General features: G+C 41.1%; 4 protein-coding genes across 15 annotated transcripts in view; 2 read left to right on the plus strand and 2 right to left on the minus strand.

Moving 5' to 3' along the window:
- SENP2 (SUMO specific peptidase 2) overlaps nt 1-11,376 on the minus strand; it is a 41,156-nt gene extending 29,780 nt beyond the window's left edge. The window contains exons 1-5 of one of the 2 annotated variants that reach the window (XM_046658908.1): nt 11,092-11,376; nt 8,744-8,799; nt 5,417-5,550; nt 4,920-4,986; nt 2,763-2,853 (exon numbers count right to left, since the gene is read on the minus strand). In XM_046658908.1, coding sequence (XP_046514864.1) covers nt 2,763-2,853; nt 4,920-4,986; nt 5,417-5,550; nt 8,744-8,799; nt 11,092-11,192 — 449 coding nt within the window. In that variant the 5' untranslated portion in view covers nt 11,193-11,376. Of the gene's footprint in view, nt 1-2,762; nt 2,854-4,919; nt 4,987-5,416; nt 5,554-8,743; nt 8,800-11,091 lie in introns of those variants that run through there. The other variant, XM_046658909.1, reaches the window with a different exon arrangement.
- Nucleotides 11,377-19,652: 8,276 nt separating this feature from the next.
- On the plus strand, nt 19,653-70,308 carry LIPH (lipase H). The gene is made up of 10 exons (XM_046658111.1): nt 19,653-19,805; nt 36,342-36,709; nt 37,919-38,027; nt 42,512-42,613; nt 44,843-44,932; nt 47,913-48,080; nt 49,437-49,532; nt 51,303-51,414; nt 66,084-66,257; nt 67,773-70,308. The coding sequence occupies exons 1-10, from the start codon at nt 19,757-19,759 to the stop codon at nt 67,858-67,860; spliced, it is 1,356 nt and encodes a 451-aa protein (XP_046514067.1). The 5' UTR covers nt 19,653-19,756; the 3' UTR covers nt 67,861-70,308.
- Nucleotides 70,309-70,426: 118 nt separating this feature from the next.
- On the plus strand, nt 70,427-83,250 carry TMEM41A (transmembrane protein 41A). 3 transcript variants are annotated; one of them, XM_046658114.1, is made up of 5 exons: nt 75,048-75,310; nt 76,943-77,096; nt 79,075-79,236; nt 79,864-80,002; nt 81,972-83,250. In XM_046658114.1, exons 1-5 carry the CDS (start codon nt 75,192-75,194, stop codon nt 82,190-82,192), a joined length of 795 nt encoding a protein of 264 aa, XP_046514070.1. In that variant the 5' UTR covers nt 75,048-75,191; the 3' UTR covers nt 82,193-83,250. The 3 variants fall into 3 exon arrangements, with proteins under 3 accessions (XP_046514069.1, XP_046514071.1, XP_046514070.1); XM_046658113.1 differs by lacking the exon at nt 76,943-77,096 and having other exon boundaries at nt 70,427-75,310; XM_046658115.1 differs by lacking the exons at nt 76,943-77,096; nt 79,075-79,236 and having other exon boundaries at nt 70,427-75,310.
- Nucleotides 83,251-86,599: 3,349 nt separating this feature from the next.
- MAP3K13 (mitogen-activated protein kinase kinase kinase 13) overlaps nt 86,600-144,179 on the minus strand; it is a 152,333-nt gene continuing 94,753 nt past the window's right edge. For 4 of the 9 annotated variants that reach the window (XM_046659754.1, XM_046659752.1, XM_046659753.1 and 1 more), the window contains 14 exons: nt 132,893-133,022; nt 127,506-128,065; nt 120,182-120,365; nt 114,928-115,119; nt 111,369-111,527; nt 109,645-109,803; nt 109,272-109,380; nt 101,640-101,749; nt 100,747-100,863; nt 99,919-100,056; nt 95,515-96,301; nt 92,991-93,061; nt 90,301-90,598; nt 86,600-89,439 (listed from right to left, as the gene is read on the minus strand). In XM_046659754.1, coding sequence (XP_046515710.1) covers nt 89,338-89,439; nt 90,301-90,598; nt 92,991-93,061; nt 95,515-96,301; nt 99,919-100,056; nt 100,747-100,863; nt 101,640-101,749; nt 109,272-109,380; nt 109,645-109,803; nt 111,369-111,527; nt 114,928-115,119; nt 120,182-120,365; nt 127,506-127,980 — 2,901 coding nt within the window. In that variant the 5' untranslated portion in view covers nt 127,981-128,065; nt 132,893-133,022 and the 3' untranslated portion in view covers nt 86,600-89,337. Of the gene's footprint in view, nt 89,440-90,300; nt 90,707-92,990; nt 93,062-95,514; nt 96,302-99,918; nt 100,057-100,746; nt 100,864-101,639; nt 101,750-109,271; nt 109,381-109,644; nt 109,804-111,368; nt 111,528-114,927; nt 115,120-120,181; nt 120,366-127,505; nt 128,066-132,892; nt 133,023-144,179 lie in introns of those variants that run through there. The other 5 variants (XM_046659760.1, XM_046659756.1, XM_046659758.1 and 2 more) reach the window with 2 other exon arrangements.

A 144,179-nucleotide genomic window follows, 5' to 3' on the forward strand; every position in this document is an offset into this window, starting at 1 on the left:
ATAATGAAGAAATTTAAATAAGATTATATAATAGTATTACACCAATGTTAAATTTTCTCATTTTGGTAATCTGTGATTATGGAAGTGAATGTCCTCATTCTTACGAAATAAACACACTCAAATACTTACGATTAAAGGGGCATGAGTCTAAGACTTACTCTCAAATGGTTCAGAAAAAAATATGTATATGACAGAAAATGATAAAGCAAATGGGCAAAGTGACAGCATCTGGTGAATCTGGGTCACATATATTCACCTACAGAGTTTCAAAATACATGAAGCAAAAACTGACATAACCAGACAGAGAAATAGACAAATCCACAATTACAGTAGGAAACATCAACACTCCTCGCTCATCAGTAAAAAAGTAGACAGAAAATCGGTAAGACCTGTAAAACATTATCAGCAACCTTGACCTGACATTTATAGAACACTCCACCCAACAACAGCAGAATACATATTCTTTTCAAGTGCACATTGAACATCACCCAGATAGGCCATATTTTAGGCTATAAAACAAATGTTAACAAATTTAAAAGAATTGAAATCATACTAAATATATTCTCTGACCACAATGGAATTAAACTAGAAATAAATAACAAAACAATATCTGGAAAGTCCCAAATATTGGGAAGTTAAACAACGTAATTCTACACTTCAAAATAATCACATGTTAAAGAGGAAGTAAAACAAAAATTAGAAAATATTTTAAATTGAATGAAAATTAAAACCATTTCAAAATGTGTGAGATGCAGCTAAAGCCATGCTTATAGGGACATTTTATAGCATTAAATGCTTAGGGAATAAGTTCACCTCTAAATATTCAAGTACTATCTCCCAAGAACAAGGATATCACTTACACAACCACAATACAATCATCAAATTCAGGAACTTCAGCAGCGATACAATATGTAACATGGAGCCCATATTCAAATTTCTCCAGAGGTATGAAAAATATATTTCATAGCAAATTTTTTTCCCATCTAGGATTCAAAGCAGGAGCTCACATTGCATTTAGCTGTCGTCTATCTTTGGTCTCCTTTAATCTTGGTTTTTCAGTCTTTCTTCATCAGTATAATGAAGAGTACAGGTCTGTTGTTTTGTAGAATGAACCTTAATTTCAGCTTACCCAGTTGTCTCATAATTAGATTCAGATCATTGATTTCTGCAGGAATACTACATTAAGTGATGATGTCCTTCTCAGTGCAATGTATCTGGAGGTCATGTGAGTTTGCCCCATGTGGGTGACTTTAACTTTGATCCTTTGGTTAATATGGTGTCAGGCAAGTTTCTCCACTCTAAAGTTACTACTTTTCCCTTTGTAATTAATGATTAATTTGTGAGAGATATTTTTAGTTTATGTAAATATCCCATACCTCATTAAACTTTTACTCACTAGTTTCAGCTCAACTGACGATTCCTGTACATATCAGTTATTACCATGATAGTTACAAAATGGTAATTTTCTATCATTCCTTCTACACTTATTAGTTGACATTCTACTATAGAGAAGATCTTTCCCTTCCCATGCTATACATTTACTAGCATCTGTATTCCTCTTTCTTCATTTTGATGCTTACATTGTCCCCAGTTGGGCCAGTGAAAGCCCCCTCACGTTTCCTCCTGGGTCATGTTGACATGCCCCCAGTTTTTGAGCACTCCTTTAATTTCTGGCATAAGATGTTCCAGACTCATTTTATACTTTCTCTCTTAGCCCTACTATTAGCCGTTTATCCAACTCCAGAGAGCCCTAGTTTGTGCCTCACTCTTAAATATATGGGGATAGACAAAGATTATCAGGTATTTGAATAAAGACTATATGAAAGACCAAAATAATCCAAAGGGGGAGGAGAAATTCAGAAGAAGCAGATAGAGCAAGAAGAAGAAGAAATTTTAAAAAAATTAACTTTAGAGATAAGATATTGCATCCTTATAATAAGAATAAGATGCTTGGAAAAAACCATGGGGAGTAGGAAGAAGGATGCTTACGACTTAAAAACTACAAAACCAAAAGAAAAAAAAATCAGGGAAAGATTTTTTTTTTCAAAAAAGGCAAGGACTGGGGCTGGCCCCGTGGCCAAACGGTTAAGTTCGCACACTCCGCCGCAGGCGGCCCGGTGTTTCGTTGGTTCGAATCCTGGGCGCGGACGTGGCACTGCTCATCAAACCACGCTGAGGCAGCATCCCACATGCCACAACTAGAAGGGCCCACAACGAAGAATATACAACTATGTCCCGGGGGGCTTTGGAGAGAAAAAGGAAAAAAACAAAAAAAATCTTAAAAAAAAAAAAAAGGCAAGGACAACCACAAAATAAGATAATATATAGGAAAATTAGATCAATCCAGAAAGTCTACTATCCAAGCAGTAGAAATTCTAGGAAGTAACCACACAGAAAGGAGAAGAAAATTACTAATAAAATAATAAGAACGGTTCAGTGTATGAAAATTCATCAGGCTATACACATGATTTCTGCACTTTTCTGTATGGGTATTATACTTCAAAAGAAAGTGTAGAGGTGAGGGACATTTCTTTTTTAAAAGGTTTGCAAAATCAGACGCTATAAGCATATAATGTGGTAGAAAAAGTAACACACTTGAGTTCGAGTGTCTCACTAGTTGTATGATATTCGGCAAATTACTAACCTTAGAGTATTTACTTAACAAGATTACATAACAGAATCAAAGGGAGAATGCCTAGCAAGAGTGAGCACCTAATAAGTGCAAAGTCTCCACTTCCAGAAGGGCAGAATTTAACACTTACCCAAAGGAAGGCAGGACTCTGCGAGGCTGATCTCGGGTTACTGTCACTCTGATCTTTGGATAGTCACTTATTCCATTAGGAGATTTATTACCTATTTAAAAATGCATTTGTAATTGTAAAAACAACAACAAAAAACCTGTGAACAGTCTGCATTAGAAAAGAAAATCTGTGAGCAATCTACTTTCTAGCACTAAGTATCTTATTTTTTCAGATTCTATTACTATACAGCAGAGATCCAGCACAAACTTTATAAAAGTTAAGGGAAAAGCAATAGTGGGGCTGGCCCCATGGCCTAGTAGTTAAGTTCAGTGTGCTCTGCTTTGGTGGCCCAGGATCAGTTCACAGGCATACCTACACGACTCGTCGGCAGCCATGCTGTGGTGGTGAGCCACAAACAAAATAGAGGAAGACTGGCACAGATGTTAGCTCATGGCAAATCTTCCTCAAGCAAAAAGAGGAAGATTGGCAATGCATGTTAGCTCAGGGCAAATCTTCCCCAGGGGAAAAAAAAAAAAGGAAAAGCAATACTGCTTAGTTTGTCTCTGATCTCAGGTAAGTAGTAACAACTCATAGGCAAGCTTTTCTAGTTTTGCTTGCTGGGACCAACAAGAAGCATGAAGAACCCAATGATGACAAACACCATAATCTAATCAAATTGAGTAAATTGTTTCTTCTTCCTAAGAAAACAGAAGTATTTTTAAATGAAAACCTGCCATATATTACTACATTTCACCAGAAGCTTCCAACACTTGTGAGATGGTTACTATACTTCAAAAAAGGGTAACAAAATTTTCATCAGCCACATTTTCTGCTGGAGCTACTACAGGGGCTTGGAGTCCCTAAGGACTCCAAAATGCAAACAGATCTAAAACTAAAAGTTTTTTCATAAGTCAGTAGCAGCAAAACCTATACTGACCTGAATTCATTTGTTTGCAAAACCTGACTTGAACCAATGTTCAATCCCATGGGGTTTTAAACTAATATTTAATAAACACAACATACCCAAAATAGGAAAAATTTGGAATTCCCAAACAAATCTCCAAGGGTTTCAGATTAGAAACTGTGGACATCTTTATATATAAAACCTGCCCTAGGAATCCCTGTGCTTCTCTGACTAGGCTACACAGAAATATAGTGCCACTACCTCAGGCACGAGATAAATCTACCATCCCTTCCACACATTGATTTTAATGGTAAATAATTTTAAACATTTATATATTCAAACACTCCGAATAGATTATAAAATCTAATTTATATTAACTTTTCAAATGAAATGAAAGACTTCAAAGAAGTATCATCTTTGTCCCATGTCCTTTGGGATATGCTCAGACTCGGGGGTTCACACTTATTCTCCTTTGTTCTTCTCTGCCACCAGAGGTACTTTACTAAAAAAAGTTTGAGGAGCACTAATCTAAGGTTTTTATCATTTCCTGAGCTTCTTCCACTTTTGACTTCTGAACGCACAAGCTCTCTCAAAGCTCTTTTTCACCTTCCTCTCAAACTTTACCAGCCTGCCTGTGTGGCAGAGACCACAGCCACTTTCAGGACTTGGCTTCTTCTGATTTTTCCCCACCACAGCATTTTGTACAGGATATACAGTAGTTACAATTCAGTTTCAGGGTCTAAGGATGATGTGGAGGATCCTAATCCATAAACCTGGGAGAACTGGGAACCTAAGACTGTTCCCCAATCACATGATGTCCTTCAAAGGCAGGGTTTTATTATTTTGCTATTTATTTTGTCATTTTGCTATAAAAGGTTTTATTATTTTGTTTTGTTATTAAAAGTTTTATTATTTTGTTATTTGTTTCATTATTTTGTTATTAAAGGTTTTATTATTTTGTTATTCCTGATAACTTAGCACAGTGCCTGGCACAGAGAAAGCTCTCAAGAAATGTGGGGTATTGTGGTTTTTTTTTTTTAATGCATGAACTTTGATCAAAGTCACATTAAGGACACTGATAATACAAATAGAAAACACAACAGTGAATTCAAAGACAATTCTAAAGGAAAGCTATTTGCTTTTTAGAATGGTAGAGAGAATATGTCTGTGCTCTCATCCCTATCTAAATCAGAGTTTCCCTTTCATATTCTCAAAACTCAGAAAAAACTGGCAGAAGGAGGTAGGGGGAAGCAGAAATATTTTGACCACCTCACCCAGTTTCAGCATGTTGTTCCAGGATCCAGAACCTGTCAGTTCACAAGATGATGAGTTTGAAAATACCTTAAAATCAAAGAGAATCACATCTGTAGTATCTAAATTTTAAAATCTAAATAAGTTTCTAATATGAAAAAAAAAATCACTCTGTTGGTGATTATTTAGCTAACTCACAGAGGAGATATCAATAAAACCAAATGTTTAATTTGTAAAGACTCACAAAATGATGTAAAAAATAACAATTCCAGGTTCTTTATGCATACTTAAATTTAAAAAGCAGAAGTATTAATAATTAGGCTCTTCATAAATATTTTTTAAACGTGTAATTTCTTAACCTTTGATTTTTTGGCTTTTATATCAAGGCTAATAAAGACGAACATTGCTGGAAAGAAGTTATTCTACACATTAATTCCTAAAAAGAGAGTATTTCTAAAATTTAACCTTAATGATTAAGTACAAAGATCAGTAGCCCCACTGGAGCCCTATCCCCACTGACCTCTTCTGAAGGGGCCACATTCCGTGTTCCATTACAAGCAGCAGTTACCATGGGCTTTGTGTTCAGCTGGAATGGGAATCCAAATAAGCTGGCAGCATTGTAGAGACTGGTTTTCACTTGGTGAATAAAACAATCTAGACAGGGTAATATAGATTACATATACCTATAAATATAGAGTGATAAACTTCTGGCAAAAAAAAAAGATTATATTACAAAAAGGTCTCTTTCAGTGTTTACTAGAAATTCTGTTTTCAACCATTGAGATAAAATTATAAAAATAATTTTTCTCCTACCTGAATAACTGGAATTCCAGCATTGTGATTTTTTTTTTTAAATAAAATATCTGGGATACTACAAAAACATGAAACCATCACTTTAGCAAATCACAGAGTGATTCACAAAAAAAAGTCCTAAAATGACAACTTTTAAGAAATGTGTTCTCCAGAATATAAAATTCTTTACCAGAGAGAGAGGGGCAAAACTTAACCTGAAACGAATAGTCACTAGGTATTACAGAATCCTACAGGAAGCACTATCATTTACTCACTGGTTTGTCCTTCCTTCCTGGGCAGGTAACAATACAGGTGTCCTAAACAACTACTCACGAAGTGCCTATTATATCTTGGCTATGCCCAGGGTAGAAATTAGTGAAGGATAAGATATGCAGCTCTTAAATATCTACGATGAAACAAGGCTATCCCTCTGCTACTGAAGATGTGCTGGAAAATCTCAGTCTCACCCCTCCCTGCCACCAAAAATAAAGATTACAAAATAAGTAAGTAAATAAATAAGGGGAAGGGTAGATTTTAGTGCTTTCCTCACTTCCTCCTTTTATCACACTACCCCATTCTCACACTTCCTACACTGCTGATTTGCTTTCTACCATTTCCTTTCTATTTCCTAATTAAGGGTATTTTAGAGCACTAGGTTTGAGGGAAAGAGACCATCATCCTAGCCACATTTCACTTTAGAGAAAAATAGCCTGAAATTGAAATGGTGGCTGTTAAGCAACAAGCAGTCCAGAACATATAAGATATAAAATACTTTCCAGAATGACAGGGGAATAACTTAAACACCATGAAGGATGTGATAGCTGGGTAAAGCAGAATCCAATTTGAAATAATTTGTAACTAGAGAATACTTAAAAGTACCAAAGTTTCCAAATGACTTGTTTCTCATTTTAGGAATTAAAGAGAATTCCAGGTTATCCCTCTAATAATGTAGAGGGACATCACTTCCATTCTGCTGTGCTTGAAGTGGGAGGAAAAAGAACTTTAGGAATTGGTGCTGAATCCACAGACTGTCATCCAGACCCTAGAGGGCAAGAGGTACTCTTAATAAGCTAAAAAGTATTATAATATTTATTTTCCTAACAAATTTTGTCAAAATCTGAGGATGCCCCAAGATTGTCAAAAATCTCACTGACTTAAAAAAAGGAAGGAAGGCTTGCCTTATTTGTAAAATGGGGATAAGACCACCTTATTTTCCTGAGACTAGACTATGAAATCTCTTAAACTCCTTTTATCTGTAAGATCATGAGTCCGCAATTCTAAGGTGCTGCTTTTTTTCTTTTACCCTTCCTCTTTTTCTCTCAAAAGCAACCAATAGACTTGTACTGTCTGATGCAGTATAGCCGGTAGCCACATGCAGTTATGTAAGTTCAAATTTAACTGAAATTAAATTCAGCTCCTCCGTTGCACTAGCCGCATTTCAAGTGTTCAGCAGCGCTCGTGGGAGAGAGCTCTATCAACAGTGCTGCTATAGACCTTCACAAACTCTGCCAATAAGTGTTATCTCTGCTTCCCCCTTGGCTTAGGTTCCCTTCTATAGTTTCCATTCAGAAAATCATAACACATATTTCATGAAAATCATGGAAGAGATATAAAAGTCCATGAAATAGATGATTACCAGGAACCTTCTGTAATACTACCGTCAAAATTTTTTCTACCACACATACTTATTTATTTATATTTTTATTTAAAATTGACTCACTTTTTTTGCTAAACAAATGTATTTGTAAAGGTCATTTTATATGGCTACTGTTAACATAAAGCGATATCATTTGTCTTATAAAGAAATGAAAACACAACAATGTTAAGTTCTAGTTGAACCTGTTAAAAAAGGGGAGATTAGCACATATTAGACAAGTATTGAAGACATAACTAGCATTAAATTAAGATTTTTCTACTTAAAATAATCAGAAAATTAAAAATAACTGAAAAGGATACAACTTTTTTAGCATATAACATAATTCAAATGTTACTTAATGCTATGAACTTTGAATCTCCTAAAATCATTTCCTGAATTGGTATCTATCCTGTGCTTTGGGAAATACTGTCCTAATGAATTTTGTATAAATTCCTCGCATTCAATGTCCTCTACAATTTGACCTATCTCTCTCTTGCTAACTTTTTCCCTGAGTTCTAGTCACTATTTCCTGAATTGCACAACTTTCCCATACTGTTCCCTCTGCCTAGAATGCTTTTCCTTCCTATCCATCCTTCAAGACTCATCTCATGACATACTAGCCACTTCATCAAATATTTACTGAGACTCTTAACCAGCTGAAAATTGGACAGTATTTTGTTACTACTTTTCTTATTTCACTTATAATATCCTCACTGACATTAGTATTATTTATGTACCTGTCATATCCCCCCACTATATAATCACATACCCCTACAACTGTAAGGTTCTTAAAAACAGAGACCCTGTCTTACTCATTTTTGTACTTCCTGTAGAACCTAACACTTTGTTAGCAGTAAGACATGCTCAATAAGTACTCACTGGATTTGAGTGAAACCTTAACATAGACATGTCCACTCTTAACTACCACATCTGGACGTAGATCCAAATTCACATTCATTTTTGAGAAAGAGGAAATTATTATTATGGTATTCCATTGTGCTTTTTCCTTTTACTCTAATCTAGCTTTATTCTCTTCTACCAACTGACATCTAGCCCTTCAGATATAGGGAAGTAAACAATTTGGGGCAACACATTAGATTGGTTCACTCAGCTATCTGAACGAGATAACTCAGTTTGAAGCAGTTTTCACAATGTTTTCTCCTCAAATTTAAAAAGCACCTTTTCTTTATAGGAAGATTTAGAATTTTAAAATGCACATTCAACATATAGGCTTATTTATCTGGAAAGATACTTTAGTCCCCGGTTAACAGTAGTTACCTCTAGAAAAGATAACTGAGTAGCAAAGGGACAAGAAACAGACTTCCTTTTCACTGCATATACTTGTTACCTTTTGAATTTTGTTCCATGCGTATATTTTTCCTATTAAAAAAACTAATTTTTAAAATTAATATTCAATACCTAATCTTGGTCTTTTGGCTGGTATTTCATCAGTGTCCACTGTAGACAACAGAGTGCTGATAAAAGAGAAAAGAGAGAAATATATATATGCACATATATATTTTTATATACACACATATCCACTCTATAAATAAACTTACTATTCAGACAACACAGCCCCCTCCAGCCCCTTGGTCATCAAATGAGATCCCACTGGTGTTTTAAAAGAGAACGCTACTCTGTAGTAGGCCTTTAGCATTTGAGGACTTCACACTATGTTTTCAACTATTTGAGAGAGAACCAAAACTCCCTATCATATAACAATCTGTGATTTGGCTAAAGCACAAACTTGAAATTGGTCAGAAATCACTTAGCTAGTAAACGAACATAGGTAAGAGCCCAGGACTAGTTATTTCCTTTGTCTCTCCAGAAATGATTTTAAAACAACAAATAATTTCCTTTTCAAAGATGACACCCCCACCCCCCACCTCGCCCATAAGAAAGTCATTTTCTACTTCAGGTAGAAGTAGACAATATAAAAGGCCTTAAAAGATAGTTCTCAGGGGCCAGCCCTGTGGCACAGCGGTTAAGTGCGCACGTTCCGCTTCAGCAGCCCGGGGTTCGCAGGTTTGGATCCCGGGTGCGGACAGGGAACCGCTTGGCACGCCATGCTGTGGTAGCCGTCCCATGAATAAAGCAAAGGAAGATGGGCACGGATGTTAGCTCAGGGCCAGTCTTCCTCAGCAAAAAGAGGACGATTCGCAGTAGTTAGCTCAGGGCTAATCTTCCTCAAAAAAAAAAAAAAGAGAGAGAGAGAGTTTTCAGCCAGAAAAGGTGTTCAATTTAACTGTATTTTTATCATCAACACTATATTACAATGGTAATTAAGAATTTGGGAATTCAGCAGTTTTTGGACCTATACCTTAAGAATGCTAAAGTTTCATGGTATACTACAAATCATCTTCTAAAAATGATTATGATTGATCATATTTACAAAAAAGTGAACAGACTAACTCCCAGGGGAACCATTCATTTCATAACTTTAGTCATCCCAACAAGACCTCCTGGCTTCATTTTGACTGAAAAATGGCTCACACTGAGAAGAGTTGTTTTAGATTAAGGCTGTATGATAAAGAACAGGCTTTTTATCTCCAAACCATTGTTTCCCTGACTAGCAGGGATTCATAGCAAATAGAAAGGACAGGGGAGAGCGAATTAATATTCCCTTAATCAATAAATCTGTACCAAGTGCCTGTCACGCACCAGCCTCTGCACGAGACCCCCAGGGCAGAATAAACAAACTCTACCCTTCTATATATTAAGCATCCTTTTAGGCACTTTACAACATGTTCCAAAATGATCCTTGTATCAACCCTACAGAAAGGTAGAAAGGAAGAATAAGTTGAAACCTTGCCCTCTCTGGAACACATTATGGAATTTAGCCAACAGCCAATTTTATCAATGACCTGTGTTCTCAGACTCATGTATTAATTATCTTGTTCTCTCAAGCTCCAAGAAACCACCCTTCAATGATCTCGAGGCTTAATAAGAAATGAAATTAACACTTGATCACTAAAAGTTGGGGGGGGGGGGGCTGTATAGAATTGGTATGGTATTTTATTCCCTAGATTAAATCTTAGGCAAGGAGGTAGACACCGTGAAATGGGACAAACCAAGGGGTAAATGCTAAGTCAGAACAGCTTTCAGTTTCCCCAAAATGCTAACTGAATTTTAGAGTACGTACTAGTGATCTTTTTAAAGGAATGAGGTACCTAATTTTTTTTCTCATAAGCTAATCCTAAAGCACAGAACCACTCTCCCTCCCTCCCCTTAAGAAAACACACACACGCAGCTTAACAGCTGTTTCAGAACAAGACAGCTGCTGTCTCTTGGTGCTGAGAGAACAGTACCAGCAGTCAAAACGACTTTGGGCAAGCTATGAATCTGACTTCTCTTAACTGCACTTATTACCCACAGATGACACTTGGGAGTGTGCTTCGTGAACAGTGAGCCACAACAAAGACAGTATTCCTTCAATTTGTAATTTTCAACCCAAGAGCAGCAATATACGATAAAGCCCCAGTTGCTGACAGCAACCAGCCCGGACTCTGACAGGAACATCAAAGATCCTAGCCATCACCGGCCACTCCAACGACAACGAGCTCGTTCCATCATCAGGAGTCGCATCCGCACACAGCGGAGGGAGCGACTACGTCACCAGGACACCCGCGACCCGCAGCTCTCCGGCCTCGGCCCCCCAACTGTTTCGGCTGAGCAGGGCCGGCCCGGCTGGACCAGCGCCCCCCCTCGCCGAGCCCGGGTGGGGGAGGGGAACGGCTAGGCCGGCGCTGGGCCCCCTCTCCTCTCACCTGTTCGAGCGCCGCCTCTTCAGGAGGGCCCGGGCAGGGGGCACCGGCCGGTCACAGAGACGGAAAATGGTGCCGAGAATCCTAACCAGCCATTTGTACATACCAGGCCCAAGCAGCAGCGGCGGCCGACACACCCCGAGACGCAAACCCCAGAGCTGTCGCCGCCGCTGCCGCCTTCGCCGCCTCGGCCACCACCGCCAAGGCTTAGTCGCCGACTTGTGACGCGGCCAGAGGGCCCAGAGATACAACGTCCCCAGGGCTACAGGAGGCCCCCGCCCGCCACCGCTCCCGACGTCACCTCCTCCCGCCCGACCGGAAAGCATCTTCGTTCTCCATCTGCGCACGCGCAACCTAGGACCCCACCTCCCGAGCCTAGCAACCAAAATGCCTGAGGGACAGTGCCGGTCCAATCGCTGACGACATCGAAGGGGTTGTGGGCGGGGTTTTCTTATTGGCGCAGCCAGTCGTGAGACGGCTTGCGGGACAAGGCCCACAGGCCCCACGTGAGGCTTCTCCATCTGGGAGGGAGCGCTCCGGTGGTCTGAAATAGCGTGGATGCTCAGTAAATGTGTTGAGTGCGCAAAGTAAAGGTAGGTCAGGTTACTTAACAGATGTTTGCCGTGGTAGGCGCCCTTTATTTTGCATATACCTTGTGCCTGGTACTTTACACGTATTGTCACCTTCATTTCTGCCAGCAACCACAGGCGATGGGGAGTTTTTGCTCATTTTTAATAAATAAGGAAGTCGACGCATAGAGCGATTAAGTAATTTGCTTGAGGTCACAACGCTAGCTAGTGGCATAGCTAGAATTTGAACCAGAGTCTGAGTACCAGGGCCAGCCCCTTGCCCTTGAGGTCAGCCTATGGGGAAGACAGTTACAAATTATAATAGCAAGTAACTGTCTGCTGTGATAAACGTGTATGCAAAGTGCAGGGGAAGGGAAGGGCAGAACTCAAGAAGTCTTCAAAGAAACTTAAGGATGAAAAGGTACCTGTGGACTGCTAGTACTTACTATTCTCCTCCCCTGGGCTGGCAGGGAGCGCTGCTAATTGGTCTCCCTGTTATCTAGAGGTCACGCTTCTGCTTAAGAACAGAAAATGTCCCACTGAGTAATAGAAAATCCAGTGTCCCCCACCCCCACCCCCACCCCTTATACCTCTCCCCCACCCTCCACCCTCTGCCAGACAGTCCTGGGAACCCTCAAGGTTTCCATGCCCCACAGATGCACCCTGACTACGCTTGATCCTTACCTGTGATCCGGTTAAGACCAGATTTCCAGACTGGCTTGAACTTCAACACAGGCACTCCCTAGTACAGCCCTATCCTTTGCTCAATAAACAGTGTTCCAGAATTCTGCTGCAAGCCACCCCTAGAGCTCCAGAATCACCAGCTCCCCAGCTTTGGTTGCCACTACTCAGGCCTGGGGGGGGGGGGGGGGGGGGGGGCAGTTCCTAGAGAGTGGAAGCAAATCCCAAGTGTGGACACAGGCCCCTCGCTTGGTTCCCCAAGCCATGCCTAACACCAGGCTGTTACTGAAAGTTTGGGAATAAGAGAATTACAAAGTCGAGAAGAAGATTGAAGTGGCTATTACAAGTACAGCTTCTACAGCCCATAGCCCATTGTCTCCCAAAAGGATTCTCCTCCCCTTGAGGTCATCTCTCCACTCAACATCTTTTACAAGCCACCAACAGAAGAGAATTTCCCTTCCACCTCTCCCCTAACCCGTTTCAGGCTGTATTCCCAGTAACAAAAGAAGACTATCGTTGGCATTATATGCAGAGCAGCTCACCTATGTCCCAACTATCCATTCCACTATAAGAATTGGTCTTTGCTTTTGCCAAACCAAGACCACTCAAGTGCTAAAAAGGGATTCTCCAAAACAAAAGAGCAATCTTCATTCAAAACATATATCAGAAAACTGTAAGCTGCTTTAGAATGGCAGCTCGTCCCAGGTTCTGGCCACCAAGATTTAAGAAATATTGGCATCAGGGGCCGGCCCCGTGGCCGAGTGGTTAAGTTCGTGCATTCTGCTTTGGCGGCCCCGGATTCCCCTGGTTCGAATCATGGGCGTGAACATGGCACCGCTCATCAAGCCATGCTGAGGCGGCATCCCGCATGCCACAACTAGAAGGACCCACAACTAAAAATATGCAACTATGTACCAGGGGGGCTTTGGGAGAAAAAGGAAAAATAAAATCTTTAAAAATAAAAAAAAAAGAAAGAAAGAAATATTGGCATCAGATCTCAGAACACAACACATTTTTTTTTCTTTTCCTGCCTCGATAATAGCACCTGCACATACAGAATACTGAACTGTCGGTAATCCACCAGGAAAAGTGGGAGGGTTTCACAATTACAGACCTCAGTCCAACTCCCTGGGCATCAGCAAACAGTAACTCATGAATGTGGCAACTGCCAGCCTCCCGCACACATACACCCACTTTGTGTCCTCTTAGTGTTTCTAGTTGCCCTCTGAAACAGAGGAAAAAAGGGGACTCAGACTTCCAGTCGCTCCCACCTGGGACTCGTCTGCCAGTTAATGCTTTCACAGTCCTGTCGTCCACAGTAGGGGCATGGGCCACTGCCCGTCCACTGGGCAAGGAGTGGGATTATCCATATCCCCAACCCCAACACTGCCGCAGCCAGTCCTGGACCCGGGAACTCTTCAGCGGAGGGCCAGAGGAGAATCCCAAAACCATATGGAGTAACAAGAACATTGACATTTCTGCCCTTGCTTTGGATAACTTGCACCCTTGTACCGCTGGAAGGGCATAAAGTCATTGCTTAAGTTTTCGTAGGGAATTCTAAATGATTGCGCCAGTTTTCCTTGTCCTCCTGCTAAGATCTTCTCCTTCAAGCCTTTCCAGGTCCCCTCCCCCATCTTCCTCAAAACTTGCCTACCCTCCGCAAAACAGTGAAGACCCAGCCCTGAAGTCTATTCTTTAGTCTTGCAAATTTTCCCTTTGCCAGCATTCTTCGAATGTTAAGAGATTTCCTCTCAACTTTGTCTTTGCTGACCCCTGTCAGGATGGGGTCCTGAGCCATTTGATGGAATGGAGTAGGAGCCCATAGATGAGATGTTGTTGGTTTGGGCCTAACATGCATAAAATCCAACATAATTCACCATCTTGAAGATTAGTTCCCTTCTGGAGACCAACTCCTCTAGGACTCAAGGAAAACGTGTCCTCCTAATGATGTGACTTTGATTCAATCTGTCTGATAATAACCTTGGCCTTATTATGCCAAAAGCAAGCACAGTTCTCTCTTGCCTGGATTTTATTACAAAATTTGCTCACATTGATTGCATTTGGTTCTGCCTGCCTTGTGGAGAAACAGCACCAGGCCCTATCTAAGCTTGTTTCCTAACCTGTAAAACAGAGTTCATCAAACTTGCCTCTCAGATCTGTAGGCCAATTAAATGTGTTTACATATGTGAAGGACCTCCTTCAATGCCCAGCAAAGCTAAATTCTAAATGTTTCTCTTCCGTCTCTTTCCTTCGTGTTTCTAATAAGCCGTTTAACTTGCTGGTTCTGCATCCTACGTTTTCCGCAGATCTGCCCCTTCCCTTCCGCAAACCAATCGGAGCTACTGTGGTTCAGGGCCTGATCATTTCTCACACCATTGCAATAGCCACCTCCTCTTCTACCTGTCACTCCTTTATCTGTTTTCAGGGTGATCTGTCTCTTTTTGTTGTTTAGTTGCCTTTTATTGTTAAGAAGGTAAGTTTATATTGTTCTTCTTATTTATTAAAGAAAGTAAACTTTAAAATGGTTGGGTTGAGGGGCCGGCCCGGTGGCACAGTGGTTAAGTGTGCATGTTCTGCTTTGGTGGCCCGGGCTTCACCGGTTCCTATCCCGGATGCGGACATGGCACCGCTTGGCGTGCCATGCTGTGGCAGGCATCCCGCATATAAAGCAGAGAAAGATGGGCATGGATGTGAGCTCAGAGCCAGTCTTCCTCAGCGAAAAGAGGAGGATTGGCAGCAGTTAGCTCAGGGCTAATCTTCCTCAAAAAAGAAAAAAAAATGGTTGGGTTGATTTCCCCCAGATTCCAGAGGTTTGTTCGGAGTGATCTGACTTAAAATATGGGGCAACCCTAAAATTGACTTTGGATGGCCCTAGGGAAAACCTCGAAAGGAGAGATAGGTATCTCTGGGAGCAGCTGAAACTGAGATGCAGCCAGAAGAGAAGGATTCCACCAGGCAAGAAGTACCCTGCTGAGTTAGACAGCATGAATTCCTCAGATGGGTCACGATGGTTCCAAATGCGAGCCCAAGTCAGAAGTCATGAGGATAGACCCTCCAAATTACAGGGGTGGATTTTTCCATCGAGTTGCTTCTCACCCAGACAATTCTGTGTGCCTGCTCCAGGGAATAAGTGTCTAATGAAAGTGCAGCATTCTCATGACCAATGCTTGGGAAGCCAGCTGAGTAAAAATAAAAACAGAAATCTGATTATAATAATATTTTAAAACAACAGTTTAAGACCCAAATAAATCTAAAATACATAGTACCAATGGATGTCAAATATTGAATATTCCTCTGAAATTTTTGTTGATTCCTTTTTGTTTAATTACCTTTTAGTAAGTAAAACCATTTTGCCTCTGTCTTGGCAGTGTGCATACAGCCCAGTCTCTCCTCAAAGTGTTTGAGCAGCTCGGTGAAAACAAGCAGTCACTGAATGCACTGGATGAGCGCTGATTTTGTTTGATACATTGTTTGTAAGAAAGTCATGGTTTCTAAAACAAAGTAGCTTTATTGCATGAAACATATTTCTTAGGCCAGAAAAGCAGTATGCCGAAAAAAAGTAGTATTCAGTTCCTGTTTTGTAATTAACTACCAAAAAAAGTATTCATATAATGATGTTAGTAGGTTAACATGAATACATTATCTTGCATATATTAATATTTATTACATTTTTAATATAATATACTATTCTAGTATATATTATTTATGTTTATTTGTGTTATTATGTAACAGTAATTTATGAACATATAAATAAGTGAACAAGAATAAAGCTGGGTTCCCACTGCCTTGAAGGTAAAATCCAATATCCTGAGCATGACACAAAGTTCTTCACAGCCTGTCTTCAAGTTATCTTATCATTTCCCTATTCTTACACACCAAACTCTCAATCCACGCTTCTTTCATGCCTCCAAGTTGTTCCCTCTCCCTGGAATGCCTTTCCTCCACTTTCTTCACATTGTAGACTCCTACCTAGTCTTTTGAACTCAGCTCAAAAGGCACCTCCTGTGTGAAGCTTTTCCAATGGCTCCTCCCTCTGGGATTCCCATCATCTTACTGCTTCCTGCTTGGTTCTCCTCTGGAATGCGTATGCATATCTCTATATTAGTATTATCACTAATGTGTCCGTCTTCTTGAGGGAAGGAGACATCTCCTATTTTTTCCTTATTATTTTTTTAAATGGAAGCTCAAGAAATGTTCAATAAATGAAGGAATGAAGAAATGAAACAAATATATGAATTTGAGGAAAGTGACCCGGATCTCCTTGTAGAATAGGAACCGAGGGAACAGTCTTATCTTCCAGACTTGGCTCACAAGTGAGAGATTGCAGGGTCACTGATGGGGATAAGACAAAAGGATGTTACAGTGAGTCATATACCAGCTTGGAGCCCTAGACCAGGGCGGGACAGAACATAGGTCATTGGTTGAAGCCAAGGAGAGCCATAAAACCACCTCCGCTCAGTTCCATTAACTTCCATACCTGTTTTTCCCGTCCACGAGTTTGAAAGCTTGCCTGGCCCTTTCTACTCTGCTGTCTGTAGCAAGTGATTTCTAGGTTAAAAAAAAAAAAAAAGCCAGCACGTAATAGTAGATTAAAAATGAGGAAAATTGTGATATTCTTGAGTTATGATCATTTATCAGGGTCACAGTTTTGAGAAAATTGAGGTTTATTCACCTTGACTAACTGATGAGAAATGAAGAAATAGTTTTCCTGAGAACACTTTTGAATAAATGTTAACATTCACATGGTTATGAGTGGGCCCAACTTTTGGAATTTTTAGAAACTTTTATTTTGAAATAATTATAGGTTCACAGAAAGCTACAAAAATAGTACAGGCGTGTCCCATGTACCCTCACCCAGTTTCCCCCAATTGTAACATCTTACATAACTAGAATGTACTATCAAAAGCAGAAAATTGACGTTGGTACAATCCACAGAACTTATTTAGATTTTACCAGTTTTACCTATTTGTGTGTGTGTGTGTGTGTGTGTGTAGTTCTGTGCAATTTTATCATCTGTCTAGATTCCTGTAACCACCACCACAAGCAGAAGACAGAGCTAACCCACCTCTCAAAGATTCCTCATGCTAGCCCTTTGTAGTCACATCCATTCTCCAGTTCTCCCTTCCTCTCCCCTCCCCCATCCTTTGGAATGTTTTATATTTTTTCATACTTGATATTTCTCGCTAACCCAAAAAACAGGGAATGAGTTCTCCCATTGATTCTTTTTTTTTTTTAATTTAAAGATTGGCACCTGAGCTAACATCTGTTGCCAATCTTTCTTTTCTCTTTTCCCCAAAGTCCCCCAGTACATAGTTGTATACATTCTAGTCATAGGTACTTCTGGCTCTGCTATGCGGGATGCAGCCTCAGCATGGCCTGATGAGCGGTGCTAGGTCCGTGCCCAGGATCCAAAATGGAGCACTTGAACTTAACCATTCAGCCCCATGGCCAGCCCCTCTCCCGCTGATTTCTTGTGCTGTTTTGTGAACGCTGGAAGTAGAAACAAGCACACAGCTAGGAAGTTAGGGAACTTTCTGTGCCTACCAGCAGGAAAATCATTCAGAGTAACACAAAGAGGCTGCCCAACAGAAATTATTCTTATCCTATAATTGACTAGTTTCCAGGAAAATGTACATTGGCTCCGTCTAGATAAACACTTGACATGGTGCTAAAACTGATATGAGCTCAACAAATATTTATCAGGCAAGTACACTGATCCAACAGGGAGCAATGCGTTCCATAACAGGTTCCTAAGAGAATGTGAAACAATTCTCTATTAGTTCCAGAGAGCAGCTGTTTTCAAATTAGTAAAGCTTATTACAAAATGGAAACATCAAAAAGCTAGCAGGTCATATATTCGGTTTTCCTATTTCTGTATCCTTAACTTATTTCTCCAAGCAGGAGACGAAAGACAAAAATAAAGTGCTGACTAAAGTCATTTATCTGAAACATCACTGTTGTAAGGTGGCCTCCATTCCTAAAATCCCAGAGATTCTCCACTTGATCCCTCTTCTCAGCATAGTGCAGCCCACCTTCTGATGGGAGGGAAAGGTGTAGATTGTGTGACCAGTCAAGTAATAACAATAGTTACTGAGTGGTGAATGCGCTTACCTTGGTAGTAGGCATAGTGCTAAAAGAACTCTATTTGTAATATCTCGTTTAATTCACATAACAACCCTGGGAGATATGTGGTTTTATTACCTTCATTTTACAGTTGAGAAAACTAAGAATTAGAGAACTTAAATGTTTTGGTTAAGGCCACACAGCTAGTGAGTGGAAGATGTGGGATTTGAACCCAGGTCAGTGGACTACTGCTAGGGAATGTTGGCTTTCATTAGGTTTGAGGTGTGACAGAAATCTATATACTTTTAAAAGCCCCTCAGGTGATTCTGATGTACTGATTCCTTGGGAAGCATTGTTATAATCTATTTCCTGCAAGGAATCCCCTGCTATTCAAATGGAATGCAGACACAGAGAACTGATAAACTTAGATGAGAGATGCTGTTATTTCATAAACACATAGTTCAGGTAGACAGGGATAAAAGACTAGTGGCTTTTGCCTGATGCTTTGGGTGAAAACGTATTCTTAAATTGTCTGTGTCTTTATTAATTTATCTTTCAGCTGGTCAGGCCACCACAAGCCTGAGTAAGTGTTGCAAGCCCTTCCACCAGAAAGGGAATTAAATTACCTTGTAGCTGTGGGAGCACAAGTTTAGTTACTTCTAACAGTGTGGTGGATGGATTCAGGCATTGTTCTCTAAAGCTTTTGCATTTACTTTTCCTTAAAAAAAAAGCAGGGAAAGAAGAACTAATAGAGTAATAGAGAAATGTGAGCTCCGGATAGGAAGAAATAAAAATATGTATAATACCATAAAAAGTTTCCTTTAATCTGAAGCATGTTTTGGCAAATATAGGTATATGACTGGACTTGAAATGCTCTTAATAAAATCTAACGACTGCCCTATGAGGAATGAGTCTGCGAATTAACATAAAAAGTAGTTTTGTATACACAGGCCAACAGAACACTAACCGGATTTGTTTCATTCATAAGAACAAGAGGGGGAAATATCTCAAATCACACTAGATTTCAACACACCCAAGCCAAATGACTGATAAACCACCCACAGAGAATGAAACGATTTTGAGCTCGTCACTCTGCAAATACATATTATGACGTTAAGATATGCATAAAATTGTGTAAGACAGAAACATACCTGATCTTTTATTGAAAAGGGGAGGAGTCAAATATCTTGAGAGGGATGGGACCTGCCCACAGTTCCTCAGGAACTTCCTGTTGTCACCACACCTCTGGATTAGTTATCTGGGCTCTCCCGGAGCGAGGCTCTCAGCGGAGACTCTGAGGCGCTGAGAAGGAAGTCGTTCTCTGGTGAGTGTGACGCGCTCGCTCCAGTTTCCACATGCTGAAATTATACTTCTTCATCAGTTTGATGTGCTTGGTGAGACCAGGTAGGTTATTTACGGAATGCTTGTCTTAATTATTTAAAAAACATTTTAACATTACTATCATTTTGCATTTTACCATCCCAGTTCCTTCAGTGGACTTTTAAAGTTTCATGTGGTCATTTTTAAAGAAAGAAAACATGGGTTAAATGAACTTTCTAATTCTGAAAAAAAAAAATTTTCTCGGTAATAAAAGAAATTATTATTCCTTTGAATTAACTTATTCTTTCGATATACAAAAATTAAATATGCTGAAAAATCTCGAATAATGTTGTTTTCTTTCCTAGTTAAATTTTCTGTGCCTTTCCACCTTTATGAAATAAGATCATTTATTTTCTGGAAATTTTAAATTTAATTTTATTGTAATATCTAATATCTAGAGGGTAGGATTTCATAGCTTTCTTGCATTGAGGGCTTATTTAAATTACTCTAACAGGAGCCGGCCCAGTGGCTCAGTGGTTAAATACGCACGTTCCGCTTCGGCGGCCTGGGGTATGCTGGTTCAGATCCCGGGTGCGGACATGGCACTGCTTGGCAAGCCATGGTGGGGTAGGCGTCCCACGTATAAAGTAGAGGAAGATGGGCATGGATGTAAGCTCAGGGCCAGTCTTCCTCAGCAAAAAGAGGAGGATTGGCAGCAGCTGTTAGCTCAGGGCTAATCTTCCTCAAAAAATAAATAAATAAATAAATAAATAAATTATTCTTACAGAAAAACATGATTTTATATATGTAAAACCCTTAGAATGGTGCCTGGTATATTGATAAGTTAAAAATTATCAATCATAATGAAGAAATTAAAAAAACAGTAATGTACATAGCAAGGTACCAAAAACAAAATGAAATGCTTTTTTTTTTAAAGTCAATATTTCCCAGCCTTTTTAGGAATTCATTTCTTTTTCACGTAGCTTATGGTAGTAAAGATTGGTACAATTGTTTTGAAGGGAAACATGTTATATATTAGGAGCCATAAAAGTGTTCATGCCCTTTGAACCGTTGCTGGGCATTTTTTTTAAAGAAATAAAAGAAAAAAACCCTCATACACAAAGACAATTCTATGTGTTGCTTATAATAACTTGAAACTAGATACAACAGAAATGTTCCCACATACAGGCATGGATAAAGTACAGTATATCAACTCTTTAAAAAATGTAGCCTTTAAAGTAATTCCGGGGGCCGGCCCCATGGCCGAGTGGTTAAGTTCGAGCGGTCAGCTTCTGCAGCCCAGGGTTTGGTCAGTTGGGATCATGGGTGTGAACATGGCACTGCTCTTCAAGCCATGCTGAGGTGGCATCCAACATAGCACAACCGAGGGACCTACGACTAGAATATGCAATTGTGTACTGGGGGGCTTTGGGGAGAGGAAAAAATAAAAAATAAAAATAAAATAATTCTGAAGCTATGAGAAATGTGCAAACACATTTATAAAGTAATGCAAAGTAGAAAAAGCAGAACTCAAATTTGTAAATAAACTAAGATTACAATTATGCTAAAATCATGTATGTAAGCCTGTAAATAAAGTTTAGAAGGGAAATGGAAAAATTAAAATAATTGTATTAGGATTTCAGGCCAATAAATAAATTTTTCTTAATTTGTGCTTTTGAAGTTGATTTAGTAGTAAGTTAAAATTATAGTAGTGTTGACATTTTTTAACTGAAAACTCAACATGTTAAAGTGCTTTTTCATTGTCATTTTTAAATTTAAAAAATGAACATAAATTTAGAGATAGTTTAAGGGGAGTGGGGACTAACTCTACCACAAAAACCTGATGATGATTCGTGGGTACTTTCTTCCAGTCTCCCATTCTAGATCTCTATTTACAAAGTTGGAACTTAATTTTTTTGTGACCTGCCTTTTTACTTAATATTATCTCATCAGCAAAGGCTTGTTTTAAATGACTCTAGAAGATTCACTGCGGCATAATAGAATTTAAGCAGAGACATGTCACAATAAACTTCTGTAGCTAGAAGGAAAAGACATAATTATAGCTGTAAGCTAAATCTAGACTTCTCAATCTTTGCAAAACCATGAACTTGGGACTTTCGTGGGGGAGGGTGTTGAAGAATATGCATCTGATCGCAGAAATTATTAATTACAAATACATTGACTTTCTGTTTCTCTCTTCTTTGCCTCTCAGTCCAGAAATTAGCAAGTGTTAAGATACGATTCAGAAATGCCAAGGATACGAGTCATTCACTTTCACAGATCTTTACTTTGTTGTTTTAACCTTTGTGAAATCATGATAGGAATGTTTGCCAAAACCTTACCAGTGGACAAAGCAATGGCTAGCAAATGCTATTGTGCACCAGAATCACCGGGGGGATTTATTAAAAATGCAAAGACGCAATCCCCAGAGATCCACACTCAGTGAGTCTGGGGTGAGATCTGGAATCTGCATTTTTACCAAACTCTCAAGGTTTTTCAGCTGCAGCTGGTCCAAGGAACACATGTTGACAAATATTGTTCTAAATTAAGGCTGTTGTCCTTCATATTTTTTAAAGTTACCTCGCTATCAATATTTTGGCCTATGGCAACTTGTGTAAAACTAGGTAGATATTTTCCTAGAGAAAATGGTTGGGTGCCAAAAACATAATTATTTCCTCGGAAATAATTGGCAATCCTTTCCAGATGATTTATAACTCTGTGTGTGTGTTTGACTCATCCTTCTCTGACACGGAGGCAAAGGCGAGTGAGGGGGTGAGGTGTGATGTGCATATTTATTATGCACATGATTAAGAGATGAGAGTGAGGAAATCTGGCCTCTCCTCTGTTTTCTCAGTTGTATCCTAAAGAAATACAGCCAGCGGTTAAAAGCAGAGATGTCCTTCCAACCAAGAGGGCATTTTGCCCATATGCTTCTTGCCTGTCTCTGACCAGGGTTAAGAGAAACGTGAGATATTCCACCAGGTCTGGTCCTGGTCAGCTGGCTCAGGATGGATTTTTAACGTCAAATTCAGTGCTATTCTCTGAATAAAAAAATATAAACTGAGTTACTTTTTGGATTTAAAAAATTTGTAGAATTTCATGGCAGGGACATGTCACCTCCCCCTTCTATAGCTCTTAAAAATAGGAATCCAACTCATTTTCTAATTTCCCCAAGGCAGAGTTTCTGGTCTAAAGAGGAGTTTATTTCTGGGACTTTTGAAAATTCCTTCAGAACAGTGTTTTCAGGCATGCATAAGAGTGTGCTTCATGTGTGTGGTGATGGACGGTAACAAGTCTTTGGGTGGTGAACATGATGTAATTTACGCAAAAATCAAAATATATGATGATGTACACCTGAAATTTACATAATGTTATAAACCAATGTTACTGCAAAAAAAAAAGAGTGTACTCAAGTGTAGCTTGCTGGAAATATCATGCCTTCATCAATTATCATGTGCTGAGCTGTCTCCCAGACGCTGACTAGCATCCACTGCCTGGCATGCGGAACACTTGAGAACGTATGCCTTAATCTGGGTCTGAATCTCAGTGAATACTTTCAGGCAGCATTGAGTCAGTACACTTGACCCTGAAACTCTGTTCTAAAGAGGTTATTAACATACATCTGTGTCATGTTCCGAGGTGGGGGGAAATGATAGCTTGAACCCAAATGCCTTCAACTTGAACACTTGAACTGGGAACCCAAAACTTGAAATTTAAAAAGTGTGAGTCAGGGCCATGCCTGTTTTACTTCCTGACTGGATATCGGGCATTAAGGTTAAACTGGGTGGAATTTCACAGCTGTCGCCTGAGTTCGAAAGTTAGTGAACTAAGCTTCACCAACCATGGGTCTGGGAGAAACTGATATTTTCATTTTCAATCAGCTGACTCAGCCACATCAAGAGGTTAAACATGAACCTATCTTTGCTTATTAACTCTCATAGAATCTCAGAATTTTCTGTCCTTTTGTCTGCAGTCTCAGTTACTTCATTTGTGGGTTATTTATCCACAGTTTCATCTTCTCTTTTCACCAACACCTCATTGGAGGAGAATGAGGAGTCTCCTCTTTGTGAAGTTCTCCCCCGACCCCAGTCAGAACAGTAGGGAAAGGAATCAGTTCCTCCGAAAGCAGGTGGAAGCTAAAAAGCCAGAACGGAGTGCGATGCTGAGACAGCAGGAGCAGCTTTACTGAGTTTCAGGGCAGCATGTGTTTCCAAGGCAGAGTGAAAGGATCCCTTGTAAGTTTCATCAGCAAGGGAGTGGGGCTGTCGGTGATCACTTTTGTCCTAGGGAATCACACTGTTCTATCCAACTGGGATTCACATGAAGTAAGTCAATCTAGGGAAACAGATGTCTATCTGTTTTCTCAGTGGTATTGATTGTAAAGAAATATAGCCCATGGTTAAAAGAAGAGATGTTTTGGGGTCGACCCCCTGGCCAAGTGGTTAAGTTTGCGCTCTCTGCTTCGGTGACCCAGGGTTTCACCGGTTGGGTGTGGACCTATCACCACTCCTCAGGCCATGCTGTGGTGGCATCCCACATAGCAGAACTAGAAGGCCCTGCAACTAGAATATACAACTGTGTACTGGGGGGCTTTGAGGAGAAGAAGAAGAAGAAAAAAAAAAAGGTTGGCAACAGATGTTACCTCGGGTGCTAATCTGGAAAAAAAAGAGAGATATTCTTCTAGTCTAGAGGGTAGTTTGTCTATCCAACCCAATTTTGTCTGGCAAAGGTAAAACAAAATAACAGCTATGTTTAGTCCCTAAGCCTGAGAACAAGAATAGTTTATTTTGTAGAGGAACAGCTACAAACCCCCCTCCCCCAACAACAGACTGACCAAGGTGGGGGCTTTGTTTAACCTTCAGTGGCAGAAAATCGAGGTCCATCTATTTCCAAGGGGAAAGAAAACAAAATGGAAAACTGGGAGCCTGTTTTGATTTTGACAGAAAAAGTGAAACTTCTGCCCATCATCTCCAAAAGACTTTTTGTGTTTTCACTCTGGTCTTTCCATGAAAGTGTGAAATTATAGGAACCATTTTTTAAAACAGTTTTATTGAGATATATTTTATATACCATACAATTCACCCATTTAAAGTGTACAGTTCAACGGTTTTCAGTATAGTCACAGACATGTGCAACCATCACCAATTTTAGAACATTTTCATGACCTCATAAAGGCACCCAGTATCCTTTAGCTATCACACCCCAAATTCCCCATCTCCCCACAGCCCCCAGCCCTGAGCAACCACTAAATCTACTTTCTGTCTCTATAGATTTCCTTATTCTAGACATTTCTTATGTATGGCGTCATATAATATGTGGTCTTCTGTGCTGGCTTCTCTCACTTATAAACTTACAATGTTTTCAAGATTCATCCTTATTGTAGCATGTGGAAACGTTTGTTAACTAAAGGGTATTTAATTAGCCAAAAACCCAGCTTGACGTAAAGGTGACAAACCACCTATCTGATCCACATTCTAATTACAGGAGTAAAGCATGGCTATTTTCAGATCTTTTAATGAAAATTCAAAGAAATTTTAATTTGTCGCTACATTTATTTTTTCAGGTTTGGGTTGTCTTTGGTTAGTAAGACTGCCCTGGAAATTTGTTTTCCTGAATAAATGCCTCTTGTCCTTTCAAATCAGCTAGCTATCTTGCAGATCTTCGAATTTTGTGTCCAAAAGGAATGCTAAAGATTAGCTAAATTTCTAAGGAATGAGGAACCAACCTCTCATTTTAATATAAGATGAATGATGGCCCAAATAGATTATTTGTTTTACCTTGTTAATGACAGAGCCAGAACCAAACCCAGTTCTTTGGCCAGGGAGAAGCACGGCCACCTGTGTGCAGCTAATAAAGCTTCCCTTTCCAAAACCTTTAGTTGGGTTAAGGAAGCTAAAATGTTGGAGGGAAAGGAATTAACACCTACTGAGCACTTACTTTATGTCAAATCCTATGCTAATCAATTTACTTATATTATTTCATTTAGTCTTCATAACAACCCTATGAGGTCAATACTAATAACCCAACTTTTCATCAACATCATCAACAATTACTAATTTTTTAGCTTCTACTATGTACCAGGTAATGCTTTAGATACTTCATAGACATTCTCTCTAATTCTCACAACAATCCTGACAGCAGAGCTGAGGTTAGGGTGAGGGAGTGAGGTACTCACCTGATGCAAAATTTAAGTGGGGAAGGGGCACTAAAACTCGGTAATCAAGATAAATGATATTTATGATTTTTAAAGCTATAAAAAATATTTTCTTTTTCATGATACTTTAATGTAATATTTAAATGATATTTAAATGCAAATGATAATATATGTATCATTAATAGTGCCTATTATAATGCATTGTTATCCATTTCAATAATGCATAATAAATATATGCATAGATGATATTTTAATTTTTTTAATTTTGTATTTATTTTAAAGGTTGACACCTGAGCTAACATCTGTTGCCAATCTTTTTTTTAAATTTATTTATTTTTCTTCTTCTCCCTAATGCCCCCCAGTACATAATTGTATATTCAAGTCCTTCTGGTTGTACTATGTGGGACGCCACCTCAACACGGCTTGATGAACGATGCTAGGTCCATGCCCAGGATCCGAACTGGTGAAACTCTGGGCCACTGAAGTGGAGCATGTGAACTTAACCACTCAACCACAGGGCTGGCCCCTTAATGCAGTATTTTTTTTTTTTTAAAGATTTTATTTTTCCTTTTTCTCCCAAAGCCCCCGGTACATAGTTGTGTATTTTCAGTTGTGGTTCTTCTGGTTGTGGCATGTGGGAGGCCGCCTCAGCGTGGCTTGATGAGTGGTGCCATGTCCACGCCCAGGATTCGAACCCGCGAAACCCTGGGCAGCGAAAGCGGAGTGCATGAACTTAACCACTCAGCCACGGGCCGACCCCCTAATGCAGTATTTTTTTTTTTTTTTGAGGAAGATTAGCCCCGAGCTACCTACTACCAATCCTCTTTTTGCTGAGGAAGACTGGCCCTGAGCTAACATCTGTGCCCATCTTCCTCTACTTTATACGTGGGATGCCTACCACAGCATGGCTTGACAAGCGGTGCCATGTCCGCACCCAGGATCTGAAGTGGCGAACCCCGGGCCGCTGTGAAGCGGAACATGCGAACTTAACCACTGCACCATCAGCCGGCCCCCCTAACGCAGTATTTTTAAAAGATCAAAATCAATACAAATAAGTCCATGATGAACAAAATATCAAAAATTTTAATATAGACTATTGTCTGTTTTACAACTCTGTGTTATTGTATAATATGAAAAGCCATTTCCAATCAGCCAGCCCTTCCTGGGCCCATGATACCTCCACTTCATTGCTCAGCAGTTTTTGAAGGTTGACAATGGTGTGTGAACAGATTTAATTACGAAGGGCTATATATATAGTCATGTTTTTTGATTGTAGAGCTTTTATAAACTTTTCCACTTGGTTCAAAATATGGGAGATGGGGCCGGCCTGGTGGCACAGCAGTTAAGTGTGCATGTTCCGCTTCTGCAGCCCGGGGTTTGCCGGCCCAGATCCGGGTGCGGACATGGCACTGCTTGGCAAGCCATGCTGTGGTAGGTGTCCTGTATATAAAAAAAGTAGAGGAAGATGGGCATGGATGTTAGCTCAGGGCCAGTCTTCCTCAGCAAAAAGAGGAGGATTGGCAGCAGATGTAGGTCAGGGCTAATCTTCCTCAAAAAAAAAAAAGAAACAGGGAGAATATTTTGAGAGAGAGAGTGTTTTTTCTTTTGCCTCAGGCTCAGTATGGTTCTGCAAGGCGTTGTTATGGCCATCTTACACACGTGAAACTGAGGCCCAGTGAGCTTAGGTAATTAATTACCAGAGGTCTTGTAGCTAGTAGGCAATGGAGTTGGACCTCAAACTTAGGTCTGATTCCAAAACCCATAGTCTTTCTAAAATCAGGTTGCATTTTTAAGACACTAGACCAAGGTTGGCAAACTTTTTCTGTAAAGAGCCAGATATTTTCAGCTCTGTGGGCTATCGGTCACTGTTACAACCACTCACCTCTGTCTTATGACAGGAAGGTATCCATAAACACATAAATGGGCATGGCCAGATTTGGCCCATGGGCAATCACGCACTAGATTATAACAAAACATCTCAGGCACAAACCATAAACACATAAATGGGCATGGCCAGATTTGCCCCATGGGCAATCATGCACTAGATTATAACAAAACATCTCAGGCACAAATATATGTCTCTGAAGATGTTATAGCCAGATGTCCCTGACATCCTACTTGGATATATTTCTTTTAATTTTACAGAAAGAAAGCAAGAAATGATAATCAGGCCCACTCTACATAGTCTAAATTCCTCGCTGGATGAGAGACATCACCATCCAATTGTAATTTTCCAATCGTCAACAGGAAATGGCATTTCAGAGTAATTGAATTTCAAAGTAGTCTTAAAAGGAAAGGCAAAGTTTCTTCTGTTTCAAATAAACACTAATCGAAGAGATTAAACTTTAGAAACCAGTTTAACACGTTCTGTGGTTACTCAGTTTGGCTCTGTTAATACTACCTCTAAGCAAACTTGACTTTGTAAGAAAACGACAAAATAATCAAAAGAAGTTTGCTTTCTGAAGGTATGCATGTAATCATTTTAGAAATAGCAACATAGAATTATATTTATGAGGGTGAAGCGATTTAACAAATTTGCTATTCATAATTAAATATCCAGTGCTTACATGCTCTCCAAATTGCCTGAGGATTTAGGTTCCCACAACAAGACAAGTTCCTGTGCTAGATCCTGGGGGCACAACACTGGACCCAAAAAACCACATAGCACCCGCCCTCAAGGAGCTTAACCTAGTTTGTCACATGGTCCAAAATAAGATAATTTTTTCTTTCCAGAAGAAGATTCGCCCTGAGCTAACATCTGTGCACATCTTCCTCTTTTTGGTGTGTGGGTCTCCACCACAGCATGGCTGAGCCCAGGAGCTGAACCTGGGTCCCTGAGGTGGACTGCACTGAACCTAACCACTAGGCCATAGGGCTGGACCCAAAATAAAATAATTTTAATGTTTTCTTTTTAAAGTGTTATTAATTCTGAGGGGAAAAGGGTTAATAATAATTTTAAACTAAACCATCAGAAATGGAATGCATGACCCATTTTTGTTTGCATATTATTTTCCAGGCCTTGTCACCTGCAGATATATTTTTCCATAGTTTCAGTCATAATGCGTGTGCTATTTCATACTCCATTTATTTTACAAACATTACACCATACACTGTTTGTGGTCCTCATATGGTCATTCTGAACAGCTGGATAATGTGTCATCAGGTTGATACTCATTTATTCAGGAAATATTTGTTGATGCTATCTCTGAATCAGGCTCTGTTATTGCCACTTGGTCTACACCAATAGATAAACAGACAAATATATCAGTTGTTTTAGAGCTTCTACCCTACTAGGGGAAGTTATTTCAGAATAAAGAAAGAATGCTTCAGGTACGTGGTAGGAAAAAAGCAAGTAATATTGAAGAAGGAATGTTCTCTGGAGTGGAATTCAATACAAGAAAAAAGTAGAATAATATCTATAAATCCTGGGGGAAAGACCATTGTTCAAAACCAGGTCATCATTTAGGCCAAGGAATTCACTTACAGGCATGAATGAACTGAGAAACTGTATTATACACTAGCCCTTCTTGAAAAGACAGCAAGATAGGGGTGGCCCTGTGGCCTGATGATTAAGTTGGTGTGCTCTGCTTCAGTGGCTTGGATTTGCACGTTTGGATCCTGGGTGCAGACCTACACTGCTCATCAGCCATGCTGTGGCAATGACCCATATATAAAATAGAGAAAGATTGGCACAGATGTTAGCTCAGGGCTAATCTTCCTCAGCCAAAAAAAAAAAGAAAACTAGACAGTAAGAGCTTTTCATCAGCGGTGAGTGGAGAAACCTAAGGAAAGGACTCACAGTGAATGGTGATTGTGTACATTATGGAAATGAAGTTATATACCCTGGGAAACATGATTCCAGAAGGTAATTTTTATATAGAGCCCATTCTCACTACTCATGGTAGTTACGTTCTATAAAGTCACTGCAAACACTGAATTTGCGAATACTGAATGATGGTTCCTAGGAGAAATACAGGGTTAGGTTCCTGTCAGCCTCTGGTTACAAGATTTTTGTTGACTAATCAACACATAATCTTATTTTATGTGTGTTTCTGTTTAAAGACACCTTATTTAGTATATATTGTGGATTTATTAACATTGAACTCACGGCCAGCAGCACCGTCACTCATGTCTGAATGAAGCTTGTCTAACATATGTATTTTCTCTGTAAGGCACATCACAGCCTTCTTGAGTTTAGGAACACCAGACAGCCTTCAGGACTGTGCTTGGGGGCCATTTTAAACAGCAAAATCATCAAGAAGCAAAAAACATGGCTGTAAAATAGACCATGAAAAGGATGTTTGTTATGACAGCTGAGACAAGAAGGTGGAGTGTTGCTGTGTTTGACCTCAGCTAAGAGTGGACATGGTGGGCAGCTCAATCTTTTTGCTGCTCTGCTCATGTCCATGGATGACCACAAAAGAACCCTGAGTACTGATTTTTGGGGTTACAGTTACATTTTAATGAGTAGGTGAATTCACAAATAATGACAATTGACTGTATTTTGACAATGGGGACAAAAAGTGTATGTTTATCTGTGTGTATGTATGTTCTGAAGGAGGGTCAAGGAGGCTATACGAGAGGCGATATAAGGCATTAACTTTTTCATCTTTCTTGGTAGAGAATAAGGAGACAGAACAGATACAGTAAATAGAACAGAAACTCTCTGATGATACACCAATACATAGAGGCTTAACTACTTATTTTTAAACTAACAAAGGATGAACTAAAAATAATTTTTTTAATTTTTTATTTTTTGAGGAAGATTAGCCCTGAGCTAACATCTGCCACCAAAACTCCTGTTTTTGCTGAGGAAGACTGGCCCTGAGCTAACATCCGTGCCCATCTTCCTCTACTTTCTATGTGGGACGCCTGCCACAGCATGGCTTGACAAGCGGTGCCATGTCCACACCCGGAATCTGAACTGGCAAACCCCGGGCCGCCAAAGTGGAACATGCGAACATAACTGCTGTGCCACTGGGCCGGCCCCTAAAAATAGTTTTATAACTGATAAAAATCAAGAGGTAGACATTAGATGAGTATGGAGAAGTATTGAGTGTGCTAATGCCTCCTCATTTATAACAGAGGATCATTACATACTGTCTCGAGTTACTAAAGCAAAGTCTGGAGCATGATAAGGAAAGACAACCGTTCCGACAAAGGTCAGCAGCAGGACACGTGGCAGAAGTTATGCTCCACCACAGTCTGAAATACAGTTTCCAGATGCCCAAAAATCCTTGCTAGGGATTCACATTGGTGGATAATTAAGTCTGAATAAATATACCCAAGTCTGGAACAGTTCTGCTTGTAGTCTATTTCCTGCCTACAGTCCACACATTTACATCCCATGAAATAGAGACTTAAGCATTTCATATAAAGTTACAAAGGTAAACACCAGAAGAATTAAAGCAGGCTATAAACTTCCTAGTGTGAGAAAGAAAACATAAATGAAACAACAGAGAGACAGCACAATCCATATAGTATTAGAAAATACAGCATTACTGTATGAAATCCAAGTGTGTCAGTTTCGGTCCTCCAAGAAGCAGACACCAAGATGGGATTGGACACATAAGAGATCTATTGGAGGACAGGTGTGAAGGATAAAGCCGGCGGGAATAGGCAGAAAGAGCTTTCACGCCGTGATGCTGATCTGACGCCTAGGAAGCAGAGGGGAAACGAAGGATTGGGTAAAAAGAGCTTCAGCACGGTTCTGAGAAGATTTCAGCCAGGCTGATGGGGAGTCCCTGAGCCAAAGTTGCCCATTACTGGAATCCCACATGAGGCAGGAATGGCCACCTTGGCCTGACCCTAGTACACTACAGTGCTCGGTCACTGGCTGGGAGCAGCCTGGCGGAGCCGTGGTTTTCGAGTGAACACTGTGGGGCAGCTGGAGGCACAGTCAACTCAGCCGTGCTCCCTGCAGCACATTCCCTTGAAGGCAGATCTGAGTGAGGCACCAGATCTGTGATGCCAATAAATGTGAACTTGCTTGTTTTTTTTAAAAAGGGCTCCCAGATTGGGTCATAAAACAAAACCCAGCTAGATAATATATGTAAGACCCCCTAACCCGAACAGATTCAAAGGTTAAAAAAAGGATACAAAACATTCCAGGTAAATGCTAACAAAAAGAAAACCAAGTTATGGTAATAATATCATTTGATGGAATTCAGGGCAAATGGAGCACATTAAAATGAAAAGGATACAATACCTGGAATATTAAGTCTAGGTAATAAAAGTAAAAATCTATGAAACTAAAACTTAATAATTTGGGGAACTTGAATTTGCTCTTCAGTGTAACATTGTTATGCTTTGCAAAATGAGTCCCCCACTGTTGGCATTTCCAGATGTAAGAGAAGAAGATTTGTGAATCCCAGACCAGGCCAAACTCCCTATTTAAATTCCCATTTTAGGGCCAGCCCAGTGGCGCAGCGGTTAAGTGCACATGTTCTGCTTCGGTGGCCCAGGGTTCGCCGGTTCAGATCCCAGGTGCAGATGTGGCACCCCTTGGCAAGCCATGCTGTGGCAGGTGTCCTACATATAAAGTAGAGGAAGATGGGCACGGATGTTAGCTCAGGGCCAATCTTCCTCAGCAAAAAGAGGAGGATTGGCAGCAGTTAGCTCAGGGCTAATCTTCCTCAAAAAAAAAAATTCTCATTTTATACCACATCTCTTTTACATGGCATATATCACAGGTTGCAATTTTATACTTATTTGTGTGTTTTATTTCATTCATGACTGACTCTTTAAAATGCCACCTGACACAGAACCTAGGATGGAGTAGATGTTTGCTGAATGAATTGCACATTTCCTCCGAGATTGAGAGATAACATAGGTAAACCTGTTATAATATTTAGTATTGAGAGAGAGGAACAAGGAAATCTGGTTTTCACTCAGTCCTTACGATGGACTTTTCTAGAATATAATGCCACTGTAAAAATAACTAAGACATTAAAAATATATGAAGTCAGAGTGGTTTTATCAAACGAAAAATAAAAATCCATTTGTTCTGCCCTTCTTGCCTTTCAGTAACTGTCCCTTTTAAGGGCTTCTAGTAAAGACTCAGAAAGTCAAGGACATTGGTTGAGTCGCTCCATAGACTTTAAAGTTGGCAGTTGCTGCTGAAAAATAGCTCTGGCCCCAACTTTGCAACTCTTCTCCGAGCCTTCCAAGAACCCAGATACGTGACTTTTGACACACTGACCTAATATTGCTCATTTGGCTCAAAACGCACAGACACATTAATTAAAGAGTCTTCTCTGGAAAAGGATCTCTCTCTTCCCCAGTATGACCTCAATCATAACCTCCACAGCATTCCTCTCTTGGGCTGGCAGGTGGCAAGTGAAAGATGACATAGTTTCCTCAGGCCACCTGGTGAGTCAGTCACACAACCAGGAAGAAAACCCAGTTTTACTGATGGCTAAGACCAAGAGGCTCAGCCCTACCCATGATATCGTCTATTCAATAAAATGACTAATTAAACAGCCAATTACTTACTCCAGGACTTGCTGTACAAGCACTAGACAAGTTTCAGTCCCCATTCTCCAGGACCGTGCAATCTACAGCAAGAGAAAAATGAAGGAGGCCAACGGATAGAGAAAATATTTACATAGATGAGTAAGTTCTGGCATCTCATGCACAGAGTGGTGACCATAGTTAACAATACTGTATTGTATACTTGAAATTTGCTAAGGGAATAGACCTTAAATGTTCTTGCCGTGCACACACACACACAAACACACACACACAAAAGGTAATTATGTGAGGTGATGGGTGTGTTAACCACTAACCTTATCGTGGTAGTCATTTCATAATATATGCATATATCAAATCATCATGTTGTATACCTTAAGCTTACACAGTGTTATGTGTCAATTATATCTCAATAAAGCTGGGGGGAAAGGGGAAAAAAAAGAGAGACAGGATTTACATTGTGAGCATGCCTCATTGCATGTGCTACTTGACAGGGTGGAGTAAAAGGAGGAATGTGTACATTTGGGGCTCAGTTTTTAATTATTATTTTCTAGGGTGAGGGATTTCAAAGCTTCCTTAATTTTTAACCTTTGATTTGAGTTTCTGTTGCTCATTCTATTTTGGAACTTCACTCACTCTTGAGTACCAGAGCCTGTGCAAGAAGTTTCAAAGAAAAGCGTACATGAATGGATTCACGTCATCAAGAAAGGGTAGAGACCCCAGGATGAAGGCTACTCTGAGGCTCAGAATGAGGGAGGAGCAATTCCTGGGTGTGCAAGTGTAAATTCACTGAGAATAGGGGTCCTGGGCAAGTGGTTCCTAAATTCCTATTGGAGGACTAGAACTAAGAACAGATGGTTCCCAAGGCTCTCTTGTCCGCTGTTGGCCAGTTCCAAGCCAATAGTCTTCCCCATCTGTTCCCTCCTCTTAGAATGGGCGTCTGTAGGGCCTTGCCCCTTCTCCTGGGTAACTAAAGGACCATCTCCAACTTGCAGGCAGGGATTGTTTGTGCTCCGCTTCACCTCCTTCTTGGCTATTCTCTCAGCCAAGCAGGACGTGGGAGAGTGGGTCACAAGACAGTTTTAAATAATTCTTATAATTAAAGAAAATACTGTCTTCCCAATCATTATATTATTGTGTCTGGATACCAATGTGGATCAGGGGTTTACTTTTATTTTATTTGGTCATGGTTCTTGATCAAGGCGTTATATACTGTCGCAAAAGTAACAGTCTCACTATCCAAGGACCCCCAAGTCCTCCTTCCTTCCTACCCATTCTTTCATCTTGCAACTTGATCTTTAAGTTCATTTCCAACTCCCTGTGTGCCTCCAAGCAGAAGTCTTTATTATTCCTATCTGCTTTCATTTTCTCATTTCAGAACTCACAGCCTCTCTCTTGCTTTGTACGTCACTGATACGACCTTGTCCCCTTTCTTCTTCCTTTTATTTAAGCTTTTTATTTGGAAATAATTTTAAACTTGCAGAAAAGCTACAAGAATGAAGAAATACACAGGACACCAATAACCCTTACACAGATTCACCTATTGTTAAAATTTTGCTTTTAACAATGTAGGCTTTGTCATTTGCTATCTTGTCTTCCTTAATTTTTTTTTCTTGTTTTTAAAGATTGGCACCTGAGCTAACATCTGTTGCCAGTCTTCTCTTTTCTTTTTCTTCTCCCCAAAACCCCCCAGTCCATAGTTGTATATTCTAGTTGTAGGTCCTTCTGGTTGTGCTATGTGGGATGCTGCCTCAGCATGGCCTGATGAGCGGTGCCACGTCTGTGCCCAGGATCGGAACCAGCAAAACCCTGAGCTGCCGAAGCCGAGTATGAGAACTTAACCACTCGGCCACGGGGCCAATCCCCTTAATTTTTTTTTTCTCTAAGCCATTTGAGAACAAGTTGGCCATTTACTTATAAATACTTCAGTTGTATTTCCTAAGAATTAGGATTGTTTTCTAATATCACAATCATGATATGATTATCAACCTCAATTAATTTAAAATTGATACCATACTTTTATCTAATTTAGTGTCCACATCCTAACTTCCTCTCTCCTCCATTTACTTATTTCTTTGTTTGTTTGTCTATCTATTTATTTTTTATGGAATCATCGATTCCTAATTTTTTCCAAAGGCCTATAATGCATTACTGTCCTTAATTATTCTGTGCTGAAATTATCCCAGATTTAGCCAGTGGAAGCCCCTTCAAGCTGGCTCCTGTGTCCTTGTGACATGTTTTTAAACATTCTTTTACTCTCTGCCGTAACAAGATGTTCCAGAGTCATCTTATGCTGTTCCCCTCCCTACCCCCAATCTTTCTTCTAAGGCCATCCTTGGAGCCTGCTCAGCAGGATGAATGCTTGAGGAGCAAAGATGGAGAGGATCCAAGAAAGGCCGCCTTGGTCAACAGTTTTAGATGCTACTGAAAGGCTCAGGGCAAGGTACATCACATCCTCCACCACTGTCCCAGGAGGGTGCTCTGGACAAGGAAAGAGGCGCTCAGACCAGGCAGATTCAGTTAGAGTCGTCTACCACATGCTGGGCACTGTGAGGGATACACAGGGTTATAAGACACCATTCCGAGGAGTTTGTGGTCTAGCAGGAAGACGTGTCTGTCCATAAATGCCCATAATACACCCCTGGAAATGTTTCCGTTATGCTGTCAATAAGGTACATAAAGGGGTTTGGGGAGTTCTGGGATGAAGGATAGTACTTATGGCTGGAAGATCTGGAGAAGGCTTCATTGAGGTGACTTTTGTGTTAGACCTTGAAGGAGGTCAGGATTTGGAAAAATGATTTTCCTGGTGAAAAAGAAGTCACTACTTATGAACTCCGAATCAGGTATGACTTTGCAACTTCATTCAACCAGATCCAGCCTCCTGCTAATTGCTATAAGCCACACAGAAAGAACTTCAGTGATTATAGGCCAGCACTCTTGCTTGATACTCAGCCAAGGAAAGAACTGTCATGATGTCGTCTAATTTTTATTTTCAGACACAGAGGAAACATGTCCTTCATTCACCAGATTGAGCTTTCCCAGTGCAGTGATTGGTACGGGACTAAACGTGAAGTTGTTGCTTTATACAAGGAGAAATCCGACCTGTGCACAAATCATCGACCCCACGGCCATGGGGAACTTGAACGTGACGAAGAAAACCACCTTCCTTGTCCATGGATTCAGGCCAACAGGCTCCCCTCCAGTTTGGATTGAGGACTTAGTAGAGGGTTTGCTCTCTGTAGAAGACATGAACGTGGTTGTTGTCGATTGGAATCGAGGAGCTACAACTGTAATATACACCCATGCCTCTAATAGGACCAGAAAAGTAGCAAGAATCTTGAAGAAATTTATCGACCAGATGTTGGTAAGGGAGAATTCTCTTAGACGATTCTGGGCCAAATTGAGACTGGCCCATTACCTAGAGATTTAAAGCCAAGAGATATCTGCAGTGAACAGGGGGACTATTTTTCAAATTTGAATAAGCCCCAGGGAAAGTGGGGGAAGGGCTGGAGGGAACGCCCATAGGTATGGTTGTGCAGGTTGTGCACTGCTAGGGCACCCATCTAAGGAAGCACCACTGTCCCTGTAAACACTGTGGATTTACACATTTTATTATGATAATTTTCTAGCAATAACAGCAAAGCGTCCTTAAGAGGGGGCATCTTTTTCTAATTCCCATATAGATGCCTTATGAGTAGGAGAGGTTCTGTCTAGGAGTTTCCTGGTTTCAAGGCATACTGCTTCCTCAACTTCTATAAGCTCTTCTTTTTCTTAGAAATGCCAGAAGTTTAGTGACCAGATTATTCCAAACCAAAACTGATACACATGGTCTGGTGAGAGATTTTTGTGTGTGTATGATTTATGTTTTTAGAAGACTTACAAAGATTAAGTAAATCCTAAATTTTATTTAGTGATCTATCTCATGAATTGCCCCTGTTATGAAAAAAAAGTGACGATATGAGGACTATTTCAGAGAGAATCAGGCCTGATGGCCACCGTGGCCGGGGGTGGCATAAGCTTTACACAAGCTCCACCACCTAAGCCACAGCCCTGGGAAAGTGAATATTAAAATGATTCATGACAGGCTGTCCCAGAAGACTACGGTCAATGTTGTCCCCTCCCTCTTTCTTTCCTTCTTCTCCATAGTGACTTAATTAACTGGGCCAGCATGAAGATAAAGGAGCTCACCAAAATGTTTTGGCGCCCTTCTCCCCAAGTGGGAAGGTTTTAAAGCTGTCTTACTTTGGTTTCTAGCAGAAGCAGGAATGGAGGCACCACGCCCGACAGGTTAAGGCACAGGTTAGGAGTTGGATAGACTGGTTCGAATCCCGCTCTGCCCCTCCCCAAGTGCCTGACCTTGGGCAGATTAGTTCAACTCTAGGCCTCAGTTTCCTCATCTGTATTATCAAAATAATAGTATCTACTTTGTGGGGCGATGTGACATTTAAATGAGATAATGGGTATAAGGTGCTTAGAAGTGTTTCCCCAAAGTCAACAGTTAGAAAATGTCTCCAAGTGTTGTCACCATCTTGGCCCCTCACAATTTATAATGATGGTCCTCTTGGAATTTCAGGCAGCAGGAGCTTCTCTTGATGACGTTTATATGATTGGAGTAAGTCTAGGAGCCCACATATCCGGGTTTGTTGGAGAGATGTACAATGGGCAGCTGGGGAGAATTACAGGTAAGGCTTCCTGTGAATGAGCACGGGGCAGTCAGGCTGGGCAGAGTGTTAACTGAGGGAGCATGACACAGGCAACCCAAATCCTTGGGTTCGAAGCCAGCTCTTCGAATTACTTAACCTCTCCGAGAATGTGTCTTCTTGTGCAAAGGAGAGACCATAATAATATTGACCTCAGGGTATTATTTGATAAAATCTAGGCAAAGCACTTTGTAAATTGTATATGCCACAGCAAAGATAGGTGGTGATTTTATTTCCCTTATGCTAGAAAAACAGCTATGTCCCATGGGATTTGCTCTGTGCTCTCCAAGCAGATAGCTTTCTTCTTTTCATTTAATCCAGGATAGTTTCAGCTATACACCTAATATGTTTCCCTCCCAGGCACAGCTGGAGTCTCACGAAAGGAAAATGAGATGGGAATTTTGATGGCTGGGGCTTACTCTCTGAATAACAGCTTTCAGGGCAAAGCTGAATGAAAACCCTCAGATAGACAGCAGGTGAATCCCCAAACAAAGCTTCCCCTGCTGGTTCTCTTGCCTCGTCCTCTGGACACCTCCAGAGCTACGAAGGAAGGGCTGAGGGAGGCTTTCTCTTGCAGAGACTCAAGGCTTCTTTTATTCATACCTTTCCCAGAATCCATCCTCACACAGATGTAGCGATCTTAAATCTAGGGAATTAGGAAGGTAGAAGTGAACGGAGGGAGGAGACATTCAAACCAACTACTTTGGGAGGTAAGCTTTTAGGGCCACAAGTCTGAATGTGCTACTTAACTTGACAGGTAGCCCTGGGAAAGTCGTTCTTTCTCTCTCTCTCTCTCTCTCACATACACACACACACAGACACCCCACATTGCCTAGTGTCTCCTCTTACCCGGGTACTTGAGGTCACATTGTTTTCCCTGGCTGGTTTTTTCTTACTTTCACCCCAAAGGCCAAGGCTGTCCTCATCTTCTTATTTACCTGCTTTCCTAGGGAGGCAAAGCGCTTTTTCAGTTTTTTAAATTATTGTTGTTACTATGTTTTATAAAGCAATGTGTCCTTTTTTAAAATTTCATTTTCCCTTATGGGTACAAAGGACAGATGGCTTGAATTTGCTTGTGTCCCTTATCTGTTGGGAGCTCCTCTTTTGGCTGGTGGTACATTCCCCATTAGTGCGTTTAGACGCTGACTGGCTCTACCTCCCCCCAAAAAGTCCTAATTTGTGGTGTTTGCTGATTTCCATGGTGCAAATACTCGACCGTGACTGATTTCAAGCTACCAACCTGACATCACTGACGGCAAAGTTTGGGAAGAGATGAGCAGAATCTGCTCTCCAGTGCTGGTCCTAGGGGCCTCCGGGCCACCATGGCCTTATTCTATCTACCCACCCCCCACCCCGCCCCCTCTCCTGGGTTTTGCTCCTCTGCCTCCCAGCAAACCTGTTCCCATGACTACTTTGAATGTGAATGCGATGGAACCTGGTCTCTGAGCATGGAAATTCCCCAAGCCAGCCTTCCTTCCACTCTGGGCCCACGTGGCCCGCTCTGTGGCCTGCACCCAGCCAATGGTTCACGGCTCAAGTTTCTGTCTGCTGACTTCCTTATGCTCTCCTGATTCTTTATCCTATCTGAGCCCCAAGGTCAATCTCAGCTGCCCCTCAGAGCAGTTTCAGGAGTAAAGTGTCTCCCTTCCTCACTCACCTCCCACTGCCTTGCCTGAGTAGACTCACTGGATTGTGCAGCGGGAATCTGGCCCGGAACTCAAGGACCCGATTCACTCCCAACGCCCGAGAACCCGACGGTTCTGCTTGTTATTTACTAGGCTGTATTGGTTGCTTCATCTCTTTCACTTCCCTTTCTTTCCTCTGCCTTTCCTTTTGCTTTTCCTCTCCAGGCACATCTCCTGGTTTTACTTCTCATTAACTTCTCCAGCAGAAGATGGCAGAGGATGAACGGATTTTAAAATATTTCAAGTACCTGATCTCTTGATAATGCATTAAATTTGATTCTCAAATGCAAGGGCATGTAAAAATCACCTAGGAGTGCTGGTTACAATGCCGACTTGCTGAATCTGCATTCTGGGGTTGGCGTCCAGGAATTTGTACTTTTAACCAGAAGATGCAGGTGGTCTGAACACCACACTTTAGGAAACAACCATAGGGCTGTGCTGTCCAATATAGTAGCCACTAGCCACGTGCGGCCATTGAGCACCTGAAATGTGGCTAATACAAATTGAGATGTGCTGCAAATACAAATACACGCTGGATTTCGAAGACTAACTACAAAGAATATTTAAAAACTCTCAAAGTTGTTAATATTGATTACACATTGAAATGATAATATTTAGGATATAGTGGGTTAAATAAAATGTATTATCAAAATTAATTTTCCTTATTTCTTTTTACTTTTTAAAACCGGCTTCTAGAAAATTTTAAAGTATATATGTGGCTCACAGTATATTTCTATTGGACAGCACTGCCTTAAATACTTCATGGTGACCTTGGGGATGGGAGTGAGAGTCCCTGAAACTGCATGCAAAATGTTGGATGTCTGTCCTGGGAGAGGTCCAGAGCTTTCATCAAATTCTCAAGCCAGTTAATGCTGCAATAAAAACCAAGGATCAATATCTAGACACTTTTCTGGTGATCTTAGAGCAACGAGAAAGAGCTCGATTTTCCCATTTTGTTTCTATTCTATAATAATCTCAAAATGTTCTTGATTCAGATCCAGAAGTCCTTTTATAAGTCTTCTGAAGTAGCTATTAATTCTACCTCCATTTTGCAGACAAGGAAACAGAGGTTCAGAGAAGTAAAGTAACCCACTTAAGGTCACACAGCTGCTGGTGTTAGGTTTGGGGCTCCAGGTCACATCTATCTGACTCCAGTGGTCTCTGCCGACACAAAATACGCAGCTTTTTAGGGCAGGTTAACTGTGTTTTTTGTCTGACATTGTAAGCTGATCATTTGCTCTGGCTTATCACTGAAGAGATCATATGCCCAAGTTTACTGTGACAGTCCCCATTTGTGCCTGTTGTCCTGGTATAATTATTAATAGCACCCTCATCACTTTCAGAATTGCCCTGGTTTGGACTTTGTGTAGTAAGCCGATTTATCTGCCGTGGATCTGAGGTTGCCATAAACTGGGGCTCTCACGGTTTATTTTCTTCGACAGGAAGTGGTGCCTTCTTAGGAGAGGGGGCGGCTTCCGCAGCAGACCCTTTCCTAGGTTAGGAGTTTCTTATTCTGTGTGGAGAATATCCTGTGGCCTTGGGTGCCCACATGTTGATCTGTCTCGTCCCACATCAGTTTCAGCTGGGAGCAGACAAACGGGGAAGAAATGCTGGGGAGAAAAAAGAGAAAGAGATAAGGAAAGGAGGCAGACAAAGACAAGCCTCAAGGAGCAAAAGAGTATTGAGAGAGGGGAAATGGAGAGAGTGAGGCTAGAACAGGAAAACTGAGGCCAAGTTGCCATCTCTCAGATTTTATAACACCAGGGGATGGGAGATGACATTTAAAATGACGTTCTTAGATAACTTCGAGACATACCTTGAAACCTTCTTCACTACGGGTAGGTTTCTAGCAAGCAGGGCTTTTTGGAAACACTGGTATTTTTTTCTTCTTGGGTTTTTTTTTTTTTTTTAGTTTAAAGACTGTAGTTTGTGGTTACAGCATCACAGCAGCTGCTCTCTTGTTTTTCCAGCTGTTTCATAACCATGATAAGGAACGCCCAGCTAACATTGACCAAGAAAAGAAATCAGTCCAGGCATTGGTGGGGTAGGTTAATTCTGCAGGAATTGACACCCACTTTATTTCCCTCGTCCATATCTCGTCTGACACCTGCCCTGACCAGTGAGTTTCACACCTTTCCACTGAGCTTGCCAAACCCAGTGTGGTGAAACCAAGAGCACGACAGAAAGAAGTGGTTGCCTCGTGAGGCTGTAGCTCTGGTTATGGATCTTTCTGAACCTCAGTTCATTCATCTGTGAAATAGGAGTCATAATAATTACCTGCCTCCCTCACAGGCATGTGATGTGGATCATATGAACTGGTACATATGAATACAAATTGAAACTGTAAAGAAGTTGTATTAATAACAAGAAGGAAAGGTTGAGTGAGGTTTCTGGGTCATTTAAAATGGGATGAAGATTAAGTATAGCATCTGCTTTTTATATGCACCCTTGGGCGCTTTTTTCCTGAGGAAGCACTTTATCCCCACGCCCCTGGTCCCCGTGTGTCTGTGCACTCCCTGCTGTTGAGCCCCTCACAACATATACCTCCTGGTGGGTCTGGATGCCATTCTCAGGGGACACTGCGAGAGTAACCCTCTCCACTGTGGGAAAAGGCCACAGGGCTGTGGAAAGGAGCCTGACAAAGCAGGATGGGAATGTGAGCGGTTGCCCAAGCGAGGGTGTCCTGCAGCCTGTGAACCATCCTTGTGAGGAGGGATCAAAAGCCCGGCTGCAGGTGACTCATGGCGTGGGGCTGCCAAGCCAACTCTGTTTTCCTTCCAGGTCTCGACCCTGCGGGCCCTTTATTCAACGGGAGACCTCCCGAGGACAGATTAGATCCCAGTGATGCACAGTTCGTTGACGTCATCCATTCTGACATTGACGGTAACATTCCTTTCCTTGTGGGTCAGTGACTCCCTCAGACTCCCAAAGAGTCTCCCCCTGAGGGGATCGTCATCCAGGGGTGGATCAGGTTCCTCCAGATTCCCTCTTTTGCTATGAGGCAGGGTTCCAAATCCAGAGAAATGTTGAAGGGAAGTTGGTTTAATGCAGGCACCCAAGATCTCTTGCTGGAGTGAAAGTGCTTTTCCCGTCACCTCTTCTTATTTTTAAAGTGATCGCCTTGAGAAATCAAGGACGGGCTGATTTCCACACCAAGTGGACAGATGTTTCCATATGTGCAACTGGGTTTGGATGCATGATTTCCTGTTTTGGTTGAGTCTTTCTCATTATTTCCTTAAGCTGAAAGGTATAGTCAAGTGTTGTGTCCCTCTACACAGAGCGATTCTGAACCACCTATAGCTCTCCAGCTCTCTGTGGATCTTTCTGGCCATTTCTGTCTTCGTGGTGCTGATTTCATATTTGAGATTGGGTACATGCATGGGGGTTGGGGTGATGTTAAAGATGGGTCTTTACATCCAGATGTCGGGGGAAGAAGTGGAGGAGGAACTTGGGAAGGGTTGAAGGGACAGAGCAGACTGCTGATTTACTTACACCTTCTTTGCGATACGACCACCTGAAAAATGCTTGACCACCTACCAGGGGCACTCTGATGTGGTATTCAGCAATTATTTGCTGTAGAAGAAATGTCCCTGTGAAACAGCTGCATTCTTACTGCGTAGTTTGCAAAGTACTGACTTACTTAAGTGCATACCTCAAAGACATTTTAACACTTGATGGAATAGAGTAATTTATTTTTTATTCTTGGGGAGAAAGTGAATTTTGAGGGAGAGAGTATAAACTTTGCAGTCAGGCAGAGGTGGACTCCAATTCCAGGTTTTGTTCTCTCTAGTGGTGTCGTGTTTATTCCTTAAGTCCTCTGAGCCCAGTATTTCCGTCTGTAACTTACTTCATCTGAATTTACCAATGGCTACTTTTCAGACATTGTGAAAATTAGAAGAAAGTTGTGTGAAACCTAACATCATGCCCACAGACACATGTAGGTTTTCAAAATATATCGCAATGATGTACTATTGTAACCGAGCGAAAAGGGGCTCATTCTGCTCGCGGCAATCCAGTGTCAATCAATTGCAAACAAGCCCGGTGGTTGAGAAAGGAAAGTTTACACGATTACCTGGCAGAACTGGAAGATGGTGGACTAGTGTCCTGAAGAACCGTCTTAGAATCCTACAGAATCTGAGGCCGTTCTATAGAGGAAGTGGGCAGGGAAGGAGCGGGGTTTAGGGACGTCAACCATCCAGCGTGACGAACTTCAAGGCCCCACATTCTCTCTTTCTTTTGTCATTTGTGATGGATACTAATGCAGAATTTTCTTTCTGGAGGTTGTCATGTTCCTGGGGAACTCAGAGAACAAAATTATCGTCTTATCACACCTGGGAAGTATACGCAAGCAAGAGTCGTAGAACTAGGAGATCATGTATTTTGCAAAAGTGAGAGGCGCTTAATCATCTGGGCTGTGTGTAGGCTAGAATGTTTTCATAGAGACTAGTGAGTCAGGATCGCAGTTACAATATTGCTTACTTTCCCTAAGATGGCTTCCCTCGTGCTAACTTAAGATCTAGCTGTTACACTATATATGTATACATATATATAAATAATCTTCTTAATCAAGCATTTTACTGATTATTTGGGGGTTACAAGTTAAAGAGAATAAGCAATTATTAAATCTATTTATAATTTTCAGCTCCCCATTGTCTAGAAGAGTTTCCAATGCTTTTACAATCCTAGATCTTAAATTTTTAAAGATTTTTCCTACTAAGTAAAGTTTGTTTTTTCCCGTTTCTTATTCACTAAAAACTTACGCAAATGCAAGCAGAACCTTGGGAAACATCTGGCGGTTAGAGGTTTCCAGCCAAATATAAAGAAGAAACATCATTTTATCAGCTTTGCAGTGAATGAGTAACCAAACTCTTTTATGTCTTTAGAAATATTGGAAATAAATTCTATTACTATCTTCATGGTCTCCTAGTTGGAAATCATTGCTTTCTAACAAACTAGCTGGGTAACTTTGGGCAAAATATTTATATAGATATAACAACAACAAGAACAATGACAATAATAATAACACAATCCCTGCTTATATCCTGCAGGCAAATGAGCTATGAGATGTGAAAAGCTCAAAGCAGTATAAAAGCATAGTATATTCTCTTTTAGCACTGGGCTACAGGGAACCATTAGGAAACATAGACTTCTACCCAAATGGAGGATGGGATCAGCCTGGTTGTCCCAACACAATATTTGCAGGTAAGTTCAGGTACTTTAGATTTTCTAAAATAGTGCTTTAAAAATCTGATATTATTCTATACAGAATAGTTTTTAGTAGAAAACATTTCCCGAGAAAAGAGGTGGTATAAATATAAATTATAAATTAAAAATTATTACTCAAATGTACTACTTTTAAAAACCGTAACCATCTGATTAAAAGCTATCATGAATTATTTCTCTCTCTTGAATAAGTGCGTCTTTGACCTAGAAATTCCACATCCGGAAATCTCTCCTAGAGAAATAATGGAAAATGTAGACAGAAATTGGAGTGCAAAGATATTCAACACAGTGTATTTATGACTTAAATTTTTAGAAATAAGCTAAATATCCAACTCAGGAAAATTATTAAGTGACTATGATATACCCACAGAAAGAAATATAATTGTTAAAATTCTTATTTTCAGATTAGTGAAAGTGCTTACGATATGATAAGTGAAAAAGACACAAATTTATACAGTATGATCCCAATTTTCTTTAAGCGTGTATTTATTTGTAAGTGTGTAAGTAGAGAAAAAAATCTAAACATAAATGCTCCAAATAATTATTAATGGTGATCTCTGGATATTAGACTTCTAGGCAATTTTTGCATCATTATTTCCTATTATTTTGTATTTTCTAAATGAGCATATATTACTTTTATAATGAGAAAAAACTCACAAAATAAAGATGGGTAGTTGGAGGACAACATAAAAGTGGGAGGGGGAGGGGCAGAATTAAAAAAAAAAAACACCCCTAAGTGCTCTGAATTTTTATTTCACCATTGCTAGAGAAAGTTCAACAATCATGGAAATAATTCTAGGAAAAAAAATCTTGTTACAAAATGGCAGCTGCACGTGGCCCTATGGGAATGATGTAGTGTTTGAAAATGATGCAGATGAAATGGCATAAGTAAAGCCAACCATACTGTACCATATATGATGCATGTTCAAATCCCATAGCAGTCAGTGATTATGCACTTTGCTTACAAACGACATTCTCTGTATTTTTTATTTTTTTGGGTTTTATTTTTCCTTTTTCTCCCAAACCCCCCTGGACATAGTTGTTTTTTTTTTTTTCTTGAGGAAGATTAGCCCTGAGCTAACTACTGCCAATCCTCCTCTTTTTGCTGAGGAAGCCTGGCCCTGAGCTAACATCCGTGCCCATCTTCCTCTACTTTATATGTGGGATGCCTACCACAGCATGGCTTGCCAAGCAGTGCCATGTCCGCACCTGGAATCCGAACCAGCGAACCCCAGGCTGCCAAAGTGGAATGTGCGCACTGAACTGCTGTGCCACTGGGCAGGCCCCCATAGTTGTGTATTTTTAGTTGTGTGTCCTTCTAGTTGTGGCATGTGGGATGCCGCCTCAGCATGGCTTGAGGAGCAGTGCCATGTCCGTGCCTAGGATTCGAACTGGTGAAACCTGGGCCATCGAAGCAGAGTACACAAACTTAACCACTCTGCCACGGGGCCGGCCCCATTTATCTGTATTGTTATTGACTTTATTGTTTCTGTCAATGAAAGTTCCAGGAACAGTAAATAAATATTGACTTGTCAGATTTTACTCCAGTCCAGCTTGGCTCCACACCAGCCCCCTGTTTCTCCTCTCTTGCCCAGTTTATTTCTCTTTGTCCTTCAGTGATCTCTTCTATGGGCGTAAGTGGACTGTGGAGGAAGAGGAAACGTTGATCTGACTCCAGCAGCCAGTCTCTCTCCAAACCACTAGCTCACAGTCATAACTCCTCTTTTCTTGGGGTTCACTGTTTCCAATTCAGATCCTTACTTCCTTTGATGACTCTTCTTTGGGACCCCGTTCCCTTTTCTGAATGACTTTACCATCTGGCGCATCAACCTTCTGACCTCCTTTCTCATATGCTTTGCTGCAGTGCTCCGTCATCTCCAGCTCTTCTGACGCCCATCTCCATGCCTCATCAGGCTCCTCTCTCTCCATCACACCACACGGCGCCCACTAAGAGTTAACTTGAGGTTCCCCTCTCACCACTTCTTGCCCATCCATGGCTTCCAGTGCCACCTGCTATTGTTGAGCCCCTCTCACTTCACCCTTCATCCTGGAGCAGAAATGGAGCCCTTGCCATTTGGCTGCTCTCATGAACGTCTTCTGCACCCCCAGGCTCTCAGGTTTCTGCCATGTCAGGCTCCACCTTTGCTTGGGAATATTCTGGAGCAGTCATGGAGCCTCACTGATTGACCACAAGGTCCAGGCAAATTTGCTAACTTCTCCATGGCCCTCAAGAATGCTGGAGAAGCTTCATGTTGATCTCTTCCTGACTCCCTATGACCACTTCTCATGCTTCTGTTCCAAATATCTCCCCACCATAAACCCTCCTCTCTTAGAGGTAAGCTAGATGTGACTTCTGTACCTAGATCAAGGTCCCACCTTTTATCTACCCTCATCTCTGTTCACGAGTTCGATCTTTACATTCATGTTCCCTTCTGACCCCGGGTAGAGGCATCCCCCATCCTTTCTCAAAGCCATCTCCTCTGCTTGCCCTCCTTGGGAATCTCCCTCTACCAGTTACCCCCTGATGCCTTCTTTCTCTGATGTATTTACTGGTTTAAACACTCTTGCCTTCTGCTGAAAATCTCTGGGGAATCTCTGACTACCACTGAGATTTTCTCCTCCTTTTCACTGACTAAAAAGAACATAGGTCGAACCCAGATTCTACCATGTAATAGCTGTGTGACGTTGGTCAAGTCATTTAATCTCTCTGAGTCTCAATGTCCTGCTAGATAAAATGGGGACAACCATGCCTATCTTCTTTCCTCCTGCCACTTGCTGGCATGAAGCCTGATCTATGGGTTTTTATAGGGATTAAATGGAATCAAATATGCTGAAGCTGTTGGCACGGTGCCTGGCACACAAGAGACAGATGATAAATTGTGCGTGTGTACAACACATGCTACTCTGTTATTAAATGCTGCATCTGCTCTGCTCTTTACTCTTTCCCTTTATAACCCAGGAATACAGTATTTTAAGTGTGACCACCAGAGGTCTGTGTACTTGTTCCTTTCTTCCCTGAGAGAGAACTGTGCTATCACTGCATATCCCTGTGACTCCTACTGGGACTACAGGAAGGGCAAGTGTGTCCAGTGCGGCACACCACAAAAGGAGTCCTGTCCCCTTCTGGGTAAGTCCAACAAGCAGTTTCCCTTTTGGATTAATGAAGAGCTAATTTTTGGTAGAATCCCCACACCATTTTAATCTCTAAAACTGGGCCTGAAAGTTGTATGTTTTAAAAAAATTTATTTAGTCGGCTTTTTCTAGCCAATTTTTTTCCATGCAGTATTCTGGGGTCTCCTAAGGATAAACACTGTTAGAAAAGCAATCTGTATAGGATTTCACCCAGAAAGTAGTGCAGTCTCCCTGGACACTCTATTCTAGCATGAAAAAGAAGGTTCTAGAAGAGTTTCCAAGCCTACCCAGGCCACAGTCACCTTACGTGGCCTGCTCTGATGGGAACAGGAACACCCTCTCTGTGCACACAACCATTCTGCTCGGGGAGGGCCAGAATGAGCCCAGAGACTCTCCTGTCAAATGGGCCTTGCATGGTGGTCCCTTCCAACAAGTCATGTCTGTAAATGCCCTCACACCACACTCTGGCTCTTGTGTGCACGTCCCAGGGTGGGGTGGGGTAATAGATACTGTGGAGGCTGCTTGGATGTTTGCTAAGGTTAATAGAAATATTCTAGGTGGTGAGGACTTTGAAACCGGATGGTCAGGAGAATTTTCTAATTGTTCCCAAGGGAAAAACCCAAGTTCACATCAGGGTGTGCCATAGACAAGGGGTTCTCAATCTTGCTTTGCATTAGAATCATCCAGGGAGCTTTTAAAAAATCCCGATGCCTGGGTCCCACTCCAGATCAATTAAGTTGGAATGTGGTGGCCATCCTCTCGGGGTGGGAACAGAGGAGAGAGAGAGGCCCCACTGATGGCTCTCAACCTCGCTCCTGCAGGCACAGACATGAAGGAGGACATTCCCTTTCTTGTTGACATAGTCACCTGGCAAGTCCAGGTTCTGTGCAATTTGGGGGCCCAACTGTAGTCCTTTAAGAAAGCATATCATTTTGCAAGAGTGACACTATTCTAGGTATAAACCTGAATCCGTTTTAATCTATAAAGTGAATGTATTATGGAAAAATATCAGGGCTATTTTTAGTCTACCCAGTATGTAGCACTCCCTACCCCCCAACTCTTGCTACTGAGAACCAGGGCTGGGTGATGGAACATCAGCAGAAGGGGAGAAAAGCCACTATGGAGTCCTTAACCAAGCCCCAGCTCTTAGGCATCGGGTAGCGAGCAAGGCATGGTGGGTGCTGGGGAGGCACTGGCCTGGTGGCCCTGTGGGTCCTCCGCATGGGGGTGGGTACTGAAGAGATGGGCTTGGTGGTGGTGGAATCAAACTCACTGTTCTGACTACTTCCCCAGTTGCTTTTACATTTATATAATACACGTTAATGTGACATTTTTCCAACTTGTTTTACAGGCTATTATGCTGATAATTGGAAAGACTATTTAAGGGCGCAAGATCCTCCTATGACTAAAGCGTTCTTTGACACAGCCAAGGAGAAGCCGTTCTGCAGTAAGTGGTGAACGCGGTTGTTTGCTTTTGCCCAACCCTTCTACTTGTGGAATGGCTGAGTCTCAGCTTCCTGGCTACTTCTTGGCAAATGAAAGCCATGGCGTGGCATGGACTTTGGAGTGGGAAGGACCTAGGTCAAATCCTGACTCTGCCACTTGATAGCTGTGTGACCTTGCTTAAGACAATTAACTTCTCTGAGTCTCAGTGTCTGCTAGGTAAAATGGGGATGATAATGCCTATCTTCTGGGTTATAAGGATTAAAAATCTCAACAAATTATAGTTGTTAGCTTTACTGGATGGCCATTCTAATCACTAAGATCTTCCAGAAAATTGCTTGATCCCCAAGAGACATGAGATTGGGGCTAGGAAAAATCAGGTGTCAGTCACATCTACAAGTCAGTTCCAGCTCCAAAGCAACCTTGATGACCTTCTGAAGACATTGAGAGGTTGGGTCTACCAGATGGGGGCTAAATGTGGCAGCAGACGATGAGATGCCCTAGGAAGCAAGTAGGAATTTTCCTGGGCAGATATATGTCTTGCAATCCTGTTCCCCTTTTCACTCTTCTTGAGAGCAACACTTACAAAACAGGTTGCAGTGCTGACTTTCCCTCCTTCTTTGGAGCCATGTGTGGCAGCCCAGGGTTTGGTGTCTGCCCAAGTCCAAATGGGACAAACCCCTGAGCAATAACGGGCCGTGAAATGGCAACTCCAGGGCTGACTTTATTCCTTTGTGGGACCATTATCTCCCTGAGCCTCTTTTCCCTTCTCTGCAAGTCTGACCAAGAGACGGTAAATATGACTATCATGGTGGGATCCCCATCTTCCCAAAGCATCCTTGACCTTGGAGAGCAAAGAGTAGGGAGGAAGAATAGTTCTCTGAACACATCACGAACTCTCATTTATTCAGTAGCAATTTATTGGGTGCCTACAAGGTATTACTGCTGGGATTACAAAAAGGAGTAACCATCCTTTCCCAGTTATTGTTGTAGTATATTTTAGCTTAATTGTTTTTTAACTCCACAAGATTACTCAGGCAATATTTGTATAGATGTACCCATACATTTATCACTTTTTTGATTATCATTTTTTCTTGCATTTTGTAAATACAGTATAGTGTGCTGACTAATGACGGGAGAATACCAGAGGATGATAAGAATTCCAAGAGGGAGACGTGACTTAGTCTGAGGGTCAGTGAAGGCCTCCTGGAGGAAGTGACATTAAGCCGAAACCTGAAGGATGACTTGGCAAAGGGGGCAAAGTAAGAGTGTCCAAGTGGGAGGAAGGCCCAGAAGCAAGGGAGAGGTCGGCAGTGCAGGTGGTGCAGGTGGTGTGGATGACTGGGGAAGAGATGAAGTGGGCTGGGGAGGCTGGCGAACACGGCCCAGATTGCAGAAGACCTTGTCAGTTGTGGAGGGTCTCTACCCGGCCACCTGGCTGGTTTACTCTAACATGAGCCAGGATTGAAGTGAACCAGCCATCCTCAGCAGCAGGTCATGTAACCTCAGTCAATAAGGTTGGGAACACTGATCCAATGATAAGGCCTAAACACGGCGCCTGGATACTATTAAATTCTGCCGTCACTCAATCCATCTTTAACAAAGAGAATAGAAAGGGAAATTACAAAATTCTGCCCTGGATCCTTGTTGCAAAACTAGAGAGGAAGAGGAAAAGAGACTCAGTTATTAGGGAGGTTGGGTTTTTAGGAACTGACCGTTCAGGGGAGCAATTGAGAGTGTCTCTCTAATACCATGTTCTCTCCCTGTTTTGCAGTATATCATTACTTTCTGGATATTATAACTTGGAACAAGAACATAAGAAGAGGGTCCATAACAATCAAATTGAAAGACAAAGCTGGAAACACCACAGAGTCCAAAATTGATCAGTAAGTTGGGCTGGGATATTTTGCAGCTTACTATTTCCCCTTTTGCTCAGAGAAATTAAATCCCAAATGTGCCCACTTTCTTATTTATAGGTCTGTACTTTTCTTTGTTCTACAAAACATATAAGGAGACAGATTGCTTAGTAGCTTTTGATCTTCCAGGCTCTTCACAAATCAAATTGGTGCAGATTTCCTTTCCTTCCTCTCTTCCTCCCTTCCTCGATTTCTTCTTTTCTCCCTGCCTCCTTTCTCCCTCCCACTCTCCCTTCCTCCCTCCCTTTGCTTAAACATTTAATTACAAAAGTCATTCTTGGGGGCCGCCCCGCGGCTGAGTGGTTAAGTTCACGTGCTCTGCTTTGAAGGCCCAGGGTTTCGCTGGCTCTGATCCTGGGCACTGACAGGGCACCACTCATCCAGCCATGCTGAGGTGGCGTCCCACATGCCACAACTAGAAGGACCCACAGCTAAAAAACTATTCAACTACGTACCAGGGGGCTTTGGGAAGAAAAAAGGAAAAATAAAATCTTTAAAAAAAAAAAGAAGTCCTTCTTGCTTGCCTTAAAGGATTTAAACAACAAAGAAGTATGTAACATCATAATGCAAATCCTTGCCCCATCCCTGCCCCCTCCCAACAACCTCACGCCCAAAGGCACCCCCCACATGCTTCTCTTCTTTCATGATCTCTAATATACATACATATAAACATATGTGTATGTTTCTGAAGCTCAGAAAGTGTAATTTGTGATAGAAAATTGGAAATACCCTAAAAATCCAACAATGGGAAAATGGTTAATGAAATATTCCCATATAATAAAATGTTATTTATCCATTGAAATAATTTATGAAACAAATGAAATGCTTATAACGTGCTAAGTGAAAAAACACAGGATATAGGATCATATAAAGTACAATATTAGCTCAACAATGTAAAAAAAAATGAAAAAGAAACATGCCAAATTATGTTTGATTGCCCCTTGCGTGGTAGGAATGGGTGCTTTTTTTGGCTTCCCTTTACTTTTCAATTTTCTATGATGTTGTATATATATTGTTTTAAAATAGTTAAAATTTTTTTCATCTATTACTTTAATAATCAGGAAAAAGGGGAAACAAAACCCAAAACTCTTTACTTTAAGCAAGTAGAATGTTATCTGAAACTGCCAGTCACCTCGTGAGTTCACCATGTAGATAAATACAGAAGGTGTGGGCGAATGGTTTGGAGATGAGTTTTTTTTTAATTCATCCTTGTGTCATAATAATAACAGCCTTTGTTTATCGAACTAAGCACATCACACACATTGGCTAAAGCAATTCTCACTAAAACCTGGCAGATGGTATTACCAGTACAATTTTACATATCAGGAGACTGAAGCTCAGAGAGGTCAAGTGATTTAGCCAATATCACACTGCCTTCAGCACCAATGTCCCCAAACCCACAGTGGGGCAGCATTTTCAGGAAGGACGTGGCTAGGGAGCAAGCGCTTCTTGAGGAAGCAGCTGCAGGTAGTTTTATAGGCTGTGACGTTCAGTGAGGAAGCTGGGCAGAGACCTCATCTGGAGATTTGGAGAAATAGCAGGGGAGACTGTGTGGTTGAAATAGCAGGGGAAATTCTACCAAACTTTCAGAGAGGATTTAATACCTATCCTTTTCAAGCTATTCCAAAAAATTAGGGAAGATGGAACACTTCCTAACACATTCTATGAGGCCAACATCACGCTGATACCAAAACCTGACAAGGACACCACGAAAAAAGAGAACTACAGGCCAATATCACTGATGAACATAGATGCAAAAATTCTAAACAAAATTTTGGCAACCAGAATTCAGCAATTCATCAAAAGAATCATACATCAGGATCAGGTGGGATTCATACCAGGGACACAGGGATGGTTCAACATCCACAAATCAATCAACGTGATACACCACATCAACAAACTGAGCAATAAAAACCACATGATCATCTCAATAGATGCAGAGAAAGCATTTGACAAGATCCAACAGCCATTTATGATAAAAACTCTGAACAAAACGGGCATAGAAGGAAACTACCTCAACATAATAAAGGCCATATACGACAAACCCATAGCCAACATCATACTCAATGGGCAAAAACTGAACCCCATCCCCCTGAAAACAGGGATGAGACAAGGATGCCCTCTATCACCACTCTTATTTAACATAGTACTGGAGGTCCTGGCCAGAGCAATCAGGCAAGAAAAAGGAATAAAAGGAATCCAAATAGGGAGGGAAGAAGTGAAACTCTCGCTGTTTGCAGACGACATGATCTTATATATAGAAAACCCCAAAGAATCCATTGGAAAACTGTTAGAAGTAATCAACAACTACAGCAAAGTTGCAGGGTATAAAATCAATTTGCATAAATCAGTAGCATTTCTATACTCCAGTAATGAACCAACAGAAAAAGAACTCAAGAATACAATACCATTCACAATCGCAACAAAAAGAATAAAATACCTTGGGGTAAATTTAACTAAGGAAGTGAAGGACCTATATAATGAAAATTACAAGGCCTTTCTGAGAGAATTGGATGACGACATAAGGAGATGGAAAGACATTCCATGTACATGGATTGGAAGAATAAACATAGTTAAAATGTCCATTCTACCTAAAGCAATCTACAGATTCAGCGCCATCCCAATCAGAATCCCAATGACATTCTTTACAGAATTAGAACAAAGAATCCTAAAATTCATATGGGGCAACAAAAGACCCCGAATTTCTAAAGCAATCCTGAGAAAAAAGAACAAAACGGGAGGCATCACAATCCCTGACTTCAAAACATACTACAAAGCTACAGTAATCAAAACAGCATGGTACTGGTACAAAAACAGGTGCACAGATCAATGGAACAGAATTGAAAGCCCAGAAATAAAACCACACATCTATGGACAGCTTATCTTTGACAAAGGAGCTGAGGGCATACAATGGAGAAAAGAAAGTCTTTTCAACAAATGGTGCTGGGAAAACTGGAAAGCCACATGTAAAAGAATGAAAATTGACCATTCTTTTTCACCATTCACCAAAATAAACTCAAAATGGATTAAAGACCTAAAGGTGAGACCTGAAACCATAAGGCTTCTGGAAGAAAACGTAGGCAGTACACTCTTTGACATCAGTATTAAAAGGATCTTGTCGGACACCATGCCTTCTCAGAGAAGGGAAACAATAGAAAGAATAAACAAATGGGACTTCATCAGATTAAAGAGCTTCTTCAAGGCAAATGAAAACAGGATTGAAACAAAAAAACAACCCACTAACTGGGAAAAAATATTTGCAAGTCATATATCTGACAAAGGCTTAATATCCTTAATATATAAAGAACTCTCGCAACTCAACCACAAAACATCAAACAACCCAATCAAAAAATGGGCTGGAGACATGAACAGACATTTCTCCAAAGAAGATATACTGATGGCCAATAGGCACATGAAAAGATGCTCATCATCGCTGATCATCAGGGAAATGCAAATCAAAACTACACTAAGATATCACCTTACACCCGTTAGAATGACAAAAATATCTAAAACTAATAGCAACAAATGTTGGAGAGGTTACGGAGAAAAAGGAACCCTCATACACTGCTGGTGGGAATGCAAACTGGTGCAGCCACTATGGAAAACAGTATGGAGATTCCTCAAAAAACTAAAAATAGAACTACCATACGATCCAGCCATCCCACTACTGGGTATTTATCCAAAGAGCCTGAAGTCAGCAATTCCAAAAGTCCTGTGCACCCCAATGTTTATTGCAGCACTGTTTACAATAGCCAAGACGTGGAAGCAACCTAAGTGCCCATCAACAGACGAATGGATAAAGAAGATGTGGTACATATATACAATGGAATACTACTCAGCTGCAAAACAGAACAAAATCATTCCATTTGCAATAACATGGATGGACCTTGAGAGAATTATGTTAAGTGAAATAAGCCAGCGAGAGAAAGATAATCTGTGTATGACTCCACTCATATGAGGAATTTAAAACTATGGACCAAGAACAGTTTTGTGGATACCAGGGGAAAGGTGGGGTGGGGGGTGGGCACAAAAGGTGAAGTGGTGCACCTACAACATGACTGACAAACATTAATGTACAATTGAAATTTCACAAGATTGTAACCTATCAATAACTCAATAAAAAAAATAAAAAAAAAAAAAGAAAGAAATAGCAGGGGAGACTGTGTGGTTGTATAATGAGGAGTGCTCACCTAGCAAAGTTTGGGTATTCATGCCAATAATTGGTTACATATTTGCTGTACCTGTGTTTTAGAAGTTTTAATGTGATGTGGTGAATTTATCCCAACTAGGAATACCTAAATTTAAAGGTTTGCTTCTTGATTAAGATAGAGATTTTATTATCTTTTAGTCATGTTTGTGAAAAAGTCATCACCAATCAGAGAACATATGGGAAAAAAGGAAATAGTTGTTCTATTACATGGTGAGATTATGGCTACTTTTCTCTTTTTTGCAAGGTAAACTTTAACATTATAGTATTGAGTATTTTTACAGTTTAAGAAAAGGGAAATAATATTAGAGTATGAACCCTGAGTTTATCCAGTCTTTCCAGACCATGGGTACAAATGGAGTCACATTCAAGGATGTTATCTACCTGGTGACTCTCCCTGTGTCCATGTGTTAGATATGTTTCTTCATCTTTTTTTTAACCTTCTTAAAAAAATTGAGATATAATTCACATATCATAAAATTCACCCTTTTAAAGTTTACAGTTCAGTGGCTTTTAGTAAATTTACAAAATGTGCAACCATCACTACCTTCTAATTACGGAACATTTTCATCATCTCAAAAGAAACCCTCCATACCTATTAGTAATACCCCATTCCTCGCTCCTCCCCAGCTGCTGTCAGCCACTAATCTGCTTTCTATCTCTATAGATTTACCTATTCTGGGCATGTCATAGAAACAGAATCATACAATATGTGGCCTTTTGTGTCTGGCTTTTTTTTTTGCTTAACAGAATGTTTTCAAGATTCATCCATGTAGTAGCATGTGTCAGTACTTCATTCCTTTCTATGGCTGAATTATATTCCATCGTATGTATAAACGACACTTTATTTCAGTTCACTGGCCTCTGGGTTATGGGCCCAGCACGCTTCCACTGCACCACTCTGCTCACACATACCACATTTTATTTATCTATTCACCAGTTGGACATTTGGATTGTTTCCACCTTTTTGGCTATTATGAATAATACTGCTATGAACACATGCGTACAAACTTTTGTGGCTATATGTTTTCACTTCTCTTGGGGATGCACCTAGGAGTGGAATTGCTGGGTCCGAAAGTAACTGTGTGTTTAACCTGATGAACTGTCTGCCAAATGGTTTTCCAGAGAGGCTGAGCCACCTTGCAGTCCAACCAGCAATGTATGAGAGCTCTAATTTCTCCACTTCTTTGCCAACTCTATTGTTGTTTGTCTTTTCCAAAAAATTTTTCTTTTTAACTGTGATAAAAAGTATATAACATAAAATTTACCACCTTAATAATTTCTTTTTTGATTTTTGAGGAAGATTGGCCCTGAGCTAACATCTGTGCCCATCCTCCTCTATTTTATATGTGGGATGCCTGCCACAGCATAGCTTGATAAGCGGTGTGTGGGTCTGCGCCTGGGATCTGAACCAGCAAACCCTGGGCCACTGAAGTGGAACACGCAAACTCAACGACCGTGCCACTGGCCCAGCCCCCACCTTAATCATTTTTAAGCGTCCAGTTCAGTGCTGTTAAGTATATTCACATTGTTGTGAAACAGTTCTCCAGAACTTTTTCATCTTGAAAAGTTGAGGTTCTTTACCCATTACATAACAACTTCTATTTTCTCCTCCCCCTAGCCCCTAGCAACCGCCGTTCGACTGTTTCTATGAATTTGACTGCTTTAGATGCCTCATAGAGGTGGAATCATACAGTATTTGTCTTTTTGTGATTGGCTTATGTGACCTAGCATAGGTTCTCAAGATTCATCCATGTTATAGCATGTGACAGGATTTCCTTCCTTTTGAAGGCTGAATAATACTCCATTGCATATATATATCACATCTTGTTTATCCATTCATCCATGTCTGTCTTTTTTATTACAGCCATTCTACTGGGCATTGTGTAATATCTCAGCATGGTTTTGATTTGCGATTCCGTAGTGATTAACAATGCTGAGTATCTTTCATGTGCTTATTGGCAGTTTGTATATCTTCTTTTGAGAAATGTCTATTCAGATCCCTTATACGATTTTTCCTTTTAGATAGACTATTTTTTGGAGCATTTTAGGGTTCACAGCAAAATTGAGTGGTAAGCATAGAGATTTCACATACACTCCCTGCTCCTACATATGCACAGCCTCTGCCACTATCAAAATCTGGTACCAGAGTGGTACATATGTTACAGTTGAAGAACCTACACTGACACATCATTATCACCCGAAGTCCATAGTTTATGCATTAAGGTTAACTATTGGTGTTCTACATTCTATGGCTTTTGACAAATGCGTGATGACATATATCTACCGTTATAGGATCATGGAAGAGTTACACTGCCCTAAGATCCTCTGTGCCCTGCCTATTCATCCCTTCCTCCCTCCAACCCCTGCCAACCACTGTCTTTTTACTGTCTCCATAGTTTTGCCTTTTCCAGAATGTCATATAGTTGGAATCATACAATAGGAAACCTTTCAAGATTGGCTTCTTTCACTTAGTAGTAAATATTTGAGGCTCCTCCACGTCTTTTCATGGCTTGATAGCTCATTTTCTTTCAGCACTGAATAATATTCCATTTTCTAGATGTACCATAGTTTATCCATTCATCTACCGAAGGACATCTTGGTTGTTTCCAAGTCTTGACAACTTTGAATAAAGCTGATCTAAACACCTGGGTGCAGGGTTTTGTGTGCCTTACCCATTTTTAAATTAGGTTACTTATCTTTTTACTGTTGAGTTGCAAGAGTTCTTTATATATTCTGGATGCAAGTCCTTATAGTTATATGTCTCACATTTAGGCCTTTGATCCATTTTGAGTTAATTTTTGCATATGGTATGAGGTAGGAGGTCCTATTTTATTCCTCTGAAGGTGGATATCCAGTTGTCACAGCACCATTTATTGAAAAGACTATTGTTCCTCCATGAATTATCTTGACACCCTTGTCTAAATCAATTGACCACAAACCTAAGGGTTTGTTTCTGGACTCTCAATTCTATCCCATTGATCTACATATCTATCCTTATGCAAGTACCACATTGTCTTGTAGCTTACTGCAGCATTACTGTAGCTTTACAACAAATTTTCAAATCAGGATGTGTGAACCCTCCATCTTTGGTCTTTTTGAAGTTGTTTGGCTATTCTGGGTCTCTTGAATTTCCATATGGATTTTCAGGATCAGTTTGTCAATTTCTGTAGAAAAAAAGGGCAACTAAGATTTTGATAGGGATTGTGCTGAATCTGTAGATCAATTTGGAAAGTACTGCTGTATCAATAATGGGCAGTCTTCCAATCTGTGACCATGGTATGTCTTTCATTTATTTAGGTCTTACTTAACTTCTTTCAGTGATATTTTGTAGTTTTCAGTGCACAAGCCTTGCACTTCCTATGTTAAATTTATTCCAAAGTATTTTAATCTTTTTGTTGTTATTATAAATGGAATTGTCTCAATTTCATTTTTGGATTATTCATTGATAGTGTATAGGAAAACAATTGACTTTTCGTATATTGATCTTGTATCCTGCAGGCTTGCTAAACTCATTAGAAGATTCCATAGGATTTTCTGTTTACAAGATCAGGTCATCTGCAGATAGAGAGAGTTTTACTTATTCCTTTCCAATCTGGATGTCCTTTCTTTCTTTTTCTCGCATAATTGACCTGGCTAGAACCTCTTTCTAAGCTGAATAGAAGTGGCAAAAGCAGACATCTTTGTCTTGCTCCTGATCTTAGAGGGAAAGCATTCAGTCTTTCAATATTAAGTATATATTAACTTTTTTTGTAAATGCTCTTTATCACGTTGCGGAAGTCCCTTTCAATTTCTAGTTTGTTGAGTGCTTGTATATTGAAAGGGTATTGAATTTTGTCAAATGCTTTTTCTGCATGTTTTGAGATGATCATTTGGTTTTTGTCCTTAATTCTATTGATATGGTTTATTATAGTAATTGGTTTCTGCATGTTAAACTCACTTTGCATTCTGGGATATCTCCCAGTTTGTCATTGTGGCAGTTGTATATGTTGTATAATCCTTTTTGTATTTTCTTGGATTTTGTTGAAGTATTTTGTTGAAGTTTTAGAATCTATATTCATAAGAGATATTGATCTTTAGTATTTTTTTGTGTGATGTCTGGTTTTGATATCATGATAATATTGGCGTCATAGAATGAGTTGGGAAGTGTTTCCTTCTCTTCTATTTTTTGGGAGAGTTTGTGAAGGATTGGTGTTAATACTTCTTTAAATGTTTGGTGGAATTCACCCATGAAGCCACCTGGGCCTGGGCTTTTCTTTGCAGGAAATTTTTTAAATCACTAATTCAATCCCTTTTCTTATTATAGGCCTGTTCAGATTTTCTATTTCTTCTTGATCATTTTCAACAGTTTGTGTCTTTCTAAGAATTTGTCCACTTCATATAGGTTATCTAATTAGTTGATGTGCAACCGTTCATAGTATTTTATCGTCCTTTTTACTACTCTAAGTTGAGTAGTGATGTTCCTTTTTTCATTCCTGATTTTAGTAATTTGAGTCTTCTCTCTTTTTTTCTTAGCCAACCTAGCCAAAATCCTGTTGATTTTGTTGATATTTTCAAAGAATAAACTTTTGGTTTTCTTGATTTTTTCTATTCTTTAAATCTCTATTTCATTTATTTCTGCTCTAATCTTTATTACTTCCTTTCTTCTGCTTGCTTTAGGTTTAGCTTGCTTTTCTCTTTCTTGCTCTTAAGGTAGATGTTTAGGTTATTGATTTGAGATCTTTCTTCCTCTTTTAATATAGGCGTTTACAGCTATAGATTTTCCTCTAAGTACTGCATTATCTGTAACTCCTAAGTGTTTATTTTCATTGATCTCAAAGTATTTTTCAATTTCCCTTTCGATTTCTTTTTCTGCCCAGTCATTGTTTAGGAGGTGTTAATTTCCATGTGTTCCTGAATTTCCCAATTTTACTTCTGTTCTTATTGATTTCTAATTTTATTCCATTGTTATGCATCTTTTAAAAATTACTTTCCTGAGAGATTTGCTTCTGTAGTTTTTATTGGCTGTTATTCAGACAGGTGAACACAAGGGTTCAGTTTGGGAGGTCCCCCTGGGGCACTGGAAAATGTGTGGAGTTTTGCTCACCATTGCACGTTTCTTGATTTGAAACAGCAAATGATTCTTGGGCTGCAGCATTAGGGTGATATTCCACCTCTTCCAGAGGACATTATGTGAAGTCAGGCTGCTCCCCCCACATTTTCCCCTTCCCAAGAAGAGGAATACAGTAGTACTCAGCGGTGGACTTTCGTTCACTCTTTCCTTTCATGGTCATTATTATTTTGGGTCTGTGCCTCGACGTTTTCCCAGTACCCCTCAGGCAGTTTGAAATTCCACAGTGAACCACTTGGCTGAGAGCGATAATCACAGGCAAGTGCTTGCCAGACTGCTTGAGTACGACAGCTCACGCATCACATTTTTTACATTTAAGCGCAGCTTTGTATGTTCTTTGACAATCCTGAGAAGTTTTTGGTAGGTTTTCTTCATTCCGATCTTTTGCATTTTTCCCTCTTTCTTCTTGCTTTTAGCGATTCAGGTCCCATCAGGACGCTGGGACACGGGGAGGCCGCTGTGCCTGGCTCCCAGCCTGCAGAGCAGCAGGTGCCCGGGGTCTGCCCTGGGCACGCGCCTCCTCTGGGAAGATCGCCCCGACAGCCCAAAGTCGCTGCACGCCCAGTCTTGCCGACCACTCGGACCCGCCGGCCTCTTCGGCCCTCTCCTCCCCGCCCCGCTCCTCGAGGTGGCGGGGCTCCAGCGGAGGAGCCCCCTCTCTGCAGCTGCCGCGCGTTCGCTGTGGGGACCAGGCAGCGGCGCTGCCGGGCCAGCCAGGATCCTGCGCTCGAGCGCATCCTCCCGCCCACGGCTAGAGGCCACAAAGCCTGCAACTCAAAAGCGTTTGTTTTTTTTTTTTCCTTAAATTTCAAATGCTCTTATTTTGTTGTCTATGTGTGGGAATTCTTTGAGGATCTGTGTAGAAGTAGGATTTCTCCGGAAAGGATTTGCATTTGCCTCTGTCAAATTCCTGGGGATACCGTCAATCTGGGACCTTTTAATTTCTAAACTTGAGGTTTCTCGGACCGCGAGTAGCTCGACTTTGAGCTGCTGGATCCCTGGGAAGGGCAGCCTGCATTCCAGCTTCTCAGCGCCAGTGCCAAGATTTGAGGCGGGGAATTTTCTGTCCCCTGAGGCAGTACGAGATTTGTTTACTTCAAATTCATTTTTAGTTCACCCTTCCCGCCAGAGGTCTTTAATTCAACTCCCCTCCTTTAGCGGCCCATAGACTTTGTTTCTTGTCCTACTGCACTGCGAGGTCATGAAAATGAAGCTCAAGGTTACCAAGTTTCGAACAAGGTCGGCAAAAGGGAATTTCAGCAACCCTCTTATCTGTTTGGATTTCTGCTTTCACATATTTTTGGGATTTCTCAATATTCTTCACGTTCTTCTTAGTTCAAGGCAGTTTAAAAGGCTTTTAGTTTTATTTTTTGTTGTTTTTGTTTTAATGTTATCCATCATTATGAGTTGTGTTCAGCGTATTTAGTGCACCATACTGCCAGAAACAGATAGCTGGCTCTTATTATTGGTCATAACCCATAGTTCGCTGGCTCTCACTCCATTTACTCCTGTATGAACCCAATCCTTTGGTTAGTGCCTCCCCAGGTATTTCCAGACATCCCTTCAGGTGGAAGAGGGGATCTTACCTGTCCTTATAGCCAAGCTGATCAGCTCCAGGAGGTCTCCTTTTCCCCCTTCCACCCTCCCTCCACAACCACCAGGTTCTGCCATCTGCAGGTGGCGTCACCATCTCCTGCAGTCCCTGCACTCTTGTGGTTCCCCACCTGCTCTTGGAGAAGTGGGAAGGGAATCTCTCTTGCTCTTCTTGCGCTCTGATCAAGAGAGGACCAGAACAGTGCTGCTTATAACCCTTTTTGAGGAGATTTTGGTTAAACTACTCCTTTCATATTGGCGTTTTTTGTGAAAAATTGAAATTTACATAAAAGTTGCAGTGGTACTAAGAACCTTTTCTTTTTCTGAACCTTTCAATAGTAGTCGCTGACACGCTGCCTCATCAACCTTGTGTCTATTTTTTACCAACAAGGACGTTCTCCTACATAACCACAATTAACCATCAAAATCAGAAAAATAACATTGATACATTACTACCATCTGATCCTGAGACCCCATTCTAGTTTTACTAATGGTCCTAATAGCGTCTTTTGTGGCTCAAGGATCCAATTCAGGATCACTGGTTGCATTTGGTTGTCCTGCCTCATTAGTCTGCACTTTGGAACAGTTCTTCGTTTTTCCTTGATCTTGACTTTGACGCTTTTGAAGATTACAGGTCGATTATTTTTAATGTCTTCAATATGGGTTTGTTTGATGTTTCCTCATGATTAGGTTTCGACTATGCATCTTTGGCAAGAACACCACAGCAGTGATGCTATGTGGTCTCGGGGCATCCTGTTAGGAGGCTCACAATTTGGATTTGTTTCGTTATGGTGGGTCAATTGATTAAGATGTTTCTGCCAAGTTTTTCTACTGGAAAGTTACTATTTTTCCCTTTGTAATTAATAAGTATTTTGTGGTTAGGTGCTTTGATACCATGTAAATGTTCCATTACTCCTCCACTTTTACCCACTAGTTTTGAGGTTTTGTGGTTGAATTAATTATTACTATGATAGTTGCCAAATGGTGATTTTTCTCATTCAACATTTAGGAAAAGCATTCTCTTCTCCCCATCTATTTATTCGTTCATTTATTTATTTATTTTTTAAAGATTGGCACGTGAGCTAACAACTGTTGCCAATCTTCTTCTTTTTTTCCCCCTACTTTTTTCTCCCCAAATCCCCCCAGTCCATAGTTGTATATTTTAGTTGTGGGTCCTTCTAGTTGTGGCATGTGGGACGCCGCCTCAGCGTGGCCTGATGAGAGGTGCCATGTCCACGCCCAGGATGCGAACCGGCGGAACCCTGGGCCGCGGACGCGAGCCCGCGAACTTAACCACTCGTCTGCAGGGCCGGCCCCTATTTGTTTATCTCAATATGGACACCTGGATTTTTATTTTATTAATGGAGACATAATCAGTTACTATCATTATTTATTTTGATATTCAAATTGTCCCAAATCTGGCCAGTGGGAGCTCTTCAAGCTTGTTCTGTGCCTTTTTTAATGCATTTTTTATAGTGATAAAAAACACGTAACATAAAAATTACCATTTTAATCATTTTTAAGTATACAGTTTGGTAGTGTTAAGTATATTCAAGTTATTGTGAAGTAGATCGCCAGAACTTTTTCATCCTGCAAAACTGAAGTCTATACCCATTAAATAACAACACCCATTTCCCCTCCCTCCATCCCCTGGAAACCACTATTCTACCTTCTATTTCTGTGAATTGGACTACTTTAGATACCTCATATAAATAGAATCAAACAGTTGTCTTTTAATGATTGGCTTATTTCATTTAGCTTAATGTCATCAAAGTTCTCCATGTTGTAGCATGTGACGAGATTTCCTTCCTTTTTAAAGCTGAATAGTATTCCAGGGTACGTGTGTATCACATTTTGTTTACCCATTCATCCATTGGTGGACATCCATTGGTGGTCATTTGGGTTGCTTCCACCTGTTGGGTCTTGTGAAGAATGCCACTATGAACACCAGTGTGCAAATATATCTTTGAGACCCTGCTTTCAATTCTTTTGAGTATATGCCCAGGCGTAAAATTGCTGGATCATATGATAATTCTATTTTTAATTTTTTTTTTTTTTTTGAGGAAGAGTAGCCCTGAGCTAACATCTGCTGCCAATCCTCCTCTTTTTGCTGAGGAAGACTGGCCCTGAACTAACATCCATGCCCATCTTCCTCCACTTTATATGTGGGGCACCTGCCACAGCATGGCTTGCCAAGTGGTGCCATGTCCTCACCTGGGATCCGAACCAGCAAACCCCAGGCCGCCGAAGTGGAACGTGCACACTTAACTGCTGTGCCACTGGGCCGGCCCCCTATTTTTAATTTTTTGAGGAGCCTACATACTGTTTGCCATAGTGGTTATAGCATTTTACAATACATTCCCACCAACAGTGCACGAGTTCCAATTTTTCCATACCCTTGTCAATACTTGCTATTATTATTATTATTATTATTTTGTATAGTAGACATTGTAATGGGTGTGAAGTGTGTCTATATTCTTTTTGTAAAAAAATTATTTTCTTGAGGTCATATTGGTTTACAACATTGTGTAAATTTCAGGTGCACATTATTATATTTCAGCGTCTGTGTAAACTACATCATGTTCACCACAATAGTCTAGTTTTTATCCATCACTGTCCATGTGTGCCCCTGTACCCCCTTTCCCTCTCCCGACTCCCTCCCCCTCTGGTAACCACCGATCTGTTTTCCTTGTCTATGTGTTTGTTCGAGTCTATATTCTTTTGAACATCTCCATCATTCTTTGAGCACTTCTTTAGTTTTTGGCACGTGGGTTGTTCCAGGATCACTTTGCACTTTCCCTGCCCTTGCCCTGGATTCAACCACTCCTCTAGGGAGCCCTGGTTCCTTTTAGTGGAGATAGTATTTAGAAACCAAAGTCTTGGCACCTTTCAGATTAGTTTTACTTGTGGCACTTCTGCTCTCAGGCCTTAGACGTGATTCCAGTAAGGCTGGGGTGACAGACACCTCCTCAGCCACAGCCCCTCCTCCAAACTAAGGATTCATTTCTAGAGCAAGCCTCCTGCTCCTGAACCCAGGAGGGCTCCTCACTTCTCCATGGCCTGCTCTCCCAGCTCCCCGGAGAGACACTGACTGAGCTGATCCTCCCCAGTGAATGCACCCTCAGGCTCAATTTGGGATTCCCACTGTAGGAAACATCTCCACACATTTGGGAAAAAGTATTGGAACCTGGTATTTAGTTATTTTAAGATTGCTTTTGAGAGGCAGGACTGAAAAAATATATGCTCAAGCACAACTTAGTATGCTTAGTATCTAGTTTGGCTAAAAGCATACATTTGCCTCTAGTGATGCAGTTCAATAGAAAGACCATAACTTTGAACACAGCCGGAACTGGATTCGAATCCTTGCACTGCTCAGATAAGCCCTGTGACCCGGCAAGCATCTGTTTCTTTGTCTGTAAAATGAAGATAATAATACTCACCTTGCAGAATTTTTTAGTGGATCGGAGACATATCAAGAGATGAGGATGCTGTCTGGCATATAGTGGGCAGCACATACGTCTCTAATGTCGTAGCGTTTCATCAGTGCTGGGGTCAGCAGCTTCACTCATGCAGTCTTTTGGAATCCAGCGGACTTTGCCCACGAAAGTTGGCTAGTACACGCTGTTGGGTCAAGTGCCCACCTAATTACGAGTGATTTGTGGGCTTCAAAACTGTTTTTGTTCATTAGCAATGTATATCCACTGAAAAAATATTATTTCTTCCTTCCAGTGAACCCACAACGTTTCAGAAATACCACCAAGTGAGTCTACTTGCAAGATTTAACCAAGATCTGGATGAAGTGGCAGACATTTCCTTGGTGTTCTCTACAGGATCTGTAATAGGCCCGAAGTACAAGCTCAGAATTCTCCGAATGAAGTTAAGGTCACTTGCCCATCCAGAGAGGTGAGCTGTAAGGCAGGGTTTGACAAGCCCCTGTTTTCCAAAGATGTTATTCGTTCTTGTCCAATCTGCTTGGTCTGATGTTTCAACAAGACTTCATCAATCACAGCGAAGGAAGAGAAGTGTTTTCCAAAAATAGACTTGATAAAAACAAGTAGCTCAGTCATCCAAGAAAATTTTACTGGTGTGTACTTAAAGATAAATGGCCCGGAGCCAGCCCTGATGGGCTAGTGGTTGCAGTTTGGCACTCACCACTTTGGTGGCCCGGGTTCACTTCCCGGTTGAGAACCACACCACTCCTCTGTCAGTTACTGTGCTGTGGTGGTGGTGGTGGTCACATAGAAGAATTAGAAGGACCTACAACTAGATATACACAACCATGTACTGGGGCTTTGGGGAGGAAAAAACAAATGATAAATGACCCAATAATCCAAAGAAATAATGTTGTTATATGCTTAGACATATAATTCCTCTCTAACCACTCACCCACACTGCTTGCAAGTTGGTATTTTTTTTTTTTTTATTGAGGTAACATTGGTTTATAACATTTATAAATTTCAGGCTTACATCATTATATTTCAACTTCTTTATAGACTACATCATGTTCAACATCAAAAGTCTAGTTTCCATCCACACAAGTTGATAATTTGTTGTAGAAAAGAAAACCTCATAATTTGGCAAACTGATAAAACAGCTTAGTATAAAAAAAGGTACAGAAAAATTGGAGTATTTTATTTCATTGATACAGTATAAAAGTACTATATCAATGTTAAATTTGATAACTGCGCTGAGAATTTCCTTCTTAGGAAATACACACTGAAGTATTAAGGGGTAAATAATCTATTCTCAATTGGTTTAGAAAAAATAAACGACAATGTGTGTGTATATGTAGAGTGGGAGGCAGAGACAAAGAGGGGGACAAAGAACAAAGCTGTGATGGGCTGTATGTTTGTGACTAGCACCCCTCCAGCGTCTGGTCCTAGCATCCAGTCTATGGATGGAGAGAGACGAGGAATGATGTGAGCAGTTGGTACTTTATAAATTGCTTTTTCCTGAAAGTTTAGGGTTCCCTAGAACATTTAATAATGCAAGTTTCTTCTGAGAGGATATTCATTACATCTTAAAACTGTGGGACTTTTTAATACTTTTTTTCCTGATTGTCCCAGGAAGACATGTTCATTTTATAAAATCTGGAAAGTACAGAAAGTGTGAAGAAGCAGAAAAATCTCTCCCATCATGACATTATTCAGAGGCAACCACTGTTAATATTTTTGGTTATTTCTTTCTAAATATCTTTCTATTATGATTTTTAAGCCTAGTTGAAGTTATGTAGTAAATAAAATTTTACATCCTGCTTTCTTGTTGCTGTTAATATTGCTTTGCTTATTTACCATAAGAATTTTCCTATAACGTTAGAAATAATTGCTAAATAATTTTATATCCTAAGGCTATAGTGCAACTTACTTTACTAGAATGGGGTATTTTTATTGACAAGGGTATTTTGTCTTATTTTTATAGGCCCCAGCTGTGTCGGTATGATCTTGTGCTGATGGAAAACGTTGAAACAGTCTTCAAACCTATTCTTTGCCCCAAGTTGCAAATGTAACTGTTGTCAGGACACGTGGGCACCAGTAACATCAAGAAAGCTACAACTACAGGCTTTTTAAAAGCTTCACCTAGCCTTTTCCTCAAGGCACAAAAAGTATGGAATAACCAGCGTTTTTCCATTAGTTGTCCTCTGGATGTCACATTGCAAAATGTCAAACGATCTTGGATTATAAAACAGTCTGGGGAAGGGAGCCCCTAAGTAGGGCAAGTCAGAAATAGCCAGGCTCCCGACAGCTCAGTGCCTTGTCTGGCTGTGTCCTGGGGCCTCCTTTGTTCCAACCTGTCAATTCTGCTGTCTGTCACTCCGGCAATTCTGCCCATGATGGCGGTCAGTCAGCGTCCTACAGGGAAGGGCTGACTGGAGACTTCACTTTGGACTCGACTCCACCTTCCTTGTGCCAAATTCCTCCAGGTCCCGCATGTAGAAAGGCATGGAAACCGACCTACCTCACAGGGCTATTGTGTGGGTTTGGGAGGCAAGTGTGTGGAGGGCTATTTGAAACCCTATGGGTGCCACATCCGTGAGTGGTTTGATAAATGTGAATATGCTTTTATTTATTTTGATATGGTTTATCTAAGATGCAATAAGAGAGCTTCTCCTAATCAACATCAGCTTTTCTCTTGGGCTGTTTGCTCTGGGATGGCAGGAAAGCCTTACCCCTGGCTTCTCACCTTTTCTAAATTGGGGTTGGTGTAGGAGGAGGTGGGGACAGCAAAGAGGGCAGCTGCTGGGACTAGATAGTGAGAGGAGGAAGGAAGACGGGCAGGGGAAGCAGTGGGCCAGCCTCGCTCACAGTGACCAGGGATGGAGAGAGAGGCAGGCGAAAGCAGGCAGAGCTCGTTTTTCACTTAAGGTAAAGAAGGATCACTTTATAGGCAATCTTCATTTTAAGCAATTCTTAACAAATGTTTCTTTTTCCTTATTACTAATGCAATCCATGATTATTGAAGGAAATTTAGAAAATGCATAGATGCAAAGTGAAAACGTGCTATCCATAATCCCACGTGTTAGAGGTAATTAACGTTAACTTTTGGAGTAATGTTAGCTTGTTTTGTTAACATGGGAATTCAAAGCATGAACCGGTTTGCCTGTTGGAGCATCTGAAGCCTTCAGTCTGAGGAATTCTTAGGCTTCTCCAGGGGTAGGTGTGATCTGTGAATCTGGAATGACAACAGCAGCCAAGTCAAGAGGCCCCAGAGGGCCAAGGCCAGAGATGTCAGAACCAAGAGACGATGGTCCCTGTGGTCAGATGCCCAGTACAGTGACAGAGCCAGAGGGGTGGACACCACCCATCCCATAACTGCGGCCACTGAGGAAAGGTTCCTGGGATTCCTGAGTGTCACAAGTCCCACTCGTAACTTCCTCCTCATCCAAATGATGGTTCTTCTACTGTTTCCTGTGAGAGCAGCCTTTATTTTAAAGAAGTGGACTCTCTATTTCATAAATTATAGAACTCTGTAAATATATTCCTGTGTGGCACATCTTACAGATTTATATAGGTAGCAAATATGGAGTCTATTTCACTTAAGTGAGTAATGCCTGCAGTGAATGGCTGAACTCTGACAGCAGTAATGCTCAGTGATGCTCCTGCCCACTTGGACATCTTATCAACCTTCCTCCTGCCCATGTTTGCTCAGCAATTGTGGGCAGAGAGATCAGTGTGCTGATAAGCCCTGATTTCTTTGTAGCGTTTTACTGGTCCTGTATTTTGATTAGCATGGTCACTTCTTTGTCCTCTTTGCCTTGCCTGGTAAGCAGGGGGTCAAAACAACAGCAAGAAAATGCCAAGAATAGAATTTCTATCAATTTAGAAACTTCTTGGCCCAGTGGATCTCTCTTAGCTTCTTCTCCTAGTGTCTCATGGCACATTACCTGGCTCGCTGTGGAATGGGTGGATGGATGAACAAATGGATGAATGAATGGATAAATGGATGAGTAAAGGAAGGAAGGAAATTTGTTCACTGGAGTGGAAGTGAATTTCAATGAGTTTCATATAACAGTGATCCGGAGAAATGAAGACAGTTACAAGTGTGGTCCCTCTCTTCTAGAGTCTTTCTCCCAAGGCCCCTGGAACTTTTCACTGTCTCTTGTTATCTCTGCCTCTCTCCCCTTCTCTTGGTCAGTGTATCTGCCTGAATCCCAAATCCAATTAAATTGCAGTCTACCCTCTTCCCTCCCGTCTTCACCAATTATCTCCTGCTTAGCTTGATTGTCACTTCAGGGAAGTCTTCTTGGACCTCATTTCTCCATGTAGCACACCGTACCTCTCCTTTTTAGCACTTTTTAAGTTGTATTTTAAAAATATTTATTTGTGTGATTATTTGATTAATGTCTGTCTTTCCACTACTGCTCTGCAAGGCAGGGGGTGCGTGCCTAGTGAGGTACCTACAATATAGTCTGTGCTCAGGAAATATTTATTAAATAAACACTGTCTTGTGAGCCCTGTGGAACCATGTTTGGTTGTGAGTAAAGACCTCCCCTCTACGCCCAGCCACAGTCCATTTCCATGGAGGCACCCACCATCTCTGCCTTAGACTTCTCTCCCAGGCACCTTTGTTATTATGTCTCTGGAGGCCCACTGGCCATTTCCCAGGACCCCCTAGGAAGAAGAGAGGTTGGCTCTTTTTCTTACTCCTCATCACACCTTACACATGGCCCCAACACCATTCTTCAGCAAGCCCACCTATCCTGAAGCCTAGGAGATTTTGCTTTCCCTGACTCCCCTGTTTTAGCACCTTGGCTAAAACCCTCCAGGACCCTCCAGCATTACTAGATGACGCCAAGCTGTGGGTTCAAAGTCCCCCTTGCTTGCTTTTCCATGGCTCCCTTCTACCACCCACTTTGCCACTGACTTTGTACGTGTTTCCATCACTGCTTTTATTACGCCGTATTGTAGTATGTTTCTACGTCTGTATCCCCTCCGAGACTGTGAGTGCCACAAGAGCAGCACTGATTTGTCTTTGCTGCCCCAGGACCTAGCACAATCAGGCCCAAAGCGGGTGCCCAATAAATGTCTGTTGAACAGAATGGAGTGGACTCATCCTTAGGGACTTGAGGGAGTCACCTCCACTCTGATTTAGACATCAACACACAACTGTATTATTTCCAAAACTTAAACTTAGAACTTCCCACCATAGGACCTCTGCCCCATGCTCTCATTCCTGCAAAACCCTATCTTAGCCAAGAGACTTTGGATGCCAGCAACAGAAATCCACTCATACTAACCCAAATTTTATTAAGAGAGGACTTGTGGAAACCCAGGAAGAGCTGAACCATCAGACCTCAGGAAGGGCAGGATGGGGGCAGCCCTGGAAGCTTCAGTAACAAGAGTTTATGGGCCTTTATTAACCTTCATGCTCTGCCAAGAGTCTCTCTGACTCAGCTTGACTCCCTCCACAGGGCAACTGTGAACCACTTGGGTCCTTGAGACCATGGGGTCCTCGGCCACTCACTCACTAGGTGGCCCAATTCTAAAGTCCAGGGAGAGGAACTAGCCCTTGGATCCTCCTCTTGGGGAGGGTGTCCATCCTGTTCCAATGAGTTATGGATGAAGTGGGGATGGGGAAGCAAAATTCTGTGGTCTCTTCAGAGCTACTCCCTTCAATTGCTCTGTGCAGCTCTGATTAAGCCAGAATAGGAGGTTGAGTGCTAGTGACACAGAGCCCGGGTGTGGGCCTGGCTAACTTACTCTCACTGGAACCTCTTGCCTTTTCCCCCCTCCAACTTCCCTGAGCCATTGGTGCCCATCTGCTTCCCAGTCCAGCATGTGTCCCTGGTGGGGTCCTGCAGCTGTCCTTTTTCAGGCTGCTTGGGCATGTGCTGTAAATGAATGGCCTCAGTGGAGGCTGCTGCAGCTTGCAGGCGGTGCACTGGCTGGTTAGAGGTGGCTCTGCAGGTGCTGGATTGGGAGCCAGGAGGATTGGGGAGACAGACCAGCATAGAGGTGAGCTGGAAGTGGGCAACACAGTCTGGGGCTTCTCCCCTAAGCAGACAGATCGAGCAAGAGGAAGCAGAACAGGAGTCTAGGTGGGTAAGTCAGGGGCAGCAAGCAGAGGCTTGGGCAGTGAGCCTGTAGGAAATTAGGTCTGCATCTCCCAGTAGAGCTCTGTCAAAGGTCCCCCACCACCTCGTGCTGGCTGAAGCCCACAACCCCTCTGGTCTCCCTGCTGGATTTTTCCAGGGCCTCTGACACTGTGCACTGGGCCCTTTTGTAACACTCTTTCTTGGGCTTTCAGGACACCCAACCCCCCACCTCTCCCCTGCAATCCCCCGAAATATTGGATGTTTCTCATCCAACATCCTTGAATGAGCCATCGTGTTCTCTTCCACAGGCTTATGATTCAGTCTTCTCTCTGAAAAAGCTAGCATAGGGTAAGAGATTGGGCTCTGCTGTTTGCTGGTGTGTGACCTCTGTCAACTTACTTAACTCTTCCTAAGCTTCCATTCTCTGGACTGTGCAGTGGGGGCTGTAAGAGTCCCTGCTTCTTGAGGGTTGTTACAGGGAATAAATACATGCACGTGTGTGAAACGCTCACTGTGGGGTCTGGAGTGTAGTAAGTAGTCAATGAATGTCAGATGCTGTTACCGTCCCTCTCACGGTCTCCCTAAGAGACTCCCCTCCCCTCATTTCAGCTTTCTTCTAGACAGGTGACCTCCAAATCTGAATGTTCAGTCGGCGTTCCAGATTTTCACCTGCTTGTTGAGAGGCAGTGCGGGGCTGAGGAAAGAGCCTGGGCTCAGGAGGGGCTGATAAGGACTTGAGTCCTGTTCGGTACTCACATCCATGGACTTCACAGCACTCACAAAGTGACTTCATCTGAACATCTGCTCACTCTCATCCATGAGAAGGATAATGATACCTGCTGCTCTGGAGTTGAATGAACTTTGCCATGTCTGTTTCCTCCATGGCACTTACCGTGCTCTATAATTATAACTCTCTCCATGCTCTCTCCCAACCAGAAGAAGAGGAAAGTCCTTGAGAGTAAGAGACTTGCCTTCTTGCCCACTCCTCTGTTCCTTGCCCCAGCACACTCCTGGCACAGGCTCAATGACATTAGTCTTTCATTCACTTTCTCTCCTCTATTCCATTGACTTCTCAAAATCAACATGTACCAAACCAAACAAATCTTCATTTCCTTGCTTGACCTGACCCATTAATTTAATAAACATTTATTAAGTGCCAAATATAAGCCAAGCACAGGGCTAAGGGCTGGGACAGACAAAAGATAGATGAGACATTGTCTCATTTATGGAAATGTTCACTCTCTACTAAGGAGACAGATAATGACCCTGGAGCATAGTATTAGCAATAATAGGGATACAGACACTTCACAGGGAGCCCCAAGCACAGAGAAGGAACAACCTTTCCAACTGTAGGAGCTGGCAAAGACTTCTCAGAGGAGGTGACAATTGCCCTGGGTGTTGATTAAAGAGTGGGAATGTTCAGGCAGAGAACATTGCCAGATGGAGGGTAGAGTGTCGGCAGGGGCATGAACGAACATGGCGCATGTTCAGCTGTTACGGAGGGTTTGAAGGGAGGAAGTGAGCATGGAAGGCTGAGACCATTTTCCCACATTTTTTAAAATGGAAAATTTCAGATACATACAGAAATAGAGAAAATGGTAGAAAATCCACCTCCATGTGCCCATCATCCAGCTTCAACAATGATCAATTCAATGGCCAATCTTGTTTTATTTATATCCCTACCCACTAGATTCCCGTCCCACTATTCTGATACAAACCTCAGACATTGAATCATTTTTCATAAATACTTCAATATTTTGAAAAGATTAGATATACCTTTTTTTCTTCTTACAAATGAGTCATAGTATACTCTAACTCCGCAACTTGTTTGAATTTCATCCCAGCCATCTATCTGGCGCCTGCACTGTATCGGGATATAAAGAATTGCTTCCCTCTTTTAGGAAGCTACTGAGTGTTCCATTTGTGAATATACCAAAGCTAACCTCGCTAGTCCCCAAATGATGGGCATTTGGGTTGCTCCCAATCTCTTGATATCAAAACAAAGCTGAGAGAATACCCTTGAACATACATCTCTGTCTACCCATGGGCATGTCTATAAGGTAAATTCCTGGATGTGGAATTGCTAGGACCTTGTACACTTCGAATTCTGATAGGTGCTCCCTGTTTGGCTCAAGAGGTGCTTTGAATAATATGATGAGGATGCCTTTTCTCTGTTTTCCAGGCTTGCGACATTTCAGAGACCTCCTCTGTCCCTTCATTTAATCAGTCATATATCCTACCAACTCAACTCCTCCCAGTCTGACCATCTTTCTCCCTCCATTCCCACTGCTGTGGTCCTGGCTCAGGCCTGCATCCCTTCTCACCAGAACAGTTGCAGCTGCCAACTGAGAACGTATTCTAATCACCTGCCAGAGCAAAAATCCTAAAACGGAACTAAATCATTCTTCTGCTCAAACACCTATGTTGGAGTCTCACCGTGTAAAAATTGAAAAATCCAACTCCTTAGCTTGTCTTCCAGTGCTTTCCAGGTTGTCCCCAACTTCTCCCTCATTCCTCACACACCTTAGGCTTCACTGAAACTGGACTCTGGTGCCTTATGTGGACCCCCAGCTCACCGTTTCCCTCTTTTCTCATAGTGGAAATCTTGCTTTTCCTTTAAGGTAGACTCAAACCCCATCTCCTCCACGAATCCACGCAGTGTAGGACCACTAGTGTTGGACAGGTTGACTTGGATTCTAATCCGGACTCTCTTCTGGGGGATGTCACTCAATCTTTCTCAGATTCAGATTTTCATCTGTTAAATAAAGACAAATACACCAACCTTGCAAGGTTGCTGTGAGGATTAGGGATAATGGGCATATAGCATGCACTCACTAAAAGGTAATTTTGACTATTTCCGTGGTCACTATAACCGTCCCACCGTACTTGGTTTGGAGCCCCTCGTTCTACACCGGCAGCATTTGCTTTGTTACAGCTGGTTGTGGACAAGACTGTTTTAACCACTAGACTGCAAGCTCGCTGTGGGCAGGGCTCGTGATTCATCCCAGGACCTCCCAGCGCCTGGCGGAGAGGCTGCAAACCTGTGAAGAACGAGACAAACGTAGAATAAGATACACACATGGAAGGAAAACAGACGCACGCGGAGAGCGGCTGGAAGGCAGCCGGGAGCACAGCGGGCGGAGCCCGGGCAGGGGGCGGGGCCTGGGCCTGGGGGCGGGGCTTGGCACGGACCCCGCCCCGGTCCGTCCGCGAACGTGCTCCGCTGGCGCACGCCGCGTGCAGCGTCGACCCCTGCGCTGCCTCCAGGCTCCTCCCCGCGCGGCGGATCCAGTGCGGGAGCCGAAATGCGCCCCCTGCTCGGCCTCCTCCTGGTCTTCGCTGGCTGCACCTTCGCCCTGTACTTGCTGTCGACGCGACTGCCCCGCGGGCCGCCAGTGGGCTCCGCCGAGGACACTGGAGGCAGGTGCGTGGCCGCGGTGGCGGGGACCGGGGTTCGGGTCCGAGGAAGGGAGCCTGGTCCGAGGACGGGGTCTGGGAATCGGAGATTCGGCTTCCCAGATCGGAGGCGTCGGGGGCCGGGATTTGCGGTTCAGGGCTAGGACTGGAGTTCGGGGTCTGGGATCTGGGCCGCGTCTCCACGGTCTCGGGCAGGCCGAGTGAAGGGGAGCGGGGCGCGGCCCTGGCGGGGCCCTGCCGGCTGCGCGGGCGCGCTGCCCGCGCGCGCGGCCGGTGCCTTTGGGTGGGGATTTGCGGAGGGAGACGCGGCGCCTTGCCCCGGGCGGAGCCTGCCCGCGCATCTCTGTTCGCGGGGTGGCATCGCCTCCCTACCTGGGTTCCCGTCGCCTTCCCAGGCCCAACTCTGACCCCCAGCTGCAGCCAACCCTCACCGCTGTGTGGACCCGCAGCCCCTTTTCACAACTACCCTCAGCCTCCCTTCCTCGTGCGCCCCACCTCTCCTCTCTTCCATCTGGTCTGCCCTTGGGTCTTTAAGGCGTTCGGTCTTCAGGAGAAACGTTACATGGACAATTTAAAATTATTCACGAATTAATGATCGGGTCCACCCCTCTTCTTGGCCGTCTCTGCTTTTCCCCTTCTTCTGATCGACTGCGTGAGGCAGGAGGCAGTCCAATACCTATCGGGCTGGTTTGTCCTGTGTGCTGCATACTGTTTGTAAAGTTCATGGCAGTGTGCCTGACACAGCATTGCACTGTCAAGGATGTTACTGATATCTGAATGTCAGGACAACTGTTTTCATTACTGTATTCTTTTGCTCTAGCTGAGAAGGGTCTGCTGTGGGTGTCAGACATACTGAGAGAATCATTTTGATGAGAACTAGGAAGGCTTGCTCGTACTTGATCATTGATGGTTCAAGGGTTGTTCATATGCCAGAGGCAAGGTAACCTTCACACTATAACCCTTGCACAGGATTCAGAGAGCACTGAGGACCAGATAAAGAGCGGGGTGAACAGGCAGGCTCTTCCAAAGGGTTGGTTTCAAGCTTGACATATTATCAAGAAGCTTATGTTTATGGTGTGGGACAGATATACTTTCCCCGAGAAGCTTTAATTGGCTTGTTAGTGACTGATAAAACAGTCGTTTTGCTAGTAACTCAGGAGCAGTGTGAAGTTTGAGTTGTCCTTGGTTTAAAGCTTGTGGGGGAGGAGTGCTCCTTGAAAGGAAGGCAATTTAGGACGTTTGGTACTTGCCTAGAAATTAATCCATTTGCTTCTTAAGAATAGATCATAAAATCTGAGAGCTAAAAGGGAACTTAGTGATTCTCCAACACCGGCCCGTCCTTTTTCAGACAAGGAAACTGAGGCCCAGGGATTAGCCCAAGATCACATACGTGGGTAGTAGCAGAGTTGAGATGCTAACCCAGGTCTCTCGCTTCCAAACCAGGACTCTAACGTCCACTCCTGCTGTGTTGTATTGGGTCATCCATCATCCTGGGCTCCCATCGCGTGTGTGTTCCCAGCAGACCACATGATGGGCACATTTATAAACCTCCTTGGGGAAGAAGACCCACAACAAGTGACTCTCTTAAGTACTAGGCTCATCTGGACTCCTGTTTCCATCTGCTTTTCCAAATCCGCAGGTCACTGTGGTTCCCCTCAGACCTGGCTGAGCTGCGGGAGCTCTCTGAGGTGCTTCGAGAGTACAGGAAGGAGCACCAGGCCTACGTGTTCCTGCTCTTCTGCAGTGCCTACCTCTACAAACAGGGCTTTGCCATCCCCGGCTCCAGCTTCCTGGTCAGTGCCCTGCCCTCCTTCTGTGCCTGCCAGGAAGCCACCTTGTGTCTTTGGAGAGAGGTCCTTAGGCTGCAAATCCTACAGTCCAGAGGACAGGCTGTTATGGCAACCATTTACTGACAGCTTCCTCTGTGTCAGGCACTGTCCTAGTTGCTTTACCTGCATGACCTTATGTAATTCTCCCAACAGCCAATAATGGGCATTATTATCCACATTTTACAGATAAGGAAACAAATGGTGAGAAGTTAAGTAACTGTCCAAGGTGACAAGATGAGGAGGGGTAGGGCTGGGGTCTGAACTCACGTCTCCCCAGCTCCAGAGTCTGCCTTTCCTCTCAGGTATGCTGTTTTTGTTTCTGAGGCATTGATAGCTTTGGAGCGCTGGCCTTGAGAGGCGCGCCCGCATGCACACACGTGCACCCACTCCCGGGCTGGGTCAGCTCTTCCTCCTCAGAGCTCCTGTAATGTTCTGCATTTTAGCACTGTTTTTGATTTTTTCTAATCTGTTTTTTCCACAGTCTGTAAGTTCCTGAGGGCAGGCCCTGTTCCTTAGTCTCAGCCTTTGTATTCATTTGCCTGACATAGGGAAGTGCCTTCACAAATGTTTGGGGAACAAATGTAAGTTGTTCATGGCGATATTAGGCTGTGGAGGATTGGGAAGTCCTGGTGTGGAGAGGACAAGTCCTTCTGATTTTCCAGGTGGTCCCCACCCCGGCTCTCTCTCGGCCCCCACCCCGGCTCTCAGTGTTAGACCTGGGCTTGTGCTCAGCTATTGGATGCTTCTCAGTTGCCATCTCAGGTTACATGGGAGGGTCTGTGCTTTCCTCACAGCAGCATCTTAAGCTGGTTTGTGTAAATGTATGTATATTGTTAGGGCTTGGGGTAAGTTTGAATCCCAGTTGTGGAACCAGGGGCAAGCCATTTAACTTCTCCAACCCTGTTTCCTCATCTGTAAAATGAGGATACCCCTACTTAACCCCCAGGTGTGTTATGTGGGACGATTAAAAAAACATGAGTGTAGAGTGGCTGGTACGGTGATGGTGCCTGGCCCACCGTGGCCCTCAGCCCTTGTGGAATGCTTAAGCGACTGAGCAGGAAACCCCGAAAGCTTCTTTCCATCCTGCTTCTCTCTCCTGCCCCAGCATCTTCTCTCCTCTCTCTTGCCCCAGGATTCACCTCAGGTTGGATCTGCCACTTAAGCAGTTTCTTTCTTAGAAACTGGAAGAAAAGCAGACAGGTCTATGCCAAGAGAGACAGGCGAGGTGTGTGGTGCTCGAGGTCAGGGGCTGACTCCTTGGGGTTGCCCCGTACCTGCCTTCCCTCTTAAGCTGATCCCTCAGGGTGAAGAGCCAACTGCTCCCCGGGAGTGAATCCTGTCTCTGCCTAGGGTGATCTTGGGCACCATACTTGATCTGTCACCTGTACAAGGGGGTAAGGATAGTACATGACACAGAGTCGTAATGAGGATTAAGTAAGATGTGGTCAGGCACTTAGCACATAGTAGGTGCTGAGCAGATCACCACCTTCTTGCCTCCCTTTTTACCTTCTCTCTTGGATCCCATGTTTTCAGCCAAACTGCATTTAGGAATTATTGGTTCACTTTTCCATTTTTGTTCATTTAAGGCTTTTTTGAGTGTCACTTGTGAGTTTCCTTTCTGCCTTCTGGAAGCATCTGTTTGCAGGACCTGCCACAGCCTGTGCAGCAGGCTGGGTACCATATACACGTATTTTCCCATTTAATTCTGTCTGGCCCGCTGAGGGTTTAATCCTCTGCCCCGTTTTGAAGGTGAAGAGACCGAGGCCAGGGTTGTATTTCCCAGCTCTTTCATCACTTTTCATTCACTTCTTTAAAATGGGAGTTGGGTTTTGGCTGGGAAAAATCACTGGAGGAGGAGGGACCCTGTGACTCCTGGGCTCCAGGAGGAGGTGACTGCTAGCTGCCAGATGCTGTAATGGCCGAGGGTTTGTTTTCTTTGCAGAACGTTCTAGCTGGTGCTTTGTTTGGGCCATGGCTGGGGCTTCTGCTGTGCTGTGTGTTGACCTCAGTGGGTGCCACATGCTGCTACCTGCTCTCCAGCATTTTTGGCAAACAGCTGGTGGTCTCCTACTTTCCTGATAAAGTGGCCCTGCTACAGAGGAAGGTAAGGGGAGAGGGCACAGCCGAGTACTGGGCCCCAGGAACTCACCTCATGGCCCTGAGGGGAGTGAGGGGAAGGGGTTTCCCACAGTGCTCCTCTGCCCTGCTGTGGGAGGTCCTGGGGGTCCTTCGGATGCCTCCAAGAGGCACAGACCTGGGATCAAATCCCAGCTCCGTCATTACCAGCTTTGTGACTTTGGGCAAGTTCCTGCCTTCTCTGAACCTCAGGATCTCCATTTTAAAAACAGGAACAGGGGCCGGCCCCATGGCACAGCGGTTAAGTGCGCATGTTCCGCTTCTCGGCGGCCTGGGGTTTGCTGGTTCGGATCCCGGGTGCGGACATGGCACCGCTTGGCACGCCATGCTGTGGTAGGCATCGCACATATAAAGTAGAGGAAGATGGGCATGGATGTTAGCTCAGGGCCAGTCTTCCTCAGCAAAAAGAGGAGCTCTGGCAGCAGTTAGCTCAGGGCCAAACAAAAAAAAAGCAAAAACAAAAAAAATGAGAACAGTCTATGTCCCAGAATTTACAGAATATGTAAAGTATCTAGAACAGTGCCTGGTACCAACAGATTTTCAATACCTGGAGACTCTTTCTGCTTCTTAATGGCCTTGTCTTCTTTGGCTACAGGTGGAGGAGAACAGAAACAGCTTGTTTTTTTTCTTACTGTTTTTGAGACTTTTCCCCATGACGCCAAACTGGTTCTTGAACCTCTCAGCCCCGATTCTGAACATCCCCGTCGTGCAGTTCTTCTTCTCTGTGCTGATCGGTAAGCAGCTGTGGGGTGGGTTTGAGTCTTCAGAGTTGTCATCTTGGGGGACTGCCCTGGGTTACCAGCCACACGGGCATGCCCACCTCTGAGAGCACAGGCTCCTGAAGAGCATCTTCAGGCCTCATGACCTAAAGTACTGGTTCCTGATGTCAAAGCTACTCAGGCTTGAACCTGAAAATCCATAAAAATCCTTTTGGGAAAAATAAGGATTGTTTATTCTGCAGCTGTATTTGGTGCCTAATGAGTGCCGAGCACTGTGCTGGGCCCTGGGATTAGAAATCTGTGTAAGACACACGACTTGGCCTATCGTCAGGGCTCAGTGAGTGCCTGCGGGAGAAGCAGGGCTGTGGTGGAGAAAGGGTGGGGGCGGGGGAAGGAGCAGAGCAAAGGGCTTCCTGTCTGGCTTTGGCCCCTGTTTTGATTAAGATCTGCCTTAGGAAGAGCTGGTACCAGTGAGGTTTCTTGCCTTTTGACAATTCTGTGACCTTCTGCAAGCTGCTTACCCTCAATGGACCACTTGGCCAGATGAGGGGCTGAGCCTAGAGCAGCATTTCTCAAATCATGGGCCTTGGACCACACATACCGGAATGGTAAAGTGCGAACATCCTGTCAAATCAGTGACTGTTTTCTCCACACTGGAAGTAAACCACCCTCCTTAAGCCTAAGGCAGGGATTGCCTCTCTTCAGCCTTCCTCAGAGCACAGAAGAAAAGACTACTCAGGGCTTCTAGGTCAAACATATCAAATCTGTGGTTGAGCGGCTGCTATTAATAGGGAATTCTGGAGAGACATTGAGATCTTAAATCGAAGCCGAGTCTTACATAGCTAATTCTGGTCATAGCGGCTTTCACAGCGCTTCAGTACCTCACTCAGCAGCCCGTCATGACCTCGGTGGCACAAGGCTCAAAAAGACTGGAGACCGGGGTTCCAGTCCCCACTCTGACAAGCTGTGACCTTGAGTGGTCTATGACCTTGAGGCATCATCTACTGTAGAAGAGGAATGGATTATCGGAGGGGGTCCCAAACCAGTCAGAATCTTGAGGGGGTGGGGTCAGAGAAGGTGCTAGAATGCAGATTCCTGGGCTTTCTTCCAGACCCAGGTAACCAGAATCTCTGGGGTTGGAGCCCGGGGATTGTTTTTAACAACTTCACCAGGGGATTGTTATGCAACCAGCCTCTCCAGCCACCAGGCAGACTTGGGATCCAGTGGATTTGGTGACCTCTTAGAGGCAATATAAAACATGAAAAGTAGGGGCCGGCCCAGTGGCGCAGCAGTTAGGTTCACACGTTCTGCTTCTCGGCGGCCCGGGGTTCGCTGGTTTGGATCCCGGGTGCGGGCATGGCACCGCTTGGCACGCCATGCTGTGGTAGGCGTCCCACATATAAAGTAGAGGAAGATGGGCACGGATGTTAGCTCAGGGCCAGGCTTCCTCAGAAAAAAGAGGAGGATTGGCAGTAGTTAGCTCAGGGCTAATCTGCCTCAAAAAAACAAACAAAAAAACAAAGATGAAAAGTAGTACTGCTTCTAAGAAACGTGTCTTTAGCATATGCGTACTGTAAATCTCAGTGCTGGTGCCTCTCTTTACTTTGGCTGTGGAGCACTCAGAGGCACATTTGGCTCCTCTAGCAAATGGGTAAACCTTATGCATTTTTGTACTAACTGTACTCCCTTTTTTCTTCACTCATTTTGTTGTCCCTATTTATCTTAAATTAAAAATTTATCTTGAGTATATATTTTTTTAAACCATCTTACATCCTTTGTTGAACAAGGCAGATGAATATGGGAGTGAGGAAAGAGTGGAAAAGAAGACAGGAAAGAGGTATTATGTTCAGGGGTCAAGAGTTGGGCAAAAAAACCCCACAAAACCTGGAGTCACTGTTGTGAATTCCTGGTGACATTTCTGAAAGGGGATTGTTTTTCATTTCCTGCTCACCAGTAACAGGCTCTTTCCCTTTTTTTCTTCCAGGTTTGATCCCATACAATTTCATCTGTGTGCAGACAGGCTCCATCCTGTCAACCCTTACCTCTCTGGATGCTCTTTTCTCCTGGGGAACTGTCTTTAAGCTGTTGGCCATTGCCCTGGTGGCCTTAGTTCCTGGAACTCTCATTAAAAAATTTAGTCAGAAAGACCTGCATTTGAATGAAACAAGCAGTGCTAATCATCTAAATAGTAGAAAGGACACGTGATCTGGAGTTTTTGGTTGCCACGTCCCTGGACTCTGTTATAGTTTATTTGTGTAATGAGTGTGGTCCTCTAAAGCCCCTCATTGTTTGTTAACTATTCTCGACAGGTGATTTGGACTGTTCCTGTGTGTGCAGTGTCTTGTCGTAAAGGACACTCTGCTCTAGAAGATGAATTAGATCAGGTTCTCAAACGCGTCCTGACTTAAGAGGATACTCTGCGAAATGGAGGGCCTTCTAGAAATCCTGTTTATATTTTACCGAGTAACAAGGAACTCAGGATAGTCTGTTGTATTTGCCTCCCGCCAGCCCTGAGCTGCCTTGGGAGAGCACGCCGATTTGCCCTGAGCTGCCTTGGGAGAGCACGCCGATTGTCCAGAGTGCCACATCTGCAGAGTGATGGGCTGTTGTGACAGTGTTCTCCTGTTAAGTCCCTGGCGGATGTTATTAGTGTCAATGATGACATGTGAACCCACATCGCTGACATCACTCTTCACCTTGTTAGTCTCTTAATTGTGTTTCTTTGTACTTTTTTGCTGATGACCTACCTCATCCATAAACCAAGGGAAATAAGCTGAGGAACTGCATAGAACTTCCACATACAGCTCAAATGCACAATGATTTCTGTGATGCTCTTTGTGTTCAGACACAGTGATGTTACCATGTATCTCACATCTATTCTTTGTTGCATGTCCTGACCATTAAGCTGATTGCAAACAGACTATTAAATATGAATGGAGCAACCTCTGTATGTTACGGATATGTTCTGGAGAAATTCTTACCCATCTGGAAAGGGCAGAGCCAGGCCCTTCACTCACTGAACCAAATGGGGGTGAGGAGGTGGCCAACTGGACTTGAAATATGTGGCTCTGTGTGTCCTGGAGTAGATAGGGAAGGTGACATGAGAGCTTTTCTACACTATTGCAAGTGTGTGTCCTTTGCCCTTTATCAGGGTTCGTAGATTTCTCTCTCTCCCTCCTCTCCCATGATTTTGCAACAACGTGCCTTATCAGTTGTGAGTTTGCAGGCAAAGCAGTTTCCCAAATAAATGGATATAAATGTTCTGTGTGGTGTGTGTTTGTACGTGGTGCTTTCAACTCCCCTTGCCAGTGGGAATCAGCATTGGCTGAAAATCAGACAATCCAAAATGGTATCTTAGCTTCTTACCAATGTTATTCTTAGGAAGCCAGATTTTCATTTTTACCTTTTCCTCTCTATGCTCACTTTATAGTTGGTACTCATGACAGAAGCGTTGCTGTATGATGGGCAGCAGGAAAGCTTAGGGAAGAAGCCAAGTTCTGTCTAGACTATGACAGAATAATCAAGAAGAGACTGTAACAAAAGACAACGATGGTTGTCTCTTCCATTGGTGGATGTGTCTGATGAGAGAGCTGCAGAAACCAGCTTTCCCCATCACCTATTTTTTGGCTGCAGGAAATGCAGTCATGTAGTCTTCCTTACTCTAAAGTTCTGACACGCTGAGACTTGTGAAGGCAGCTCTCAGGACACAAACAGTACCTTTAGGAAAAGACAGGACCAGAAAACAGTGAAGTACACTTTGTTTAATTCCATGCATTTGTTTGCCTTGATAGTCACTCTTGTTCTGTGGCTGTACAAATTGTTCAGTACAAAGAGGGAGCCAGCATCAGAAACCAACACGTGGAGCGGGGAACTAACAAGACCGGAGACCACAGGGGAGACAGGTGAGGGAGTTCATTTGGAGACTTAACCACAAAAAAGAACTTAATTTGCTCCAAGTTGAAAGGAACTCAAATTACTGCAATAAAGAATCAAAAGTGGGTCTTCTCACTTCCAGAGTCTGAGAAGTGGTCACTGTGGAGGTGGAGAGTGACTGGGTGATGTGGTCAGTACGGGATGGCTTCCTAACAGCTTGCATGTTCTGGCTGGGCTTCCCTCTGGCCTGCAACCATTGGAGGACTCTGTCTGCCTGGTCACTGGGCAGCAGCCTGGGGCCTTGGGCCAGCGTTCCCCTGAGTGCTGCGAAGTGGCTCGAGAGAGGCCTGGGATTCTGCCAGAAGTTTCCTTACAGTGGCCTTGCCATCTGCTTGGGGACTGGCCTCTGTGAAATGCTGCCATCATGCTCTGGTCATGTGACACTTAACAAAAGCCTTAACCCAACCCCTTTGGAGTCACCCTGCTCAGAGCAGTGATTTCAGAGCTCCCCTCTTCTGCCACCTGTCCCTGAGAAGTGTTCAGGTTCCACAAGGTCCTCCACTTGGCAGCCTAGTTCACTCCAGTTGAATGGGCGCTTGCAGTATTGGTGTAACATGCAAATAAGCAGACCAATGTGATTCTTACGTGCTAGTCTGTGAGGTTGGTAACATTGGTGGAGTGAGTATACTAGGACATTTTATTCTATGAAATCAGCAAAGAAGAAAAATCTTGCTGCCTGGAAAGGCACTAAATTCATACTGACAGTACAAGTCTTAAAAAGAATGTCACACTGTTTTGGTACATTAGTCTCAGAGTCTAAGGAAGAAGCAAGTATCTGGGACTTAGCATTAACTTTTTGTTTATAGACGGTGAGGGGGGAACACGCTCACTTAACACAACGAAATGATGTAAATGAAGACACAGTCTGAAATTCAATCCATTAGTGATTGGAGATTATTCAATTGGAATTGTAGTCCAAAAGGGCGGTGGGTGGAGGCAAGTGGCCTTTTTCCTGCCAATGGTGCTGTCCTGACAGCCACAGGTTGGGATCCATTGGTGCGATCCTGTCATTCTCCCGTCAAGGCTCACTCAAAATCTCACACCACCTTTAAGAAATTAATTATAAGCTTAGAGCTGGGACGGCAGACAGATCTCCCCTTGCACGCCAATTCCAATCATGTGGTAGTTGTTGCTCCAAGTGCTGTGTTGTGAGAGCTTCTGAGGCTGTGTCCGGGCTCAGTGGAAAGAATATGTTGATCAACAAATAAGGTCAGTCTTGAGTGTTTACAGTGGACATGGTAGATGGTGGTATGTCATGGTATTTTGGCTTCTGGCTTAGTGGAAAATCAAAACAAAACATAGTATACTATACTGCAGAGCAAGGCGGGAATTCCTGGGATTCCAAAAATTATATTCTATTTTGGAGAATTCAGTTCCAGGAAGTTCAAGTAGGAACATTTTAAGGGGGAAAAATTGAGACATAAAGGCATGGAAAGAGAGTAAATCATTTGATCAATAAGGATGCATTCATACTGAAAGGAAGTCAATGCTCCCCAGTGGGGGAGGGCATTTAAAATTGGGTTGGCATCAAGAAAACCCCAAACCATCAAATCCATTATTTAGAGTAAGAGGAAAATTTAGCACAATGAGGTCCTGAAATAGATGTCCAATACTTTTTAAATCCTACTAAAAATATCCTTCATTCTAGAAGGATGAATTTGTTGATACTAAAGTTTTTAAACATCCAAACTTCAAGTAGGTCTTAACCAAATTATCTCACAACAGAGCTAGTTTCTTCGCCTTTCTGAGTAGGAGTTCCACAATCTTGCAAATAAGTCTAAACTTTAGCGGTGGGAAGGTCTATTATAATTTCAAAGTGGATGTAGGCTTTTCAGTCCCTCTGCTAAGCAATGTTAAGAGGAATTGTTATTCAGAGGACATGATCTAGAATGAGATGAAAATCAGAACCAATGTTCATCTGCAACACAAATTAAAACTCATTATCTTTCAGTCAGTCAAAAACAGATGCTAAATGAATGTGGGCATTCATCCCAAGGGGGTTAAACCTTCAATCAACAATGAAGCTTGAAATCAGTCCTGTGAGGTTCCTTAAAGCACTGTTACACAGTTATCAGGACTGAAGAATTAGCTCTTAAATTCCCTGAGCTCTTAATTCACCACTCTTCAGCTGACCGTAGAGTTATTCTCAAAGAACACACACCAATTCAAAATTGTCCTGGTTAGCTCAAGGCAGGCAGCGAAGGGCAAGGCCCGGATACAAAGGCATTTCTCTTTTTAACCTAAAGACACTGTTCTTCTCTGAAGCCTCTAGTCACTTCTACTAAAAAATAAAATGTTCACTGTGGAACTTTATTCAACTCTTGACAATACAGTGACTGATGATTCAACACTGTCTATTACTCGAACATGTTCATAAAAGTGAATCCAGATAGGTATATGGCATTATCATGACAGATAGTCAAGATGGAAATTTAAAGAACCTACCAAAATAATGAGGTATCAGGTGTGGGTTTTCTAGGAAGACCATCACTGAAAGGTGTAAGACAGATGTTGACCCTCGTGTTTCTCTTTTGCCACTAGGTGGGCAAGAACTGGACAAACTGAAGTGTCAGTGTTTTATGTTGGACAGAAAGAGGACACAGTTGTCGGCTCTCTGTAACAAACCAGAGAGATTCACAGTACAGTGTGGTCCAAAGTCCGAGGATGGAAAATATGGACTTTCAAGGTACTTCTCCAGCCCTATGATCCTCTAAGTTGACTAGGCCTCATTCTAGAATTTCTCTAGTCTTGTCATGGGATCACATCACAGCTAGGCATTTTATGTCATGCCATATATATATATATGAAGATAGATAGATAGATAGATATATCTATCTATCTTCATATCCTTTTTTTTTTTTTTAGTTTCTTTGCTACTCCCAACTAGGAGAAAAAAGGTTGGTTTTGTGGGATCCATCTGGCAGGATGGAGATTACAAACTATGCTGCGAGTTCTTGAAACGATCTGACCCATGGGCCCCCTGCAGAAACTGTCCAGGTCTGTTCCTCTCAGGGCATTAAATAATTCTCTTTTTGCTTCTAATATAGTCCCATGATTTTATTTCTTAAGAAACTTGAGAAAGTTTACAGCTTTTGAAGTCTTTGTCCATCCACTCAGTCATCTGCCCAGCCAGGAGCTTTCCTGATCAAGTCAGAATCACAATGTATCCACTGGGCGCCAGGGCAGAACGCTCATCCTCAGATGATTGTAGTTGTACACAGACAACGAGAGGATGAATACCAGGGAGCTTCCAAATGGCAGTTCTATTTTCATTCCATCATAAAAATCATAAAAATCCATAATAATTCATGGTTAGCAATAAACACAATCATTGTACTATACCGTAAACCATACCTTCTGATCGACAGAACATGAGAATAATAATTATAAAATAAAATAACAATGATAATAATGCCATAACTTAAGATCTTTCATGTAGTCCAGCTACAGAATTTATACAAAATGGAATAATTTAATGCAAACAATACTGCTCTCTGTATAAGTTAAACATTTTCCTTCATCCTACCTAAGAGCTATAAATTATAGACACTAAATTTTAAATCAATTTTCAACATAAAGTGTAAACAAATGGAGGGGATCAAACAAGCAAAAGGAGCTGCTCTATCTTCCCTCCTGCTTTCCTTTTTGGCTGATGCAATCAGTGAAACCCAGAGGAGGGCAACGTTTTCATCTGCGTTGGAAATGGTTTAATACCTGTATGTCAGTCTTTCCAAATCCAGTATGATGTGGCGTCAGAGAGTCTAGCCATCTTCTTCAGGTCTTGAGCCTAGGTAGGTTGTTTGACAGTAACCCATCTTGGAGACAGAGACAGGAACTAGGCCAACATCTGTTTTTATATAAAATATTAGATAAAAATGTCCTTAAAGCCGAGGCACCATGAAGTACCTTGGGATGCTTTTCAGAGCCCATGACCGTGGAGACAGGAAGGACCTCATGCCTTGGACAATGTAAACTCTTTCCAATCGCTGCTCAGCATCACTTGTTCTTTCCATAAATTTTCAAATCCAATTATTCAAAACTGCATCGAAGCAAAGTGAACTAAAATACATTTTACAAGTAGCAATTAACAAAAATGCTATTGTGGCGGGAGAGAGGTTGCGTTTTGCAAGTTGCTTCTTTTGCCTTTCTTCTGATAGTGGTAGCCAGTCACTAAAGCTTCCAGGATAGAATGTATTAATGAGTAAAAACAAGGGGAATGGCTTGGGATTGGACACTGGACAGACTCACACACATCCTAGCTGCCTTCAAAGTCTGTTGTCCGGTTTAAATCAATATGACTCTGGTAGACAAGCAGCTTGGTTCCAGGGAGGGTTGACCCCATCTTCTCCATGTAGCCGAACTGAGACATTCTGAGAAGGTATTTCCTCAAATCCCACAATTGCTTTTCCAGCACTGTTGTAAATTTCCTTTCTCTCTTATCCTTCTCTCCTCAGGCCCACCCCTCCTCCTTTTTTCCTAAATGAAGTAGCAACAGGTGGAAAGGAAATAGGCTACAAGAAAATGGCACTTGAGTCTGAAAAATTAACATATTGGTCAAGGTAACACATTTGTCAAGGTAATGACAATGACAGCATTGAAAGGGAAGTATTTGTCAAGGACAAGGTTTGACATTAACTGTATAAGTCTTATGACCAAATGCTGCTTAAAATTTTAGAAATGAAATCAGCTTCCACGTACACAGTTTTCTTTTTCCTCCTAGAGGAAGTATATGCCCTCAAAGACCTTGGGTGCAAATATCTTGTCACCAAACTTTTCTAGGTCATGTTCATCACCCATCTGGGTAAGCTGGTTGAACTTAATGTGGTCTGTTCACGAATTACCTAGAATTGCTTTTCTTTTGCCCTTCTTTGTTTTCTAAAATGCTCAATATGTCTTGCTCTGGCTCTTCTTCAGTCACTTACGGCCAAAAGGACTGGTCCCCTGTTCAAGTAGCAATAATACCTCCTGGCCCCACCAGTTCCCAAGGATGTTGCTCCTAACTTCCACTTCTTTCGTTTCATTCTTCCTTTCTTTCTCTCTCTCTCTGTCTTTTTTTTTTTTGCAAGAAATTATTGTTTCTCTCTATATATCATATATAGTTCACTCTTTACAGTACAAAGTGTTAAAATGTCAAACAAAAATAAATATCAATGTTACAGTAGCTAGAATATTCAATAAAATAGATCCCTGCCATTCTTGATTGAAATGTTCGTGAGACTTAATTTCATTTGGATATTTTTTTCCAGAGATTTGCGAAGTCTCATGTTCCTGTTATTGCAGCTCATTTCTAGGGGGAAGAAAGATAGGGCAGCTCTCTTCCTAGCCAAAAAAGCAGGGAGAGAGTGGGAAGAGTCTGGGTTGGGGTGGATTTGAAATGCCAGGGAAGTGAGGAGATCTTCAGGATGGGTATTCTTTCATTACCAAGTAGCAGAGCTGTAGTGTTTATTGGTCCTAACTGTGGCATCAGAACACTCTCCATCTGAAGAGTCACAGTCCGATTCTTCAAACTGCATAGGATTCTGCAAAGTGAGGACAAAATAAAACAATTTATTTCTGCATTTACTGAGTAAACGTATATTGAACACCTCCCACACCACAGGTACTGTGCTGAGTTGCTGGGTAAGTGGGCTATGAAGATAAGTGAGACCAGGTCCTTTCCTTGTGGGGCTTCTGGAGAAGGAAGACACATAATGATGATGTTGATGATGACGATGACAATTATAACAGTACCAGCACCCCCCCCAACTTATATAGCATTTACTATGTTCTAGACACAGCCAGCCGTAAGTACTTTATATCTATTAATCCATTTAATCCTCACAACAACCCTATGAAATAGATGCTGTTATCATACCCATTTTACAGATAAGGAAACTGACCTACAGAGAGGTTAAGTGGCTTGCCCAAAGTCACACGGTAACTAAGTGGGAAGGCTAAGGCTGGGATTTGCATCTAGGCAGTCAGATTCTAGGGTATACACTTTCAACCGCTATGCTATCCTGCCTCTCAAAAGGCACTGAATGCACTATAGTGTTACATGTGCTATGACAGCATTGTCCAGGGGACAGTGGGACATGGAGGAGGGAGGCTCATGTCCTTAACCAGGTTGGGAGAGGGGGTCGGGAGAAGGTGATGTGTGAGTTAAATCTTGGAATGAAGGGTTCCTGAGCAGTTTAATGTTTGTGCCTCATTTGGTAGCATGGCCCGCATTTCAGGGAGCTCCATTGATCTCTGTCCTTCTACTTACTTCATGGAGGCAGTTGTTTTATCTTATATACTAAATGATAAATATAAAGGCCCTAGGGACTTGAGCATGTTCTAACCCAAAGGAGCTATAGGGAGGGAAAAGTGATGAGAGGAGAAGGGAAGAGAAGCCCCACCTCATAGCCACGTTCCTCCGCACACAGCTTGCCTAGAGACATCTGTGTCTTCACGCGGCGCACAGCACACTCCTTGTCAGAGAGCCCATCCGAATGTGAGGATATCTCAATGGGGATCTCCGGCGTCTGGGACAGCAGCTCGTCTAGTTTCTCCGCCAGGTGGTCTTCAAGTTTATCTGCTAACTCATCAGGACTGTTTGAGTGGTCACTGGTATTTCCCTCCTCTCCATCAGACACAGAGAAATTCTCAGAGCTAAAGGTTGAATATGACTGGCAGCTGCTGATACAGCGATGGGGCCTAGAACCACAAAGAACCAGAGGAACTTCATCACAGGAACAACTACTTTCCTTTCCTTGTCTGTCAATCATAGCTTTGGTGCGAGGTCATCTCGTTTTTTTCCTGCCCCTGAGGGAGAATCAAATCCAGATAGGTAGAAACTATTTAACTTTAAAGCAACAGAGAAGGAAATGTGAATTTCCCTTTTCATTTGGTTTACATGTTTATGTGGCCAAACACTACACTCCAAAGCTGATGGCTACCAATGGTTTTTAAAAAAATTGGCTGGTCTAATTATCCTGTGTACACGTATGCATGGTATGGAAATGTTCAAATTGAAATTATGCTTCTTATTCATAGAATCCTGGGTTCTTACGTGAAACAGACTTTGGAGATTCTCTGGTCTGACTCATTTCCCAGATCAGATAACTGGAGCCAGAGAAAAGTGACTTGTTCCAGGCCACACCATCAGAGAAGGCAGAGCTGCAGCTTGAGCGAGGTCTACTCACAGGCCCCTCGGAGTCCTCTACCTCCCTCCCCCCACAGCTGCAGGTCCCATTGGGCATGGCAGCCCTGGAAGGCTGTGTGCCCTCACCACCCCCGTCCACGGACCCCCCAGCAGGAATAAGCTTGGAAGGAACTCTCATTGTGCAGCTGGGGACACTCCCCAGCCAGTGAGTGGCTCATTCCAGCTAACAGCTGGGTTTAGCTCCAATGAGGCAAAGCTTGGGGCAGGGCTGGGGGAGGGGGAGATTTGTAAAAGTTCCTCATTTCTTTCCCATTGTTTATAAGTAGCCTAGCAAATAAGAATGCTGTTAGCTTATACTGGTTTTGAAAACAAAACAAACAAAACAAATAATAAAAGAAGACTGCTCTTTTCCTCTGCCATTGTCTCATCTTTCTGTATTTCTTAGTGCAAAGCAATTTGATGGCTATGATCTGATCCTGGCAGATGTTTAAGCCAGGTGATGGGCTGGGGGTGGGGGGATCAAGGACGCATGGAAAGAAGATGAGGGAGCCCAGGTAGGAAAGGGAAGTTAAAGTAGGACACAAAGCTGATGATCCAGAAGGGAGACAGGGAGAAGAATGTTATAATGCAAAAAGCAAAACCATGTGGTAAGAACATAAATATAATTTGCATTATGGCAAAAATAAAGGTGAGAAGGCGTTAGGTGTCCTGAGCTCATGGTGTGTCATAGGAACAAAAGCTGGAAGTAACATAATTGTGATGCCAGCAGAATGAGTTCAGAGAGTGAAAAGACATTTTACTCAGGCTCAGTCTCGCTGCACAGGAGAAAACATAGTGTCCAAGCAGACACTAAGACAGCAATAATGACATGGCAGGAACAGCTCAGGGGATGAGAACAGATTACAATTTTGTGCACAGCGTGGGGACCCAGAGTACAACTTACCAACAGACTAGGAGTCCCTTGGTTTGCCGAGAATTCCTCTTTCTGGGTAGGTACACAAACCTCCCTGGGGATTCTTAGAGCCCTACTCTTCAAGGGAATGTCTATTAGCAGAAAAGCCCTCCTGGGACAAAGAAAACTACCTTCCTTACTTCTACTTAGGAGCAGCTCTATTCTAGAAGTAGGCGGGTGTGGTCCTTTTTTAATCCTACAAGCCAAGTTACCATCTCTTGGCTAAATAGGAAGTTATTCCTAAGACTCTGTTGAGGAAGAGTCAACTCATCTAACTATAATTAATTTGAGGTATAAAATTCAAGGCATGGAGAGTGCTATGGACTGAACTGTGTCCCTTCCTCCCCCGCCAAATTCATATGTTGAAGGCCTACCCCCAGGTGACTGAATCTGGAGCTTCGGTCTTTGGGAGGTAATTAAGGTTAAATGAGGTCATAAGGGTGGGGCCCTAATCTGACAGGACTCTGCCTGATAAGAAGAAGATCTCTCTCCCTTTTTCTGTCTTCCTCGCCATGTAGGACACAGCAAGAAGGCTGCTATCTGCAAGCCAGGAAGCTAGTTCTCACCAGGAACCTTTATCTTGCATTTCCCAGCCTCCAGAACTGTGAGAAATAAATTTCCATTGTTTAAGCCTCTCTGTCTGTGTTATTCTGTTATGGCAGCCCGAGTAGACGAATACAGAGAAACCAATAGAATTACCCCCAAAACAGCATGGCCATCCCTCATAAATTGCCCGCTATATTCTCAATTGTAACCTTGAATGTGTACTTATGCTCCTCATCTTGAAGTTCCTCTGAAATGAATTCTGATGAACTTGGATCTGCTGTGCATAACCAGCTGCCAAAATGTGGTGATGGGAAACCATGAACACAGTGAGTTCAAATTTCCCTATAAGGTGGCTGTTAGTGACCTGTGACTGAACAGGAAGTGTGGCAAACTCAGGATCTTCCCCCATTACACTGAAAGCAATCACATGTGCTTGTTGGTTTTACCTCTGTCTCCGTGGAAATTCAACTTCGCTGTCCACTTCTCCTTCTTCCTCTTCTGAGGAGTCATCTCCACTCTGAGAACAAGGAGAAAAGTTTGATTTCTCTTTCTCACACACACATACACACACACACAGTTCTTGTAAAAGATTTAATTATCATCAAAAGACACTGAGTAGCAGCTTGCTAAGGGTCATTCACTCATTTGGCAACTTTTCCTGGGTGTCCATAATGACAGACCTGTACTAGATACTGGAAGACACACAGAACTGAGTAAAACGTTATCTTTGCCCTCAGGGAGGTGAAGGCTCCATGAAAATGTCCAGAGGTGCGTGATGGAGAGGGGAAACTAGAGGTCTTGGATTTTGGGGTGATCTCCTGTAATCATTGTCATTAGTGGTTCCAGACTCAATTGACATAGAGATTCCACCAAGAAGTGATCTGTCAGTTCTTCAAAGCCCAACAACTTTTCCCCTATTACTTACCAATCACTTTTTCACTATTATATTTATTATGTGTGTATCACCTCCACTACTAAGACATACATTATTTGAGGGTCAGACCATATCTTATATTGTATTCCTATTTTACCATTAATACAATGCTGCATACAAAACAGGTGCTTAGTACATTATTGAGTCAGCATGTTGGCAGATATAAGGGAGCTCTGGTTGGGATGTCTGAGGCCTTGTGATTGCCAGGGCTCCGTGGTTGATCTGGAAGGGCAGGGCAAGTGTCCTGTCTGAGAAGATGAATCTTCCCTTACAGGGAAGATTCCAACTCTCTTCAAGGGCATAAGAACAGCCACACTAAGATCAACTGTCCTTAACCACAGCATCGTGATGCACTGGATAGCTACAATCCCTTGTGAGGTGGGTATTTGGGTCCAAGTAATGGTATCAAAGATTGAGGATAATTTACTTTTAAAGTCAGTTGTAAAATACTGTCACTCTTATCCATGTGTATTCTGATAAGCTTTTTGAGTAGGAAAGACAGGGATGAAGTTACCTGGCTGAGATGAGCACTTTACCCTAGGAGTACCTGTGGGAGTGTATCTCAGGAAAGAGAAGTTGAACTGCTCTGTGGGAGAATGGTTCCAATGAAGCCAAATGTATAAGGTGTGTGTTTTGTGGCCTGCAGACCCATAGATGGCATCAGGATGATTCAAAGATACATGTTACTTGGCAGGGGACCAGGGAATGGAGTGATTCCTAAAGGGTGCAGGGCTTCTTTGTGGGATGATGAAAATATTCTAAAATTGGTTTTGGTGATGGTTGCACAACTCTGTGAATAAAAGCACTAGTTGTACACTTAATGGGAGAACTATATGGTACATGAATTATATCTCGATAAAGTTGTTATTAAAAAAATACATGTTATTGGCCATAGGTGTAGTGGGAGCAGAGAATGGATTAACCCAAATTCACTGCACCACCTGAAATGCAATTTAACATCTGAGAATTCTTAGTCAGCAGCAGCGGCACTGTATGTGGGGGAGGAAATACAGTTCTGACAGCAGCCCTCAGCTTCAACTTCTTTTCTATTAAATGTCTAGTTGACCAAAACATGTTCATTTACGTTTTAGACTCTTTCATTCCTTCAACTAAACTCCTAATGAATGATGAGATGAAAGAATACTTCATATTGACCGTTTACCAGGTACTAAATACTTTTCATACATAATCTTATTTTTAACTTATTAGCAAGGCGAGGTTACATTTTTGGAAGGTTGCTATGTGCCAGGCCCTGTTCTAAATGCTTTATATTAATTAACTCATTTAATCTTCACATCAACCAGTGAGACAGCATCCACTATTGGCCTCATTTTATAGACAAGGACACCAAGGTTCATAGAGGTTCTAAGTGGAAGAGCCTGGCTTTGAATGCAGGTCTGCCTGACTCCCAAGCTCGTGCTGCTCTAACCACTGTAGAAGACTGCCTCCCAGCTAATAAACCCTAGGCAGCCAGTGGGTGAGGAGGAGAGGAACAGGATTCAATGACTGAGAACTGGCTGGGTCATGAGGGTAATGTTTTCCAAAATATACTGTGAAGTATGGTGAAATGAGTGAGGGAAATGCTGGATTACACAAGGTTACTGCATGATTTCTCAAAGCCTAGGATTTGTTACCATGCACTGGGAATCTCCTGGAGGGGACGGAAGATACTGCTTCCCAAATGGGTTTTATAATGCGATCTTTCCTTCTTGCAACATCCCTCAGGACTAGGCTAGGGTAGTGGTTTCCAAACTATTTTGATTACATTTCCCCAATACCTGGTTATTTATCTATTTATAAATTATATACATTTGAATCAGTCCCCTGGGTCAGCAGTTCCAAAGTGTATTCCCATGTCCATCACTGAAGCAGTGTTGAAAGAAAGTGTTTAAAGGAAAAGAAACTTCTGCTTATGCTTTTATCTCATCCTTTTACAAAATGCATATTTTATGTATGTTTTATAGTGCAAATAACATGAGAGGCTCTGACATTCCTGGAAGGCAGTGACACACACAGCTGTTGTCACTACAGCTCACCTTTTGAAGGGGCCTTGTTTTTCGAGGTAGCATTGGGGGGGTGATGTGATGAGGGATGCCAAGGGAGGATGCAGACCGACAGCCGTTGAATTCGTTTTCTTCCATTTTCTCAGAACCTTGGGCATTTTCTGAGAGGGTATTGTGTGCTGGTGACTTGAAAAGGTCGGGGCTCCTCCCCACTGGCTCAGCAGAGGGTAGGTCTAAGGACCCACACTGTTCTGGCCTGCACTGGAGGCAGGGGTCATAAGGGTCAGCCTGACAACAGTCCCAGGGGCCAGCCTGGCCGTCGTCAGGCTCAGAACTTCTCCAACAATCTGCTGCCATGGCTGTGGAGATGAGGTCAGGGCTAGAGCCAGGCAACTGTCTTTGAGCATGGTTGCTGAGTGGGCTCCGCAGGGCTGCTGCTGGGCCAAAATACCTCAGGTTGTTGGCGCAGGTTGCAATGTCCTGTCCGTGCATATTGAGTCTGGGATGGTGACTCTGAGACGTGGCAGGAGGGGGTTGCTGGTATTGCTGCTGCAGAGGATTATGGTGATGGGGAGAAGGGTATTGGGATTGAGCCTGGTCTAGATAAGTGGGATGGGCTGAATTTTCCTGGGCTGGCTGGCTTTTCAAGATTGCTGCAAAGTCACTATGGCTGCCTCTGCTGTTCCCTCTGCGGTGGCGTGGTTTGCTGCGATACCGGCTCTTGTTGCTTGAGGTGGACATTTTGGGACTTCCGGACAAAGGGGATGCAGTGGGAGCCACCTCCATACTGGGGATACCTTCAGATCGTAACAGATCTGGCCTGGGAGAAAAGAACAAGTTTGGTTTTAAACACATGAAAACAAATTCAAGTTTGGGGAAATGTATCCCAAGCTTTAAAATACACATACCCTTTGAGTCAGCAGTCACACATTCAGGGATTGATCCAATGGAGATAATGGATGTGCACAAAGATGTGTGTTTGAAGATGTTATATTACAGTATTGTTTAAAATAGAAAGTTAGAAACAACCTAACTGTCCCCTTATAGAGGATTCCCTTTATTCCTTTTGGATTTTATTCTGTGCCCCACTAGCCAAGGTACTCAATCTCTTTTAAATTCTAATTCTGTCCTACATGTTTCTTGATCTCTTCCTCATAGTATCAGCTATCAGCCTAGTGCCAATAGGCAAGGCATAGGCATGGCTGTTTGCCCACAATCACAAATCTGTCTGATGATGGATCTGGATAGATCCCACGGGGAGTCACAAAGGACAGAGGTCTGGTACCAGAGGAGGAAACCTCAGGTTAATTAGGCAAGAGGCTAAATTCAGGGAGTTTGGTCTAGACGGTCTCCTTGAAGGCTAGGATTATGTCACATCCATCTTTGTACGTGAAGAACACTAGCAAAGAGTCTTGCTCATAGTAGGTACTCAAAAAATGTTTAAAGGGGTGAGGGAAAGGGGTAAGGGGAGAAGAAGGGGGAAATAGTACACAGCCCAAGAGGCTGAGCAGAGCCAGCAAGAGAAGGGCTCACGAGGAGTGACGCTGGCCTTCTACCATGCTCCTAAAGGGAGGAGGTCCTCTCACAGCCATATTTTCGAGTGCCCAGTGGGCCGGTCATGCCCTCCTCGTCCTCTCTACCCCTGCAGTAGTCCCTGAGACTCTTCTATGCAAGCCCTAGGGTGTCCCAGACCTTGCCTGGAAACCACAGATACAGTCCTGCCTCCACCCTATGTGATGAGGAGCCCAAAGCCCAGCTGAAGTGGCCTATAGTCTCACAGCCCATTACTGGTAGAATCCAGACAAGAAGCCTCTCCTAACTTCCAGTCTGGCTTATTGGATAGTCAAAGCAGAGCTTGAAAGTGCATACAGATTACTTGGGAGCTTGTTAAAATGATTGGGTAGGCCTGAGATGGGGCCTAAGAGTCTGCATTTCTAACACACTCTCAGATGATGCTGAACTGATGACCACACTTTGAATAGCCAGGGCTCATAGGAAATTAGCAGGCATTAGGCAGTAGGAGATGGGTTTCTCTTTTCCTTCAGGAGAAGTACAGTTAAAGCCTTGTCTTAGCACAGCGGTTCCAGGTGTTACTGGTTTATGAGAAGGTGGGTAGAGTATTGTGCTGCCATCAGCAGTGTCCTGTGTCGGATTCACAGTTCTATGGTCAGCTGGCCAACTTGTGCCACAGAGGTATCTGGATTGAGGAGGCCCTGGGGCTTTTACTGAGGCAAGACAGCCCTCCAAGGCCCAGTAAGTGGCATCTACCTACACAGTGACTGGCTAGGGTGGGCTCTATAAGAGAGCTGAGGTGAAAGTGTCACAGTCAGGTGAAGGCTGCTTTTATTGAAGCTGGCAGTGACAAAATCACAGAATAACATTGATATGGCACTTCACAGTTTACAAAGCACTTTACAACATATAAAGTACTTGCTTCCTACTATTTCAATATCCATTTTACAGATAAGGGCACTGAGGGATCATAGAGGTTAATTGGCTTGTGTCCATTGCAAAGCTAGTAAGTGGCAGAACTCATAACTTGAATGCAAGTTTCTGGACACCAAGGCGTAGTTCTTTCCCCATTCCAAGCTTTCCTTATTATGAGGCATTTAAACTATCTTACTGGACTACACTCACTTGTGACAGGCTTGGTGGATCCATAACTGAACTCTGACTATCTTCTTTTTGGTCCCTAACCAAATACAAACTGAAACCTAGGAGAAGGGTGGAGGATGGGTTTCTCCTCTCTGATCTGCTCAGAGGTCACTGGACTTCTGACTTCATAATCAATGGACTGTCCAAATAATCCAAAACTTCAATCCTTCAAGGGCCAATCAACTGAAAGCACAACTCTTCACAGCTCTAATACCCACTCCAGGTTGCCTTCTGGACAGTTCAGCTAGCATGTTGACTAAACATCTACTGGTGGTGTCAAACTCTTTCAAACATATTTCTCACAGCCAAAATAAAAGTAAACATGAGCTCATATTTTGAAAAATTAAACTATTTTCTTCCCCAGTGCTCTTAGTTTTAGCTGTAGGCAGAGCGCAGGGGAAAGCCAGCAGGTGGACTCCATCCCTAACCAGTACACCAAAGAAAGAGGTGTTGGGATTCCCAGAGCATTTTGCCAGATGCCCTCTGAAAACCATTTCTCAGAACTTGACCAGAAGATGGTCAGGCATGGTAAATAAAAGCAAAATTGGAATTATTCCATGTAGTTCCTCATTAGTAGTTTAGATTTAGCATGATAGATTTAGTCATGCTATGGTAGAATGGCCACCATTCTGAAAGCCTTAAATACATTTTGGGTTGCATTTTCTCATTACCTTTACTTTTATTGCATTTAGCTCAAGTCTCACTGTTGGGGCCACACCCCAGCTTTAGGGCTCTTTCTTTCCTTTACATTAACTTAGGATGGAATCAAACTCTCCATTGTTTGGGAGGAATGAGGCTCTGGTAGAGGTTGGTAATAAAAACTGACTGGAAGAGCATTCCAAGATTAAACTAACATAAGGAAAATGTGTTATAATTAGGGGAAAGGGCAATCTTTTTTTTTTTTTTAACTATTTAAAAACCTATTTTTTGAGCACCTATAATTTGCTAGGTGATTTCACATGTTATCTTATTTAAACTTCACAACAGTCCATGCAGGAGTGGAATGATGGGAACCATATGGTTCAATGCAGGTCATTATCAAAGCCTCTGCCTTTGATTTTGGTGTTGGATTTACAGGCACTTACTACGTTATTAAAAAGAACTAACTAAGTGAATAAATAAAAATGGGACATGCCTGGACCAATGTTGAATAAACCAAGAATTATAGTTAACCTACTTCTGTGCACTAGGGATCAAAAAAAGAAAAAGAAGGGGCCCAGCCCCATGGTCGAGTGGTTAAAGTTCTGTGTGTTCCACTTCGGCAGCCCAGGTTCGCAGGTTTGGATCCTGGGTGTGGACCTACTCCACAGATATTGGCTCAGGGCTAATCTTCCTCAAGTAAAAGAATAGGAAGATTGGCAATGGATGTTAGCTCAGGGCAAATCTTCCTCACCAAAAAAAAAAAAAAGAAAAGAAAAAGAAATTTCATGTGCTAGATTTATATCATTTTACCCAAGGGGTTGAAAGAGGTCAAATGACATGGCCCAAATCACACAGCTTATAATAGACAGAGCTGGGATTTGAATTCAGGTCTGTCTGGCCCCCAGTTTATTTCTCTTTTACTATTCCATGCTAAGACAATGAATATCTATGCCTCAGATAGTAAAAACTAGATTTCTTGACTTCATGGTGCACACTCTCTCACCTTTCTGCCTGTTTTATCTAGAGGCAAGTGTACTAATGATGAAGAATAGAGTGGCCACACCCACCATCCTCTGATAATGTATCTTGAGGGGGATATTTTCCCATTTATCTGCACAGTAGGTTGGTGCAGGCTCCCACCGTTTGGTCGGCATCCCCGGTTTGTGAGGCACGCCTTTCCTCTTCATGAGTTTCTCCATGGCGTTAGGGTGGATTATTGGACGGACAGGGTGTCGTTTGTAGGTCCCAGGATACTTCTTTTCCACTGCTTGCTCTCGCCTGCAGAATGAAAGAAAAAGCCACATCTCAATCACTGTAGACAGAAAAAAATGGGCAAGATGCTTTCCCAGGCTAATTCTACCCACAGACTCTGGCCACACCCAACGGATACAGGCTATTTGAATAATAAGGCTGTTATTTGAGTTAAAAAAGGGAAAAAAATATATACTAAATTCAAACTAATCTGACATCATTGTGCTCTTCAGCTCACCAATGGCATCAGAGCCTGACCTTCCCACCCCCTGACACACCTTGTGGGAGACTCAATGCAGTGGCAGAAGTCCTACTTATTTTCAGTTGCTGTTTTGGTCAGGACCCCAGGGTTCTTTTGTCATTATCAGAATGACCTGAAATCTCTTTCAGCAGCCACTGTACCTCCCCAGTGGGCAATAAGCTCCCACTCATCCACACCAAGCTCTTCTTGGAATGAGGACCCCTTGTCTGAGGCATTCAACAGGGTGAAAATGCCTGTCAAGTGAATGTTCCTCTATAACCAGCTTCGCAGCAACTCCATTCCACAGTAAACCTCACCAGGGCCAGGGACATGTGCACAGCACATCCCTTAAGGAATGCTGGGTGAGTGAATAAAATATCTGCCAGTTCTGAGTAGCAGCAACATGGAAGAGTGATACATTCCTGCTGATTGATGGGCCCAAATCAATAAGGACAGACCGTGGGCTGGATGCATACTTAATGAGCTCCTTCTCCCGCATTTCTAGCTGCAGCATGATGGCACTCAGTTCCATGTACAAATTATTAGCCCGCTCAAGTTTTCTCTCATAGTGTTCACGAATATCCAAAGCATGCCTATCAAAGAAAACACAGGATCAGCGAAGCTGACTAATTTGAGAGAGAAAAGAGGACAGCTCTAATGAAATAAGAATCAGGATGGTTTATCTCAAAAATATTTCTCTGAGGGCTCTCTAAATTTAAGGCTCCCTTGTCTGATGCAATGACTCGGACAAGACAGAGTGGGAGATGGGAAATCTAAGCTCTCCACTTGGTTTGTCCTGAAGGGCCACATCCAGCCATACAGAATAGGCAGGAGGGCCAGAGATAAAATCTTACTGTGATCTGTGTATAATTTGTAGACTTTGTGTCATGTTGGCAATACCTTAATTAGAATACAGTATAATATACTCATATGTTAATGAAATATGCAGCTAGAGCTGACATCATGATCACTCATTTATACTTATCCATGGTATAGATCCTGCATAATATAGTGGTTATCTACAACTATGTCCTGTATCCCTTAATAAATTATAAGCATCTTGAGACCAGGGACCACATCTTATAAATTTCTGGCCTTCCATGGCACCTAGGACAGGGGCTGAATGAACTAATACCATTGCTTCAGGAATTGGAGAGATATAATAAAGGAGGATGACAGAGTTGGGGGGAGAGGATAAGACAGCAATATAAAGGAGGGCTAACTTTTAGGGCAACTTTTAAAGAGAATAATAATAAATGGCAGAGGTGAAAGGTGTGTAGAAAGTGCAATGGTGATTCACAAACAGGGTTCCTGCTAATATCAGAAGACCTGGGGACGAGAAGAGGTGGAGAAGGAGGGGCCAGCTGACCTGAGCTCTTCTCTGCGCCTTCGAATCAGTTCTTCATCTAATCGGTGTATACAAGTTCCTTCACTTTTGATCTTCTCGAAGTGTTTCTTCACTTCTTCTCTCCATTCAGCCTGGGCGAGGACACATAAGATTTTGTTAATATCCTAGGAGTTTCAATGCCTGATGTAACCATAGGATCACGGACAAGATTTTTTTTCTGCATGCTTCTACTGAAGGCCCTTATAGAAGAGATGTTCAATGACTATTGGTGATAGCAAATGTCTCAAGCTAGTGTGTCTGCACACCCCACACCCTACTCCATCTTCTGTATTTAGTCCAATATGCAATGCTGCCTCTTTTCCAGTTTCCGTGCAGTGCTGGCCACCAGAAGCACCACAGCTGGCATACTAGCCATCACCTCTGGAAGCAAAGAGCTCACTTTTAAGTCAAGATAGTGGCTGAGATAACCTGATCAGAAAGAACAGCTCTGATAACCATATGGTACAAGCATGTGTCACTGAAAATATGATCACCTTTACAGTTGATACCAGAATTCCTCTTACGTTTTGTTTCTGAATATCTCTTGAGAAAATATTTGGAGTAGAAACTCAAGGGGCATGACAGCAGAGATGGGAATAAAAACACAGGAATTTGGGGTGAGGGAAAAAACAGAAAAAGAGGAGGAGGACGAGGAAGAATATGGCTAAACAATTTCACAGTCTGACAAAATTTTTAGGACAGGGATGGACATCTAACATGTGATTCCAGTTGTTCAAAAGGTAAGCTGCTTCCAATTTCCTAAACCTTTAGTAAAGTCTCTGACATTCACCTTGACTTTGGATGAATGTTTTTGTTTATTTGTTTTGTTTTTTAGAAATCAAGGAAAGGTGTTGCCCTTCATGTTTGGGTGAATGACAGGACAAAGACAAAGGAAGAACCACAAGATGGTAGGGATGGGGGCCAGGAATTTTTCTGTGTGTATGAGAAAGATTGTCCCTGAGCTAATATTGTTGCCAATTTTCTTCTTTTTGCTTGAGGAAGATTGTCTGTGAGCTTACCTCTGTGCCAATCTTCCTCTATTTTGTATATGGGACACTACCACAGCATGGCTTGATGAGCAGTGTGTAAGTCTGCGCCCGAGATCTGAACCTGTGAACCCCGGGCCACCAAAGCAGAGCATGTAAACTTAACCCTCCACCACTGGGCTGGCCCCTGGGGGCCAGGAATTTTAGGAAGGCAGAGCCAGAGTAGCCATGAAATTACAAATCTCCCAGGAATTCACTGAAGCCTTAGAAAGGATATTAGACTTTACAGGGCATAGAATTTCAAGCCATTTTTATCGAAATTTTAGGGGGCAGAAAAATCTCTGCTGGAATATGGTCTTCAGGCAGTTTCTAGAAAAACAGCTACAGGAGATGTTTCCTCAAATTGTGTATAGACTATCGTCCCAAGAAGCTAATGAGATTAAGATAATTTCCAGTGAAGACTAGATGTGTAACTAAATGTTTCTAATTGTGTAATCTTCCTCTAGATCTATTCTATTACCTTTAGATTCACGTGAAAAATGATCTCTCTACATCACGGAGGAAGTTATGCTTAAGCAATTGTGAAATTACAGATTTCTCCCCAAATTTGCTGTTTCTCATTTATTTTTATAGAGGAAATTATACTGTAATTATTCAGGAAGTGATCATCCTGCTTATCTGTTTAAAATATGCTAGATCTTCATATATATGTATGTTGACTGACCATTAAAGAGAGATTTCTGTCAGTCAGCTGACCTTTAGGTGCCAAACCTGCCAAACAATGTCACCAGAAAGCCAAGATCCAGAATGTACTACCCATTGTTTGGTAATAGTCTCTGACAGTATCTAAGCAGTAAATGCAGGTTTGGTTGAGCCCCATGTAATGCTGTTCTCTCAATCAACAGATCAAAGATATGAAGTAGGAAGAGTATTTGAGCTTTAAGAGGCCAAAGATTGACAATCAAGGGTTGTTAGACCAAAAAAGAATAAGGGAGAGGGCCAAATTTGGGCCTTAATGTTTCCTCTTTTGTGCAAAACATGTCCGTGGATCCTAGCACAATACTTACAGAAGGAAGCAGGAAAAGGAATACCTCCCTCTGGTGGTGAGGAATCAGATATCACAGATGAGATTCTTTTAATTGTAGAGGAAATAAACCTTCTGATATCCATTATGGGAATGGGAAACTTAAAGAGAACCTTCTGCAGGTTGGAACCTAATAAGAAGTAGATTTCCAAAAAGAGTTTCCCTCCGTGGAGAGGGAACAGGATGTTGGGAATACACCAGGTACTGATTAATAATGTATTTTCCCCAAAGGTATCATGTTCCTGGTAGATGTTAATTTTGGAGTTCCATCACGTATACTTAGAATCTTTGTGTAATCGAGTTCCAATTTGCACTAAAGCTGCCATTCAGACATGTCTGGGCATATCTGAAGAAATGGAGGGTGGGCAAGCCTGAAGCAAATTTGCAGAGACTAAGGAGCCTCTGAGAGAAAACACGTCATGAGGGAAGGAGGATTCTTGTCTGAGTCTGCCTATAACAAAGCCACCCTTTTAGGAGTGGAGAGGCATTTCTCTTCTTTTCACTAAAATACCTGTCAAACACTGGGCCATAACCAGCGCCATTCTGTTACCTTTGACAAAGTGTAGAAACTCAACAGGGAAAGGAAGAGTGCACTGTCTGAACAGAACAATATGCAGCTTTGGAATCGTGAGAAGTCCAAAGCTTCAGTTATAGCAAGAAATAGCAGCTCTTGGTGGGTGATGGCAGTGCCTTAAGGATATGGCAGTATCCCCTGGACATCTGTGGGGGACCACAGTCTTTTAGGAGAAAACAGTGCTAACCAATAAAGTAATACTCGGCAGATGCTAGGTGGGAGACTGCTTTGTCTAGCCAGAGTCAGTGGAAAGCAGACGTTAATAATGAGGCTATTTGAGATCCCCACTCTTCATTGGGGATTCCTTCAAAAATGTATGTGGGGGGTGGAGGGAGGGTGCTTCACAAGGTACTTAAGTCCTATGTAAGCAAGTAAGGGAAAAATCCAGTGAAACTTGGGTTATTACCATTAATGGGATCCTCTTTATGTCCCAGATAAGGCCTGGGAAAGGCTACAACATCTAGAAGGTTTCTGTCTTCTCCAGTCTTCTAGTTATTCAATCAGTAGACTGAAGCTCTTGCACCCAAACCTTGCTTCTTTTCTCTCCCGTAATATAGGTGTGTCAGATGAGGTTGAATTAAAGGATGAAAGGGTGAACAAAATGTGGTATATCCATTCAACAGACTATTATTCAGCAATAAAAAGGAATGAAGTTCTGCCAGATGCTACAACATAGATGAACCTTGAAAACATGCTAAGTGAAACAAGCCAGACACAAAAGGACAAATATTGTATGATTCCACTTAAATGAAATATCTAGAATAGGCAAATTCATAGAGACAGAAAGTAGAACAGAGATGATCAGGGGCTGTGGGGAGGAGGGAATGGGAAGTTATTGCTGGTGTAATAAAAACATTTGGAAATAGATAGTGGTGACGGTTTCATAACATCGTGAATGTAATTTATGCCACAGAACTATACTCTTAAAAAATGGTTACAATGGCAAATTTTATATTATATATATTTTACCACAACTTTTAAAAAGTAAAAAAAGAAGTTGAGGCAGCTCCTACCTAGCTTGAGGAATAGAGAAACAGGATGTTGGGGGGCTAAGAAGGGGGAAACATAGATTCTGAGCGAGAAAAGCCTTAGATGTGTACGTGGTCAAGTCCAACGCTTGATTGGCACATGAGTCCTCTTTACTGCCAGGTATCAGCACCCAGCTTCTGCCTAAGCACCTCCTCACTCATGACAAGATTACTCTTCAGGCAGCACAGTCTGTCCCTATAGTGAACTTAGTGTCTCTGCAACTCCCAGCCCATGAATTTCTGGGTGGTCACAGTGGCCATCAACAGGAAACTGGAGTGGTGCAAGGTCTTAGAAGCAGGGCGCATGACCCACCTAGCAGCTGGGATCTGGGACTGCACTAAAATGTTTTCTGAAGACTGATATCAAATGTAATTGAAACCAAGAGCAATAATTGCCTACTTGCAGAAATGGGTTATTGTCTAGGAATGAAGCAATAGCCTTGGCAGAATCTAATATTGTACTAAAATTGGTTGCTTTGTTCATCTGTTCTATATATGCTGCATCTTTATACATGTGCTGTTGATGCAAAACAGATGAAGCATTTTCTCTCAGGAAGGAGTCAGCTGGGCTCTTGGCAGCACTTTTGATTGACAGTCTGAGAGGAAGGTGGAGACCAGTGGCTAACAACCATCGACTGATAACTGATGCTGAGAGCACTGTGTCAGTAGGCAGGGGAGGCCTCAGGTACAAGACTGAGCTAGAAAGACAAAACCACATGCCAAACAACCAGTTCTTCCCCACTGGGGGAGGAGAAAGTCAAAACACAATTAATAGGAGTTTCCTAGCTGCCATCTATCCATCTCAGATCCATCAGAAAAGGTACCCAGAATGTAACAACCCAAAGAAAGCTTATGTTTGTAGCTTTGTGGGAGGTGAATGTAACATCGACAGTCCCGCAGTTCTTTACAGTTTACAACAAATACATGTGCATTTTTATTGTCTCATTTGATCCTCACCAAAACTCCACAAGGAATGGAAGATAAGATTATCTTCAATGTTTAGATAAGTAAGCTGAGCTCTAGAGAAATTTAGTGACTTATCCAAGATCACAGGACAGGGATTTAGGCTAAAGGTCTGTTGTTTTTCCCAGAACTAGCTAGTTCATAAATACTTTATTATCTTTAGCCAGAGATAGTCCGAATATCAGACCCAGAGACAAACCAGCTTTTAAGTACCTGAAAAATTCTAGGAACTAGCAAGCGTAGCAGATTTGGGGCTATTTAAGGAGAGGTGAAATTTTACGTTGGGAGAATAATGTGGAAGAATTAATGAATATTAAGAGACATCCAATGCACTAAGTCTTCCCCTTCTCTTCCTTCCTCTCCCCTTCCTCTCTCTTTTATATTCTTGCTCCAAAAGAACCTTTTCTTTTCTGAATTCAGTTTGAACACTGCAAGTATAGATAAAAGTGAGTTCACATAAATGAGGGTACTGACTGTGGGGGCTGAGCTGCATTACACGGTGTTTTGCAGATGGTGGGTGCTCAGAAAACGTGGCACTGGCTTCAGAAGTGATATTCTGGGAGCACTCAAGTAAAAATCTGTTTAGAATTTAAAGTTTCCCAAGTATCTACATTTATACTGTCTCAATGGTTTGTGACTTAGCACTCTCACCAAAAACTGCCTTTCTGAATTGTGGTATGTATAGTTTTATTGTAAAGGAAGCAAAGCTGTGATTGCAACTGTATCCTAAAGTTAGAAAGTTTGAAACCATACCCTAGAGTGTACTCACTATTATTCACTTTCATTTCACAAAAGGACCTAAGTCTTTTTTCTGAATACTAACAAGAGAAGATTATTAAACAGATTTCTTATCCAAGGCCCCATACCCACATGTATTTCAATAGATAGACAATAGGGTTTTTCGGGGTTTTTTTGGTGAGGAAGATTGGCCCTGAGCTAAGATCTATGGCAATCTTCCTCTATTTTGTAAGTGGGACGCCGTGTCAGCAAGGCTTGATGAGTGGTGCGTAGGTCCGCGCAGGGGATCCAAACCTGTGAACCCTGGGCTGCCAAAGCGGAGCACACGAACTTAACCACTACACCACCCAGCTGGCCCCAGATAGGCAATAGTTTTAATAGTTCTGAGGGAGTTTATCTGACTGCATACCAAAGAACATAGGAAATGGTATGAAGTCAACCTCCTACCTCCTCTGATTTTCTCTAAAATCAAACACTTTACTTACATAATAATTCCTCAGAAACACTAAAAAACTACAGGGGCAAGCCTGACTATTTCAAAACATAGTTGTGGGGAGAGCTAAGTTTGTGAATCGTGGAGAGTGTGTTGGAACTTTGGGCAACAGGATAAGAGTCTCTGATTCATCAGTCTTTAGAAACTGAAAAAAACCTTGTGCCTTTATTAAGATATTCCCCAATGTCTGATGGGTGGAGTGTCTCTCTGTTTATCAGACACCCGGGAAGCACGTACTCCCAGCCTCGGATTGGGGCAGGCAGGAAAGCATACTGGAGGATTCCTTAACTCCCAGGGATGATGATGCCCCGCCCAGTCCAGTGCTCTTCTCAATACCTACTTTCCAGGTAGGTAAACTCAGTACCCATTGGAGATGAGGGCTATGAGGGGTGGATTGAGACACCAACTGGAAATGAAATGTCCTCTCTGAGAATGAATCTTTGAAATGATACTGGAAGTCAATGTGGAGATGGAATTCATCTTACAAAAATTCATTTTAGAAACACAGTAACATAAAGTGAGACAAAGCTATATGAGAAAAGATTAGGTAATACTGTAGTTAAATTCTCCAAGCATAAAGCTATAATTTAGGATCATCACATTTACTTTAAAAGCTATAGTTTCATCCCATTTTACTCCTTTTGCTATTGCCTGGGCCTGGTATGGATAAGGACCTCACATATACTTATCTCCCACCACTCCCCATCCATATTGATAGTGGTTAGACCTTATGACATTTGCAGCATTTTTATTTAACAGTCACAAATTCTTCCCCTCTCTGCACCTATGCCCTTACAATATGCTGTGGCAGATTCTCTTGTCAAGAGGTAAAGTCTGTTCTCAGTCTGGTTTGGCCTGTGACTTGTTTTGGCCAATGAGATATTAGCACCATGATGTACACATTGGCTTGAAAATCTTGAGCACTGGGGCTTGCTCTCTTGCTGCACTTGTTATTGGAGAACACCATGTGAACAAGCCAAGCCCAAGCTCGCCTGCTGAAGGATAAGAGACCACTTGGAAGAGAACTGAGGTGCTCTAGTTAACAGCCAGGCAATCTCCAGACTTGTGAATGAGGCCATCTAGAACCTGCCAGCCTCCCAGCCAACCTGGCCACTGACTGCAGACATGTGAGTGCGCCCAGTCAAAGCCAGCAGAAGAAGTGCCTAGCCCAAATGGCCAAACCACAGAATTGTGAGCTAAACAAAAGCTTATTGTTTTAAGCCGTAAATTTTGGAATGGTTTGTAATGCCATAAAGGCCAACAGATAAATTAAATTATATTTTATTTGGTGCTACTGGGTGACACAGAAAGTTAGAGAAAAGCTTCTCTCTGGGCCTAACTCTATCGTGGGCTCTCTCTGGGATTTAACTCCCCTCCTCTGTACTTTAGCTTTTCTACTTCAAGGAAAGCAATACTTTCACGAAGGTCAGCAGTAATTCTAATTCACATATATGTACATTACGGTTTTCATATTCTCTTTTCCTCTTTCTCTTCAACAATTTCCAGAACCCACTATAAGGATGACATTTTGATATACGTTCTTTTCAAATGAGATAATAATATATGTTAAGTGCTTAAAAAACTCCAAAATGTCATATGTGTGAGGTATCAGAATTATGGTTTCATAGTGAATAATTGATATAATTGTTATAAGAATCAGAATGGCCTCTTCTAAGAGTTACTCTTTCTCATTGAGAGTTCCTTGTCTGTCTGTTCACTAGCACATGGTAGAAAGTTTCCAGACTTACCTGAGACTTGAAGTAAGTTTCTTGTGGGGTGGCAAGTACGTCTGCGGATGCGATGTCTAAATGCATGAGCGTCTGCCGAAAAGAAGGCCGGTTGCGAGGTTTACTCTGCCTAAAAGTAAAAAAAAGACAGCTTGAGCATTTCAGAAGTAGTGTCCAGGAGGCTGAAGATTTTACTCTACATTTACTGAAGCCTACTGTTTCAAGATATAACAAATTCTTTGTTTACAAACAGCTCCAAGGCTCCCAGTCTTTATACTACCAGATGAGTCACTCCCAATACACATTAGAGACTTCCCTGCAGCTTTAGAGAAGTTTTAAATATGGTTTTGAGGAAGAAGGTAAAAGAGAATATCGGCAGAAATGTATTTCTTACCATGTCTGTTTCATAAGGATTTTGAATCCATCAGGGCAAGTGGAAGGAACTGGAAGGTGTAGGCTGTTGCTTCCAACACCCCAAATAATGGCTGAAGAGTCTACATCTTTATAAGGGATCTCTCCTGTCAGCAGCTCCCAAAGCACCACTCCAAAAGACCTACAGTAGCACCAGGAACATGTACGGACGATATTTCAGGAAGACAGGTTTGTATTTTGGTTCTTTATTAATTTCTAATCAAATATGTACTCAGTTTTAAAATTCTAATACTGCTGTGAGAAAAACAGAAACAGCCAAGTAAACTCTGAAAAAAAAATCAGTGAGGGGGTAACCAACACTATCAGATATCAAGACATATTATAATGAACCCTGGTGCATGAACAGCTGGCCAGCCTAGAGGGATGGAACAGAAATACAGAAATAGGCCAAATACATACAGGGAATTGAGTACGGGATACAAGTGACATCTCAAACCAGTGGGGGAAAATCGATTACTCAATAAATGCTGTTGGGACAACTGGCGAAAAAATTAAATCTATACTTCATCTTACATGAAGATAAACTCCAAAGGAACTAACGATTTAAATGTGAAAAATGAAACCATAAAAATTCTGAAAGAACACATGGTAATTTTTTTTAAATAATATTAGAGTGGTGAAGGCTTTTCTAATTATGAAATCCAGAAGCCGTAAAAGGAGAGATTGATAAATTAAACTGCATTAAAAAAAATCTGGTATGAAAAAAAACTCCACCAAAAGCAAAATAACAAAATGTGGAAAGTATCTAATTCACATACACAAAAGGCTAATCTCCTTAATATACAAAATACTCTTAGAAATTGATGAGAGTAAAGATCAGAAGGCTTAGCAAAGGATAAGAATACCTCACAAATCATAAATTACAAATGGTTTGTAAACATATGTAAAAAATGTACTAGCTTACTTATAAGAGGAATGCAAATTAAAACTATACCCAACATACCATTTTTTACCTATGTGGTTGGCAAAAGTCCAAAAGTTTAACACATTTTGTTGGTGAGACTGAGAAAACATTCTTATACATTTCTGTTGGGAACATAAATTGGTATAATCCCTAAGGAAGACACTTTGGTATAATTATCCAAATTACAAATGATCCACATTTCTACTTTATCTTATTTACTCTGCAACTTTAATATATGCTATTATTCTGGTTTTAAGCTTAAAAGTTATTAGTAGCCAATTTTAAGAATGGAAGAAAGCAACTACAGGGAAATACACTGTTAATAGCAAAGATTTGTAACCTCAGAGGAAAATCTGACAAAGCACATGACCGTATCACAGCAAAGCACATCACTAATGTACATAATGATGGTCTGAGTCACCAAAAACAGGTAAACTTTGTTTAGTCTATTTTATTTAAGGTGAGAATTATGTAATACATTTCAGAAGGACTTTTATACTAAATGGTTATTTGAAGTAAACTTTCCAGAAAGTTCAGCATATTCTCTGAGGGTCCCAAAAACTGATGACTTACTGAATGGATATTCACTCTAATTCCTCTCCCAATCCTTCTCACCATTTATCATCAGACTGGGTAGTACCTCAGATAATAGGAGACTGAAATCAACCAGAAGTGAGTAACCCTAAAGAATATTTTGGGAAAGTAGAGTGTTGAAGGAGGAAAGTGCTAATAGGGTGAAAGTGGGAAAATGCTTTCTAGGTGGCAAAGTAGGCGCTGCTCACCATATATCGACTTTTTCAGAGACAGGTTCATTACGTATCACCTCTGGTGCCATCCATGCAACTGTGCCGGCGAAGGACATCTTGGTGCTTTTATCGCTGAGTTCTTTAGATGTACCAAAATCTGAAATTTTTACTGCATCTGTGTGAGTCACTAAAACACTTTGAAAAGAAATAAAGAAAACATCCAGATCATTAGTCCTAACGAAAACCATGACTTGACTTGGCGACTGAAGATTTTGTTTGCTGCCTCCTACCTTGTAGAATTCAGTGTGTGAGTTCCCATGTTACTGGGGCAATAGCTATATACTAGAAACAGCATAACTCATACTGGTGAGGCAGCATAGAATAGTGGGCCTTTTACACCTGGTTTTCTCCTGCCTCCACCACTTACTAACTGTGTGATCTTTGCCAAGTTACTTAATTCTTCTCATCTGGAAGATGAAGACAATTCAGGTCACAGTATCTTATCCACAATTCAAAAATGCAAAAACTCTGAAAATGATGTATAAATATTTTTTTCACATTTATAAAGCAAACACTTTATTTATCCCACACTGTGTGACTGTCATAGGTTTTGCTACAGATATATAAATGTGGCTGATTATAAAGGCGTTGCCCCAGACTTCACTGGAGGTGTAAGGTAATGCACTATGTTACTTTCCTGAAATCATTGGGCTCCAAGAGTTAGGGATAAGGGATTATGGGCTTGTAATAACGGCTTCATAGAATTTTTGTTTGAATTAAATGAAGTAAGAGACGTAAAGCACACATGCTCAGTAAATACTGGTCTCCATCCTTGCTGGTCTCAGACAACCCACTAAGAAAAACACTTCTTTTAGGGTCAGCCCCGTGGTCAAGCGGTTAAGCTTGCACGCTCCGCTTCGGCAGCCCAACGTTTTGCTGGTTCGGAGCCTGGGCGTGGACATGGCACCACTCATTAGGCCATGCTGAGGCAGTGTCCCACATGCCACAACTAGAAGGACCCACAACTAAAATATGCAACTATGTGCTGTGGGGATTTGGGAGAAAACAGAAATAAAACCCCCCAAACACCGCCCCCCCCCCCCCCCTTTTAAAACACTGTTTAATCGTGGCCAACTAAAATCCGGCATGGGACATGATACTAGGGATGCACTACATTAAAGGTTGATGAGTATGCTGGGATTCTACTAATGTTGATAAGGAGAAGCAGGAATAAATTTAAGCTTAAGTAGATTCCACACAAGTCATGTTTTACTTTTCACAGTAGTTATCTGAAATGTGATGTGGGGCACACTGCTTTTGTTAGCCTTAAGATGAATACAATTTGGTAGCAGGCAAATCCAAAGTATGAACATCCTCACACACTAGATTGAATTCACTTGAAATAACCTGTTTAGAACTTCAGAATGTTGATGAGTTAGGGTTTCAGAGGCTTAATGATGTAGGGACCTATTTTTAACAATAAGAAGACAATACTCAAACGGCATCAGAACTGAGGCAGCTAGAAAACAGGAAACTTCTCAGTCTACCTCCTCCTTTCTCTGCTTGAATCAGGGACTTCATATTTGCACTGCTCCCTGCTACTGTCAAATGGCTCTCTACTTACCAAACAGCTCCGGGCTTACAATTGCTTTAGAATACCTACATCCACATCCTACCCTCGGTTTTGCACTTAATATGCAAAATTTACATAATTTAGGAATTTTGATTTAATGGTGTTAGTTTTGGTGAAAATGTCTAAGGATTAAAATACCATGGGATATCTGAAATAATTGGAGAATTGATGAAAGTCAGAAAAGGTGATAAGCCCCTAGAAAGAAGAACACCAGAAACTTCCTCTTCTGCCTCTTTTGTGTTGCTCACTATGGGACCTATTGGCATGACAAGAGGAAATGGACATGGGAGGAGACTAGAGAAGATATGATGTTGGAACTTTTTTGAAATCTTCTCTGAGACAAAGTTGGGGTCACAGAGCCTAAAGATTTAATGTAGGTAATGAAATCTCTCTTTACAGCAAGCCAGTCTGATCTTTGTCTTCTCAAAGTCAGCCTGCAACCCAAAGAGCCAAGGCTCAGGGTGGTGCTGATAACAGGGAAAGAAAGGCTTACTGGGTAACCAGCTTACTACTCTAATCTTTAAACGACAGGAGTTTAAAGAGAGTAGTACGTGATTTTATATATTCTAAAATTTCCTGACTTCTTCCTCTAAAACTAATTCTCAAGAACAACGTGGTTAAGAAGGAGACCATTCAAAGGGACCTTCCGCAAGTATTTCATGTACTTTATGTGTATGTAGCGGATGACAAAAGGAGCAGGTTGTGTTGAGAATGTGAACAGAAGAAATGAACACTATAATAAAGCTTATATGCAAATAAAGCAAGGAGGAAGCTGTTCATGAGCTAATGTAATAAACATTGTTGAGAAGTATGGTGATAAATATGAGCTCCTTTGAAGCTTATAACCAAGGACTGATTTGTATCTTCCATGGAAAAGAAACAGGATTCATTGTGAATCCCTCACTTTCACATAATGAGATAGGATGCAGTGGTCTTTGGTCTAAAAGTTCTGGGTTCAAGTCCTATCTCCATAACTTTGGGCTCTGAGCCCTAGTTTTTATTACATAAAATAAGAATAATGATACTTCTTGCATCTATCCCACACAGTTTTTGCCAAGATCAAAGCAGATGTGTTAATGGATATTAAAAAATGTTATAAACCATCAAAGCGCTATACAAATATGCTTTTGAAAAAAGATTAATTCCTCTCTGGTTCTCTAAACCAAGATGTGATGAGAAATAATAAAAATAATATTTAAAAAATAGGAGCTACAATGAAATATACCATTTTACCAATTCCTTTCTTTCCTTCACTCAATTTGGGGAACTGAATAAACACTCCTCTTAATGTGGTTATTGTTAGCCAAAGAATCATTTTGAAAACAGAGATTACTAGAAATAGCTCTGCTTCTCTTAAATGACCAGTTTATATTATCGGATGGACACTGTGAACCTTGTAACTCTTTATTTCCTTCTTTGCTTAGACTCTAGGAAGCTCAAAGCCAATAACGTAGTCCGCCTCCAATGACTGTACAGAATCTTACGGCATACACTTTGTGAACAAGCTTTAGTTCTAGTGTTTTTATTTTCTCTTTGCCTCTGTTTCATATTCATCCATTGTTATCCTGTTGTATATATTTCTGAAACTTACTTTTAAAAAAATTTCCTTTTTTGGAACACACTTGGAAAACAACAAATCAAGTCTTCAACTGGGAAAGTTTGGCATTAATTATCCGAGATGGAGAAAAATGAATTCTTCAGTTAATAATGAATTTTGTTTCACGGTTGTACAATTAAAAAGCAACAGAAAGGGGAAATTACTGTCAGGTGTCTGGACATATCTGCCATATAGTAAGTAAGTAGGTCAACAATAATCCCCCAAACATGCAGATAGAATTATCCACTATGCTGATTTAAACTGAACTGAAAGTATGATGTCTGAAAACTTCAACTATGGTTGATAAAGTTCCTTATTTCAAAGCAATAAAACAAAATGACTAAAAAATTAGCTCCAGAACTCACTTAGGTGATTTGAGATCACGATGAATAATTTTATGGAGGTGCAAATAATTCATTCCGCTTGCAATTCCCGTGGACCAGTCTACTAGCAATCGAGGCGTGATCTTCCTGCCAGCTCGCAAAACCTCGTAGAGCTGTCCATGGGCACAGTATTCCATGATGATACAATAACATGGGGCCTGAGTACAAACACCCCTTTCAAGAAAACACAAACACATATATAATACACACATACATACAAACATACGTGTATACATATTTATATTTCAAGAATATTTAATAGGGGCCAGCCCGGTGGTGCAGCAGTTAAGTTCGCATGTTCCACTTTGGCAGCCCAGGGTTTGCCAGTTCGGATCCTGGGTGCGGACCTAGCACCACTTGTCAAGCCATGCTGTGGCAGGCGTCCCACATATAAAAAAAATAGTAGAGGAAGATGGGCATGCATGTTAGCTCAGGGCCAATCTTCCTCAGCAAAAAGAGGAGGATTGGTGGCAGATGTTAGCTCAGGGCTAATCTTCCTCAAAAAAAAAAAAAAGCATGTGTATTGTGAACAGTCCTCCTGGCTAAGGAAGGCTATAGAGGCCTCAGCAAATAGTAATCTCCCTGAAGAAGGCATTAAAAGAAAAAGAATATTTAATAAATTTAATAAAGACCAGTTCTCCATCCATATTATTATTGTTTTTTTCTTCCTCCCCGAAGCCCTGACATAGTTGTATATTCTAGTTGTAAGTCCTTCTAGTTCTTTTACGTGAACTGCTGACACAGCATGGCTACTGACAGATGAGTGGTGTGGTTCCCTGCCCGGGAACTGAACCTGGGCTGCCAGAGTGGAGTGTGCCGAACTTTAACCACTAGGCCAGCAGGGCTGGCTCTACCCATATTGTTTTTAAAATACATATAGATAATCTTTCCTGATCCTTAAGTTACCATTAAGACCCCTCTGGTCTGCAGGTTTCTCTATCATGCATACAATTTCACTTCGTTTCGGTCATTCCAGATATCTACAAGCTGAGCTGTGTCCAGCGCTCTTTCTGTGGGACCATTCCACTCTGGGACGAAGAGCGCCCTTCCCTGAGACTTGTATAGGCTGGATCTTGTGTTGTTTTACATCGTTAAGAATAATTTAAATATCTTCCTTTTAAAATTAAATAGAAGGTTTTATGTATAGCATACAGAAAGAGAGAATGCAAATAAATTATTGCTATTTTTACTATTAGTGGTTGAATTTTAAACTACTCAAATTTAAGATAACTAACTAGACTGAGGACCAAAAAAGAGTCTATTTCCTACAGTAGATAGTCTTTGAAAACATTTCTGTTTAGAATAAAAATGTTACATAATGTATTATACATCTATGCAGCCTATATTTCCATCAATTCCTACATCTTCCATGAAGCCTTTCCTGATTATTCCAGTCTAAAAAGATCTTTCTCTTCTCTAAATTCCTATGCTACTTAGCAGCCATTAGTTTTTTACATGCAGTTCTTTTCTCTCCATACAGATTAAAAGCTCCTGGAAGGGAAAGGTCTTCAAGTTCTTTTCTTTCTACCACATGGCCTAGAAGTTCCCAGCAAGTCCTTAACAAATATTTAACTTCACCTGAACTTTCTTTACTGATAAAGCCTTCACACAAGCATGTACAGAGGCCAGAGGTAGGAGCAAGGGCACTAACGTGAAAGAACATCTATTTCTCAGGCATGTTTACATGTTTATGTAATTGTCTCATTTAATCTGCCCCAAACCGTTGTAAGACAGATATTACCTTTTCCGTTTTTACAGGTAAGGCTCAGAGAGGGAAAGTGACTTGCTCTAGATCAGACAACTAATAAAGGACAGAGCTGGGATTCAAATCCAGTCTGTCTAACTTCAAAGCCCGTGCTCTTTCCACTCACTGTGCTACACTGCCTCCCTTTTAGCTTTTTAACTTCTGTACAGACAAGCATACTGGGGATTCCTATATTAATATTGTTACCTTATAAGAGTAGGAATATCTTATTAACTCTACTTCACAGTTTTGTTCTGAGGAGGAGGAAAGGGAAGAAAAATTACCATATGCAGTTCTCTGTGTCCCATCTCTTAGTGGTATGTATGCCTTCCTTCAAAACTTTCTGGAGAAGTTATGAGAATATTCTATCTACCAGACTCCCAGCTGAAGTCCTCAGCCGGCTACGAATTTGTGCCCTATCTCTTAGGCTGCTGTAAGTGATGAAAGAATTTAGAGGCCATGACTTGTGATCATGCGAAAGTCTTAACAGCAGCAGGTAAAGAAGAAGTATAATTAGGCTTCATTTTCGCTGCCTTGATGTGCCTGTCAAATGCCACAAAGCTATTGCTATTACTCTCCTATCATTTCCTAAGCTACCCAGAATTCTCATCTTGATTTTTAATGAAAAATCTTTTTCAACTTTCTGTTACTTGACTTTTAGGAAACCTCAGCGGAGCACAAGTATACAGCAACTACAAACAAACAATTTCATTTCATTTCAGAGAAATAATGACCAAGGAAGAAATAATGTAACGTGATGAAGAAGCAAAATAAATATTTGTTTGAAACTAGTGAGCATCTTATTCAACTCCGTTTTGACTTGTCACACAAACATAGACAGAAAGGGTCTAACAGTGATATGTTATGCACTTTTCATCTTTCTTGACTGAGGAATGAGAAGCAATCATTCCATCAGCCCTGTACTATGACAAGGCTTCTTAGTAGCTATAAATAGCAGCTCTATAATCACTTCTAATTGCTACCTTTTCTTCCCCTTGGCACTCAATTCCATTAGGAACAGTTAGGTTGGGTTTTCTTAAAAAATTACTTTAAAAAAATTGGAAGAAAAAAAGAATATAGTGTTCTTTTCTTGTACTTCCCCTCCTGTACGTGGTTCTTACTAACTTCAAAAGAAGCCATAAGCACAGAAATCAGTATCCAGAGAGACAGTAAAATCTCATCATGCCTTCATATCTTCCAGACGGTCCTGAATGATTCATTGGCCAAGCAACACATGGCACAGATGGCTGCAAACACAACACTGCACAATGCCTCAAGAGCATGGTGTAATGGGCAGGGACACAGTCTCACTATTGTTTTCCATGGAGAGGTAAAGACTATTCAAGCATCTTCAGGCTAAAGAGTTGGGCACCAGCAGGGCAATACTTGTTCAAAATGCTGAAAACTGCATATGCAGGTAGGAGGGGCAGAAGGGTGAAGTGGGGAAAAGACTGGGAGGAAAAAGGAAAGAAGCAAAAGAAAGGAAGGAAAAATAAAGCTTCTCACACCCATCCTCTTAGGACACATTTCTACCTTCTGTTACCCAGGACATTCTTCTGGAAAGCCCTTTTATCTGGGATTCACAGCCTAGTTCATTTCAGGAGGCCAAAAAGCCACGCTAATCTATATAATATTCAGTGTCTCAAACCCAGCATCCTAGTGATCTAAGCCTAAAAGTTTATTTAAATGGAAGGCTCTTCCTCTCATTTCGGATGATGTAGCATCCTGGAAGTGATGACCCTCTCAGTAAGTAAAATGAAGGAAAGAAGCGAGTCTCTGATAGTCTGTCTGCTTAAAAATAATCTTCCTATTATCTCTTGAAATTTATCATCTTTGGAAAGATTATAATTGGTCTCCATAGCATTTTGTTTTAGTCTTACATCCTCCTGGCCCTACTAGGGCAACCAATGATTGAATCAGTACAGTGACTGAAGCTCTCTCCCTCGTCCTCTGCATGGATGTTCCTTCTACAAGGAAATGAATCCAAGCACTTGGTTTAGTATCTCAGTTGAATGCTTCTCGCCTTTTCACACCTCTTCTCTCTAATAAGGCGTCTTGTTTGGGAATCAAAACTCAACTTCAATACTCATTTAAACCCAATCTACAAAACCTGTACCCAAGGTTTCTATTCCTTACTTTGGGGATGTGATTCCAAGTAAAAATAATCATATGACATGTTTAGGTTTATAATGAGAGTTTTATTAAGAAAAGGATCTCTCTTGGAGCTGGGAGAAATTTCTCCTAATTCAGGGAAGGGAGATGTGTAAGTTATTCCACTTTTAATGTGACCTCATTGGTCGTACTATTTTCCAGGGTGGAAATATATATATAAAATATATAACAAGTTCTAGTTTCTAAACTTTCATCCCACCTAAAGGCTACCTTTCCTGCTCTTCACCTTCCCTCCTCTAAATCCACTCACCATTTATTTGTTCAAGCCTAGGGCAAAATTTGAAGGCTGGGAAAAGAGAAAACTCAAGGGAGAAGTGCAGGCAGAGGAGATTACACATATTTAGAGCTCAACACTGCCAAATTTGGTGATTTCCACAAATTTACCTTTGAGCCTCCCCCTTTTGCTAGGGATCCCTGCCAATATTATAAAAATAATGGTCTAAACCAGAAAGATATGTTCACACACTCTTGAAAACAACTACTTTGTGAAAAACAGCATGTAACTTACTATCATCAATAACTCTACTATCATTAGATTTAGAAAGCTGAGTGTTTGGCATCACTTGAAAAAGGGATCTAGCAAAACCTGAAGCACAGAGAAACACTCTGAAGGTAACTGTTATTACAAGTCAATATTTAAGAAAGCATACTAATAGAAACTAATAAAAAATACGTATCTATTAGACAGGGACTAATTATTCTCTGATCACTTCAGATGTTATCTTTGTTTATTGAAATGAATTTTAGGACGTTCAGATTATCTCGAAGTGATCTCTGGCACCCTGTTAATAAATTAAGTTGAGGGGCCGGCCCATGGCTGAGTGGTTAAGTTTGCGTGCTCCACTTCGGCAACCCAGGGTTTTGCTGGTTCGGATCCTGCGCGTGGACATGGCACCGCTTGTCAGGTCATGCTGAGGCAGCGTCCCACATGCCACAACTAGATGGACTCACAACTAAAAATACACAACTATGTATCAGGGGGCTTTGGGGAGAAAAAGGAAAAATAAAATCTTAAAAAAAAATTAGGTTGATTCAGCAGATCTTGCTGCTGGGCAGAAATCCACCTTCTCTCTGTCTGTCCCATGTACATCCCTTCCAAACAGCATGTGCTCTGGCAAAAAGAATTGCTAGATTATGAAATTGTTAAAGACATGACTGTAATTTAATAGTTCTTTGGTACTCTCCCAAAGCACCTAGCACAGTGCTAAGTCAATAGAGTGTTCTTAACAGATATTTCAAAGCAGGAACTTAAATGTATATATTAGGGGGAAAGAAAATCTCTCTATTTCTTTAAAAAAGAAAAACAATGCCTTGACCTACTTGAAAGCGATGATGTTAGGGTGCTTCAACTTCCTCAAATGCTTGATATCCGTCTCATTCTGTTCTCTCACTTTCTTGATGGCCACCTCCTCCGCTCGGAACTTGCCCAAGAAGACAGCTCCTTGGGCTCCACTACCCAGCCACTGCAGCTCTGAGATCTCCTCAAATGGCACTTCCCAAGTATCTAGGCACACAAGCGAGAAACAAGCTTCAAGAGATCTCAGAATTTGCTCAGGGACCATTCTACAAGGCCACTCCGAAGGCACCAACTTCACCATCACCCAAAATGACCTCTACCTTTTGTCTCCCACCTGGTAACTAGCCAAAAGATATAATCTTTCTATGGACCCTGATACTATAGATCAGATATGCACATGTATTAGTATCAATTTTTAACCAGTGAAAACAAGCAGATCAGAGATCTCCAACACACTCTCCTCCAAACAAAACACATCCTGACTCTCCCGCAGCCCCACCTCCTCACTGCAAGCTTGCATGTTCAGTCAGTTCACCCATTTGTCTCTACACCACTATCCCTACCCTGTCAGCTATTATAAGTGCTGCTTTATTCCTCTTTGAATTTCTAGTGCAGATGCTCAATTAATCCTTGATGAATGAATTTTCAGTGATACTCTCCTAAGGACCTAATTATCCATAATACTTACATAGTATTTACCTTTTATTGAGTACTTACTTTATGCCAGACACTAGCATAGTGCTTTACATATCTCATGTGTTTAAATTTTACAATAATCCTACAACTCTGGCCTTATTATGGTTATTTAAAGATGAGAAAACTAAGGCATAGGATAGTTAAGTAACCTACCCAAGGTCATATAGTTGGTAAAGGGCAGAACAGGGCCTAGAAATCCAGAATTGGCTGATTCCAGGGACAATGCTTTCTCCACTATACCACACTGCCTCTCATGAAGTAACTGAAAGGGTCACTAGTTATGACATGCTTACCCATATAGATGCAGTATTTTCAAGTTTCTCTTTTTCTTAGAGTTTGATTTTTTTGCACCAAAAATGTAACAATGGTCATTTCTAAGTGTTGGCATTATTGTTGATTCATATTATGTTCTTTATCCTTTTCTGTATTAAAAATTTTTTTTACAATAAGGCTATATTACTTTTATAATGAATACAATGCTACTTTAAGTAAAGCACTTCAAAAAATGCATCAATATGTGCTTTAATCTCATGAAACTTAAAAAGAATATAATCCACTGATCCTTCTCCTTGTCCCACTTTTTACCAGTGCATTATCACTGCACTGGCCAGAAATGAACATCAAAGAGCTCAGAGCCCCATGGAGTGAGGAGAAGGATGATGACAGTGTCAAAGGTTATGAGAGATTCTCATCAGATCACCCGTCAGTAAAAGGCCACTGTTTGCGGAACACTGAACAAGGTAGTGTGGAGTTAGCTTTGAAGATATTCCGGTCTTGAAGCAAATCATCTCACTTTCTACTACGCTGATGAAGCAAGCGCAGAAAGAGCTCATCAGTATCTAGCAGGGGACCACACTTCCTTCTTTTCTAATTTTCTCTACCATAAGAGAAAAGAAATTCTGTACGTTCTTAGTAAAATGTGGTTTGTCATTACAATGGTTAAAACATGACCTTCAAAATAAGCAGAAAAAATTATAGTGAGGGTGGTTTAGAGCAGGGGCATTCGTCCCACTCTTCTGATATGAACAGTATTAAAGGTGTCTGCTCTACTGAAATTCATTAGATGCTATATAAAAATAAATCTCTCTAAATACAAATAGCTCACAAATACGAAATCACCAAAGAAACAAACGATACCAAGTGAGATTTGGGGGAAAACAGTAAGTTACAGACTTCACTGTTTTCAACATCTTTATGGCTTCTAATGGCTGACGTGTATGAAGTGGCTCAAACAGTCTCACTTTGGTCTCCACAGGCTTATTGGTGCAGCTCACAAAGCACGGGAGTATTGATGACACACTGTAAGAGAGTGTTACTCATTAGGGGTCCAGAGAAGAACTGAACACAGTGTCATTTTGACCTTCTAGGGGATGAATAAAGTCCTATTCCTGGATTCTGGGCAAGAATATAATATTTCTCTGACTAACTTTGTTAAAGTCCAAATTATGCTAATTTTTAATAAAATAACTTAAAATTAGACAATCTTTGAGTGTCTTTTTTTCTTATTTACTCAATCTTTATTTACTGTTAAATACTAGAAACATTAGAAAATATAGGAAAAAATAGAAAACCACATATTTTATCTGAAATCCCATCCCATATTCAGTTTTCATCTTCTCGCCTAGTCTTTGCTCATATGTATACAGCGATGTAACAGCTGTGTGGGATGTAGATCAGGAGAACAGATTAGCGGTTACCAGAGGAGAAGCAGACGGGGCATAAAGGGACACATATATATTGGGATGGATAAAAACTAGACTAGTGGTGGTTATCACGATGCATTCTATAAAGAAACTGGAATATAATGATGGGCATCTGAAATTGACAGTGTCATAAGCCAATATGACTTCAATAAACAAACAACAACAACAACAATAAACAGGTCTGTGATTGCACTGGGATGGGGTAGCAGAGGTCAGAGGTGAGAGAAAGGGACAGGAGGAAATTTTGGGCAGTGATGGATATGTTCATTATCTTGATTGTGGCAATGTTTCAAGGGTATATACATATGTCAAAATTTATCAAATTGTATACTTTAAATATGTATAATATATTGTAAATCAATTATACCTTAATCAAACTGTATCAAACAATAAAGTTGTCTGTGATGTATAGTTTTTTCTACTTTTTTGTGTATTATGTATTGAGTTTTTATTATAAGCTTTAATAATTGTTTACTGTACCCTCTTACCTTTTTTTGTATTTAAGTTTCCATATTTTCGTTTGCTAATTTAAATTTGACATTTTTTTCCTTCTTTATATTATTTCCTCAAGCTTAATCCTTAGGTTAAAGAGTACAATTTCCTGGCTCTTGGTATATATTCCAATCTGCTATCTAAGAGGATTTTGCTAGTTTTTGCTGATGGAAGCAATATAGGAATTTGTCCCTTTTCCTACAACTTTGCCAGCAATGAATATTGTCAATTACTTTTTGGTGCTCATTTAATTACGTATAAAACAGTGTTTCATAAGTTTGCATTAATTTGCCGGTGATGTAGAATATTTTCTCTCCATTTGTTTTAATACTCACATCTGCTTTGTATGAATTGTTGAACTTATCCTTTGTCCATTTATCTATTAGGGTCTTGTAGTTGTCACAAACCTGAAGGAGCTTTCTTTCTATTACTTTGAATGCACGAAAGGACTATTTTATAAAAGCCTTTTTCTTTTATTATTTTTTGAACAAAATATTTTTATAGTCACCTGTCATTTCTTTTGTAATTTCTTCTACTGCCTAATCTATCTTCTAAGAGTGATCTATAGTTGATTTCTTAAAAGTTTAATCAATAATTCAAAGAGACTTATGCACCCCTATGTTCATTGCAGCACTATTCACAATAGCCAAGACGTGGAAGCAACCCAAGCGCTCATCGACTGATGACTGGATAAAGATGTCGTATGTATATACAATGGAATACTGCTCAGCCATAAAAAAGACGAAATCATCCCATTTGCAACCACATGGATGAACCTTGAGGGCATCATGTTAAGTGAAATAAGCCAGACGGAGAAAGACAAACACCATATGATTTCACTCATATGTGGAATATAAACAAACTTACAGACAAAGAGGACAAATTAGTGGTTACCGGGGACAGGGGAGTGGACAGTGGACACAAGGGGTGAAGGGGCACACTTATAAGGTGTATGATAAATAATAATGTACAACTGAAATCTCAGTATGTTATAAGCTATTATGACCACAATAAAAAAAAAAATTTAACCCTTACATCTAGCTGGAGTTTATCTTGGTGTATTATGTGAGGACAGATGTAAATTAAATTTTCCATATTGTTATTTAGTGATTCCAAGACAATTTGTTAAATAACCCTTTTTTCATGTCATTTTATAATGCTTACATTGTAACTTATTACTTTTTTTATAAATATGCCTTTTAGTATTTTTATAAAATGAGAAATAAATTATTAAAATACAAATGATAAATATGTTTGGCACTCACATACCAAAGGTTGAAGATATTGTCATAAGAAAATATCCCTCTACCAACAGTAGCTCATGCCTGTGTTGTTCAGCTATGTTCAGTCAAGTCTTAATTATCCATGGAAAAATGTAAGGGATAGCCTTGGTAATTCAAGAACACAGAATGTAAAAGAAAGTAGTACTTAAACACCTTCCCATCAATCTTTTTACTAGAACTGATTACCAGAAGTAAAATTGATCGATGTGATTTAATCCTCTCTGTCCTGTCCCAACATCCAGGAGGGAGCCAAGGAACAGGAAAACATCAGAAAAAGAACATTAGCAATAAGGATGTGCAAAATTGGAGGCCTAGATCACTGACGAGCAAGATAACTAACTCCATAATAATAGAAACGGCTGTGCTCTCTCCAGAGTTAGCCCCAGACTTTTTGCTGCTTTTACATCTGTCCCACGGGTACTCTTTCCCAGCTTTTATCTTCTCTCTGACTCATCCTATGACTACTGTCTTAATTCCAATATCCACCATGATCCCTAGGACTGAGAAAAAAACACATGCCCACCCACTTTAATGCATAAGTTCTTCTTTGTTTATTCATACACGTCTATGACAATACTTGCTTTGAGACTGGGAACTATTTGGCAATAAAAGATGCCAATTACACATACTACCTTACTTGGACTTCACTACCAACATACTAAATGGGAGATGAAGACATCATTAAAATTTTTTAAAAATCTAGTGAAATTTCCTCATAAGTACCAAATGCAAGCACACATCTGTTATATGTGCTATCCTGTGGTTGACTATAATCCAGGATTAAAGATTAGCTCCCTGATCCCAGAAGTGACAAGGAAAAAAACTACACTTAGTTTCTGGCTAGCAAACCTCCTTCATGGCCCACAGCAACACCAGCCCACAGTAAGATTCTTGTCATCTGCTGACTAGTCAGGCAGCTGCTGTACCCTGTAAGCTTAAGCTGACCAGGCCTGTTTCTTATTTATTCCTGAAATAAGCCTTTCTGAAAGTCACAGAATCAAGTGGAAGACAAATTAAATACAAGTTTATAGAACAATAAAACAAATTTTTAAGCCTCCTTTCAACAGATACAGGATGTTATTTCTCTTTAACAGACACAGGATGTTATTTCTCTTTATGAGTCTCAACCTCAATGTTGCATTTAGATCCTGAGACCTTCAAATTACTACCAAAATAACTATGAGATTAGACAAGTTAAGACCCTAAAAACCAAATGCAGTTTATTGCACAAGTAGATATTAGTAGGTTTTGTGTCTAAGCAGAGAAGAGGAACTTTCAAAAAATAATAAATTAAGGGTAGTTATCTCTGGTTTGGGGATGACAAGTGATTTTTATTTTCGTCTTTGTGCTTATCATTATTTCCAGTTTAAAAAATAATAATACTGTTTAACATAGGAGTCCCCAACCTCTTTGTGACAAGGAATAACTTTTTAACTTGAAACCTTAAGATCATGGAGGGGAAAAAAGGGTGGAATGTGCAAGGTATGAGAGTATGCATGAAAGAGGGAAAGATGGACAGACAAAACCCAGGGACTGACAAAGAATTTCCACATGGAGCAGGGATGAATGCTGTTGTCGACAAATCTTGAAAAGTATACCTGGAATTGATAGATTTGTCAGTAAATCCCAATACATTTGTGGGGAAGGGAGAGAGGGAAGTTGGTATTGGTTTAGGAGAAAGTATTTCAGAAATAGGAAAAGTAGAATCCGTGAAAAAAGTGGTTAATGGTGACTGATGTTGACTGGCTGTTGTGGAAAAGCTGTCAGTAGTCTTGACTAAAAGAGATGAATAATTTTTAAGGGAGGGTCATAGACTCCAACATTGTTATAAAATAAACAAAACAATCTCATTTCTGGTCCATGGTTTTCCTTTCCAGAATTTCTTGATGAGATAACTCATAACAACGGGATTATTTACATAAGGCTACAAAGATATGCATCAAAAGCCTTAAAAACAATAAACCTTTTGAACTCAACCACACTTCTTCTAGGAATTTATCCTAAGGCGTAAACAAAGATGTGTGCGAAAATTAAATAACAGACAGATTTTCGTTGCAGTGTAGCTTATAATCACTAAAAATAGCAAGAAAAGTAAGTATCAAGCAATAGAGTATTGCTTAAATAAATATTGGCACGTTCACATAAGTTAATATTATGCAGCCATTAAAATGATGCTGAAGAAATATATTTCACGATATGGGAAATGTTCATAATATGAAGTAAAAAACTTACAAAACAGTATGATTATTTTTTTAAAGCACACACACACAAATAGACTAACGTGATATATACCAAAAACATTAGTGGTGGTTATTCTCAGGAGACTGGGAATCATGGATTACTTTAACTATTTTTTGGAACTTACCTGTATTTTCCAAATTTTCTACATGAATTACTTTTGTTATCAGGAAACAAAACTTCTTTTAAAGAACATAAGTAAAGTTATAAAGAACATTAGGGCCATGTGTTTTCTTTGCTTCAAAAGCATAGGGCTTGAATTGGACTATATGAATATACATGTTACACAATGATGGGAGCTAAAAATTTACTTTTTAAAAAGCTGTGGAATCTAGAAATAATAAAGCTTCTCAAGATTGGTTAGATATTTTGTTTTTTTTTCTCAAAATGTGAGCTTTCTGTGCCATGTCTGTAAGAAGATAATTCCTTTTTACTAACCTAAGACAGGTCTGCAATCTTCAGGCTTCTGCCTGATTTTGAATTAGTCCAGTGACCATCAGACTTTCTGATTGTACAAACTTTCAATAAAAAATTTTTAAACAGGCACTCACTATGTGATTTTTTAATAAATTATATAGCTGTACAACTTTATTAAAATACCAACTATATATGAAAACATGCATGAAAATAGAAATTGTAAATGATGAGATAAAAGGAATAGGAGCTCTAACATTTTCTTCCTCATAATGCCATCGATTGTCTTAAATGTACTCTACTTTGGACACTGCTGGACTGGACAACCACAAAAGATGGGCTTTGACTAAAAAAGACTCAGCAAATGTGAATCTGTTCCATTCACAAGGTCTATAGGAAATGGATATGGGGTATTCATCTGAACCTAGTTCTTTAATTTATCCACAGGTCAAAGGTTATCTAGTTAATGATGGTGGTGTGTTTACACAGGAAATACCTTCCAGGTCCATACTCTAGCTTACCTTGTTGCTGTAATTTGTAATCAGTGGAATATGCCTTCCCAATGATATTCCAGACAGGCCTTAAGCATCCAAATAGTCCTTCAAGAAACCCACCACTGCCGCTGCCCGACCTGCTGAACTGAATCTTGATGTCTTCAGTTCCACTCGTGCTCTCTCCATCCACAGTGTTGCTGTTCCCCTGAGACATGGCCATCTCTGATTCATCTTGTTCCCTTAGCTGAAGGACACTGTTCTCAAACTGGTCCCTGGAATCCTCGCTTACACTTGTCAACACTGTTGTGGTGATGGGGCTGTTCATGCCCTCAGTTAGCTCTGTTTGAACCACTCCCTTTTCCTGCTGGTCCTTAAGGAGCTTGGGTGAAGGGTGGCTCCCCATTGGTGCGAGTTCATCTTGTAGTCCACTGAAGGTTTTGTTTTCACTCAAGGGTAAGTGTGGGGAGGAGGAGCAGCTCAGGTGCTCCTGAGGGTCAGCCATCGTGCCATGGGTATGCCCAAGATCCTGAGATGACACTCAGAGGATTATTAGAACAGAGTTCTGATGTAAGAGAGGGCTCCAAAACCTGGGGAAAACAGGAGGAGGACATGAGATCACCCTTTCTTTAGTCAACCGCACTACCATACTTCTGTTTATAACAAAAACATTGAAACAATGAGGACTGGTTAAACAGTGGTATATATCCATATGATGGAATACGGTGCAGCAATTAAAAAGCATGTTGTAGAAGAGTGTTTACCAACATGAGAAAATGTTCATGACATATTAATATAAACAATAGGGTAGAACAATATATACAACATAAACTGTTTTTAAATTTTTTATTTAAAAGGATACAAAAACAAATACAAGAAAAAAGACTGGAAGGATACATCTGAAGAATTAACAATAGCTAATTCTAGGTGGTTAGATTTGGGAGGGGTTTATATCGCTGTGTTTTTCAAGATATTCCAAGCATTCTGTATTAATGTGTTGCTATAGACTGAATGTTTGTGTCTCCCCAAAATTGTATGTTGAAACCCAATCCCTATTGTGATGATATCTGGAGGTGGGGCGTTTGGGAGGTAATTAGGTCATGATGGTGGAGCCTTCATGAATGGGACTAGTGTTCTTATAAAAGAGACCCCAGAAAGCTCCCTTTTCTCTTCTGCCATGTGAGGACACAGTGAGAAGGTGGCTATTACGAAAAGGAAGTAGGCCCTCACCAGATACTGAATCTGCCAGTGCCTTGATCTTGGATGTCCTAGCCTTCAGAACTATGAGAAGTAAATGTTTGTTGTTTGAGCCATCTAGTCTATGGTATTTTTGTTATAGCAGACTAAACAAACTAAGATATATGTATTACGTTTATAATCAGAAATAAAAAATTGTTTCCCTTCCCAAAGAGAAATTAAGTGTTCTGATAAATATATTTTTATTAGAAACTACATCCTGTGTTATTAGAAATCACTGCTCATCCTTCTCTTTGCTTTAATGTCTTATCCACTGGTACATTGCTTTACTTTCTAAGGCATTATTAAGTCATGTAGATAAATGTCTTGTTTATGTGACAAGACAAATTCCTAACATATAAAATTTGTTTTTACTGTACTGCACCAAATCTGGGGCAACAGAACTAAGCTCCAGCTCTTTAAACTTGTTCTTTGCTTCTGATCTGTCCATTAGCACCAATTTCTCAGAACTACCTAATCTCTGAAAATAAAGACATGGAATTGTTCTAGATTGGCCAGATGATGCAAAGTCAACCTTAAATTTATTCAACATATGACTCTTATCAGAAATTTACTTTTTTTGCAAATCCCAAAAAACAGTTCTTCCTTCCTTCTCACTGTATCAAGCATCTAGAATGTGTTAGAGGCCTGGGCATGAGGATGATCTCACTTTGCAAAGGGACAAAAGACAGACCAATAAAGATTGACAGTACAGTGCTTACAATAATCAACCAAGGGCTCTGAGAGCACAGAAGAGGGAGGATTAGTTTCAGGGACAGCTGCCCAAAGGTGGTAACTATTGATCACTTTGAAGGAAGTGTAGAAATTCATCAGTCAGGCGGGAAAGGGGTGAGTGAAAGAAGAGGGAGAGGGTACTACAGGTGTGGGGAAACTATGAATGAGGGCATGGAGAGATTAAAGACTATGGAACAGACGAGAAATCTAAATGACTGGAATGTAGATTATTTGTGTGTGTATAGAAGGTAAGGATGGAGATGAAGTCAGAGGCTAGATTGTAAGCAGCTTTGTAAGCTAGGCTAAGAGATCTGGATTTTATCTTGGAGTTGATAAGGAGTCAAAGTATCCTATATTGGGGGATAGGGATAAAAATAAACCATCCTTATTTTACTAATTTCTCATCCTTCATTACTGAAACTCAAATTTTAAGCTTTCTTAAAATTTTCATAACCTACGACTAATTTGTGAGTGAACCAATGAAAATACTCCATCCTTTGAACTCTTATTCATTCACTTAAACCCTTATTGAGCTCCTATTACATGCTATACAATGTATTAGGCATTAATGAATGATAGGTTCCTACACTTTAGGAACTTACAATCTGGAGGGAAAGACCAATAGATAATAACAGCCATATGGCTAGACATGGTAAACAGACATGTACAAGGTGCTGTGGGAGCTCAGAAAAATAAACATCAAATATGTCTACAGATGTCATAGACAAAATTTTGTTTGAATTGGAGGGTGAACCAGTGATCACTAAGAAAGTGAGACTAGGTATTCCAGGTAGTATGGGGGAGCAGCAGGAGATAGTTCTTATTAAAGGTGGGCAAAGGTCAGAATATGGTGGATCTGTATGACAAGCTAAAGCTTTTGGATTTTATTCTCAAGAGAACAGAGAGCCATTAAGGAATTTTAAGTGGAAGAGAGATTTGGTCAGATTTGTAATTTAAAATCACACCTACAGAAGTAGAAGTTGGATTGAAGGTGAAGATATTAATGAGGAGCAGGAGTTCAATAAGAAATGATGAGGGGCTGAATCAAGGCAGTAGCAATGGCAATGAAGAGGTAAGAGGTAGACTTGGTAAGATCTAGTGATTGGTTAGACATGGGGGTGGGTGAGGAAAAGGGAGAGGAAAGGAAGACTTTCAGAAAACTTACTTGGGATAATGCATAGATGGGCAATGCCATTAACTGAGATAGGAAATATCAGAAGAAAAGAAGGTTTGGAAAGAAGGTAATTAGCTCACTTATGGACATAGGGAGTTTAAGGTCTACTGTGTGTGTCATGCACTGAACCAGGCTTTTATTTATGTTATCTGATTTAAAAAAGACAATTTGAAGAGAGGGATTTGAAGAGAGGTAAAGATGGAGGCTCCTTTAGCTCAGGGGCAGAAGTATCGAAATAACACGAGTGAATCCAAGTAAAATTAATAATGTATTTATTAAATATGTGCTAGGAGCTCTGCCATGCACTAAGCTAGGTTCTGTGGATGCAGAATATTACTACTGTTACCATTACTACTTCTAAACAAATAAGACCAAGTGCTGTACAATTTCCAGAGCCTTGTTTACATAATCAGCGATGTGCTGGGAAATCAGCTCTCCAGAAAAAAACCCAATGGTCCGACTTGTAGTGTTTGCCTATTTACCTGATACAACTATTCCTACCATGGCAGATCTGAAGCTAATAAGAGTTTAACAACCTACTTGCCAAGTTACTGAATATTTCACAATCGGTTCTTACAAATCGGTGTATAAGTCAGCTCCAGCACTAATAATCCTTGTAAGAGTTTCATTCTCATTTTACAGAGAAGGAACTTTTCTAAGGTTATATTTTGAGTAAATGGTAGAGTAGGAATTAAAATCTAACTCAAAATTCAGATCCCCAAATTCCCTTGCCTTTTTTTCAACATGATGGCACCTCTTATGATAACCCCTCACTTTCTTAGAGTGCTTCACAGGTTAAAAAATGCTGTTGCCTATGATCTTGATCCAAACATTTGATCCCTTGTATAAGGAAGCCAGAGTATGGAATCACTATCCCAGTTTTTCACAGAAGGACACTAAGACCTAGAGAATGCATAGAGCCAGGATTGAATACCAGGTTATTTTTCTTTATCCTAAAACCCTCTCCTGTACCATGTACCATGCAGTCTCTGTAAGACACAGTTCCTTCCTTTCAAAGCTTACAAACTAGTTAAGGAGTTAATAATTACATTGGAGGAATTACCTTCTGCCTGCCCCCTCTCCCCGCTGTGTCATATTCTGTTATACATTGCTGGGAGAAGGGAAACAATGACGGGCAGGATCAGTCAACTGAGCTGAACGAAAGAGGTAGGACTTGAGATGAACCTTTGAAAGGAAGATGTGTTTGAGACTGACAGAGGAAAGGAAGTCAGGGAAGAACAAGAGCTTTAGCAGAGGCAGGGAAGAAGAAAAGACCAGGGCATGTGGGAGAAGGTTGGGAACCCAGAAATAATGAAATAGCTGCTAATGTTTGGTATTTCCTGCCAAAAAAGGTAACTCCTGCCTTCACATAGAGACCTCTGAAAGCTCATGAAATAATGCAGTGTCTTCCCTTTAAACAAATCAGAAATGACTTTAACTGGATAAGGGTGGGTTAACAGGGACTTAAGTTCTCAGGCATGGAGAAATTTAGGGACTGGGATGCTGCCTGGGAATGTAAGCTTGGAAAACAAGAAAGAAAGAATGAGAAAGAAAAGCTGGACCTATTTGTTACAGCAATAGCTGTTTGCTGAACTGACCTTCATTCCCCCCACCTCTTCCTCCCCATCCCCTTCCTTTTGTGCTCGTCTCTAAGCTTTGACATTATGAATCCCTCATTTTGCTTTCTTGCTGATTTCCTGCTACAACCTGTCTCTCACTGTCTATTGCCTTTGGCTTCTCTGACTTTGCTCTAGACGATGTCTTTTAAGACTGCTGACTTCATACTATGTGACCTGGCCACTGCCTCAGCAGTCAACTTCCAGTCTGCCTTTGCCATTGGGACTCATGGTTATCCCATACAGCACAGGGCACACATTATGCTATGGGCTCACATCAGACTTGAGGATAATGCAAATACCCAAATGTATATGTGAATTTCAGCCACCCACATATTTCTGCGATTTGTTCTTTGAATCAAACTACAGGACTTTATATTAATTCCTGGTAAATTTCCCTTTTGTCCATTTTTATCCTGACTTTCTCCCTGATGATATCATACTGAATCGGTTCATAGAGAAAAAGTTAGAAAAACAAGTGTTTGTTTTATAATCTCTCTATTTCTAAGAGGTTAAGGGTGCACATGAAGTGGACTTGTTCACATTGGCACTGGGAATGAGCCTAAGGAAGAGAACTTCAGCAGAGTCATCACTTCACTTTGATATTTAAGACATCAAAGAGTAACAGGACCTTCAAGGAACATGGTCCAACCCACCTGTTTTACGAATCAAATGAGAATCAAATCCCAGAGAGATTGCTGACTTGCCCAACAGAACCACTAATGAGTGGCTGAGCCGGGATGAGTCCTCCTTCCTCATGCTATGCTCGTCCCCTAGTCTGGTTGTCTGTTTATTCAAAGAGAAACAAATAGCCAGGTTATCATGACCACTGATGACAAAAGCAACAGCAATTCACAGTGTTATTCTAGATACACTAAAGCTCCTTCCAGGGAAGCACAAGAACCCACCTGGAGGGTGACCCTGTACCTGTCAACAGAGCAGTGAAAGGCCACCCAGCTCCTGGTGACTCAGCACTGCTCTGGGAGGGGGCAGAGGTGAGGGAAACTTCAAGACGTGTATAAAGATGGGTAGTCAGAGAGGCGTCCTCTGCTCACCAAGAATACCAAGTCCAATCTCAACCAACAAAGGCAGAGAAATGGAGAGTCATGAGAACAAAGGGAAAGAAATCATCACCATGACTATATTTGAATATGATCCGAGCTGATTCTACATTTAAGAAGAGTGTAGGAGGATAAAAATGTCTAAATTTTACCTGTGTTTGTATGCACACCCACACACTGCCACTGCCAGTGAAGAAGCTGGCAAGTGGAAACTGAGGGAACACAAGCAGCCCCACCATCTCTACCTCTGTCTTTTTTCCTCTCAGTTCCTCTCTCTGTCTAGATTTGGCTCGGGTACCCTCAAGGGAATGGACTGTTTGGCTATTTTCACCTATAAGAAGCCAAAGCTAGTACTTATTAGAAGAGGACAGAAAGGAAACGAGGCAAGATTTTTAAACGTTGCAAGTCAAATGGAAAAAGATAAGGCAGAGCAGGGGGTTAAAAGGGCAAGGCTGGCATGCCGCCCTTGTCAGGAGGAAGTTCTGTGGGCAGGGCTGCAGGTGAGGTGACACTGCTGCTGTCCTTACAAGGGCTCCTGAATCCGCCCCGAGCACAAGGTAGGTGCTTCCGGATCTGTCGTCCAGGCACATATCCCTCACCCTGTGAATTTCTCAGCCCCCGGAGGAGGAAGTGGTTTGTGCAAAATTAGTAGCCAAGGGTTGGAGACAGCAGCAGCTGTGCATTTGCCAGGGCACTGCCAATTTCTGGAAATTACCTTGGCTTCATGCCAAGATGGATTTGGGACAAAGAAAAAGAGGAATGGAAGAGGCGATGGGGCCAAATGGCCCTCGAATTCTTGTGCTTTTATTATATAATAAAAATTTTCCCATATTGCTAATAGAGAATAATTTTATAATAGACCAGATTTTGAGTTTTATATTACAAATACGAGTAAATCAAAGATTTTGGACAATTTTGCCACACAAAGTTTTCAATATGAGTAACAATGAATAAAATTTTAAATTAAGCATTATTGCTGAGGTTTCTTGATTGATGCTGAGCTCTTCCCAAGCTATCTTCTCTTTACTTGGCATTTTCTCGCTTTAAAATGAACACGACACTGCCATCCTAACCTTTGGTCCTTTCTTTAAAGTGCATATAGCAGTATTTAGAGCATAAGAGAGAGTTCTGTTCTTAGGGCATCATTCCATTTTAAAACTGGGATTAAGTCACTTGTTCTTAGTAATAACATAAAGCGATCCTCCCACCATAGAGGTCTGGCACTGAGATCTTGATTTGAACTTCAAAAAAATTAGACAGCTCTTTTTAATGGAATTACAAAATTATAAGTAGGTGATTTAAAATCAGATCAAAAGCGTGGCCTACAATCACGCCCTTCCCCTAACTTGCTCTCGTTCCTGTGAATCCTCTAGAGAAACCCCCAGGACAATAATAAGCTCCCATCAGCCGAATCCTCTGAGCTACATCACTCCATCTTCTTTATAACATTGCGTTCAACAATCATGTATTCAAAAATATTGATTCAGCGCCTACCCTATATCTATACTTTTGGTTAAGATTATGAATGTTTAATAATATTGAAGTGTGCTGGAGCAGCAAAAAATAAAAATTACAAGAAGGCAAATCCTCCATGTTGACAGATTACCATTTGAATACTAATACCTATGAATACAACCATGATTAAGGTTAAAATAAGTTTATAATGTAGATTTTAAAATGAATAAAGATGCTTCATTTTCACAGTTGTAGACTATAAACTTATCAAGAAATAGAAACTTGTGAGGCTTCAAATATACCTTAAGTCAAAGGCTAAACATATTTCTTCACCAAAGGAATGATTTCTCTATAACCTCCATGAATCTATGATAAATAATACATAATATTACAAGTGTTACTATTCCAGAACAGAATCAACATTTTCTGACCTTAATCTGACTTGCCATATGAAGAAGAAAATCAATAACTGAATAAATTCACTTAAAATGTCTTAAAAAATAAGATACAGACATATATGCCTTTAAATATACAAATGTTAATAAGTATAAAAATTATAGAAGCATTTCAAGAAAACAGGAAAATAGGTTGAAAAGGTCAACAGTAGTTATCACTGTTGTTCTTTTAAATTTTCTATTTTCCTAAATTTCTATTATCAGTATGCATTACTTGTTAAATCAGAAGTTTTTAATCCAAATCTTTCTTGCTTTAAACATATAGACTAATGAGCCAACTTTACTACATTTGCATATATGAAAAATGATATGAAATGTTAAGGTCATTATCAGGAAACCTAATTGTCAGTGTGTGCTAAGGCTTGCAAACAGTCTTAAGGATAATTATAAACAAAAAGAAAAGAAAACCAAAAAGAAAAATGAATAAAAAAACAGATGACAATGAAGAAACAAAAGTTGACGACTCCTATTTTGTTTTTACCTTTTCTACTAGTAAGAATCATATTCAAGCTGGAAAAGATAGAATAAGTGTGACTACCAGAACTGAAACTCCAGACAGATGAAGAGCCAAGGGCATATCTAAGTGTTCTGATTATTTCCCCGTTCTAAGGTCCAGATGAATTACATGCTAAGGCACTAAAACTCTTGCATTTAGGATCACAAAAATAACCTTGGGTAAAGAATTATCTTTAGGAACTTTGAGCAGGACATTTATTCATAGAAAAGCAGAAGATAGAGAGATATCCTAATTTTAAAAAAAAGAAAAGGAAGGAATATAGAATATATAGAACTATGGACTTAAGTTGGTCCCTGATAAAAGCATCAAGTATACATTAAGCACTCAATAAATGCTAGTCCCTTTTCTCCTTTTCCTTTCCTGTCATTTTGTGCCTTTCCTCTCTCTTTTTGGAAATCTATAACTCTCCTTAAGATAAATAGTTCAGGAGAGGCTGGCCCCGTGGCTGAGTGGTTAAGTTCGCATGCTTGGCTTTGGCGGCCCAGGGTTTCGCTGGTTCGGATCCTGGGCGTGGACATGGCACTGCTCGTCAGGCCATGCTGGGGTGGCGTCCCACATGCCACAGATAGAAGGACCCACAACTGAAAATACACAACTACATACTGGGGGCTTTGGGAAGAAAATGGAAAAAAAAAGATAAATAGTTCAGGAGAACAATTGAAATAATTGAAATAATTTAAAAATTATCAAAATTAAGATCATTTAAAAAATTTGGTCTATAATGCACAGTTTAACACTGTTTCCTAATGAATCAATTCAGAACATTCTATGCACGTCATCATATAGAGGGCAAGACTTTGAGGGGCAAAGAGGGAAAGCACCAGAGGAAGATAGACCTGGATTCAAATCTTAATCATTAACTTGACTTTCTCTCTAAGCCTCCTTATCTATAATTGGGGATGACAGAATCCACTTCATAGAACAGATTAGATGATTACATGCGATAATGCATATATAGTACACCCAGTACACAGTGAATCCTTGATACTTGTTAGATATCCCAGTCTTTAACTAGAAAAACTAGAATAAAAAGATATATGTCAATATGCTCAATACTTATGTAAAATCAAGGGATACAAAAGGAAGGCAAAGGGAAGACCGTAAGCTTTTTTAAGAAAAGTGAAAGAATGAGAAAAGGGGAATAAGAAAAGGAGGATAGATCAATATACATAGAAATTGAGGGATGTTGAGCTTGTAACATTCATTTGAAATTAAATGAAAGCACAAAGCATCAGTAAACAGAGAGATACCAGGTCAAAAGGGGAAAAGTAAGATGGAAAATGGGAGAGAAAAATCCCAAATGTATGTAACTTCTTTTTCATATTTAATTTCCTTTGTCTTTAATTATAGCAGTTATTTTTACATTCCAGGTTTTAATTAAATTGAAAAAAAAGGGAGAAGCTCTATGTAGCTATAATATTTGGGAGAATATTAATGCTATGTAGTTAATATTTGGGAGAAAAAAACCCTAATTCTCATGATTTTAACATTGCTATGTTAAACTAGGAGATCATTTTATTGATTCAAGAAAATGTCTCTAGGACAACATTGTTATGCTTTAAACAAAAGAGTAATTAGAAAATTGGAGAACTATTGCAGAACTGTTCCCAAGGGAGATGATGGAATTTCTTCCCTAGAAATCCGCATGTTTCCACATCACGTTATGTAGACATGAAGATGTTCTGCCTTTCAGGGAGTAATTCTACTCCATGTCACCCATATTCCTGGCAACGTCATTGTGTCTTCAGGCAGCTTGCTTTCACTTTCTTCATGAACACCCTATGCCTTGGGCAAAGTCTAAAAAGTTTGTTGTGGCTCTAGGCCTAGAGAACTCTGTACATTAGCAACTTCCCACAAACTTAGAAAAATCATTAAAAAATAGCCCTAAGTAATAAATTTAACATTGTAGTAAAATGTGTGAGCTCTGGTTTCAAACTGTCTGGGTTCTAATACTGATTCTGTCCATGGGGAAGTTCCTTATCTTTGTGTGTCTCAGTTTCCAGAATCAAAAACTGGGATAATAAGAGTCTCTACCTGATAGGGTTGCAATGAGGACTAAATGAGATAATGCTCACAGAGTGCTTAACATATTACCTGGCACAGAGTAAGCACTTAATAAAAGTTTGCTATTTATATTTTAAGTTAATAAACATTTTATCCTAAAATGAGAGTATATTCTTTATTAATAATAATATCCATATCATTAAAGGAGTAAGATCAAATGAGAACATATATTTTACAACAGATTTGTCCTTAGTCATTTCAGGGAAATATCCACAGAAAAAGGGAGCCTTAAAGTTGTCCCAAAGGATGGCTACTTCCATTTTATAATGAAAAGATCATTTATTTCCAAGGGGTTAAGTAGAGCCACTTAGCCCAGAAATAAGCAATGGCCCAGCCTGCAGGATTTGACATCACTATTTATCGACCCCAGGCCCTGAGACCACTCTGACCACTCTTACAGTTTCTATGGCTTGTCCAGTTGGCAAAAAGAAAAAAATTTTTTGGATGTAATTTGAAGAATTATAGATATTGAAAGATTAATAATCCCCTAACTAGGAGATAGTATGAGTAGCACAAGTTAGTAATTTGATGTTGAGAATAAAAACATATTTAATAATTACTTCTAATAAATATCATGATATTAACATACAACTACATTTGTTTACTATGTCATATATGTATCTTCCTTTGTAGACTAGGTATGTTTTTAAAGAAAAAAATAATCTAATTAGAGATTAATTCATATGCCAAATGTACTAGGGATTAAATTAAGGAAACTTTCTATGCTATACATAATCATTTTTCTGAATTAAGATTTTCTGAAGTCTGTGTGAACACTGCCTATATGATGAGCTAGCAGCAGAAGCAGGCGCTATCACTGAAGTTGTAGAATCCTATATTAGCCCAGGCCCTGGCAAGAAATGGATGGCACACTCAAATGGGGCAAATGAAGAGAGTTTAATAAGAGACTACTTACAAAGGCAGGGGTAGGAAAAGCAAAAGGGATGGTGCTATTTCCCAAAGCTAGTAACAGCCAGGAGGCTGTTAACTGGGCAGATGAAAGAATGATACCAAAGTTTGGAGAGCATAGCTATAGAAGAAGGTTATCGAATAAGAGTGAGGTGGCCTTTGGTAGAAGGATGCAACCAAAGTGTGATGACTTGAGAGGGGCGGAGCTAGGGGAATTAATACTGAACCCCACCCTCACTCTCCTCTTGCTCTCTGAGATTCTGCCTGTGCTTCCCACTGATTGAACCTAGTAGAAAATCAGAGAGCAAGAAAGTCCACTGATGCAATCCATACAAGTCAACCTCCAGAGGCACACAATAGGGTACTTGGAGAAAGACAGAAAGTAGATCTGACCCTAAGCACCAAACCACTGGAGATCCTGCTGCTAAAGGCAGTGAGATAATGGCCAAAACTGGAAATGCAACTCATAGAGCTGAGCCCCGGCTACTAAAAGGTCTACCTCTGGCTTCTGGATATTTCAGTTTGGTGAGAAACTTGAACTCTGGTGTCAGTCATGAGCTCTATAGCAGTTGGATATCCATTGGATGATCTGTTCTTTCTGCCTGGGCTGAAATATAGGGAATATTTTCCCCTCTAAATATGTAAAATACTATTTACTACATTTAGGTCATCCATGAGTCTCAATACTATGTAACATGCTCCAAAAAAGCATTTCTTCAATGAAAATTAAAGGATATCCATGTTGTGATTAAGTACTTATAGTGGAGGCAGCTTGCTACATATGGGTTCTAAAAAATCAGCTTCCTCATGGAATTTATGTAAGTATTAAAAGAGATAATGGACATGAAAGTGCTTTTCAAGCTATGAAGTAGTATCCTGATGCTAACTGTTGCTATTAAAATATATTCCAGCCATTTCAGGGAGGTGATGAATAGCATACTGCTTAGTAAGAATTGGTTGGCTCTGCTGTCAGGAGCTACTGTTTATTACTTTAAGCAAGTGAGAGAGGAAGGGAAGTCTTTTTCAATTAAATTATATAATGGAAGTTCTCTTTTCCCATTAAATTTACTGTCAGTATTTGGACTGTTTAGTTGGACAGAAAAATATAACTTAAGTAGAGATATGAATATAACACATTCTGTACTTGTTTTATACTGTATAACATTAAAACCAAATAATTCATTGCCACTTTAGTATAATTGAGCTACTGAAGAGCATCAGTTACAGACTTCCAATGATATATTTGGAATTTCCTACAGAGCTGCAGATCCTACAAACTATTCTTGGGCAAGTCTTACATATATTTGGCAGGCAAAAGTTGTCAAGGGTCCTTCTGCCATCCTTGGATTGCTTTTCAAGGTCTTGCTTAGGAATGACAGAATCATAGATTGTTAGAATTGGAGGAAGCAATGAGAAGGCCATGACTTCTATTTTTCAGGAGAAATAACTCATTCCTATTAGTTTGTAAATTCACTAAGAGTAGAATCCAAGTATTACCTATCTCCATACCTTGTCCCTCTTTTCCTCCTTATCTAGCCTCAGCTCCTGGTACAGGACTTGATGTGATACGATGCAATTTATTTTTTGGACAAGAACTTTACACGCATGTACACACACACAGAGCAATGTGATGAACAATGCATTAATAACAATGGCTGACATTTACTGAGATTATTGCCACTCACTGCTCTAAACCCTTTTCCTATAGGAACTTCCCTAATCTTCACATCAACCCTTTGAGAAATGTAGTGTTATTACCCCTGATAATAATTGATAAAGAAATGGGGGCACAGAGAGTTTAAATTACTCACCTATAGCTACTAAGTGGTAAAGACAGGAGTTGAACCCAGTTCCAGAGCCTGAGCCCGAGTACAAGTCTAAGCCGATACCCTAGGTCACAACACTCTACTGTCAACATTATAATGGGCTTCTACTTAATTAAGAAAGGTCTAAGTCAGAAAAATAAGGACTAGATTCACATCTTACCTTAAACTTAGGTTCTATATTTAGGATGAAAGGTAAAAATTCCCAGCAACAAATAAAGATAAGTGGAGAATTCCAAAATATGCCCACTTTCTTTAGGGTTTACTTCATTCTGTTTTAACATTAAAACTCTATACCTGCACTGTCCAATACAGTAGCTTCTAGTCATATGTGCTTATTTAACTTAAAATTAATTAAAATTTAAAAAGATTAAAAATTCATTTTCTCAGTTGCACTAGTCTGTTTCAAGTGCTCCGTAGCCACATGTGGCTAGTGGCAGCCATATCGGACAGTGCGAAATACAACATTTCCATCATCACAGAAAGTTCTACAGGACAGCAGTGCTCTACATGCTTTCTTCACATTAATAGATTAGTTTGTTGCAAGAATTAACAAGGACTGCGGCTTCCCTTTGTACACGGGGATTTGTTAAATGCTTAGAACTCCACTACCTCCTTTAAGATAACAGGTTTCCCACCAAATTTTAGTAATACCTGTGAATGAAATGATTTAAATACAGCTCATTCTAATGATGGTTTGTCAGGATCAAATTAAAGCAGAGATTTTTTTCACATGATTTTCCAAGGGACCACAGCCAGGTGTCTAAAATCATCAGAAGAGCCAGAGGAATAATTTTCAAATACCTAAGTAGTTTCAACAGTTGTTTGTGGAGAATTTTACAATTGAAATTGGATTATTGCTATTTTCATAATTGCCCTTCTTTGAAGTTCCTAATCACAGTAACAGTGTAGGTGAAAGCAGAAACCTAAGGGATAGCTAACAGAGGGAAGAGAGTGAATAGGACGAGAAGTTTTTTTCAAATCACCAACAGCTCTTGTCACTTCTCAGAGAAGGCTGTACTATAGATAACCAGGGTGAAACTCCAAGAGAAGCAAGGAACTCTAGACTCTGGATCCAACGTCCAATTTTAATAGAGAAGTAATTAATACCATATTAGTGAAAGATCCTATTGCTCTAGACTTTTACATTTCTCCTTAACATTTGCTCACAGAAGCAGTCCTGAGTTTTAATTTTTTAATCAAGATGATATTCTAGAAAATGTATGATGGAACGTTTTCGAGCTTTGCCAAGAATAAAAATTTGAAGTTGGCAAAGATCAATCATTTTTAACCTGTCTCATGTCACTGTTTTGGAATGTGAATTTGACCTTGTGCTAGAGAGTAATCCAAACCCATTGTTTAATTATTCATTAGTGTAGTTTCCATTTCTACTCCCAATATATAGTTGAAATTTGCAGACTACTAAAGGATCCTTGATAAGTCCCATCTGTCCAAGATGAGGATGACAAGGAAAAGCATCAATAAATATTAAATATTTATTCTAAGTGTTAAAAAATAATAAATGTACAAGACAGTTCTAATGGAAAGAAAAATAAATGCAGAATAATAAGGTATTTGTGATAGAAAACAGGCAGTATGAAGCACCTCAATACAGAGATTAATATTACCAAGGATAGTATTTAAAGATGTATTTAGCTGCCTCCCTTCAGAAATTATAATTTGAACTCATTACAAGCACACGTTTTCAATACACGTTCCTAAAAAGTTCATAAATATTACATTTTTTAAAAAGTTAGTATCTAAAAATCCTCAATAGAAGTTAACTGTTTGAAGTAACACTTGTAAATCTATTTGTAAAGTGGAAAATCCTTTTGAAATGCTAATGATTGCTTTATTATTGCACTTGTTTAGTTAATTTGAATTTTCTTCTGTCTCAATGTCTGGAATAAAGCCCCTAGCCAGCTCATTAGCCATCATTTCTCAAAGCTCTTAGTAAATCTGCCTGAGTAGTTAATATGTCCTTATAATTTGTCCTCGGCTCAGAAATCAGATAACCAAGCTTCTTAAAAGTGTGTGAAAATAAAAGTGATTAGGTTTTGTACAAAGGCTTGAAGAATCTTCCTATGAGTAAACGACGACGATTGGTATATCAACTTTACGATGTCTATTCTGGCTATGTGAGAAAGTTTTTTTCCTCCCATTTTCTGGTTCTCAATAACTCTTTGCAAATTTGTGCGTATGTATGTCCAGCTGTTCTTAAAGCATGGCATGATCTACAGTGACAACGCTTTGTAAAGAGAAGACGAGACAACTCTACTTGAAGAACCTATGAAATGCTAGTGGCCCTTGTAGCCTAATATGCTGCCTCTGACAGTAGCTTTAAAGGATGCGTGATTATTTTTTGTAACTTCTGCTTCCAAAAGGAAAGGATATAACATAAACATCACTTGTTGCCTTTCATAATCCATTAAAGAATCTTATTTATGTGTTGAACTTATTTTTATATTAATCCTTAATGCCTTAATTTTATTACTAACATTGAATATTATAAATGATCTCTTCAACACACGTTTCTGTTGCTAGAAGAGAAGCTTGCTGAGGGTAGGGACCATTTTATTATTGTTTTCCCCAACACCTAGCATGGAACCTGACATTAACAAAGGTCCAATCAATTAATGAATCAAGGTAAAAAATGCCTTTTCAAAATTTAAAAGTAAGACTTTTAAAAGTTTATTCAAAAAGGTTTTCAAGTTTAGCTGATATCCTTAAAGTCTAGAATTCCAGAATCTGTACACCATGATTTTATAAGTATCAACCTTTGTTCTTCAACACTGATGGTTCTTAAAAGTTCCAGGCTGCATTCCTAAGGCAGGACACACACATCCCTGAACCATTTCTATTGCTCTTGTCTGATCCATCTCCAACTTCGCTTCATTTTTCCTTAAGACTATCACCCAGAATTATGCTATAAATATCACTGCCCCCTGGTTGTGGGTTAAGGAGAGGATATTGTTTTCTGTTTCATTGCCAGACCCCTTCTGATGATGCCCAACGTGTTAGTGAGTTGGCCATAAACAACACACTGAGCCAATTTCATCGGTGATTAACCTACCATTACTGCAAGGTTCCTCCCAGGACTATAATGAACCAGACCATAATGAAGCCCAATATATTACAAATAGTTATTTTCTCCATGTTCATTACATTATGCTGATGATGTGCTGTAATAGGAAAGGATGTGGGATTTCAAGTCAGAAAGACCTTATTTGAATCCCAGCTCTGCCACTTACTGGCTATGAAGTCTTCAGCAAGTTACAGAAATACCTCATTTGTACACTGAGGATAATAAAACTTCCTTTTGAGATTGTTGTAGACACAAATCAAACTAACAGGCATTTTATTGAGTGCTTACTAATCAAGACCCTGAAATCTTCAAATGGTTTCCCTCTGTTGTCTTGGCATTTCTCACCTGAAATAAATTTAATTTCAACTGCAAAACTGGACCATTTCACTCTATACTCACATTTTTTTATTTTTTCTAAAATTGTTAAAAAGATTTCTAGTTAAATGTGGTAGATTGAACATAAAGATTTTATCTCTGGTTTTCCCCTCCCCCCACCAAACCCCACTAAGATGAAAGCAAGACAAATAAAAAGAAAAGATATAGCATGCAACAAAATGTGTGAAGCTCAAAAGCA

This window comes from Equus quagga, chromosome 4 (assembly GCF_021613505.1).
Source record: "Equus quagga isolate Etosha38 chromosome 4, UCLA_HA_Equagga_1.0, whole genome shotgun sequence".
Classification (NCBI taxonomy): Eukaryota; Metazoa; Chordata; class Mammalia; order Perissodactyla; family Equidae; genus Equus; species Equus quagga.

What these genes read in the sequence shown, in the direction of transcription:
- LIPH (XM_046658111.1), top strand. Translation starts at nt 19,757, where the DNA reads ATGCTGAAATTATACTTCTTCATCAGTTTGATGTGCTTGGTGAGACCA. An exon ending in GATGTGCTTGGTGAGACCAG is followed by an intron (nt 19,806 to 36,341) that starts GTAGGTTATTTA and finishes TTTTATTTTCAG; the next exon opens with ACACAGAGGAAACATGTCCT. An exon ending in GGAGTCCTGTCCCCTTCTGG is followed by an intron (nt 48,081 to 49,436) that starts GTAAGTCCAACA and finishes CTTGTTTTACAG; the next exon opens with GCTATTATGCTGATAATTGG.
- TMEM41A (XM_046658113.1), top strand. Translation starts at nt 74,966, where the DNA reads ATGGAAGGAAAACAGACGCACGCGGAGAGCGGCTGGAAGGCAGCCGGG. An exon ending in TGGCCCTGCTACAGAGGAAG is followed by an intron (nt 79,237 to 79,863) that starts GTAAGGGGAGAG and finishes CTTTGGCTACAG; the next exon opens with GTGGAGGAGAACAGAAACAG. An exon ending in CTTCTTCTCTGTGCTGATCG is followed by an intron (nt 80,003 to 81,971) that starts GTAAGCAGCTGT and finishes TTTTTCTTCCAG; the next exon opens with GTTTGATCCCATACAATTTC.